Source organism: Triplophysa rosa, unplaced genomic scaffold (assembly GCF_024868665.1).
Source record: "Triplophysa rosa unplaced genomic scaffold, Trosa_1v2 scaffold88_ERROPOS1393935, whole genome shotgun sequence".
Lineage (NCBI taxonomy): Eukaryota > Metazoa > Chordata > Actinopteri > Cypriniformes > Nemacheilidae > Triplophysa > Triplophysa rosa.
In genome coordinates, this window is record NW_026634898.1 from 1 (window position 1) to 125,408 (window position 125,408).

At 41.1% G+C, this 125,408-nt stretch overlaps 2 protein-coding genes across 2 annotated transcripts; one reads left to right on the forward strand and one right to left on the reverse strand.

Annotated features, from left to right (window-relative positions):
* Positions 1–55,029: 55,029 nt before the first annotated feature.
* Positions 55,030–66,543, reverse strand: magt1 (magnesium transporter 1). The gene is made up of 10 exons (XM_057328870.1): positions 66,393–66,543; positions 65,576–65,745; positions 58,743–58,860; positions 58,383–58,523; positions 58,172–58,312; positions 57,935–58,024; positions 57,704–57,767; positions 57,543–57,617; positions 56,046–56,136; positions 55,030–55,573 (listed from the first exon to the last, which is right to left on the reverse strand). Exons 1-10 carry the CDS (start codon positions 66,471–66,473, stop codon positions 55,558–55,560), a joined length of 987 nt encoding a protein of 328 aa, XP_057184853.1. The 5' UTR covers positions 66,474–66,543; the 3' UTR covers positions 55,030–55,557.
* Positions 66,544–69,290: 2,747 nt separating this feature from the next.
* On the forward strand, positions 69,291–116,383 carry LOC130551296 (THO complex subunit 2-like). Its single transcript, XM_057328869.1, has 21 exons — positions 69,291–69,394; positions 70,166–70,221; positions 73,913–74,004; positions 75,460–75,511; positions 76,198–76,268; positions 76,869–76,990; positions 77,214–77,347; positions 92,714–92,874; positions 92,985–93,077; positions 93,421–93,576; positions 95,478–95,650; positions 96,355–96,550; positions 98,841–98,879; positions 99,417–99,547; positions 100,110–100,211; positions 109,781–109,865; positions 113,951–114,044; positions 114,347–114,427; positions 114,665–114,761; positions 115,638–115,755; positions 116,166–116,383. Exons 1-21 carry the CDS (start codon positions 69,330–69,332, stop codon positions 116,352–116,354), a joined length of 2,307 nt encoding a protein of 768 aa, XP_057184852.1. The 5' UTR covers positions 69,291–69,329; the 3' UTR covers positions 116,355–116,383.
* The last annotated feature ends 9,025 nt before the right edge of the window (positions 116,384–125,408 follow it).

Sequence of the window (125,408 nt, forward strand, 5' to 3'; positions counted from 1 at the left end):
TTCCTATTATTGTTACTTGCACCTCATGTCATATGTTTAGCTTAGCCTTCTCTGTCAGCTGCGAGGGCTTTATATGCGATAAATGCAGGGAAATAGTTAGGCTGACAGAGAAGATCTTAGAATTAGAGTCTCGCATCCAATCTTTATCTGAGGATAGTAAGAGTTTAACGACGATAGAAAACACTTTGGATGCGAGCAACATTAGCGCACACAGCTCGGTTCCGGTTGAAAATCCCCCGCAGCTGGGAAACTTCGTGACTGTGAGACGGCGTAGTCGCAGGACAAAACATCACTCGACCGTTCCGATTACAGTCTCGAACAGGTTTGCCCCGCTCAGTGACGCACCGACTGAGAAACCTGCTGAAAGTGCCCTAGTTATCGGTGATTCTATTGTTCGGAACGTTAACATAGAGGCACCAGCCACCATAGTCCAATGTTTACCGGGAGCCAGAGCGCCTGACATCAAGTCAAATTTAAATGTGCTGGCTAAGGCTAATCGTAAATTCAGTAAGATTGTCATTCACGTCGGCACAAATGATGTTCGACTCCGTCAATCGGAGATCACAAAAGATAACATTAAAGAGGTGTGTGAGCTCGCAAGCATGATGTCAGACACTGTAATATTCTCTGGCCCCCTCACTGCTTATCGTGGTGATGAGATTTATAGCAGATTATCATCACTAAATGGCTGGTTGTCTGAGTGGTGCCTGCAGAATGATATAGTTTTTATAAATAACTGGAAGAGTTTTGAGGGCAGACCTGACCTGTTGAAACGAGATGGTCTCCATCCCTCCTGGGCTGGGACTTCCATCCTGTCTAGAAATATGGCAAAAAGTCTTAATGCTAATGCTAAAACTTGACTCGCTGGGGCCCAGGTCAGGGAGCAGACAGTATGGCTTAACCAACTGTCTGCTTGCCGTCTCACGTCGCAGAATACACAAAATGTACAACATGTAGTAATCCGTTCTCCCAAACATCACAAAATAGAGACTGTGTCTGTCCCCCGGATTAGCAAACATAAAATAATGCGTAAACCTCTTGAAAGTAATTTAATAAACGTTAAACAAACTAAACATGAACAAAATACAGATAATCAACTGTTACGACTCGGATTGCTAAATATTAGATCTCTCTCTAATAAAGCACTTTTTGTTAACGATATGATAACAGATCATAAAATAGACATGCTCTGTTTGACAGAAACATGGCTAAAACCAGATGATTATATTGCTTTAAATGAATCTGTCCCCCAAGATTATTATTATAAACACGAGCCTCGTCTAAAAGGCAGAGGGGGAGGTGTCGCAGCACTTTACAATAACTCTCTTAGCATTTCCCAGAAGTCGAACTCTAAATATAATTCTTTTGAAGTCATGGTTCTTCATGTTTCAACACCTAATACTAAAGATAAAACACTTTTTAAATTGATTCTAGCTATTGTATATAGGCCTCCAGGGCACCACACAGATTTTATTAAAGAATTTGGTGGGTTCTTATCAGAACTAGTACTGGCCGCAGATAGACTCCTTGTCGTTGGTGACTTTAACATCCACGTAGATAACGTTACAGATGCCTTAGGAATGGCTTTCAAAGACACTCTTAACTCCATGGGCATTAGTCAACATGTGTCAGGACCCACTCACCTTCGTAATCATACTTTAGATTTAATACTGTCTTACGGTATAAATGTGGACGACGTTAAAATCCTTCAGCAGAGTGAAGACATTTCGGATCATTATCTGGTATTATGTTTGCTTCACTGGCCTACGGCTGCAAATAAAACTCATTGTTACAAATATGGTAGAACAATAACTTCAACTACCAAAGATGCGTTTCTCGATAATCTGCCCGAATTGTCTCAAATCATGAGAAATAACGTTGAAGATCTTGACATTACCACTGAAAATTTTAATTCCACCTTCTCGGTAACGCTAGACAAAGTTGCTCCACTACGTTTAAAGAAGATTAAAAATGGCAGCCCCACACCGTGGTATAATGAACACACTCAGGCTCTAAAGAAAGCGGCCCGAAAAATGGAGCGCAACTTTAAGAAAACTAAATTAGAGGTATTTCGTACAGCATGGAAGGATAGTATTCGAAAATACAGGAAAGCCCTAATAACTTCTAGATCCGCCTACTTTTCATCACTAATAGAAGAAAACCAGCACAACCCTAGGTTTTTATTTAACACGGTGGCTAAATTAACAAAAAATAAATCGTCAGTGACTTCTGATCCTGTATATCAGCATAGCAGTGATGAATTTATGAACTACTTCACATATAAAATCCAAGATATTAGAGAAAAAATTATAACAATGCAATCAGAAGTGAAACCCGCTGAACAAACTAACTACAGCGCCCTTAAGGAGAAAATGCAATTATTTTATACCGTAGATCAAGATGAGCTGTCTAAAATTATTAGATCATCTAAATCAACAACATGCATACTAGACCCTATACCTACAAATCTACTGAAAGAGATGCTCCCAGAAATTATAGATCCTCTTCTTGGTATTATTAACTCATCTCTGACATTAGGACATGTGCCTAAAGCATATAAGGTGGCTGTTATAAGGCCCCTTGTCAAAAAACCCCAACTCGACCCTAGAGAACTAAGGAACTACAGGCCTATATCGAATCTACCTTTCATATCTAAAGTTCTGGAAAAAGTAGTTTCAACTCAATTATGCTCCTTCCTCCAAAGGAATGACATCAATGAAGAATTCCAGTCTGGATTTAGAGCATGTCACAGTACAGAGACTGCTTTGATCAGAGTTACAAATGATCTGCTATTGGCGTCTGACCGAGGTTGTATCTCGTTATTGGTGCTGCTAGACCTTAGTGCTGCATTCGATACCATTGACCACAGCACACTCCTACATAGACTCGAAAATTATGTCGGCATTAAGGGAATAGCTTTGAAATGGTTTAAATCTTATTTATCCGACCGTTTTCAATTTGTAGCAATAAACAATGAGGTGTCACGCAAATCGCAAGTCCAGTACGGTGTACCACAGGGCTCAGTCTTAGGGCCTCTGCTCTTCGCATTATACATGCTACCTCTAGGAGATATAATAAAGCGACACGGAGTTAGCTTTCACTGTTATGCTGATGATACTCAACTTTATATTTCCTCGAAGCCTCATGAAACACAGCAGTTCCATCGAATAATGGAATGCATAGTCGATATAAAAAACTGGATGAGTAACAACTTTTTATTACTGAACTCGGACAAAACGGAAGTTTTGAAGCCAGTCTAGTCTCATTGTTCCAAGGTTACCACAGCGAGCAGGCTGCAGTTCATGGCCTGACCTGATGGTAGAGCGGAGAATGGGAAGTGGGGACCTGACAAGAGCTGAGATGATAGAGCTGGATAACTTGACATGTCTTCACCACAAAATTTCAAAATGCTATTAGATTATTAATGATAATCTTAAAATATAATTAATTTTATTATTAAGTTTATTTATTTTATTTAGCCTTGTTGTGCAAGCTCTCTGGAGCTTGTGCAGAGGCAGCAGCTTTTGCCAGAGGGGAACTGGAATCCCCTGGTTGGGCCTGGGTTCTCCTGAGGTTTTTTTCTCGATCAGAGTTTTGGGTTCCTCGCCACCGTTTGCATACTGTTTTTGCACTATCTGCCTGACCGGGGGGGGTTGCTTTAGAATTTTAAAGTTTTACTTAATTAATATTGCATATAGGAATTTATAGTCTGTTATATTTGACCTGTGCTTCTCTCTCCTTTATCCTAAATGTGTGCTCTCACTGAGCGTGTGTGTGTGTGTGTGTGTGTTTGTGTGCGTACTTGTCTGTGTACGTACGTGTGTGTGTGTTGTGTGTGTGTGTGTGTGTCTCTATGTCTATGTGTGTTAGTACGTGTGCATATTGTGTGTGTGGAGTGTTTTGTATGTGGGTATGTCTGTCTTCTGTGTTTTCAACCTTTTCTTGTTTCTGCAGGTACAACTTTAATTATTTTACTTATAGTCAATATGTCTTATGTACAGCTGCTTTGTAACAATGAAAATTGTAAAAGCGCTATATAAATAAAGTTGAGTTGAATTGAGTATCACTGAAATCCAGTCAGAACAGACTACACACTGATGTGATGTTTTAGCACACTTCTTCTGTCAGGACTGTAACCTCTACTGTTTCTCACAACATACAGTAATGTGCTTCAAACCTTCGCTTGTTCTGACAAATGCAAGAGATTAGGGCTGCAACTAACGATTATTTTAATTGTCGACTAATCTAACAATTATTTTTTCGATTAGTCGACTAATCTAACGATTATTTTTTAATCTAATAAAGATTTTTTGGATTAATCCTTTGGCAAATTTTGAAAATAAACAATAAGTTCTAGTATTTTCTTACATAATAAAGCAAATCATACTTTTTACTCCACTACATTTTATAAATAAATATTGTTGTTTTAACATTTTAATCTGTGTTTACATTAAAATCACCATCTTCTTTTAATTAAGTAGTTTTAATTTTAAAAGTAAAAAATACAAATTTTTTATGTACTTAAGTACTGTATTAAAGGTTAAAAAAAATGTTTTATTGCACTTGTGCTTTTTGTTGTCCTTATGTTGTTCCAATTGCTTCCATTGTTTCCCTCATATGTAGGTCGCTTTGGATAAAAGCGTCTGCTAAATGTAAATGTAAAAACACTTAAAAATGTGTTTATGAAATACTAGAGCATGATATATGCTCTGTATTTTTTTCCTCCAAGTAATATCCGACTCTATTTTCAGTCTCATAATATAATTGAGTAAAAGTAAAATACTACTATCTGTTTATTGTACAAAACTATCACCGAATAAAAGACTCTAATGCAGAGTGGTGATAAAGCGAGCCAGCGCACCCTGAACTCAGAATGATGCGCTTAATGCATTTGCTTCGTTATTTACAGTTATGCGCATCCCGGACACACAATGATGCGCTTAAAGCACATACTCCTTCTGAAGGGATCATTTTGCTCCCCAAAGTAAATAATAGGGATGTAACGATTCACCGTGAGCCGGTTGAAAATCGGTTATAATGAGTGACGATTCAAATCGGTTGAGGTGTGAACTGAATCGCAATACATTTTTTGAACAGCAGGGGCCGCTATTTTCACTGCAAATCTAAACGTGGACATGCTGATATTTCTTAAATGCAAAAAAATCCAAGAAAAGCTCAGACAGCATTAGTTTGTTTATATTAAAGAGAGTTTTTCTATTATTAATTTGTTATAAAATTGCAGTTTAGTTTTGTTATTTGAAATAAAACATTATTTTATTATACAAAGAAACGTGAAGCATTTAAGAAATAATGCAAGGGAAGTTGTTCATTTCTAATTTGTTTCAACTCATTTTGTAAAAATAAATCGTGAGTAAATCGTGAATAAATCGCATCGTGAGATCAGAATCGTGACTCGCATCGTGAGCTGAGTGAATCGTTACATCCCTAGTAAATAATAATTAGAACACAACGAGAAGAGATGATATGTTACATGTTTAACACATAGTGCGTTGCATCAATCCGACAGTATACAGTTAAATCAGAGGTTTAAAAAGAGTTATTTTGTATGAAGACGCAACATATTCAGACCGCTTCCAGTACTTCTAATAAGCTAAGCTTGTCACGGACTGTGGCAGGAAAAGAACCCAAATGCAGGCAGGCCGTAAGGGGTTAACAGACAAGACTTTATTTATAAAATAAACAAAAGACAAAACAAAAACCCACGATGGGGTGTAAACAAGAACAAGATAATAATAAGTAAAAGGGACGTAAACTAACTAAACACTAAACAAAACAACACTTGACATAGACTAAACTAAACACTTACAATAACAGGATAAATCAGCAACAAAAGACTCTGGAAACACAAGGACCATCAGGACACTAAACGCAGCACATACAAACACAACGTAATGACTGACACAGGACAATGAAACATGAGGGTATTATATAGGGAAGACAGACAAAGGATAACGACACGGGGCAGGTGTGGATAATTAAACACTCAGGAAAAGATAACGAGGAAACTAGATGGCGGGAACAGAGACGAGACACTGGAGAGAACGTATATTATTGTCAAAAGGACAATAATATGTTTCTCTCCACACATAACCAAAGACTTTGTCATGACTCTGCTACAGGACCAAGAAAGACATGACTAAATGAAGCAGAGCCATGACAAAGCTATACTCAGCGAGTAACGTTAACTCACGGTCTCTAGCAAAATACATTTTAAACGAAACCATAGACTATCATCTTGTCATTATGAAGAATAATGAAAACATTGGAACATGTTGGAAAGAGTAGCGTCCTGACCGTCACCGTACACACGCATGCTGACTGGAGATTGACAGACAGCACCAGCGGAGGTCAGAGTTTCTTCATTACGCTATATTGGTTTATTCCTCGCATAAAGCTATCGAATGACATAAAAAGTGCATTGGTGGTTTCATGATAGTCAGTCCTTTTTGAAGCTTAAGAGTAATTTAAGCAGGGTCACATACACTAACTTACACTAGTACAATAGCGTTAATCTAAATCATTAATGTAGTGTTCAAATAAAGTAATGTATTATGAAAGTCTACATCTACGTCCCCCTCTCCGTCCGTTTGTGATTGCGTGTCCATGCTGTGATGATGGCATTCCGGGGGTAACATTAGGGGGAATTCCTCCGTCCATTCACTAACTTACTGTGTCCGAGGCTCTCGATCGCTGTTTGTCGGCTGTATTATACTTTCTCTTGTTCTGCTGATTAACTTGCACACGCCCGGGAACAGAAACTGCTATTACAGCTGATAAACGTAAATAATACGACGCGTCGACGCATTTCACGCACGTCGTTGCAGCACTACAAGAGATACAAACCACCATTTTACGTTTTTCTTGCCAAACATATAAAGTATGACAAAAACGAGAAGAAAAAATATGAACATTTACCTCTTTCTGATGTAAACTATGTAACAAACTACAATTAAACATGTAGCACAAAGACTCACATAATATTAAAGGAGTAGTTCACCTGAATCACCTTCAAAATGAGAATTCTGTCATCATTTACACGCCCTCTTGTCATGTCAAACCTGTGTGACTTTCTTTCTTCTGCAGAACACAAAAGAAGATACTTTGAAAAATGTTGGTAACAGAAAAGCACAGCCCCCCATTCACTTGCATTGGCTTTGTGTCCGTACAATAGAAGTGAATGGGGGGCTGTGCGGTTCTGTTACCAACATTTTTCAAAGTATCTTCTTTTGTGTTCTGCAGAAGAAAGAAAGTCACACAGGTTTGACATGACAAGAGGGAGAGTAAATGATGGAAGAATGTTAATTTTGAAGGCGAACTACTCCTTTAAACAGTGTGCTTGATGCATACTACATCTACAGCAGTGTTGGGTAAGTTACTCTCAAAAAGTAATTAATTACTAGTTACTAATTACATATTCAATAGTGTAGTTAGATTACTGTACAAATGACTCTCTCCAAAAAGTATTTAGTTACTTATTACTAATTACTTTCTATATCCTATATCAACCTTGATTAGTTAAGTGATTGAAGGATAGGCATGAAAGGGCTCTTTTAATTCATTCAAAGAAATAATATTAAACTACATAAAGTAGTATTATTAACTGACCAAAGTATACAAATGTGAGAATTATACATTAAAGCACAGATTTTAAAGTTAGACTTTGAATTTTGATGTCAATTCCACTATTACACACACATATATTACACAAAGTATTTAGTTTAATTACATGAAAAGTAACTGTAATTAAATTACAGAAAAAAATAAGAGTAGTCCCTTACTTTACTTTTTCAAGGGAAAAGTAATTAAATTACAGTAACTGTAACTAGTTACACCCAACACTGATCTACAGTATACAGAGATATTACAATAATACTTAGCTTGATTTATATTGCATGAATTATTTATATTTCATTTTGAACACACCCACACTGTCTGCCACTGACTGCATGTTTAGTTTCTGTAAACTATTATTGTATTACATACTACATACAACAAGACGTTTACTGTAAACTGCCTACTGACACTGCACTATATGCCATACATTCTCTCAAACTTTCTGTTAAAATATACTACGTCATCTTCATGAACATACAGCGTTTCATGTAAAACGAGTTCAATAAAAACAAACAAACACATAAACACACACACCGCCGTTCACGTCATCAAATCTATATGATCTATCATCTTTATTACAGACATGATGAAGACTAAAGCACACGAAACAAGAACTGCGCGCGAGTCATCACACACAAACATTGTTATAAAGTGATCTTCACTTGCTCGCGTGACTCTAAAGCCATTACAAATCATGTAACTAATATAACAATCTTTCATTGCTTAAAATAATCACAGACAAACTGCACTGAAACGACTTTTATATAAGTTTATAACTTACTGCGACTGTTTCACTGCTGCTGGCTGCTGGCGTGTAACTCAACTCGCACACTGAACTGAACCATCTGAGTCTGCACGTGTTCCACTACCTCACGAGCTGCCTACATAGACAACACGTGTGAGCTGCCTGCCCTACACAGATAACATGCGAGCGCATCCTAGTTTAAAAACGCGTGCTGTCTACATAGCCGGACACGTCTGACTACTCATGCAAATTCATTTAACAGTGTTTTGAAAAAATGATACTACCAATCAAATTTTGTTAGTAAAAGTTTACACATAAAGTCTCATCAGGCATCTTTCCTGAAAGAATACTTGGTTATTTGCATGTGTGTCTGTGACAAAATAGGATGTATTTTGCATATCACAATGTTAGTATTTTGCGCTAATGTTACGGAGACCAGCGAGAGAGAGGTGTGTAAAGGCACTACGGAGCCCATCTGGTCACCCCTCGGAGAAAAAAAAAACAAGACCCGCAAATCCGTGGCCACAGTTTTGTAATTCGTTCCCTCAGTTTAAAAATCCGTACTCACAGATTCTAAAACTGTTCCCACAGTTTACAAAACCGTGCTCTCGGATTAATAAACTGTACCCACGAGTTTACAATCCGTGCTCTCGGTTTTGTAAACCGTCCCCTTTATGGCGTTATTATAATGACAAATGTCGCGAGCGCATTATTACAAGGCGAGAGCGCATTCTTGTAATACGAGCGCGCGAATCTGTCCGCTCGCACGCCGATTTCCTTTGCTCGTGCACAAAACTGGACGCGCGCTTTCAACTATACGCTGCTCTCTTATGAATGTTCTCTCCTCTCGCACAGTGAGCGTGTGCGCACTCAAAATGCGTGCCGTGCGTCCACGAATCCTTTGGTACTCTTGCTCTCGAGAGGTCCTCCTGGTGTTCCAGGCATTATAGGCTGTCAAAAGTAGTCAACCAATCAGGGATAGGCTTCCACGGCGGGCCAATGAAAACGCGACCTCTTACATGGCATCTTATTGGTTGAAAGTGACTCGACGTATTCAACGAAGCAAGACGGATCCACCACGTTCTCAGGTAACAATATTAATATATTTGATGCAACATTATTAATCAAATGTGTATTAGAAATGAACGGGACATTAGGATGCTTTGTAGGCTACATATAAACATCCTAGTCAGTTTAACTACCATGTTATTCAGACAAAACAGGCCAACACCCTCAAGTTCATGTGGTCCTCATGCATGTCGTACACTTAACATAGTATTGTCAAAATAGTACTAAATTGATTACCGAAGGAAATCGGCGTGCGAGCGGAGAGATTCGCGCGCTCGTATTACAAGAATGCGCTCTCGCCTTGTAATAATGTGCTCGCGACATTTGTCATTATAATAAACGCTCGTTTTGAAATCTGTACCCACGAATTCATAATCTGTGCCCACGCTTTCGCAATCCGTTCGCACAGTTTTGCAAACTGTAGCCTACTCGCGGAATTGAAGCCTCTGTCTGTCAACAGAACAAGCTCCTACAGCAACATTAATATACTGTTTTATTTTAGATTATATTATAAATTGTCTTAATGTGTTTACACACGAGCGCGTGGCGCATATAAAGCATGTTCGCGTTCAGCAAGCACGTTCATTGCCGCCTTTCACTGGTGTAAAGTTGGTTTGACATTAAACTTTCGATATTCGTGAATTTAGGGACCATCTCTAAAGTTACATACACATTAAAATACATTTTTCCAACTTCGATTTATAACGATTTATAGCCACAAAACTAGCTGTACAGTGTTCATGTGTGTGTCCGCTATTATGCACAACTTTTAGATTATTGAGTATTAAAATAAACCATCAAATCATATGCACATATTCCTATACGTATATTGAGCTTTAAATAATGGTATATTTGTGTATGAGACCATTATACACATAGGAATGTTTGCATGTGATTTGACGGTTTATTTGAATACATATCAATAATCTAAAAGGTGTGCATTCTGTCTGACACACACATGAACACTTTACAGTTAGTCAGGGAAGTCATTCCCTTTAAATGCTATTGAGCTTTAAAATTTGTATATTTATGTATGAGCCCATACTGTCATGGAATACGTGGTGGAGAACCCAAATGCAGGCAGGCAGTGATTAAGGGGTTAACACAAAAGACTTTATTTTAACAAACACAAAACAAGGACCCGCGATGGGGTAAAACAGCAACAAGAAATAATAAACAAGCACAGAACGAAGACTTACTAAACACTAGACTAAATAAACACTTGACAAACTAAACTAAACTAAACACTTACTAAGACGATGACACAGCTACAACAGGAACAGGCAATAACGCTAACGCTGGACGAGAACAAAACAACTGAAGATAGCACACGCAATGACCGACACAGGACAATGAAACATGAGGGTATTATATAGGGAAGACAGACGAGGGATAACGACATGGGGCAGGTGTGGGTAGTCAAACACTCAGGGAAAGATAACAAGGAAACGAGAGGAACGGGGCCAATGACGAGACACTGGAGAGAACATATATTATTGTTAAAAGGACAATAATATGTTTCTCTCCACACATAACCAAAGACTTTGTGATGGCTCTGCTACAGGACCAAGAAAAACATGACTAAGGAAGCAGAGCCATGACACATACAGCAGTGAAACACATAGGAATGTTTGCAGTGAAACAGTATATTAATGTTGCTGTAGGAGCTTGTTCTGTTGACAGACAGAGGCTTCAATTCCGCGAGTAGGCTACAGTTTGCAAAACTGTGCGAACGGATTGCGAAAGGGCACAGATTATGAATTTGTGGGTACATATTTCAAAAACTGAGGGGACGGTTTATAAAACCGAGAGCACGGATTGTAAACTCGTGGATACAGTTTATTAATCCGAGAGCACGTTTTGTAAACCGTGGGAACAGTTTTAGAATCTGTGAGTACGGATTTTTAAACTGAGGGAACGAATTACAAAACTGTGGCCACGGATTTGCGGGTCTTGTTTTTTTTCTCCGAGGGGTGACCAGATGGGCTCCACACGTTTCACTAGTTCGCAGCAGCAAACCAAACAGAACTCTCCGGGAAAGTTCATGTTGGCCGGTAAACACCCTCGAGCCACCATTGGTCCACGGCCATTACGTAATAGGTGGGTGTGTTGTTTGTGTGGCCACGTGCGCAGAGGCTATTTGGATACGTCATGTAAACCCCGCCTCCAGAAACAAAGGGGTATTGGATTGTTCGAAAACACTATACCGTCTCTCAACGTTTTCGAGCTTCGTTTTACCCCCAAACGCAGAACGAAAGCGCAATTCGCATGGACTATGCTGAGCCCTTTAAGTAAACCGCACTCCCCGAACAACAGAAACGCTCTAGCGACACATATTAAACACTGCGCTCGTTGAAGCGCTCATCTCCCATCCGGACAGACGCCGATTCGGGGCCCACAAAGAGCGATGCGAGTAGGGCCGGTAACACTAAATCTAAACATGTTTCTTCAAAACTTCAAAGCAAAGTGAGTGGATATAGTTAACGAAATTTAACCTAGTGCTTTGACAGCGTCACCCGCCACAGCAGATTTTTGGTGGTTCTCAAACCCTGAATATTAAATGGTATTTACATTTACATTTAGTCATTTAGCTGATGCTTTTATCAAAATCGACTTACAAATGAGGTAAACAATGGAAGCAACTGGAACAACATAAGGACAACAAAAAGGTGCCGAACCAGTGGTGGTCTTGTAGGCCAGGAGCAGAGTCTTGAATTTGATTTGAGCGACTATAGGGAGCCAATGTAACTTAATGAAGAGAGGAGTGACATGTGCTCTCTTCAGTTCATTGAAGACCACTCTTGCTGCTGCATTCTGGATCATCTGTAGAGGTTTGGTTGTGCAAGCAGGAAGTCCATCCAGTAGCGCATTGAAATAGTCCAGTCTGGACAGAACAAGAGCCTGGACTAGGACTTGCGTAGCATGCTCGGATAGGAAAGGTCTAATTTTCCTAATATTGTAGAAACTGGGTGGTGTTGACAACCTGATCTGTGAAGTTAAGCTAATCGTCGATCACCACTCCCAGGTTTCTGGCCGTTCTGGAAGATGTACCCAGTTGAATGGAGAGGTTGTGATGAATCTTTGGGTCGGCCGGGATTACAAGCAGTTCTGTTCTTGAAAGGTTCGGTAGCAAGTAGTGGTGTAATGATACGCGTATTCGTATTGAATCGTTCGGTACGAGGCTTTCGGTTCGGAACGCATTACAAACCGAACGGTTCGTTTGACTAATCCTAAAATAAAATAAAATTGCTTAAAGTGTGTGAAATATGATGTTCTCAGTCCGACTTCGCTCAACAAGGCAACCCAAACGACGTAAAAGGCAACGTGCTGTCTGCCACTCCCACCCACCCCCAAAGAAAAACACAATTACACTTAACCGTTACTCCAGTCAGGCATATGTTGGACTAGCACGTAGCAATATGGCTACTAACGTGAACGCGATTACTAGACCAGAAATAGAAGATCCTCCAAAAACCAACAGGTCTGGTGTTTGGGACCACTTTGGTTTCCCTGTAAATTATGAGGGGGATGGCAAGAGAGTGGTGGATAAAAACACTACGGTATGTCGCATCTGCTACACGACAATAAGCTACATTAGCGGGAATACTTCAAACATGTCAACTCATTTACGCCGACATCACCCCAGTGTGTCAATAGCTGGCACTCGACGAAAACACGGAGAAACACGCACGCTACAAACTATCCCCGCAGCATTTAAGCAGGCATTTCCAACTGAATAGAACAAAGCAAAACAAATCACTGCGGCGATTGGTACATTTATAGCCGCGGATATGAGACCCTACTCTGTAGTAGAAAACGTGGGTTTTAAAAACATGCTTCATGTAATTGAGCCCCGCTTCACTATTCCTTCACGAGGCCATTTCAGCAACACCGTAATTCCTGCTTTGTTCAAAAAAACAAAAGCCCAAATAGAGAATCAATTGGCCAAGGCACAAGCGGTTGCTCTGACAACAGACGGCTGGACGTCTAGGGCTACACAAAGCTACCTGACAGTAACGGCACATTACCTTACCGCTGAATGGGAGATGAAAAGCCATGTTCTTCAGACACGCCCCCTTGAGAGTCACATGAGTGAGGATTTGGCTAAAGGGATGACAGAAGCAGTGGAAGTGTGGCAGTTGCAGCGAGCTAATGTAAATATTCCCGTGACGACTGACAATGCCAGGAATATGGTTAATGCTGTTGCAGCTGCCGGACTTGGGCCACAAATAGGGTGCTTTGCCCATGTCATTAATCTAGCATCTCAGAAAGCATTGGCAGTACAGCAGATCTCTCGCCTCCTAGCAAAGGTCAGAAAGATTGTGACTTTCTTTCACAGAAGCACAACAGCAGCCCATGTGTTAAAGATAAAACAGGAGTTGCTGCAGCTTCCTATTCACAAACTCATCCAAGATACACCAACTAGATGGAATTCAAGTTATGACATGATTGAACGATATATTGAGCAGCAGGCTGCAGTGTATTCTGCAATGACAGACAAATCTGTGAAGAAAAATGTTAAAGACATTGTTACTTTGTCTGAAAACGACATGCGACTGGCTGAGAATATCATCACAGTTGAAACCCCTGAAAACTGTGACAACCCTTATGTGCACTGAGTCTGCTCCATCCGTATCCATGGTTCTGCCTATGAAAATGATGATCCTGAAATCTATGGAACTGTCTGATGATGACAGCCCAGCAGTGAAGGATGTCAAAACAGCCATCAGAAATGACCTGCAGCAGAGATACACAGAACCTGCTCTTCAAGATTACCTACACAAGAGCACAGCTTTGGATCCACGATTCAAGACACTGCTACACTTGGATGCTACCACTTGCCTGAGAGTCTATAATGATCTCACCACAGAGATTGTGAGAATTGAACAGGTATGATTTATATTTAGCTGCTTACTGTATTTACTAGTATTTTTGATTAATTACTTCAATCAATGCCAGTCTTAGTAGAAATTAGTTTACAGTTGATTTCCAACACCTGGTCATTTTATTTCCACTATTGTAAGATAACTGTTGTTTATATTTCTCAGGTATCGCCCAAGGGCCAAGTTACAGGCACCACAGAGCCAGCCACCTCCAATGAGAATCAGACAGTGGAGCCCTCAACATCACCTCCACCAGAAAAGAAATCAGCCATGACTGAGCTGTTCGGAGGACTTTTCATGACCCCTGGCCTTGATGAGCTAGGCATTAAATCTGTGGCCAAAATGGCAGAGGAGGAAATGCAGTTGTTCAGGGCACTGGACTGTATTTCCCTGGATGCCGATCCACTGATATGGTGGAAAACCCACGAGCACTTATACCCTCATTTTGCCATATTGGCACGGCGTTACCTGGCTGTACCTGGAACCTCTGTCCCTAGCGAGAGGGTGTTTTCCACTGCCGGTGACATTGTCACATCAAGCAGATCTGTGCTGTCTACAGAAAACGTGGACACTCTCATCTTTCTGAAAAAAAACCTAAAAATTTAGTAAAGAGTAAAAACACATATATGGTCTCGATTTACTTTCAAATGTTTGGTCATAACAGATTGACATTTTGTTAAGTTATGTAGTTGTTGCCTCTGTAGTTACGTGACTGGCCAAGTAAAAAACACAAATGTGGGATAGACTTTAAAGTTTAAAAGTTTTATATTTTATTTTGATTATACAATTCCTTTGTTCAGTTCATCTTTCTGGAAAAACCTAAAATTGAACAAAAACAGATATAAAAATTGTTCTTTACTCTGTATTTGTGTCTGTCTACAACAAAATAACATTTCATTTTTTGTTTTATATGCTGCTGAGAAAACACCACAGAAAATGGGTCAAGTATGGCTCATTGTTTAAAGTAAAAAAATCATACATTTTGCTGTATGATGTTAGTTTTAATAAATAAAAATGTAAAAAAAATCAAGGACATTTTTCTGGCATTTCATCTTTTTTGCTGCATCGAAAACGTACCGAACCGGGACACCACTGTGCCGTATCGAACCGAACCGTATATTTTGTGAACCGTTACACCCCTAGTAGCAAGTGATGGTCCTTTATCCAGAGAGAAATGTCACTCAGGCATGCTTCCGAATGACAGAACCTAGGGATGTCATGTATACGGAAAAGAGCAACGGTCCAGCACTGAGCCCTGAGGCACCCCTGTATTGAGATGTTGGGACTCAGAGACCTCAACTCTCCAGGATACTCTAAATGACCTACCTGAGAGGTAAGACCTGAACCATTGTAGCACCAGTCCAGAGACACCCATAGCCTTGAGGGTCGACAGGAGTATGTGGTGGTCAGAGGCAGCAGACAGATCCAGTAGGATGAGTACAGATGAGTTAGAGGTGGCTCTTGCCAGTCTCAGGGCTTTAATGACCAAGAGCAGTGCAGGAATAACCGCTCTTGAAACCAGACTGGTTGCTGTTTTTTACAATAAAAATGTATTCAGATATGTTAGCTTGTGGAATATATACAATAATGTCCTTGCAAGACAGCAGCTTGGTTTCCATTACAGATTTGTGCAAAACTTTTGCAATATTTTCTAAATGTCAATCAATAAAAACTATTATGAAATGATGGTGTTTCCATTAATCAATGGTATGCATGCGACTAAAATGTTTTTTCTCTTGTGACAAGTCATTTAAAAAAATCATGGTGACAGTCATTGGTAGGTTTATGTATATCGCAGCCACTGCACTAGCCATTATTTTTAATCAAAGATGTAGGTGTGTTATCTATGTTACCATGTTCTTATTTTTTATGTAACATTGTAGTGTTGTTTATTTACCTGTGCACTTCATCTTTTTTTCATTTAATTTATGTGCCCTTATAATCTAAATTACAAATCTCTTCCTACCTTCATTTTGTTATCAGTTCCTGATAGAAAAAAATCAAGTCCCGCCAACAAGTTTTCATTTCAGAAGCTGTTTCACTGGGATGTGTGTCAGGGATATAACTACACGGATTCAAATGCGGGTAACAATGATTCTTTTATTGACCAATGACACACAGGCTAAAGCAGTGAGAGAGTTCGGTAGTGGCTGGAGGAAGGGAAGACCCAGAAGCAGGAGCTGACTGTGAGGCCAACTGGGGAACCCAGTGTACGGCAGCATCAGCAGTGGTGGAGTGAGGGTCGACAGGTCGGGAGTGGAGTGTCGTGGACAGCCCTGGAGATGGCAGAAGGGTGAGTAGCAGGCCCGACATCCAGAGGCCATTGAGGCGGTAGAGCTGGCGGTCAGAACGTTTCCCAGTCGCGTCGACGGCAGAGTCAACAGCAAGAGAGTCCCGGGTCCGCTTGAGATGGCAGAGGTGGCGGGCGGAGACGTATCCCAGTCGCATCAACGGCAGAGTCAACAGTAAGAGAGTCCAGAGTCCACTTGAGGTGGCAGAGGTGGCGAGCAGAGAGTCTCGTGGACACTGAGGCGACCTCGGCAAACCCCGAAGTTCAGAGACAAGGTGAACCGGTGGATCTGACCGGTAGAGGATTCACGGCACGTGGACGCAGCAGGGCAAGGCGTGGGTGGCGGAGGAGTGGCGGGGATAATTCCCAGCGGGCGCTGACCAAAAACAGGGGGAAAATAATCCAAGGCAAGGTGATCAAAAACCACAAAAACATCCACACGACAAGACAAGGTAAGTTAAAAAAAAAAATCTTTAGCAAGACAAGATTAGACTAGATGGCAGGGACCGGCACGGTATCAACTGAAGTTAACGATCACACGAGGGACAGTGAGAAGTGGCAGTGAATATAAAGGGGCAAAACTAATGAACACCAGGTGATAACACTGAGACTAATGAAGGAGAGATTAGTGGCAGCTGGCGGTGCACACTCACGCAGACAGTGAACACGTGGATCTGTGACCTGACATCCATGTGTTCGGACCATTCACACACACACACAACACACAAACAAGTACTAACCCCGGAACCCAACAGATATCACAATATGGGGAAAAAAGACAGTCACACCTTCAATTTCATGCTGAGGAAAGCCCCTCATATTTGGAAGTGGCCATGTATGAGGTGTTAATGAAAGGTTATAGTACGTGATTTCACATCTTTAAAGAATGATCATGTGACTTAATGATGTCTGCTGGGTGACTGGGGTCAGCTGTGATTTTGTGAATCTTCCTTGGACATGGCAAATGTCCAATGTGATAGGAGGTTTGTTTTTGATGATGAGGATTTTGGGAGGCGCATCTTCTCTTTGGATTTGCTGACAGTGACATTTGCTGGCAGATGATGTTATTAGCACTGTGTACCACTGTGGTAGCACTCTCACACATGGATCTCCACCCCTGCTACTGGAGAGCTACCTTCCTGCATACTTAAGTTTCAGCCCTGCTTTAACACACCTGCATATCATTGTCAAGAAACCTTTAACAACTTGATAAACTGTGTTTGACTGGGGTTGGAGATGCACTCCTGTGCAGTAGGCTGTCTCATCTCTGTTTGTGAGGAAGTTTATTTATATAGCGCCTTTCCTCCAGCCCAAGGTCACTTTACAGACAATACATAGTACACTTATATACATACGAACAATGTGCTCCACTTAGACAGCGCTGCAATCGGTCAAGGAAGCCCAAAGTATAGCAGCCATCCGTGCGCCGCCCGCATGACGTAATTTTTGTCATCAGTAGGGTCCGCGGACGTCCACACACCACGTCCACGTGCTGCCCATTTTTTTGAGACCGCGCGGATGGAACGTGTACAACAGCGCATGCACGGAAAAATGTTGAATCGGCCGAGTCCACTCGGTGGTGTACTACGCATGTGTCGAACTCATCTATCCATGCTTATCTGCAATTGAGTATGCTCAAGAAGCTGTGTGGATGTGTTTGTGTGCGAGATGAACACGGACGCAGAAAGTCAAGTATACCTGGCCCTTAAAGCGGAATCTAAATCCTCTGTCCAGATTCTGCTAGACTTATCTGCAGGCTTTGATACAGCTAATGATCAGATCTTTCTAGCAACCCTATCATCGCTATAGGGATCACAGGTACTCCTCTCCACTGGTTTCAAACCTACCTCTCCTTAATGGGTCCTTCAGGGTGTCATGGAGGGATGCATTGTCCACAGCTCACCACGTGGTCACTGGGGTCCCTCAGGGATCACTGCTTGGATCACCCCTTTTCTCCATCGACACAACATCCTTGGGACCTATCATACATGCACATGGTTTCTCCTTCCACTGTTATGCTGATGACCCCCAGATTTACTTCTTTTTTCACCCAGAAGATCCCACCATAGCAGTATGCATTCCAGCCTGCCTAGAAGATATCTCAGCTTGGATGGAAAATCACTACCTCCAGCTGAACCTAGACAATACACAGCTGCTTGTGTCTCTGGCCCACACCATGGTGCGACGTGATCCCACCATCCAACTTGGCAATACAACCATTACTGCATCTAAAACAGCAGGAAACCTCAAAGTAATCTCTGATGAATAGCTGTCCTTCTCTGGTCATATTGCAAAGACAACATGGTCATGCCAATTTGCATTACATAACATCAGGAAGATCAGGTCCTACTTTACTGAGCATGCGGCACAACTACTAGTGTAGACCCTTGTAATCTCTAGGCTGGACTACTGCAATGTTCTCCTTGCTGGTCTTCCTGCTAAGGCAATCAAACCACTCCAGCTGGTTCAGAACGCAGCAGTGCGGCTCATCTTCCAGGAGCCTAAAGAGCTCATGTGATGCCCCTCTTCATCTCTCTCCACTGGTTACAGATTAAAGCCCGGGTCATGTTTAAGTCACTGACGCTTGCCCACAGCACTATCACTGGCTCTGCACCGACATACCTTCACACCCTCCTACAACTTTTAGATGTTCCTAGGCTATCAAAATGTTTATGTTGATTCAACATTGTGTCTAAAACTTGAATTGAATAGTAACATGTCTTTGATGTTCTTATAGACGTGGGAGCTTGTGGATCACAGAAAGGCAGAATGATAACAGGTAAGTAAACCAATAATTGTCTCTTTACAGGTATGGATGGAGAATACAGGGATCACTGGAGAGAAGACATACAGGAGATGACCACACTGCAGATAGTCCAACTTATGAAACAAAACCAGACAATGTGCATGGATGAGGTGTATGTATTTACACGGCCCTGACTGGCATGATGATGATGAGGTGTGCATGAGGTTGTGCCTCTGGCAGGTGTGCGATGTGATGAGAGCCTGGCAGATCTGTGACAGATACAGCTCCTTTTAGCCATATGTAAAAAATATAGACCACTTCAGATGATGTAAACAATATTAAATGAAAGTGCCTCTGGGTAATCTTGTGAAGTGGTCTTTATACAAGTTATTTTTTGAGGTCTTCTGAATGTCCAACATGACCTCTTTGTACCTCTGTCAAAAGTTAAAAACAGTTTCAATGTGCTCAGTGTGTTATCACGTGAACTGAAGACTCGTTTTAGACATCATACTGCTACATGCTGCATTCACATTGTATTCATGTAATGTCCACTTACAGTTGCACGAAACTATATGAAGATATACAGTATCTTGTTTATATATAAACACATACACATTATATAAACACAAATACTTGCACATTACAAATGAATTGTATATGAATCTGTTGCTAAAGTTGTTTAAACACGCAACCAACTCAACTTTTCTAACAGAATTTGGTAACTGAATGAGGTTCAAAAAGAGAAATGATGTTTAACTGTAAGAATGACGTTTAAAACTGAGCACATGATCATGATTATTTGCATCCTATGATCATATTTGCATTGGATGTAAAATCATAGTGTCATAGAATAATCTATTGTGTATTAGTGTATGTGTGCTGTTTGTAGTGTAATGACAGATAATAGCAGCTGTTCAGACTGAAGAACACAATACACTGTCATGAGAATAATGTGCAGTGGAAACATTTGTCTCACAACACTTTCTCCACCAGCCTGGTGTCAGTATATTACAGTCCCACCCAATACATTTACTTTAATATTATGACATCGCATATTTAGTTTAAAGCAATGGAGGCTATAGCCAGTTTGAGACCTAATGACCAAACACTGAACTTAAAATATGCAAAAATGTAAAAAAAGTTTGGTAACAGGGTTTAATGGTTGAACTTGACCAACACAGGCAACACCACACTGAACAAAAACGGAGAGCCTGTGGTATGTACCGCATACTTAAACAGAATTTACAGCGTAACTAATTGCAACAGTAATGTACCTCTACAGTATATCTGTAGGTAAAGGGGAACAACATGCAAAGTTTGGGGATTAAAGCGTCAGGAAAATAAATTAAAAAACATTTTAAAACTGAAAGTTACCTATTTTAATATTATGTGGTACATTTCTGTAATAACGACGTACCCATAAATATAAGCTATTGTGGATATTTACTACAGGGTACTTATTTTATTATTATAGCAAACATGAAATATGGTGAAATGATGCATGTGCAAGCAGAAATGCACGTGTTTTATACTGGCCTCGTGTCTGGTGCCGGGGCTGTCTGTCTACTGAAAATTTAACAAAGTTTTGACTTTAGGGTTGATTTTTATTTGATTGTTTGGTCACAGATAATTCCTGTTATTACGAGTTATTATCTGTGATGAGTTTAAATTTGGGTAAAATCAAGTTTGACCTTTTGAGACTATACAACAGTAATCAAGTATTTCAAGAGCGTTTTGATTTGGATGTTTATGTGACATGCAGTTGCCTCGCAGAAAGTAATAAAACATGAGAATGAATGTGTGTTTTACCGTACATTTCTATGAAATAATAGCTGGGTCTTGAGATAGATTATACAGTACCTGTCTAGGTCTGCTGTATGGCACGGAAGGTCATGAATTGGGTTAAATTACTTTTAAAACTCATCACCACTCCGTTGCTATGGTTTCCTTAACTGGTATACTGTATGAAATGATAGAAACAGGCAGAAGATTAAACATGTTTCTTTCTATGCAGCAGGTGTTCTTGTAAACACACTAAAAAGTCTAGAATAGTAGGCCATACCACGTCATTTTGAAATAGGTACCCCTTGGTTTTAAAATAGTTACAGTAAAAATAGTTACTGTAAATTCTAATTCACTATAATGTGGTACATTGCAGTCTGTAATCTGTAATGTAACCAAAATATGTTTTTGTATCATGAAGAGATAACAAAGGACATTGTTTCACACACTTAAATGGATTTGTGCTTTTTTTTTGTGCTTGCTTACAGAAAGTCAGGAGACACAAATTTATACTGTGTTCATGGAAAGTGAAATCAAGCTAACCACTTCCAAAACTGTGATGTGGTTTGATGCAATCTCATAGAAGCCATTTTAAAAGTTCAGTAAGAGCACAATGATATTAACAGCAGTTTGGAAAATCACATTGAAGACTATCAAGAAATTCCTGTTTCTATTTTCAGTTAATAGAGTGTCCTCCTGTACAAAACACGGGTGTGAAGTGTAAATGATCAACAAAACTCGCTGTTGACACGCCAAACACAGTGTTCAGTGTTCGAACAGAGTGATTGTGCACTTCTAATAAAAGTCCCTCAGACAGTGAAAGAACTTTTATTGTTTTAGCACATGAAGTCACAGTTAAAGTGAGGTTAAAGTACAGATTGTCGGGTTATATTTGCCCATAACCCACAGTTTTTCAAACACAGTTCAAGTGTCTTTGACTTGTTGTTGAGAGAATGTCTTACTTCACCAGAAGTAAAGAGCTGATGTGAGGCTATAAACAGGCAACACAACAGTCACTCGACATCAGCTTCACCACCACCAAGCCTCCGACAACTCTTTCAAACTCTATTAAAATGTGTTCCCCTTAACTGAGATACAATGTGAAGTGATGCAAATACAGACAAACAAATAATTGTCTGTACGTTTGTGATCGGGCTGTTTTATTCATTGTGCAATTGTTTGTCAAAAGCAAGTGTGTATTCAATGTATCATCAGTGATACTAACTGTAAGAAAATGATCATCTGTAGGATTAAAATTGGTTTATAAATGCAAAGATGACTGTAACTTTAATCATTTTAAGAAATGAACGAGTGTGAGAAATACCAAAGGTTCTTGTTATGTGACCAGAATCCTATCAGCGAAGACAACGCATCATCACCATTTACATCACTTTCAGAGATATTTAAGACACTTAGACAGAGTCAATGATGTCCCAGAAATCTCAGTTGCTAACATTCTTCCAAATATCTTGTTCAACAGAACAAAGAAATGTATGTAATGTATACTGGAAAAACGTGGGTGGGAGTCATTCATGACAGAACTTTCTTTTTAGGTGAACTATCCCTTTAACATTTTTATAGAACTGAGCAGAGATGATTCTTTCATGATGACAATCCTTTGCTTTGATATTTTGTTATCTAATGCAGATGTATTAAAGTTTGCATGAAGTGTGTCATGGCAGAGCCTCGTGTTTTGTGTGGAGAGAAACATATTATTGTCGGTCACGGCATAATATGCGTTCTCTCCGGTCTCGTCTTTGGCCCCGCCCCTCTCGTTTCCTCCTTTAGCTTTCCATCAGTGTTTCATCACCGACACCTGTCCCTTGTTAATCATCCCTATATTATGCCCTTGTGTCTCTTGTCCTGTGCTTGTTTGTACTGTTTGTACCATTGCTTGTTCCGTTCAGTTGCTGCATATGATTCATGTCTTTGAAGACGGTGCGTCTTGTTCCTGTCTGTAAGTTATCTCCGTCTAGTCTAGTCTAGTCAAGTGTAGTTTAGGTCCAGTGTTAGTTAGTCTACGTTCCTGTTTGCCTGTCATATTATTTCTCCTTGTTATTGTTGTTTGACCCCTTGTGGGTCTTTGTTTTGTGTTTAAATAAATCTTGTTTTTTTACCCCTTAACCACTGCCTGCAATTGGTATCTTCCCCTACCGATCTGACAAAGTGTGTTACAGTAGTCTCTGTCTCTCTCTCTCCCCCTCCCTCTCCCTCCCCATTAATTACAAAATTATGTATATATTGATGTGAGATTGTGAAATGAACAAACAGTGTTTTAATAATATCCTCCATTGAAACGAGTGAGTCTTTAACAGTTATACCGCCCAGTGTCTTTGATCCACCTGGCTGGGCTGTCGATCATTTAAAAAAAAAAAAAGCATGAGTTCAGCAGAGTTTTACAGTATCTGTGACCACCAGCACAACATAACGCACACGCATGTTGGGTTTCCATGTTCCACGTGTCAACACACACGCACACACACACACACACGCACGCACGCACGCACGCACGCACACGCACGCACACACAGATGCATTTCATCAGGTGTCTCCTCCCTCATCTGACAGGTGTGTTCAGCAGCACGAGACCTGTATTTCAGGATATCAAATGCCTCCAGACGCTGCAGGTGTCTCAGTATTGTCTTCATTACTCACTCTGCTTTGTTATTCTGGATTCACCAGTTCTCACAGTAACACAACTCTGCTGAAAGCATTTGCACTGATTTTTCCTTCCTCACAAAAATGTGCTGCCTGGTGTGCCATCAATCAAGACATCTCACTCAAGACTGGAAGAGATGTCATACAGGAAAAACAATCCTAAACGCTACCTTAAAACCAATGCAGGCACAACACCCCCTCGAGGGTCTGAGAGAGAGAGAGAGAGCTTGACACACTGTTTGCATGTGAGAATCTGAATATTTATATTTCATTCAAACTCATTCCCTCATACACAAAAGATAAAACTACTCTGACAAAGTTTTACCAAAGGTTTTTACTAAACCAACAGCACAGATATCAACATTTGGTGGTTTAAATACCCATGTGATGTCTCTCTTCAAGTTTTGAAAGCAATTTGTTTTATTTTTAGTGCATGATTTTTCATAGTCAGGTTAAATGCCATTTTCAGGATTGTCAAATCCATAACGCTACATAATCCTCATGAATGGACACATGAAAATACATTTTATGTTCTATATGAAGAGGCATCCCTTCTCCATTTATTATTGCTTTAGGTTTGTGCATTTTAATTCACAGAAATCCTACAAAGTTTGTCGTCTCCCAAAAACGGTGTCCTTTTTGTCACATCCATAACGCATTTTTATTTCCCTTTTTTAAAATAGAAAACTTATTCTTAGAGTGACATTTTTCTGATGTTTAACCTCTACCGGAAAGGGGTTTAGTAAAATATAAACAGATGGTTCAGTATATTGGTAAAAAAATCATTCGATGAGCGTTTACATGTTACGTCCATAACGCTGAATGGCCCTCATCATTTATTCTCCCTCATGTGGTTCTTCAGTGGAACACAAAAGAAGATATTTTGAGAAATGTCTCAGTGGTTGTGTTTTCATTCAATGGAAGTCAATGTGGCCGAGTGTTGTCCTTCATAATATCTTCTTTTGTGTTCTGCAGAAGAAAGAAACTCATGGGGGTTTAGAGGGTATACTGATGACTCATGTCCCTCAGCTTTGGAGGAACTGTGCCTTTAATAGGCTTTATATTTCACAAAGACTGAAACAAAATGAATGAAATATTATTATAAAACGGTTAGTTCTGGTCCTTGATTCTGATTGCTTGAGCTGCGTTCTAAGCCGTTATAAAATATAACTGCTGACCGAATTACACAGCCCAAGTATCAGTGTGACACTGTTGTGTGTCTGTGTTTGTTGGTCTTGCTAATAACGGTTTTTATAAAAGCAATAAACCCCGCGAAGCTGTGAGATACAAGTGCATTTAATAACAGCTGAGGGGGTTTTAATGACTGTTACAAATACACTGTAACCCACTGCTTCATGGGGCTCACTTCTTTCTTGAACATGGGAGGGTAAGTGGTCATTTAATAAAAATGCAAGTTCATTGCAAAAGGAGTTATGAATTTTGGGTTGGAATGGAGGTTATGGCTCTGTTTTAGACTACACTAAAACAAAAGAGTTTTTGCTATTACAAAGTCACCTACTGTATGTAAGAAGCATCCGGTCTGTATTGTAAAGTGTAGGATATAAATGGGGTTTTTTGGGAGGGGGCGGGCTGCTGGGCTGCACACATGTTTCAGGCCGTGCAGGCGTGTGTTTGTGTGTGAGGAACAACGGACGCCTTCATGTGCATGGGAAATACACGCCATCCTCCAGCTCTGTCCTTATATGGTGTTAAAGACAACGTGTGCTGTGATTGGCTCATGACATCTAAAGCGCAGGGTTGATAGATTCACAGCTGCAAATGACCCTCAATCACCTGTTTAGACATGTAAATCACACAAGAGAACACAATGTGTTGTTATCCCAAATAAGTATGACCTTAAACCGACAAGAAATCTCCTCAAGTCATGAAGACAGAGAAAGATTCAGAATGTCTTCAAATGCAAACAACATTATACAATAAAGAAAGTCACGACCTGTTCCATAGACACGTGTGATCATTCACAAACAGGCATGTGCAGTTGCATGATCCTTTATTTCAGCATCCGTCACACTGCAAGATACAGCGAATGATGCCTTCCGCACAGCATCTGTTTTATATTCATTATGATTGCAGATTAAACACAAGAAAATGTTTCATGTTCTTCGGGATTTGCATTGAAAGAAAGAAAGCAGAAAGGTTTTTAACTACTCATGCCAACATTTTTGGTGTTATTCAATATGGAGATGTTTGGAGTCTAGACTGCCCCCTAACGGCCTGAGTCACACATGACTACTGAAAAATGGTTTTCAGTGGCTTTGGTGCATTTCTGGAATCATCTGTGACATTTGTAAATTACTAAATGCATTTCATATTACAGTTCGTACAAACAGCACAACATCATGAATGACCTGCTAAAGTCTGTAACCTTGAACAAAATTTGTAGTTCATATCTCAAAAGTATGTATTTATGTCAATAAACACATCAGTGCCATCAAAATGTCCTTGGCCTGTCCCATGAAGCCGGTTCAAGTGGCTATAGCCAGATTTGTTTGCACCAACCCTGTACTATGAAAGTAACTTCTGTAATCCGTGTTCATCACCATGGTAACTTTAGGGTTTACTCGCACTGTCCCAACTACAGTCTGCAGCAGGGACTACTTGGAATTTAGGGTAACCATAGGCCTATGTGCCATTTTTCCCACACGTCCATGGCGTTTCCCAAAAGCATCATTAGCCAACTATGGTCGCAAGTTCCGGAGTTCCAGCATAGTTCAACGATTCAAGTGTTTCCCAAAACCATCGTCCAATGATCAATCGCATGCAGCATCGCAAAGTTGCGTGGTTGGAACTACAGGTCTGTGGTTAGAAGCATAGTTCCTTTTTATTATGTAGACTTACATGCATGCCTTTGAGCAAACTAAGCAAGCAACTTGCAGTGCATTCTATATCCATCATTCGAAATACAAATTTAATTTGACATCTTATAGAAAATAGAAGCGCTGTTTTTTTTAAGTTCGCATGCGCATGTTTTACGTGCTCTAGGACCCTGGGGAATCATGGGCGGAGTGACGTAGGAGGAAACTTACGAATGAATGAAATATCGTGAAATAAAACAACAGATAACAAAAACAGGCTAACAAAAGTCGCTATTAAATGCAATGTATGTTATTTGGAGCAAGAATTTGACATTAATTCGATCTGAACGTATTTATTAGACGTCATTATTACTCCACAACCTGTGTGGTGTCATCAACTAGATTGCTGAACCAACTTGGTTCAAACGATTGATCTCCGACAGAGTTACTACTATGGAAGGCCAACGGGGTCAAAACGTGTGAAAATAACGCATTAACACGTATTGTTTACGTGTTAACACGTGGTTTTGTGCATGCACATTGGACCACGGAGCTTTACCACCACCTACTGGCGTGGCGGTATTGCGCAAGCAAACAGAACCAACAGACTAGGCTTCTAAATTGCAAGATTTGATCTAAAATATATTCTGAACAATGTATTTTGAGAGCATAAGTAGTCTACAACTATATCGAATGATTACATAATAATTAAAAATCAAATATTGTTTAAATGGACCCTTTAAACGCTGAATGGCATTGCCATTTTCAGAATCAAAATATAAATGGTGTAAGTTTAATTGCATATTTTCTCCAAATAACATTTTCACAAACACTTATACTGTAGAACATTTCCATAGACACGTTTTTTTACTGACATGTTAAAAAATAATGTATGAAAAAAATCCTATGTCAACCCCAATGCAGGCGCGCAGATAGCACTAGGGACGGGGGAACACGACCCCCTCAGATCCCGATCTGTCCCCCTCACTTTCCCTACGAAAGGCTACAAACATCAGTAAAACTGAGGATTAATCAGGATTTCCGCTATGTACGTTAGCCTAAGTAGTGGCGGACAGGCCCACCGCTCCTTCATTATTTTGCCGTCAATGCTTCATGCAATTAGGTGAGTGGACAGAGGCAAATAGCGAATTTACAAAAAGAATGGTTGGATAAATCAAACAATTTATCGTCAGAAAATAATGATTTATCTGAACGTGCAAGACTTAATTAGGGTCATGGCTTAACATTATCATCTAACCCAATGTGCTGTATAAGTTGACTGAGGTAAATTGACTGATTTATGTTTAAATGTTTAAATAAAACATATTTTGCAGAAGGCATGAAGTTTTGGTGGGTGATTGGCATACTAGACAAATAACAGTTTGATCATGCACTGCTAGTGTTGATAGGTAGGCCTTTGTTTGTTGTTGTTCATCCATCATTTCAAATAAGAATCCTCCAATGGCTTTTTATTACAAACCATTAGCCCAACTTACGCAAAGTAACTACTTGAACACTAGTTAAAGCCCAAATTACACAAAATGATTGTAATGGGATATGTTTAGTGTAGTGTATTTTGGGGAAACTATGAGTTTAACCACAGTAACATACGTATAATTAATTGTGATTAACCATTAATTATTTTATACACTTTAACCTGATGCAGCAGAGCTAATAACAGCGACAAACTAAAATGTACTCGTCCAGCGAGTGATCAGCAGGTCGTATATCAACTCTAAGAAATATTACTCCCCTGGCCTGGAAAAACAATATTCTTACTGTAGTACAGTACCACTTCAGAAATCTTAACGAAATCAAGCAGTTTAAGTGACCTTGATATGTGATAAATAAACACAGAAACTATTCGAGCGTGGATACACATGCGGTTTATTTATCTACACTACGGGGGAACTAAAACCAACTACTAACAAAGAAACAAACACTAACAAACAAACATAAAAACGTAAAACAGTAGAGAATGAAAGAAATATATAAAGCAAAGAAAAAGGCAGTATTAAATCAGCTATTCACATCTGCACGAACCATCGAGGACAAACTCCTTATTTAAAAGGGGCAAAGCTTATTCACAACTGGTTAGCAATAGTTCAGATACTTGCATTGGCTTCTTTGTTTCTCAGGACAAGTGCTGGCGCGCGTATCAAAGGGTCCTGATGTGTTCAGAGCGGGCCGTGAGTCCGTTGATTTAGTTTGAAGCAAAACTGCCTGAAGAAAGCTGTCTCTGAGGAGAGGCAGGTCTCGAGAGGTTGACAGAACACGAGCGAGCGAACGCGCAGGAGCGCGAACGCCCACAAGCGAACGAACATACACAAAAGAGCGAGCTTTCCTGCATGTTCAGATGTTTTAACACAGAGGGCGTCACGCCCCTACAAGGTGGGCGATCCAATGTGACGAGATAGTTTTGGGCGCGAAAACATGTTTCTTTGTCCGGCACACTAACTCATTTGCATTTATGGTCGCCTGTGAGTTTGGAGCAGGAATAGACTCAGAATAGAATAAAATGAATATGGTATAAAATACATTACTGTGCTATACACCATATTCTAAGACATGAAAAGGGAAACACGTAGATATGAAACATGAAGGGGTTACAATTACATTGACCTGTAGTTTGGACAAGAATGTAAATATACACAGAATACCACTAAGCACACATGCATTGGAGGTTATATATTGAAGGTGAATAACGGGGAGACAAACATACAACGTGGGGGTATACGGATATGCACTTTAAACCAGTCTTTTGTTGCTAAATAGAGAGAAAGAGAGATTCTTTTGGAATAAACCGAGGCTCTCAGCTTGTGGGCGACATGGTTTTTGTCACTTTGGTGACCAGCCCTGTCCTCCCCCCAAAACAACATTAAAAAACAAAGGGGGGTGTTAAGACAGGCCCATTTGCCCAGACTCGTTGGTGCCTGCTTGAAGTCCTGCTGAGAGGTTGCTGTGTTTTACGATCACAGATGGTAAACTTTGATCCGACCATACCCTACATATCCCCCCTTTCGGACGACGGGGTTTGTAGAAGCTTAGACGGCCGATGGTTGTCTGGATCGTAATGGTCGAGGTGACAGGTTGGTCTTACTGGTCCTCAGTGCTGTGGCGCACTGGCAGTGGGTCAATCTCGAGGAGGTTAGGTTCAGGCTCAGCTTGCGTGCCTCTCTTCTCGCGGCTCCGTTTGAATGCCCGAGGAAACGCCGCCGTACACTTGTTCACTGACTCCTGCATTCCGTTGACCCTTCTGTAAAGGATGAAGGACAAGCCAAGAATAATAAGGGCATACCCTAATGTGGTGGTTAGGCACAGTGAAGTGTCCGCGGCGGTCCAGGACCGGACCACAGGGGAGTTGGCGAGAGCAGACATCTGATCCAGAGTCTGTAAGGCCTCGATAATAGGTAGGTTCAGTAGAAATGCCATCTCGCCTTGCTCGGGGGCTATGTGCAGAGGGATCGCACTACCCAGAGAGTATGCAAGATGGGCTTGAAGGGGGTTGGTTGACCCTAAGGTGGCAGAAGTTTCTTGGACAACAGATGGGAGGTTGTCTCACGTAGTTATTATGACATCAAATCTTGTCATCCACATCACGTTCCTCTTGTGAATCTTGCCAGGTGCAGCATGCTCTCTCGCCTTCATGTTTTCTGCAGTGATTACAGAGCAAAAGCAGGTGTCATGCTCCGGTGTCTTTCATTGAAGTACTGGTGAGCGGTGTAGGGTGTGACAAGGTTGAAGTCTCTTGGCTGGCGCTTTGGATGTTGTGGTGGTATTGTCAGAGCAAAGGCCATCAGATCAAAAAGAGACACACACGTCGGTTGGTTTGAGGTCCCTTTGATGGCGGTGGACACAAGGGGGCTGTTCCCGTCCCAGTTTACATGTTAACAGACACATACTTCTCCAGCGTACTGCTCGTTGTTCAGTTGGTTCCTTACACTTGGCCGGCTGAGACTGGTTCAGAGAATGGAGTTAGGCTTGTATGCTTGTTGGTTTCCAAAACCTCTGTGCCTGATGTCGGTCCTGGAGTGGGCGTTTCTGTCTGAGCTGGTTATCAGTAGCAGTCTGAACCTGGGGAACATGTGGAGGTGTGCTGTGATGCAGTGGTCTGTCTCGTGGGATGCTGGGTGGTACTCTACCCGCTTGGTGAACTTGCGTGTGATTGTAAAAAGTAATGGTTGCCCCTTGTTGACCTGGGCAACGGTCACACACAATCTTTCTTGATGTTCTACCCTGGGGAGGTGGCTGTTTTGCGTCATAGTGAGGGTGTGAAGTTTGCTGGTTGGAGCTAGAATCAACTCCACATCTACTGATGTGCTCTGTCGCTGCATGCCAGGGCAGTGCGCCACTTCTTTGTGTGTTAGTGGCTTTGGTGTCGTGGTGTCTGGCCCATGGTGCGTCGTAGGCATACATCAGCATGACCCCCCTTTGTTCCTGGAAAGTTGCATGCCGTGGCGTTGTGTTGTTACAGGAACAGACTAGAGGATTTTGATTATCAGACGCAGCAAGGTTGGACATCGTGAAAGGAAGGTGTTTAGCATCTCTTGTGAGCGTTGGTGGTTGCTTAAGCGAAGCTGTATTTTAGGCAGAGCCAGTGTGGGTGGGTGTGATGCGGGCGGCGTGAGGTGGTAGCTGTGGCTTAGAAGAGATGAGTGGGATGGGCGGGTGGGTTTTTGGTGACCACCGGTTGCCACAAAATGCCTCAGTTTTCACAGGTTTACTTTGAATGTTCTTTCACCTTTTCCCGCAGAGGAGCATATCGTGTTCCTTTGTGATGACACTAGGTGTCTGGAACAGGTGTTAATGCTCAACTGGCTTATGATTCGCTATGTTTCTTGCCAAGTGATACCGTGTGAAACTTAGCTTGGCCTACTTTGAGTCTATGCAGGTAAGAAATTGTCTGATGGAGTTTTTGCGATTTGAAGGATTAATCCGGATAGCTGTCACTTGTGCTGTGATGTTTGGGGCCCCAGCTTGAAGTGTTGCAGTGGGACAGGCTTGTCATTTTCCACAAAACACCTGCTCTGGGCGTGCAGTGCCTCACCATTGTGTTGTCGTTCATGTGGCTTTGTGTGCATGGGATCTGTGGTGAGGAGGCGTTGATTGTTAGAAACGTCACAGATTGGTGGCAGGTCTCTATGGTTACCTTCTGTGTTCTGATGTGAGTGGAACATCGCTGGATGGCTTGTGAAGCACGGAGCAGCTCTTGTCATCTGGGTGCTCAGGCTGTGGTAAGAGCCATGTTCAGCTGGTGCTTGGCTACCCCCCTATCGTTCTGGTCACGTTGTCAGTGTAGACCAGTGTTAAGGCAGTGTTTGGCAAGTCCAGCTTTCAGATGGAACTCCATTCAGCAAGGGTAGATCAGGCATGTGGTGAAGCGCAGGTGCCATTTGGTGTGGCACCGTCTTGAGCGCTCATTTACATGAGTGGGCAGTTCTTTTGAACAGTTCACAAACCTTGTAGGTGGTGTTCTGTGAAGCCCAGGATGCAGCTAGCTTGGGATGTAATGTCATGTGGTTCTGTGAGTGGGGCCACATAGTTGACATTAGTTCTGCATCATTGTCTTTTGTGAAGAGCAGCTCTAGCACTTGCAGTTGATGGCAGGTGCAGGGCCTTGTCCATCTCCTTAGAGTGGTAATCCGTTGTCATGCTCTTCATGAGGGCATTGTTCAAAGTCTTTGGTAAATGTACTCACTTGTACAGTATGCATGCTGCAAAAGATGACGTATTCAGTAAAAAGGGGGTGTGGCTTCCAGAGTGGGCCATGCTCCACGTATTCCATTGAATCTGTGTGGTTGAAGGCTTGGTCACACTGTGTGTTGAGCTGAACAGTGACCCCTTTTGGTGAATGCAGGTGCTACAGTCTCATTTATTCACCAGAGTGCAAAGCTCTGGGCTGTTCTAGTCTAGTAGAAAGTTCTCGCACTTGATAGGGCCCCCCATGGGGCTGTGAGGTTTGCGAGAACCAGTAAGTAGCAGGTTCAGCATTGGTCATTCCATTTCAAGTTCAAAGCATGGGTGTCCTGGGCCATGGCTGACAGGCATGAGTCCAATGAAAACTGTGCGCACTTGACAGACGAGGAAATGTCTGATGCTGGTGTTGTCGTGGAGAGCGTGCGAACAGTGCAAAGCTGATGTCTGAGATATCTGCCCCTAGTTCCTTTATGGTGGCTGCTATCATCATGTCGCTTGTTGATGTGCCTTTGGCAGGTAAGGGCAGGAAACGTTTGGGTCGTCGGCTGGTTTGACCTTGAGACAGTTCTCGCGACCGGCTGAGATGTCATGCCTAACTTTTGTGACCTGGCAATGCATTTCAGACGAGTTGGCTGGCTGGGAAGCGGAAATGAAGTGAGGAGATTTGTTCTTCCTCTACCTCTCATTGTTCTCCTGTCGATGGGGTTTGAATGAAAGTTGCAGCTGGCTTATTTAATGCATAGTGGCAGTAACCAGAAGTTAAGGAACATCTATCTGCAGACACTGTAAATACGGAGAGAGAGCATGGTGGTGTGCTGAACATACTGTATGTTTTGTTTAGAAGGTAGTTGTCTTACTATTTGATGGATGTGTGTACATGTGTATTTAACACATGTCATATTGATATTATTTTGTTTGTTTTAGTGTTATAGCGAGATGGCTGCCTGAGCATCACAAATCAGAATAGTGGATGGTAGAGGTATTATTGCTTTTATTTCTTAAAACATGAGAGTTTATAAAATAAAGTTTTAATGGTTTTCATAATTTTAATGGTTATTGCGAATGTGTTTTATCTTTTAATGTTTTGGGTATGTGATGTTTTTCTTTGATATTTTAAACAAGTCCTTTTATTAATGAATTGTGCTTTCCCTTACAGGGATGCACGATTACCGTTTATTTTTTACTTAATTGTTATGTTTGATTGTTTGGGTTCTGTTTGTATTTCAATTTTTTTCCTTTATTGGATGTTGTATTGGGCCACATCACCCAAGGAAATAATTGAACAGGTCGTAATTATTTCAGTGTGTTTACTGATCTATTTGAATTGCGCTACCCATGATTTAACCGTATTGTGTTCTTTTTGTTATAGATTTCTGTTGTCCCATTGGTGGCTGCAGGGTTGCCTTTTACTGGTGGATGACCGGGTTTGGTCACTTATCTATCTTCTTTTTTTTTTGGTTTACAGTGTGGCTTGCTGTGAGCTTGATTGCAGTGTGAGCACGTTTACCTGTATTTTAGTCGGTCTTCACGATATAGGTTCTCTGTGGCCATCCAGGGGCTGTTTTGTTTTCTTTTCTTTTCTTTTCTTTCTTTTTCATGGGTAGTTGCATCGAGGGCTTGTACATCCGACTAAGATGTTTATACTTTTGTCTTTTCATTATAATTGTTGAATAAATGTTCATTTTATTGAAACTGCACTGCCGCCTTCTGCCTGATTACTTACCCATTTGTGGGACATCCCCTGGTTACATAACTAACTGAGTTGAAATCATTTGCTGACAGCTTGGTCCCCCCAGTTAAAAAATCCCACCTGCACCCCTGCCCCAATGCATTCATCTTTTTGTTAGTGAGCTACTTTCATAACATCCTTAAGACTTATAAAGGCAACCTGGGTGTAGTGGAATTAAGTCAATGTTTTAATTGGTTATTTGTTATCACATATTGGCATTCACCTCTGTCTTAGTTGTTACACTATATGTTAGTTGTTTAGGTATGGAGGGGTGAGCAACAGGATGGCCAACGTTTTCATGACCATACAGCCAAACTAACTTATGACTCGTTTGCTCCTTAAATGAACAAAAAAGAAAGCAACAGTTTTGTATGGATGATTTGCTAGGTGTACAGAATCCACACTGACACTGGGAGAACATGCAAACTCCACACAGTAAAACTCGCTTTCCGTCCCGGACGGGTCTCGAACCAGGGTCAGTGTACAGAAGATCTCCCGTTATTGGTATTGGAAGCTGGTATACTGAGATATCTTTGTGCATTGTTCTGCAATATTTTTCAAGGTTCAGTGAATCCATTAACACCTTTTTTCATTGTGCACTCAAGACACATAACACCTTTTTTCAAATTGAATCACAATAAAAAACAGTGTATTATTACAGACTGTTTTCAGGTGCTGGGGTGTGTGCCTATTATGTACTAGAAAACGAATGATTTCAGCCATACACGTTCAAAATTAATTAGGATACAGTAAATAGGCTACAGCTAGACATAATAATATTATGTATTATTATACATAATAATAGGTAATGGTAATGTTTTTCCTATATTTCTATACCTTTTCTTTTGCCTTTACTGTCTGTACTAATATGCGTTCACTGTAAAGCTGCTTTGCAACCATGCTAAATTATAAAAGTGCATTAGTAATAAATCTAAATTCATTTAATTTTTAGAATAGAATATTCACATAAACTTTTTTATAAATTCCACATAGCCAACACCGGCCTTGGTAACAGACATCACAACTTTTATGTATTTTTGTTTACTGGTTATAAGTAATGGTACAACCTTTAAGGATTTCCAGTCTTTATAAAAGACTCATCACCAATTCATTATCACATAATTATACACATTTCCATGTTTGTACAATAGAATTAATGCATGGAGTCTCACATCTCTGAAACCTTAATCCCTATTCTAAATTCCAATGCCCTAAACTGGAGGTAAGGCCTCTGGGTTAGAGGTTCTGACTGAGTGGCAAGGTAATAAGTTGTGTCTCCAGAGAATGACAGGACACACACTCGGTTTTCTTTGAAGCTTCATAGTATTTCTCTTTTTTGTACAAATCAATGCTATTGTTGTGAATATCAATGCTTTTGGGTAGACAAACAAAAGCACATATGAATGACAATTTTTTTTTACCATCACATTGTAATGTTTTTTTCAGGTTGGAATACTATTCACAGGTCCCTGTCATACAAAGATTATTTTTCTCTTTATCCTGTTTTTCTTTAAACTACTAGTATCTTTGGACAAAGTGGTGAATTCGCCTGAAAGAGATCAACAGAACATAGTTCACATACACATGCCTAAATACGCATGTACATATTCTATGTGCATCATACTATTGTAATTGTATATGGTGCATTTTTAATGTTGTTTTACGTGGCTTGCTCCAGTAACACACGTACAAGCTCTTTTCACTCACTAAGGGTTTATTCAGAAGTCATAAATGACAAACATGACGACAACAGAGACAATGATAATAAACATAAGAACTGAAAATATTGACAAATAATTGCATCTTTGTCTTTTATACGACTCAATCAACAAACTGTTATAGTAATGTAACCGGGCCAAGTATTAGGCCAAGATAACAGACTACGCCACCGGGGTTAATCACCCACGGAAATAGGAATTAGATACTCTTAAAAGGACACATGTTTGACAGCTTGGTGGTGCAAATGAAAACAGAGGCGTGACCTTTAAGTTAATTGTTTTATTTACCTTAAAACGAAGACAAGTAAGATCAGTATGAAAAATATTTAATTTAAAGACACTTCGTTAAAAAGTTGTTCAGAGGAAACTTCATAAAAACATTTAAAACCCGTACAGACCAGGCGTAACTGAATGACACATAAACCCTGGGAGGAACCAGACCTGGGAGAAGAGAAATTGAAGCACAGATCACTAGGTCTCACACCAGCATGTGAGCACACACCACTACAAAATAGATCAGTGCAGTCGATCATTCAATTCACACTACAAGTAATCCATGCAGTGAAGACCACCTCACGCCACCACACAGTGAAGACAGGATGAGACCCAGAAGATTCCCACAGACAGAAGACTTCCCCAGGCTGGTCCCTGCAACGAAATCAAACCAAACGCTCAATAGTTCGCAGAGTAAAAGTTTGTATGAAAATGGTGGTTGGCAGATGTTTAACACTTAACAAAAACTAAAGTACAATAAACAATAATAAACCAAAACTGGCAAAACAGCAGGGCTTAAACGAAACAGCCAGGCTTGAGTATTAAAGATCCCTCAAAACACCTCTCCAAGAGAATATCTGTAGAAATAAACAGAACTAAAATAATCCCCTTTTGCATGGGCATTATACAGATTATTGAACATTTAATACTTCAACATAAAAAACATGCATTAGCACACCCCTTTCGCTATACCATTTAGCATAATTGCACAGTCAGTCGCCAACTACCCTCTGCGTCAATCTAACCCTTCGGCGTGATACTCCTCACCGTTGTAAGGCAACGCAAACCATATGGCTCCAACGTCAATTTCGTTGGCCGCTTGTATGCTCATGGCTTTAAGTCACGCAGTTAGATTCCTTGGCCCTGTCCAACCTTGAGATGACCAGGGCCTGGACAAGGAGTTGTGCCACATGCTCAGTGAGATAGGGTCTAACCTTTCTAATGTTGAATAAGGCATATCGGCATGACCGCGTTGTCTTTGCAATGTGATCATTGAAGGACAGCTGTTCATCAAATATGACTCCGAGGTTCCTGGCTGTTTTGGAAAGAGTTATTGTGGTATTGCCAAGTTGGATGGTGAGATCGTGTTGCACCGTGGGGTGTGCCGGAAACACGAGTAGTTCTGTCTTGGCAGGGTTCAGCTGGAGGTGATGCTCTTTCATCCAAGCTGAGATGTCCTCTAGGCAGGCTGTAATGCGAGCTGCTACAGTGGTATTGTCTGGGCGAAACGAGATGTAGATCTGGGTGTCGTCAGCATAACAGTGATACGAGAAGCCGTGTGCCCGTATGATGGGTCCCAAGGATGTCGTGTAGATGGAAAAAAGCAGCAGTCCAAGCACCGATCCCTGAGGGACCCCAGTGATCATGTGGTGAGCAGTAGACAGTGAGCCCCTCGCTGTTATTTAAGCCTCCCCACGCCAATTGCTAGAACAAGACACAGGTCATTTACGCTTGCCGCACTCACTCACCGCCCGTCTCTTCACTCTCTCTACCACTGCAGACTTCGCTGAACCACGCCCCTTCTGCCACATACCCCCACCGCCCGACTCAGGCCGGGGAGCCATCCGGCCTGCAGCCTCCCCCCCCCCTTGCCGGGAGAGGAAGTCGGCCATAGCCATCTGTGCACCCGGTCTGTGTGATCCGCGCGTTGGTATCTTTCATGCGGTGGAGCCATTGGAGAGGAGCGTGGTCCGAACAGAGGGTGAATTCCCGCCCCAGGAGGTAATATCTGAGGGTGAGGACAGCCCACCTGATAGCCAAACACTCATTTTCAATGGTACTGTACCTAGCTTCCCTCTTCCGAGAGCTTACGGCTCAGGTACAGTACCGGCCGTTCCTCACCCTCCACCACCTGGGACAGGACTGCACCCAGCCCTTTGTCCGACGCGTCGGTCTGCAGAACAAAAGGGAGAGAAAAGTTAGGAGAGTTTAGGAGCGGTCTGCCACACAGAGCAGCCTTCACTTGGGTAAAGGCCTGCTGGCACCGCTCCGTCCACTGGACCGTATCGGGCGCTTCCTTTTTAGTGAGGTCAGTCAGCGGGTTGGTGAGCTCCGAATATTTAGGTACAAACCTTCTATAATATCCCACCAGCCCCAGGAACTGCCTCACCTCCTTTTTGGTCTTAGGCCTCGGGCAGGCTGCAATCGCTGCAGTCTTATTAATTTGGGGACGCACCTGCCCATGACCTAAGTGGAAACCCAGATACCGTACCTCCACCCGCCCAATCGCACACTTCTTCGGATTGGCCGTGAGCCCGGCCTCCCTCAGCGATCTCAGGACCACTCTCAGATGCTCCATATGTCGCTGCCAATCATTACTATGAATGATGATGTCATCCAGATAGGCCGCAGCATATGTTGCATGAGGCCTGAGGACACGGTCCATGAGACGCTGGAAGGTGGCCGGAGCTCCAAACACTCCGAACGGAAGGGTCACGAATTGGTGTAATCCGAACGGCGTGGTGAAGGCTGTTTTTTCTTTGGATACTGGTGATAGGGGGATCTGCCAGTACCCTTTCGTTAAATCCAGTGTCGAATAAAAACGAGCAGAGCCCAGCCGGTCCAACAATTCGTCAACCCGCGGCATTGGGTACGCATCGAATTTCGACACGGCATTGACTTTTCTGTAGTCCACACAGAACCGAATCGAGCCGTCGGTTTTGGGAACCAAAACTATCGGGCTCGCCCAATCGCTGCTGGACTCTTCTATTACCCCCAAATCTAACATGCTCTCTAATTCTGCCTGAACCACCTTTTTTTGTGTTCAGGCAATCGGTAGGGTCTACCGATTGCACCACTACCCCAGGCTCGGTCTCGGTATGGTGCTGTATGAGGTTCGTTCAGCCAGGGAGGGGAGAAAACACGTCGGCAAACTCCGCCTGCCGGCGGGCCAAGTCAGTGAGCTGCGAGGGTGAGGGGTGATCCCCGGCAATAGGGCAATAGATTGAGGTTTGACACTTGCCTCTGGCCTGAGATCCTCCTCTGCGGACACCACCGTTGCCAGCATCACTGCCTCCTCTTCACTCCATTTTTTTAGGAGATTGAGGTGGTATATTTGACGTGCCCCCCCCATCTGTCCGGGCGACCTCATAATCAAGTTCTCTGACTTGCCGTGTGACCTCGAAGGGTCCTTGCCACTTTGCAAGCAATTTGGAGCTAGATGTCGGGAGCAATACCAGCACTTTCTCTCCCGGTGTGAATTTCCTCAGGTTGGATCCCCGGTTATACAAACGGCTCTGTCTGTCCTGGGCCTGTAGCAAATTCTCCAGGGATAGCCGCCCCAGTGTCTGGAGTTTTGCTCTCAGGTCCAGGACATACTGAATTTCGTTCTTACTTTCCGAGGGTCCGTCCTCCCAAGTCTCCTTTATGACGTCTAGAACCCCTCGGGGTTGACGCCCATAAAGGAGCTCGAAGGGGGAAAACCCCATGGAGGCTTGGGGACCTCCCGCACCGCGAATAAGAGGGGCTCCAACCACTTATCCCAATTCTTGGCGTCTTCGTGGACGAACTTACGAATCAAGGTTTTCAAAGTGCGATTAAATCGTTCCACCAGCCCGTCTGTTTGTGGGTGAAAGACGCTGGTGCGAATCGATTTAATGCCCAACAACTCATAAAGTTCGCGTAGCGTACGTGACATGAACGCCGTGCCCTGGTCTGTGAGGATCTCATGGGGATCCCCACCTGGGAGATAATATGAAACAGGGCCTCTGCAACACACTTGGCCGAAATGTTGCGTAGCGGCACTGCTTCGGGGTACCGTGTTGCATAGTCCACCAGGACCAATGCAAAATGACAACCCCGTGCGGATCGCTCTAATGGCCCGATGAGGTCCATGCCAATTCTCTCGAAGGAGACCTGCATTAACGGAAGCGGGCGCAAGGGCGCTTTGGTGTGGCCGGTGGGTTTACCAACTGACATTCACGGCAAGACGTGCACCACCTGCGCACGTTGTCGTGAATGCCCGGCCAAAATAATCGGGCCATGAGGCGACTTAGTGTATTGCCCTGACCTAAATGTCCTGCCATCGGATTACTATGAGCCGCCTGGAAAAGCATTTCCCGGTGGTTCTTTGGAATCAACAACTGGGTTATATCTTCCTTTGTGTGAGTGTCTTGGGTCACTCGATATAACCGATTATTCTTTATAGCGAAATATGGGTAGGAGAGGGGCCGGGTGGGCTGAACCGGCTGTCTGTCGATGGGTGCGACCTGCTCAAATGCATCATATCCTGGGCCTGCTCCAGGGGAAAGTCATCGCGATCCGAGAGGACCAACCTCTCAATTTCGCGTGTCCCCCCTGGAGCCGGCCCTGCCGGATCCGGTTCCGTACTGCCCACCTGCACACAACCTCCCCTCCCTCGCTTCTTTTTACCCCAAGAGACATCCGCACATAGTACCCCCAGTAATTCAGAAAAAGCCGGCGAATTCGTTCCCAGAATTAGCGGATGTCGGAGGTGAGGACTAACCGCCACCTCTACACTATGCTTTCCCCCCCTAAATTTAATGGGCAGCAGCATTAGCGGGTACTTCACCACATCCCCATGCACACACCTCACCTTAACCTCGCGGCTTTTACCCAATGCCACAGGCTGGACCAGAGTTTGGTGGATGGAGGTCTGGTTACAACCTGAATCCACCAACGCCTGGTAGGTACCCCCCCAATACTCACGGGTATCTGGTACAGGCCAGCCGGACCAGGGGCAGCCAGTGGCGCGTCAGGGACCTGGATCAAGGTTCCACTTCCATCATCGGGCACCAGTTTATGAAGTTGTCCGGGTCCCCACAACGCCAACAGGCCGGCCCAGACCTTCCTGCCGCTCTGGCGGCAGGGAGTGGGGCAGCGGCTTGGCGTGGGGAGGGTGAGGCAGCCGGGGAGTGTGTGGAGCCGGCCATCTCCGGTCCCCCTGGTCTTCCGGGCATGGCTCCTTCTCCCTCGATCGGTCCAGCTCCGTAGCCTCCTCGTCCGCGATGGGTAGACGGATCCGTGGAGCTGGCACGGGTCGGGTTGATAGCGAGGAGAGAGAGACGCTGAAGGTAAGAGTTCCCCGATCCCAGGGCACGCGACCAAGTCCAGCGACGTCGGTCGGGGTAGGCACGATGTAAACTGTTCCAGTACCACCTTATTGATGATGGAACCGACGTCGCTTACCTCAGCCAGTAGCCAATTGCGGCAGGAGTCCCGGAGCTGCTGAGCTAGCAGGAAGGGTCGACTGGTTTCTGCCAATCCCAACGACCGGAATCGCTGGCGATGTTGCTCTGGGCTCTGGCCGACCCTCTGCAGGATGGCTTTCTTGAGCTCAGCATACACCAGGAGATTCTCCGGGGGTAGTTGCTGCGCCGCCACTTGGGCTTCACCGGATAGTAGGGGTATCAGCCGTAGGGCCCACTGATCAGTCGGATAACCGCTAGACTCAGCTGTTCGCTCGTAGAGCTCTAGGAAGGCTTCCGGATCATCCTGTGTACCCATCTTTTGTAGCAGCACATGGTTCGGCGTGGTCCACTCGGCGTGGACCCCCGTCTGAATCTCCCGGTGCATCCAGCTCCGGAACATCTCGCGGTCCTCTTGCTGGGCCTCCCGCAGCTGTAAAAGGGTCTGGTGTTGTTCTCGATGGAGGACCGCGAGTGATGTAATCACCTCTGCAAACGGCGAAGTCGGCGGATTCACCCCACTGGCCGCGGCACTCCTGCTTCCTTCCATCCCGGGTTTCGGCACCACTGTAACACGATCAAGACGTAACAGGAAGGAAGAGGCTGGAATCGGGGTAGAGCTGACGACTGATAGACTTTATTTTCTTATAAGTACTTCTAGCGCTGTACGCGCACACTCAAACACTATCACTTTAAATAGACGAAATCTCTTTTTGCTTCGAGCCTCCTTTGTATAATCCACAGGTCCTTCAGCTCGGCGTGGTTTCAGCAGTCCGTCGTAGCTCCGGTCTCACTCGACCTGTTATTTAAGCCTCCCCACGCCAATTGCTAGAACAAGACACAGGTGTTCGTCATTTACGCTTGCAGCACTCACTCACCGCTCGTCTCTTCACTCTCTCTCCCGCTGCAGACTTTGCTGAACCACGCCCCTTCTGCCACATCCGCCTTGGCTAGCCGCAATGCTTCTGACCGAAAGCAGTGCAGTCTCAGTGGAGTGGTTTGTTTTGAAGCCAGACTGCTTGTCATCCAGTATCTTATTCTGGGATAGATAGGAAGACACCTAGTTGAAAGCTGCCCTTTCAAGTTAAATATAACAATATTTAAAATAATAATATACCTAGATTAAATACTTCAATTGAATTATTGAGTTTCTGACAATCATAGCATGTATTTCAGTTAAGTTTAATCAGTGTACATTGCATAGAGAAAAACTTGCAATAATATCATGTATCTTAATACCATATACTCTCTTTAATTCCCCCCTAGTATTTTCGTTATTAAGTTTTTAATTATGATGTATGTAAAGCTGCTTTGCAACAGTGAAAATTGTGAAAAGCTCTATATAAATAAAATAGAATATTTTGCAGGTAAACATGTACTTGAATTCTTAGCTCATTGGTTAGGCCCACTTATACTCATAGTTTAAAAGTATTTGTATAATATCAGAGGTGTAAAGAGTACCTGAAAACCATACTTAAGTAAAAGTACAGATACCTTGCAGTGAAAATTACTCCATTACAAGTTACAAGTCACCAATTCCAAAACGACTTGAGTAAAAGTCTTTGAGTATCTGATTTTAACAGTACTTGAGTATTTTACTCATACTGAATGTAGGCTCAAAGCAGCACTAGTCCTCAACACTTAAGAGACACATCAGTGAAAAACTAGAAACAGACGATTCGTGAGGAGAGCAATCGCATTTATTTTCTTAAATCATAATAAGACTGAACACCTCAAAATTGCAACAAATCATGGCCGACATCATAACCTACTGTACGTCTATTACAAACACCCAAGTCTCATTTAAGCTCAACTGCTCATAAGTAAACCAAACTCCTTCAAAAAGGTCTCTTCAATATAACGGATAAATAAAGTAATGTTAAGTAAAATCAAAAAGTCAAAGCCTTTTTGCACTGGACATGCTGGTTTGGGCCTCATCGCCAGCTGCAGTCATGTCCTCATTTCACATACACTGTTAGCCCTTACCTGCCATTTCTACAGTAATATATTGGCAACACTGTTGCCAGCTAGTTACTGTAGGTGTTTTACAGTAAACTACTGCAATGGCTGTTTGAAGATACATTTATAAAGAATCTATTAACGCACTTAAGTCACACAGTCTTAGATGAACAAGTGTAAATAACAGATGAACACAATAAATCTGTCAAGATTTCACCAGAGGAGAATTAAACACAAACATCAATAACATCTTCACATATTACAGACACCACTTTCACTTTATTTCTGTCATCTGTGTAAGATCTTATTGAGATTTAACTCTAGTTCATAGTGGTTCAATTATGTTTTAAGTCACCATTATGGCGATCAGTGTTTGCTTTGGTTGGACTCTTTGACTTTCTTGTAGCTTTAAAATGTACACTTATACAATAACACTGAAAGGGACTTTACAGGAACCGCAACTTTATGTTTGCTTAGTAACTGAAGATACATCTGAAAGAATTCAATCATTAAATAATAATAATATAGCATTTAAGATTTATTAAGATATGTTTGGTAAAGTGATTACATGTTATAATGGAAAGATCTCTGTCAGAAAATCTTTCTTTGCAATTGAGACACAGTTAGACACTTGACATACAAACCTCATCAATGGTGACAAACAATCATGAATGAGTTTTGTACTATGTACCCAGCATGCATTGCAGCATGAAGCTGTTCAGTTGATTGTCACCATTGTTGAGATTCATATGTGGATTGTTCATTTCTCTGTGTCCGACTCATTCTATAGGTTAATATTTTGTCTATATAGTGTGAGAGCACTTTTGAAAATTGAAATACTATACATTCTTTTTACTGGTTTACATCACTTCATGGCAATAGTCCCACCACATGGTCAAATTTTGAGCAAACATGTTTAGAGCACATTTAGGAAGAGTTAGTTTTAAAAACAAGAGCTTTTGTAGATGTGTGACCTACAGTAACTAGCTGGCAAGAGTGTTGCCAATATATTACTGTAGAAATAGCGGGTAAGGGCTAACCGTGTATAAACCGCCAGCGATTGACATCTACCTGATACTGCACTCATATTCATATAAAGAAGCCATGTTGACAAGTTTTTGTAAGTTAGGGCAAAATCCACAAGATTGTAGTACCTTCAATGCCCTGTAAATGGCAATATTAATTATAAGATAGGTGCCATGCAAAATGTAATGTGTAACTGCATTAGTCATTACAAATGTAGTGGAGTAAAGAGTACATATACTTGTTCAAAAATGTAGTTAAGTAGAGAGTAAAAGTTGCTAATATCTTTAATACTCAGTACAACTACAAAGTAGCCAAAAAGATACTTAAGTAAAGTAACTAAGTACATTTACTCCAATACTTTACACCACTGTATAATATATATGTATAGATAAGTGTCATCTTATTTGATAAATGTGTAAGTCAGGGATCTCCAACCCTGCTCCTGGAGAGCTACGGTCCTGCAGACTTCAGCTCCAACCCGTTTCAGCACACCTGTCTGTAATTATCAAACAACCCTGAACACCTTGATAAGATGGTTCAGGTGTGTTTGATTGGGGTCGGAACTGAAATCTTCTGGAAGCTAGCCCTTCAGGGGTTGGGGACCACTGGTATAAGTTATATGTTAAATATGCAACATTATGGTCATTGTGTATGTCACACATATAAGTGAAGTGAAGTGACCTATTAGTCAGATATGGTGACCCATACCCAAAATGTGACCTCTGCATTTAACCCATCCAGAGAGTAGTGAACACACGCACAGCAAGTGGTGTACACACGTACACCCGGAGCAGTGGGCAGCTATCACTGCAGCGCCCGGGGAGCAAGTAGGGGTCAGGTGCCTTGCTTAGTCATTACCCGCCGCCCTGAGGATCGAACCGGCAACCTTCTGGTCACGAGTCCGACTCTCTAACCATTAGGCCACGACTGCCCACAGAGTGACAATAAAACTGAGCTGACTTGAAAGTGTACACTCTGTACTTTTCATACATAAAGAAATAAAGGTGGCCTCAAAAATCATATTATTCCCCACCAGTTTTCACCCGTTAACCTGAATCAAACACATACACTGAAATATTACAACTTTATTTATTGTGATTAAATTTGAAAAAAGGTTTCACAAATCTTGAGTGTGTCTGATGATAAGGCATTATATTGAATTATATTACTGAATGCACTGAACCTTGAAAAAAATTGCAGAACAATGCACAAAGGTATCTCAGCTTTATAAGTGTTATCAAAGGGGCTCACTAACAAATATTGATCCATAGGGTTTGACATATGAATATTGATATTCATTTACTTTTCTTCTAAACAACCTTGGCTATAGAATTATGTAAGTGTATATGAAAATGTTTAGAGAAAGATGCAAATAAATGTATACTTCATTAGCCTGATATTCTGAATATGGCCATACCTTTCAACGTTTAATAGGTCCAATTAGCAATACTTGATTTTTAATTATGTTGTAATCATTCTATATAGTTGTAGACTACTTATGCTCTCAAAATACAATGTTAAGTATATATTTTAGATCAAATTTTGCAATTTACAAGCCTAGTCTCTTGCTTCATTTTGTTTAAGCAATAACGCCACGCCAGTAGGTGGTGGTAAAGCTCCATAGTCCAATGTGCATGCACAAAACCACGTGTTAACTTGTAATTTACGGGTTAACACGTCGTTGGCCCTGTCCCAAATGGCGCACTTGCGGTCTCGTGGACTTAAATTGCGCGTTCTCACCAAGTCTACGAGTCTGTAGGGTGTCCCATTTGTCTTTTTAGCACTCAGAAGTCTGCTCGCGAGCGCCTCCTTTGTGCCCTCGATGCGTCTTCGGCGAAGCCCGCATTGACACAGACTCCACTGAAGTCCCCTACCCAGGAATCCTTGCGAGCGCCCAATCACAGAACGGATGGGAGGAGTGTCGTGGATGTCAGACATATACGTAAACATGACGGATGCATTTTTAAATATATGTTTTGATAAAATTCTAAATTAATTTATTAATTACTTATTCATATTATTGCTTATTTATTTTCTATTAAGCCAGCTATTCAAGAATAAAAACTTTTAATGCAGTGCATTTTTTTTAATTAAGGTATATAAGCCATGTTTTGTTGTAGATTTATATCTAGTTGTCTCTGGGCTCTGTAAATCTGAACAACACAGCTTCTGTATTATAGAGAAATATTAAATAACAACATATATGCAAATTAAGAACACATTATGCACATTAAGTATAGCGTAAACAAATGAATAAATATACATTCACGACGTCATGACAAATGAATGCATTACAAACATAAGTACCTATTGCATAATGCTCGGGTGGCATATCAACATATGAAATACAAACATATGAAATACAGAACAATAAAAACCGGCAGCTCCAGTCCAAAATAACAACAGCGGGACAACAAGTGGTCGACTTCACGCGGCGCTGCGCAGACTGATCAGCGAATGACAACAAAGTACCACGAGAGTGATTAGAAAGCACCGCTTGCTCTTTCCGGTGTGATGACCTCAAGTATGTCCCAAAATGCACTCCCATGTACCCTTGTGGACTCGTGCCTAGTGCCCTATAGGTCTGCACTTCCTGACGTCACCAAGTGTGGACTCAGAGGAGGTCCACAAGACCAGAGTGCGCCATTTGGGACAGGGCCGTTTTACCACACACACTGTGTTTCTTATTCGTCTTCCCTTTAGGGCTCCCGCATATATGAATACAGAGCACCACCTAGTGGTAAGAACCAACATACATCACATCTCCTTTTTTTTCAAAATAACAGTATTCAAACAGTACATAAAGTTTAACTTCTTTCAAACTTGGTTTAACAACTTACTTCAAATTATTGAATTCCATGTCACTAAACAAAATAACATCAAGAATAAATTTACTGCATATTAAGTCCTATGAACTTTAATAAGAGTAACGCTTTGGTGGCCTAACCACTCTGCCAGAACGTGTCACTTTTACAGTCTCTTCCGCCACAACTTCAGGTTTTGCAGACAACAGCTCAGGTGTTGTTATTGGTGGCATTACTGGATTTGTAGTCACCTCATCTGGAACACAGTCATTGATCAATGGCTGAAATGAATCCTGAAGGTGTGAATTCTGTGAATTTGACTCTTTCGACTTTAGCAAGTGTTTTCGATTTCTTCTGTACAATTCTCCATCCTGTGTTTGTACCAGATATGACCTTGGTTTTTCATGCTTTTTCACCACTACAGCTGCCTTCCAGCGATTTTCTGATCTCAGTCTCACCTTTTCTCCTTCCTTCAGAGCGGGTAAGTCTCTTGTTCCACGATCGTAGTAGAGCTTTTGCTTTAGCTGTCTTTCCTTTAGGCTTGTATACACTCCTTTGTGCAGCTGTGGCAGTAACAATTTACTACCTGTAGGCAATCTGGCTTTCAACCTACGGCCCATGAGCAGCTGTGCAGGAGATAACTTCACTCCACCAAGTGGCATATTCCTGTACTCCAGAAGAGCGATATACAGGTCTCCATAAATTTCTTGTGCTTTCTTGAGCAAATTCTTAATGGTCTGTATAGCTCTTTCGGTTTGGCCATTCGACTGCGGATATCTGGGACTTGAGGTTGAGTGTTTAAATTCCCATTTATCTCTGAAATTTCCAAATTGTGCACTCACAAATTGAGGCGCGTTGTCTGAAAAGACTTCGTCTGGAATTCCATGTCTAGCGAAAATCGACTTCAATGCTGTTATCACATGCTGGCTTGTTGTTTGTTCAAATTTTGCAATTTCAGGAAATTTTGAGAAGTAGTCTACACACAGCAGGTAATCTGCTTGGTTGAAGTGAAAGAGGTCTACTCCTACCTTTGCACACACTATGGCTGGTAAGTCATGACTGATGAGAGGTTCTTTGGTGTTGTTCCGTCTGAACGTATTGCACACAGCACACTTTGACACCAATTCTTCAATTTGTTTTCCCATTCCTGGCCAAAACAGTACATCTCTCGCGCTCTCTTTACACTTCACCACTCCTAAATGAGCTTCATGAATTTTCTCCAGCATTTCTGCTCGTAGGCTTTGTGGCACTACCAGTCTCTTATTTCTGAACACCAGTCCTTCTGAGAAGGTCAATTCTTCCTTAAAGGTCCAGTATTTCCTTATTTCAGGTGGAACACTTCTGATTTGTTTAGGCCATCCCGATTTAACTACTGCCATCACCATCTGCAGTTCTGTATCTTCAACCGTAGCTTCCTTGACAGCTCTCAATTTCTCTTCCGAAAGGGGCAGACATTCTGACAACTGATGTACTTCCCATTCCTTGTCCAGTAGCTGTTCTGTTTCTTCCTCCAAGTAAGCTCTGCTAAGTGTATCTGCTACTTTCAACTCTTTACCAGGTTTGTAAGTGACTTGCAGGTCATACGGCTGAAGCTTCATCAACATCCTCTGTAGACGTGGTGGGGCTTTCTGCAGAGGTTTTTTAAACACTGTCTCCAGTGGTTTGTGGTCGGACTGTACTCTTACTTTCTTCCCATAAAGGTACTGGCTGAATTTCTCACATCCATACACAATGGCTAAGAGTTCTTTTTCAATCTGAGCATACCTTTTCTGGCAGTCAGTCAGCGACCGTGAGCCATATGCTACAGGGTGTCCTTCCTGTAGGATAACAGCTCCCAAACCCTCCGAACTTGCATCAACTGAAAGAGTCACATCCTTGTTGACATCGAAGAATCTGAGTACTGGGGCTCTGCTCAGCTGTGACTTCAGTACTTCAAAACTCTTTTGCTGTGATGTTTCCCAGTGCCACTCCACACCACTTTCCAGAAGTTTCCTCAGCGGTGCGCTATTCTCTGACAGGTTTGGAATCAACTTTGCGAGGTATTGAACCATGCCAAGAAACCTCATTAAAGCTGATTTGTCTTGTGGTTCGGACATCTCCACAATTGCTTTGATCTTGTCTGGGTCTGACTTCAGACCTTCTCCACTCAGTATATGTCCAATGTACTTTATTTCATCCATTCTGATCTTGCACTTTTCCCGATTTAATTTTAAATTCATGCTCCTTACTCTTTCTAGAAGTCGCCTTAGCCTTAGATCATGCTGTTCCATATTTTCTCCCCACACAAGTATATCATCCATGATGTTTATGACCCTTTCCAGGTCTTCAAACCTTTGAGCTATGCACTTCTGGAAAACTTCAGGAACTGAAGATACACCGAAAGGTAACCTTTTGAAACGGTATCTTCTGAAAGGTGTATTCAACGTGCAAAGCTTGGAAGGTTTCCAATTCATCCGGATGCTGCAGTTTGGGCTGTGACAGATCCACAGCCGGCTGCAGAGGTGATAAAAGCGTTAAATCGCTTGCCCATACACGTTTTCATGATCAACACATTCAGTATTTGTTGTCTTCTAAGTCAATATCTTAACATAATAATTCAGAAACTGTTTTTGTGGCGCAACGTTTCCGTAACTTCAGGAATCGAGTTACAGTGGATCTGTCACAGCCCAAACTGCAGCATCCAGATGAATTAGAAACCAAGGTTAATTTTTCCACATGGATGGGTCGTGTTTGGGCTGTACAGTCTCACAAAACGAACATTTCTGAATGATTGTGTGAAGATATTGTGACTAAACAACACTCAAAATACTGAATGTGTTCATGATGAAAACGCGTCTGCACGTGTATGAGAAAGTCTACATGAGACACTCAGCATAGCGAGCTCACCACCTAATAAGGCAGAGAATTTTCTGCCAGATGTTCTAACAATGTAGCTACTAGTTCTATCGTCTACAGACACCTAATAATCTTAAGAAACACTTAAGCCATTTCTGTCTTTGTGCTCTGATTCGTGTGCATGCGATTTATTGCTTTTATCAGCTCTGTCTGCAGCCTCACATCAACGCACACAATGACGCTGTATCGGGGAGGGGCGTGGCCCACGTGGCTCCACATTGAATTTTGCAACACTCGGCGCGCTGTGTAATGAAAATGCAATCCAAAATGTTCAACCCGTGAATGTTAATGCATTTAGGGAAAATAACATTTGAATGATCATTTTGCAACAGTTTTGCTTGGCTATCTTAAACACATATACTCAATCCGGGGAATGCCTTTTCATTTTAATTTAGCAACTTAAAGAGCGTTAAAATATGCATTTCAAAATACATATTAAAAGTAGTGTAGGAACGGACAAATGTCAATTGTGTTATTGAATTTTCATTTTCTTTTTGCACATACAGTATGTTGTTTTAAATGTATATTTAAAGACATAAATACATTGTCATTTTACATACTGCATTGCCATTTTGCAAATTGCATTTCAATTTGATAATTGCTACCAATATGCTGTGGCATCATTTACTTTATTGATTTGCAATCAAGTCTGTTCCTGAGTCTGTTCCTCTTCAATGGCCCCAATGAACAACTCTGTGAGATCCTCTTGACCAATCTCATGTACTTTCTTCGTCGAATACTTTGATTTGTATTTTTGTTTTTGTGTTTTGAACATCCTGCCGAAGTGATTTTTCCTGTGACATACCTTGCAAATTTGTCCAAATGCAGGACACTTCCTTGGCTCGTGGCTGTAACCGCATCTAGTACACTCTTCTTTCTACGACACTGTACTTGAAGCAGCACTCTTCTCAGGTGAAATCTTTGTAAACTTCATTTAACTTACTTTGTTTACTGTAGCTTCAGTTTCTTCGTGGAGCGCTTTAATCTGTTTTTTTTTTGTAATTTCACTCGCTCTGCAGATATCTATGGCTTTTTTCAGATCCAAATCAAGTTCTCTCAAGAGTCTAGCTCTTATTTGATCATTGTTCACACCACACACTATGCGGTCTCAGATCAGTGATTCTGTCAACTGTGCGAATTCACATTCTTTAGCCTTGTTTTTTAAATCAGTCACGTATGCATCTACCAGTTCGTTTGGTTTCCTTGGTTCCCAGTGACTTCTGAACTTTTCTTTCAGTACATCAAAATCATTAGCTTCATCCTCAGTAAAATCCATGGTATTAAATACCTTCAATGCTTCATCCCCGGCAACATGAATAAATGTAGCACATTTTATCTTGCCTGATTTTTCCGATGTTCCACTAGCCACAAGATATAGTTCAAACTTCTGTATCCAGATTCTCCAATTCTCAGCAGTATTTCCTTCGAAGCTTAGGTCATTTGGAGGTTTTAGCTGATCCATATCCCACTTCTGACACCATGTGATATCTTTTAGTTACTCTTTATAGCTGTCTAGGCTTATTAGGTTAAGAGTCTAAAGATATTAATAAAGAGACGACACACACAAGCTGTTTTACCACACACTGTGTTTCTTATTCGTCTTCCCTGTAGGGCTCCCGCATATATAAATACAGAGCACCACCTAGTGGTAAGAACCAACATACATCACAGTCCTTTCATAGTTAACCAGCCAGTTATGTCGCTGTTCGGGAAACGCACTGCCTAGATTTTGGGTGCGTCATCTGGAGGTCATTTGTCCACCGCATACGTCATCAAGGTTTATTATATCAGGTTTTATTTCAGAAAAGCAACCATTATATTTCAAGGTAAGAATGAAACTAGAATGATTATACGTCTTAAGAGAAATAAATGGCGCGTATGGTCAGTGGTCACCCTATCCCAATTGAACCGTGCCCGGGTGCTTTTGCATGCTTTTAGTGGGGTAGCCATTTATCGTTGCATTGCAACCTCGTAAAACTCGCGTTTTTAGCTAAATTATTATTAGTGATTTAAGGGTTTGGGGTGAGGGAAGATGTTGGTTAGCCACATCCTAAAATATGTACGACTTCTTTTGTTATCAGGTTATAAATATATAAATGTACATACACACGCGGTCTGTGTATTGAAAGTCGTGCTGACTGACAGGAAAAAATGGAGGAAATTCGTGCCCATATATACGAATCAATAGATTCCAAAGTTTGTGCCTATGTCATGAGCTGCCTTGAGACTGCGTTGAAGTGAGCGCAGGGGGACAATCGCGCTTGGGCATGGATCAGGGTACCGGGCTAAATGTGAGTACAGGCTTAGGCTGGATGGCTAATGGCAAGCTCACACTATGTGATTTTTGGCTGGATTTTGCTAAACTTTATGACCAACTTTATGGAGATGCAGATTTCATTTTCCAACAGGACTTGGCACCTGCACATAGTGCCAAAGCTACCAGTACCTGGTTTAAGGACCATGGTATCCCTGTTCTTAATTGGCCAGCAAACTCGCCTGACCTTAACCCCATAGAAAATCTATGGGGTATTGTGAAGAGGAAGATGCGATATGCCAGACCCAACAATGCAGAAGAGCTGAAGGCCACTATCAGACCAACCTGGGCTCTCATAACACCTGAGCAGTGCCACAGACTGATCCACTCCATGCCACGCCGCATTGCTGCAGTAATTCAGGCAAAAGGAGCCCCAACTAAGTATCGAGTGCTGTACATGCTCATACTTTTCATCTTCATACTTTTCAGTTGGCCAAGATTTCTAAAAATCCTTTCTTTGTATTGGTCTTAAGTAATATTCTAATTTTCTGACATACTGAATTTGGGATTTTCATTAGTTGTCAGTTATAATCATCAAATTAAAAGAAATAAACATTTGAAATATATCAGTCTGTGTGTAATGAATGAATATAATATACAAGTTTCACTTTTTGAATGGAATTAGTGAAATAAATCAACTTTTTGATGATATTCTAATTATATGACCAGCACTTGTATATGATAAAATGTAAATATATTTTTAAAATATAAAATCAAATGCTATGATTACTGCAGTTAAAACCTTTCTTTGCTTTATATTCGCATGAAATGTATTGTCCACACATTTAATGTACTATACAGTATGTATTTCTTTGTGTCACGTTATTTTCAGCACATACTAGTCCGTGATGCTGAAAACTTAGGAACACTTTCAGTTTCATTGTGTTACTTGGACATTTATCTATTTTGTCCACTAAAGAAGCCTTCTATTAAACAGCTACTAAGAGACAGATACGACAGGCGACATCACATTAAATTATTTTTTACACCGCCAATTTCCTATTTTCTAAAAGCAAGTTTCACATAAAGAGTACTCAAATAATATTATCATACAGTACATGTTAATATGATCAATAATGTATTTTATCCTGTAATGTCTAGATCATTGTGTGTCAGTGCTTTGAGGGATGTAAAGCAAATGGGGAAAAGTACAGAACACTTTAAAAGAGAAGAATGTGACGAAGTAAAACTTTAAAGGGGTCATATGGCGTGAACACGTGTGTTTCTGTGTCTTTGGTGTGTTATAAGTCGCTCATGCATGTATTAGACACGTAAAATTGCAGAAATGAAAGTGTGGGAACAAAAGAGTCATTCTATGTAAAAGCGAATGCTCACCCAGACCTGCCTGAAACGCCTCGTGTAGCCACACCCCCACAAATCTACATCAGTTGGTGGTCTGATTTGACTAAGACCGCCCAAATGTATACGCAAGTGAGGTGGGCGTACCTGTCAGCACAATTGAAGAGGAACCTGATGTTCCAAATATGGTAAGAGGCGTTACATTTCCCTCACACGCTTGCAGTATTCCACCAATCACAGCACACCTCGCTTTTCAGAGCCATGAGCTTTGTCAAAAATCAGCACGTTTCAGAGAGGCGGAGCAAAGAGAAGATACAAACATGCACGGTATGTGGAAAATACAGCGTTTATCAACCTTAAATCCTGTATACACATTACATTACATCTAAAACAAACCATAATATTCCTTTTAGTCGTGTCATATGACCCCTTTAATACAGTCTTCCCTTCTCTGTTCTGTGCTCTGGGATGGCCTGTTGGTGAGAGACAGGTTTTTTTTCAGGTTCACATATACTGACATATTTTTTTCCAGTGGATCAATCTCCAGTCAGTTTTTTATTTACAGTCTTCTTTATTTATAATCGGCTTCTTTAGTGGATTTTGTTGACATTTCTTCTGTAACCCATGAAGGCAGAGTGTCTGGGGCAGGTTGTGAAATGACACCAGAAGTGGGGGGAAATCACAAACTAATTTCCCCATTTTGCATATAATGACTTGTGCGAAGGTATATTTTTTTTGGGGGGGGGGGGTTGGGGGGTAACGCTATTCAACAGAGAGCAAGTATAATGACAAAAGCGGTTGATAATGTAGGAAACACAACCTTTGCAATTCGTACAGAAGAATGAGACCTTGCTCTTATGAGGTGCAGAAGTGATCAGATGATGTGAAGATTGAACAAGATGTTCTGAATATGTCTGTTTTGACCCGAGAAACGCACCAAGCGAATGAGGACAACTATAATAATTCTTTGTTTAAAGGCACGTGACACATAGTCAAGAAATAAATACTTTTAAAACGTGCTGCAAACAAAGAATTGTGCTCAATAAGAGCAGAAATGTGTGTGTGTAAAATATATTTGGGCTCTCGCGCCAGATGAAGGTCGTCACGCATATATCTGAGCAATAGTTCTAGTTTAACTGAATGATCAGTTCATCCTTCGCACAAGCATGTATGTATGATTTTGTCCAAATGACTAATGTCCACTTCTAAGAAATAATGTCCACTTCTTGTCCTCCATATACTAATGCACCTATGAGGAGTCTACTTTGCTAGTCAGCCACATTATATGGAATAAACATGAGTGATTATGATCATATATGTATGCATTATAGTTGAGAATTAGCATTGAAGCTCGCTCGAGTGTGCGTCGCTCTTTTCTTCCTTTTGCATCCCAGACGTCTGTAGATAACCAAATGATGCAAGTGTAACGGGCTGATTTTGATGCTTTTAAACACACAGGGTGTTGACGCACGTTACATCTGCAGATGTTTGTTGTACGTTTGTAACGGTTTGGCTGCAACGACACATCATTCAGAGAAGCAGTCATAGTGTACAAGCAGTCAAGGCACTTTTAATGGCAGACATGGCATCACCTGAGGCATAACAAGAGCAAACATTCAACTGCTCTCCTCACGTAAGACACATTCAATCACCCTGAGCTTCCTTCCATCTCACACCTCACTTTGGACACTTCATATGCACATTGATGAGGTAGAATTGGAAATACCGTGCTGGTCTCGGTCTACCTCCCACGTCCAAGTATTTTAACCAAACCAAATTCACAAGCCAAGTGTACATTTGATCACCTTTAGAAGCTCAAGACACTGCAGCAAGCAATGCAATACAGTGTATCTGCTTCAAATGAACTGAAGCCAGACCATCAACTCTCAACTCAAACGCTCGTTCAAAACTTTTAAATGTAATCAATGCTTCTGTTTGCACTTAAAAAAACACACACAAGAAAAGAAGAAAGTCCTGTAGAGAGGGTGAAGCAGACGTTTACCAGATCCATCACTCAATATTAAACATGAAGGCACTTGAAACGTCAACATCTGCCACGGGTGCCAGCAGTCTTCAGCTGAACAAGAAGCTGGAGATAAACACACAAGAACACATTCAGTTCATATTGAAAATGTCTTTTTAAAGCACCACACACTTAATAGCTCACTCAAAAATAGTAACGGAATCTCAACGTCAAATCCCATTGGTTCAGAGCCACACGAGAGCCAACGGGTTTCAACGCTGAGATTCACTCACTGTTCAAGGGCATTATAAAGCCCGGATTATGACTCCAGTTGTGTTAAGACTGAAGAAAGGAAGACATGTACACCTAGGTTAGCATGACTGAGAAAATGTTGGTAAATTTCAATTGAGATTTTTTAAAGAAATGTGGTCAATAAAATCTAGATTTGTTTAACTTGGATATGGTATTGACACACAAAAGTATTGCTACCTCTAATATTACGCACCAGTCATATGAGCTACACCATTTTTTGTCGCTGGTTTACCGTATAGGGAAAACCCTTTGTGTTGTGTGTTGGTGGTGGTGTGGATGGCTTCACCTGTACGGATATCCGTGATATTTGGCCTTAAAGACTGACAGCAGCCAGCTGAAAAACAGCACCACTAGACCGATTCCTGCCACACACATAACTGAAGAGAAAACAGGAGAATATTAATAAACTGTCTTCAGCAAACCATCCAGTACTCATCCTTTGCAGGCATGTGATTGGCCAAGAACAAAAAAGAAGGCACACAGGCCACACCCCCTGACCACGCCCCAACACACATATTATCCCCACCCTCCAGATGATGATACATATTTTTTACTCATTTGTCTTCCAAAAATATTGTAAAATGACAATAAACCATGAAAAAAAGAGTTTCTAATGTTCCTAATAAAATGTTGAGTCCTAAGTGAACTTTAGTAAGGACTGGGAGGCTAAATACTTTAAACCTGTTGTCCTGAAACAAACATTTCATACTGTGCCACACAATATAATGTGTTCTAAATAAATTTAGAAGTTTTTGTACATTACCATTTCCATATTTATTAGACCCTTCATTGCAACATGACTTATAAACAAGTAGTAATTTAATCATTACTATTATTTCAAGCCATTCAATTTTTTATGGCCATTTCGCTATTTCAGTCAAAATAGTCAAAATGTTGCTGTAATGAATATCAGACGACTCAGAATTCCAAAATGTTGAGGTTTTTACCGCATTTTGTAACTTACACTGTCAAAACACTGTTCAGTTCCCCACTGAAATGAAGTTGAATGCGAGTAAAAATAATGCTACATGTAAGGGATAATCCACAGCTAGCCGTGCGTTAAAGGGTTTTAATGCACGACGTGGAGGCCAAGAACCAGAGTGGTTGCCTCTGCCAAGTACATTAAAATCCTTTAACGCACGGCTAGCTGTGGATTATCCCGCTTATAGCACGGTCATTTGCCAAGTTAAATCTTTTATTGATGTTTACAGTGAAATTTGAGATCAAACAGGTGAAAATTACAGTGATTTTGTCAGTTAAATTTCAAATGTAATCAAACTGACTGGAGCTACCTGTGCGTTAAAGGCTTTTAATGCACACCTTCCAGCCAATCAGAATCCAGTATTCAAACAGACCATGGTATAAGTTTTTATAAGTACTAATCCATCTACAGTATATTGCGTGTCTTTTCCACGGCCTCTCTGGATGCGTTAGTGTGTTGGACTTCATGTGGGGCTGCGCCAGACAAATAGTATAACTTATAACTACCGCCAGCGTTTTGAAACCATACAGAACAGTCGGTTTTACTTTGATGATGTCATACACCCATCCGTCTGTGCAGCACCACATCAAACCCAACACAATTGATTATTGTGCTCCAAATCGTTCTGCGCTTCTCAATAAACGTGCACGATGTAAAAGGCATCAAGGACCAGTTTACCGGTTGAATGATGATGCCGCGCACATTGCAAGACCCCCCCCACTGTGATTTGCTCAATTTACACCGGTCGTCCCACGAGGTCTGAAAATACGGAACAATCACATCACTGCTTTGACAGCATACTTTTCCTCTTGCCGACGTCCAGGTCAGTGGTGGCGGCCTCGTGAAGCAGCACCATCCCTAAAGTCACGGCCCCATCTGAAGCAGACAGTTGAGGAACACACGGGTGACAGATCCACATGACGTACAATACCTGATCTGAGCACAGCGAGCGTAAAGGATACTGAAGAGAAGAACGATGTGCGTTTCTGCCACAAACTGAGCCTGACTGCTGCCGTGGACGTAACTCTGAAAGTGACAGACACATGTGTTACCCTGTAGCTAAGAAAAGCCAAACAACCAAAGCCTCAAGTCCAAAACTTGGTGAGCTACAGACAGACTACATATAGCGGGCGTGTCACATGAACACCATTTGATAAGCTGACACAGAGCTCATGTAAGGGTTATGGGCTCACCACTTGACCTGTGTTTGGGTTCTTGTGAGCGTACGGCGGCCCGCGAATGTGGTTCCACATTTGGCCCGATGTCATGATCAAAACAAAACACTAGAGACAGAAACGTCCAAATAAGAACACGGATGCAGCTCTTCTGTGTGAAAGATCACTTCTATTTCAACTGCAAGATGTAAATAAAACCACTTTATGAAGCAGCATTAAGTCAAGTTAAAGGTCTTAGCAGACGGAAAAACCCACCAGAGCAGAGAAAGCCCAGACGTTCTTGTTAAACAGAAACTCCAGGTTATTCCGCCGCAGGTAAGCCAGACTGCCGATGACAGCCAGGAGCAATCCCAGCATCAGCGGCCCGGCGTAGTTAGGAGGTCTGATCACCCGGATCTGAAGCCAGCACACATTAAATAGAAACACTTGACCATACAGTGTGTTGAAAGGCCGAATGCGTTCTTACTTGAACATCTGTTCTGTCCGCCACCCATCGAGCCAGCTGCTCCGCCGCAAAACCCCGAACCTGCAGCTCGTACGTGTCCGCTCGCTTGGGTTTACCTTTGGCTGGGAAGTTGATGAATGTTGGAGCCGAGTTCATGTTGAGCTTTGGATGACACATAAATAAAATAAGCATAGGTTTTGTTGTAACAAACTAGCATTTAGTGTAGAACGCCTCAATATTCAACCGTTTCCTGATGGAGAAAATCCAGAGAGACCTGTCTGTGCCCCCGCTCCCATAAAGCACCTTGTGTTTTTCCCTCAGGTGTGACATTTAATCTGTGATTTCCCTACGAGAATAACTTTGCAACATTGGAATATTTACCATCTGAAAAACATCTGAACCTTCATCGAAATCCACAGTGGCAAAGAAAATCTTGTTAGTAAATGCACTTGAATATCGCCAAGAGTTGGCAAGGATCTGGTACTCTTCATCTGCCTGTCTGAAAATCAAAGCAAAAACATTGAGCTGGTTATAATAATGCCATTGAATTTAACCCTTGTTCTTTGAGATGGACTTTGCTCTCTTTGTTTACGGTCCCAGGGACTCCAAGAGTTGATGTGTAAATAAAATAAAAACCGTCAGAAGCACAGTTTCAAAATCATCATCACCATTATTTTGGCCAATATTGAGATCCCGATTATTTAACACGATTACTCATTAACTTTTAAAACAACAGAAAATAAATAACTTTGAATTCAACTGAAAAATAAATGTAAAGAAATAGCACAGCTGAACCGCTGTAAAGGAAAGGGGTGCGCTGTGGAGTCATACCTCAAGAAAAAAAGAGGATCCTTGCAAAATGTAATGTGGCACAATAATCGTTTTACCTCGATTATTTTGTTTTAATAGATACTAATAGGCTATATGCTTACCAATAAATTAATCAATTAAGCTGTGTCCACCAAAGCGTTTTTAGCCAGCTAAAATAATAATACCGGGTGCTCTTCTGAAAACAACCAGCTGGTGGCGCCTGAGAGCGCTTTGGAGGCGCTGCGCGAGTGATGCGTTGGTTGCTGTGATTGAGAATATCCGCATCAGTTAGCCTACTTGTTACTAGTATCTTATTATAAAGAATATTACTTAATATGAAAATGTAGTAACCATTAATATGAACTTCTCCATCGTTGTGTATGATGGTTGGTCAATGTAGTGTTTGGCTGCGTCTGAAATCAGCTACTTCCATACTATATAGTAGGCGAAAATGAGTATGAGTCATGAGTAGTACGTCCGAAACCTCAGGATGCAAAAAACAGTAGGCGAGAAATACCCGGATGGTCTACTGCTTCCGCCGAGATTCGTGAGTGTGGATCGGATGGACACTTCTCTATCCCATGATGCCACGGGAGCTGAGCAACGGTCGCATTTCAAAAGTAAATCAAATAAATATAGCGGAAAACTTTAAGGCAGACGTCCGTTTTTAATGTAAGTGCCAATAAATGAATTTCTCCTGACTAAATGATGTTTTTATAGACGCTCACGTGTAGGTTGTTGTTAATACATCATAGGTCAAAGAGCATACAGGTCACATGACCATAAAACATGGCGGACGCAGTATGTCCAAATTGTATTCATACTGCTCCCACTCATACTATATAGAACGTACTGTTTTAACGGCCGATAGGGAGCTACTTATTCAAATTCAGTACGTACTGTCACAGTATGACATTTCGGACGCAGCCTTTGTCTTTCCTCTTCTCTACTGTGATTGGACGGCTGGGTAAAAAAGGACATTGAGGAGCTCTGCGTTTCACCCAAAGTAAAACATGATCAAAGACAGGGCAAAAGAACGCGTGAAATATCATTATGATACATAGTGCATCAAAATGCAGTGTCATCAGTTTGTCTAAAAGAACAGGGCCTAAAAGAAAACTCTTAATTTAGCTTAAAAACTTCTACGTAGGAGTCTTAGTTTAAAAGTGATTCAGGATCAATCTGAGAGCAACTCCGAGCAAGGAAAAGACAAAAACTTTTATCTTAGTGTATGGAATTCCTTTTGTGCCAATAAAAATGAATGCAAACTTAAAAAAAAAACGAACAAAATTATACAATAAGAAAAAAAACACTTTGATAGTGAAAACAACAAACTCAATTGCAAGAATGTGACTTGATTTTCAAATAAACTGCTATTTTTCTTAACAATTTTCTAAGTTTCGTTTTTGCAAATAATAGTTTTGAATTCCCTGCTAGATTTTTCATTTGCGCTTTTCGAGTTTTCGTTTACACTTCTCAATTTTTCGTTCGCCTTTCTGGCACAAATCTCACGTGTAGGCAGGACTTATGGCCGCTTTACGCTGATTGGCTAGTGAGTTTTTGATTGATAGCTCCCTGACAAGGAAGTCGATACTGAAGACAGTACAGTGCAACGAATCTTAGAGAACGATCTGCATGCTGTTATCTTTATCGTTTGTACTTGAAACTACTTTCTTATTTAGTTAGTATATTAGTAATTGGTATTTGAAGTTGGTAAGTCACGCGCGGTGTGGATCCAAGCGTCCTCCTCATCCTCAGGTAAATGAATGTAATTCAGATAATAAAGAAAAGCACTAAAGTTTTATTCCTGTACAGTAGCAATTCTGTCTTTACTAAGCGCGTTCATTGTGTGCTTTATATTTTTTGTCAGGTATTATTTTATGGACTATTAAGATTATTTTCTTAAAAAGGAACGAACAACTTGCATTATAACATCCAATAAAGACACGTTACAGATTATTGGGCTGTGAGAAATTAACATGCTAAATGAAAACATTGCTGCATAGTTACTGTACAGAGAAACTTTTAGCGATTTTATTATCTCGGTTACATAAATGTACCTGAGGGTGACTTGTGTCCAGCTGAGGAGGAGGATGACGATGTCGCTCTTGCATACAGTCTCCTTTTAAAGAATTAAGTCCACTTATAAGTTAAGTACTGTATCATTCTTTTTAAACTCATGTGAATTACGTATATACCCCTTTCTTTACATTCACAGAAAGTACACCTCATAAAACACTACCAATACATTCAAATGACATTTATGTTTTTAAACGCTACAACAAAACAAATTCATAAGGTGACACAATTAGAGGCCTTAGAATGTTTTATTAATTTAGTCTGCCTCTTGCAAACAACAATTTCATTATGTATTTACACACCTACATAAAACAGGTTAAAGAAAAGCAGAAGAGAGACTTCTTAAACTATAAACAAACATTTAAAGATAGAAACGATACATAAAATGCCACCACGATTATAATCTATAAATTAGAAATATGAACTGGAAGCATAACACGTTATTGTATATCTCCTCAAAACTCACTAGGCATCTCGTTTTCCTGATATCATTGTAATTATAAATTATAGACTGCTGTCTTGACGGCCTCTAAACCCACGTAAAGTTGTCATGTGAATATGGTATCTATCGAGCGCTTAACGTAACCTGAACACCTATGCAACGTTACGTAACAGCAGGTGGACGAAGTACACAACTTCCTTACTTGAGTGAAAGTACAGATACTACTGGTCAAATATTACTCCACTACAAGTAAAAGTTGCTAAAGACAGATTCTTACTTAAGTAAAAGTACAGAAGTACGTGCTTTTAAAAGTACTCAAGTATTAAAAGTAAATTTCCTTTATGTCAGTGTGCATTGTTTTATTGTCGTATACCTTATGCCTCTGAAGCAACCTACTGAATACACTGAGTAGCTCACAGTATCAGTTGTATTAAAGGAGTAGTTCACTTCAAAATTTGCCCCCATTGACTTTCCATAGTATTTTTATTCCTACTATGGAAAGTCAATGGGGGCAAATTTTGCAGTGAGCAACTCCTTTAAGAGCTTTATATGTTTAGCACATACTATGTTTAGTTTAGATATAATCCTGTATGATCATTTAGCCTAATTATCCTCATTAGCCCCCTAGGCCTATATGTATTTATGAGCAGTGTTCTTTTATTTTGTATATTCCCTTTACCAGTTTTAGCAGCAATTTACCAGTAAGTAGTAAGGTTCTTGTAAATAGTAAAGTGTAGAAGCCATGTGTTTGTTGGATTTATTACCATTTGTATTACCATAATTTAACTACAAACATAAACTATAGCTAGTATAATTAAACTATGGTATGTTTAGTTGCTGTGGTTTTACTAAAGATTATTAATTGGAGTATGGTTCCTATATATAGAAAATGGTAAATTTGTGGATACTGTGGTTTTACTGCAAATACCATCCCTGCAGAAAAAAACAATGAATTTTTGAAGTAGAATGAGATTTTTAAATTAAATTCCTCTTTGTAGTGTGTTTGGGTACCATCCCACCAATAAAATCCATCACATACAAGTAGACAACAAGTATCCATAGTACAATTCCCATTATAACCATTAAATCCATTACATTTTATGTTGTATTTTGGGCAGGGTTCTATTGTTTTTATTTCAACAGGAATACTTCAACTATAGTTACTTCAGTAAAAACATCATTCATTCTCCAAATCGCTTTAAATGATACAGCAGCAGATCAGAAGTTAACACGCACACGTAGCTCAAGGTGTATGTGATGCTTATTTACCGTTTAGCCGTTATGCCGATCATTTTCATTACGATGTTTCTATGTTCTTTGACTGATCGTAACCCACAGATGATTACACCACACTTTAACATGTGCCTTTTTCCTCTTTTAATGTTCTATTTGCCTTTTTAGAGCGCTATCAACGGTGTAGCAGCGCCTACGTTTACATTAGTTTAGCGGGGAAGATCCCAGAGTTGCCAGATTTGCTTAATTTTTTGCTAAATGGACATTAAAAGCTTGCCGGAAAACCGCGAGCTTAGAAAAACTGAAATACTTGGCAACAGTAAAAGGTCCTGGAAGATCGCAAGCAAGATAAATGACGCACACCGGAAAACCTGCTGCATAGAAACCATTTTCTACTTTGGACCTTTTTATAAATGTAGTGGAGTAAAAAGTATGATATTTGTCTTTCAAATGTAGTTAAGTTAAAGTACAAGTACTCAGAAAAAATAATACTCAAGTAAAGTACAGATACTCAAAAAGTGTACTTAAGTACAGTACTCAGGTAAATTTACTTCGTTACTGTCCACCTCTGGTGAAAGTTGGTACCCTGCTAATATAATAATAAAATAAGAAAGTAATTTAAGTACAAACACTAAAACAATACAATACAGAAAACCGCAAGCAGATTGCTCTCTAATCCGCTCTGTCTTCAGTATCGACTTCCTGGTTAGGGAGCTGTCAATCCAAATCTCACTAACCAATGAGAGTAAAGTGGCCATAAGTCCCGCCCACACATGAGATTTGTGCCAGAAAGGCGAACGAAAACTTGAGAAGCGTAAACGAAAACTCGGAAAGCGCAAATGAAAAATCTAGCAGCGAATTCAAAACTATTATTTGCAAAAACGAAACTTAGAAAATTGTTAATAAAAATAGCAGTTTATTTGAAAATCATGTCACATTCTTGCAACTGAGTTCATTGTTTTCATTATCAAAGTGTTTTTTTTCTTTCTCATTGTATATTTTTGTTCGTTTTTTTAAAAGTTTGCGTTCATCATTTTTATTGGCACAAAAGGAATCCCATATTAGTGAGGAGGCGGGGCTGACCCCGTTGCTATGTCTTTTGAAGACTGTCATTGGTTTGTTGGCCAAGAAGGAAGAAGAGCGCTTTTAAGTATAGGGTCATTAGTTTGAAATTGCACATGTCTTTTTTCCTGTTTTACCATACTCACACGCGACACGCACAAACACACACAAACACACACGCACACACGCACGCACGCACGCACGCGCGCACACGCGCACACGCGCACACGCACACACGCACACACACGCATATATATATATATATTGTGAAGAGTTTGGTTCCAAAATGAGATAACTCTGTTTTTAAAAAAAATCTAAAATCATGTTTTTTATTAACGTGAATTTTAAAAAAAACTGAGTATCTCATTTTGGAACCAAACTCTTCATAAATTTATATATTTTTATTTACCATGCTGTCAATGTCAACATATTTAATAGAAAATGAACAGTGACACAATAAGTTTCTGTAAGGGCTGTTTGTGTGATCAGATTGTGACCGTTGTGACAGAACCAAATCATCTCTGCTGCATAGCTGCATTTCTCCAGTTGCCAAATATGTTAATGTGGTGATTTCTTCTATTTCTGGAGCTATGGCATTTTCTGCGCTGTCTTGGAGATGTTAGTGTGTCTCTACTAGGATCGGTCACAAACATGAACCCTGCACGATCTAATGTGTTGTGTCTTATTAACTCACTGTCATTCAATTTATTTTAATTTTATAGTGCTTTTACAATTTGCATTGCATCAAAGCGGCTATACAAGGAAACCAAAACCAAGATAATCAAAAGTTGAACACACACAAAAACAATAAAAAATCTGATAAACCTTAAAAGTAATATGGAAATTGTCATGCATTGCAACACATATCTTCTTACTTTTTGTGTTTCGTCCATTTTCTCTGCTGCTAAAGAAACTCTTAAGTCTCTTAAACATCCTCCTCGCTACTCCTAAAATGTTTGACCTGAAGAGCTCTTTTAAGGGTTAAGATACTTTATGAATTACTTTTTTCTTTACTAGGATCTTTTCTGTCATTTTAAGGGGAAACGCCCACATTTCTAAGAATTTTCTTAGAATTTTGTCACTAAGAGCAACTCTTTGCGCTAAGATTTTTCATGAATATGGGCCCAGAACGTTACGTGCGGTTTTACCATAGAATAAAATGTTTGTGAAGAATAAAAATGAACCCTAAAGTAGGCGGAGCCGGTCGTCGCCATCTTGGCATCGCATACAAATTTTTTTGTATCAGGCTGTAAACATGTTTTTTTTGTGCTGTAAAGTTGGCCATTTTAACATGGGGCTCAATGAGATTCTGCTCTGTTTTGGAGCCAGCCTCTAGCGGCCAGTCGATGAATTGCAGTTTAGTCACTTCCGTGTTGGTTTCACGAGAGATTGCCCCTTGGGTTTTACGCACTATGTACACGTGCTATGGAGCAGGTGTACATTTCTTTCGTACCACCTAACATTTTGAAAACACCAACATTTTCATGAATCCGAAAATTGACGTCAAAACGACTTTACACAAAAAATCGTTCTGCTCGTGTTTCATGAATGAGGCCCAACGTGAAGGTTATGTGAAATGAATGCTTACCGACAGACTGCACACTGTCTCTGCGGCTGCAGGGCCGTGAACATGATGATCACAGAGTAGTTTCGCGGAGGAGCTCTGATTAACCTCCTGAACTTCTCTCCATTCAGTCTGATGACCGCACGCTTACTGGTCCACTCCATCATCTGAGTGACCTTCTCTGACAGCAGAGTCTGCAACAAGTGCACTCAGTTAGAGTCTGTGTCTTCATCTAGTACAGTATTACTGTATCAGTGCGAATCCTTATCATTGTCTATACTTCAGAACTCACAGGAGAGTGACACTGCAAGTAATTTGTGCAAGCTTATTTTAACTACACATTCATTCCAGTTACGGCTTGTTTCATTTCTTGACGTAATGGTGAAAGCCATGTGAGGTTTGAACCTACAACATTTATATAGTTGCCAGTCCAGATCTTTATCCACCAATTTATCAGAAGCCATTCTGACAGCCATTAGTCCTTACAAACATTATACACATATCAAAAAGAGTTTTTAAAGTAATGAATAATAAATTGAATAATTAAGCAGTCGGGTGAGTTGATAAGCTTCTGCTGCTGCTGTAAAACAGGAAGTTAAGCTTAGTTTGCATACTGGGTCAAATGTGCAACATGCACTAAACAGATCTGAGGTCAGTCATTAATATCGGATGATTTATAGATGATGGCCTAACTAACAGTGATTTCATAACTGTAAATATTAAAATGTCGTCGAAATGTTAAAACTAAAAATCAGTCGTCGGGTCATTTGAATAACTGACGAGCTCAGCATACGCAAGAGATTGAAATGATTTCATAACTGCTAAATGAAAACCCACTGACCTCCTTCTTTTTCTGCCCATTTGATGGCGCATTTTGCAAAATAACAGCGAAGAAAACAACTAATAAAAGTTTAGAAAACATTTGTGAAGATGCCAGTGCGGCCAAGACAGTCCTGCGTGAACTCCTGTCCGCTTCCTATTGGTGGAGCGCAGCGATGCGGAAGACTGCGCAGAGGCTACGGCCAGTGTTTCAAAATAAAAGCATGTTTATTCGATTTTTCAAAATTCAAGCCATTCGTTCTAAACCGGCGCATTTTATAACAGAGTTCCAAGCCGATTTGCGCAATTTTTATGTATTACTTAAAAACAAAATAAACGTATTACAGGTTAGAATCACTCTTGTAGTAAACAAGGTTTATTGGGCGTAATAGCATACACAATGATACACAAACGTGAAGCTGACGTCACGCCCTATGTTGCATGTTGCATCCTACCCGTCAGATTATCCTACCAGGCATGCGCACATCAATGTTACGTCGTTTTTTGCGCTATAAAATCATCCTACCTGTTTATTTTATTCTGCTATGGGAATCTGATTGTTGTTAAATCATTCTACATATTTATTTAATACTGGTAGTACAATTTTATAGGGCATATTGCTCTGTAAATTAATCCTACATGTTTATTTTATGCTGGTTGGATAATCTGACAGGGTATTTATGATGTAAATTTATTTTATATGTTTATTTTAAACTGGTAGGACTATCTGACAGAGTATTTTGCATTGTAAAATTATGCTACCGGTTTATTTTGTCGATGTGGTTTAGCCCTGCGGTAGGAAAATCTGAGAGGGTAGGACAATTGCACTGTAAATATTAAATATAGGAAAATCAGAATCAGAAAGAGCTTTATTGCCAAGTATTTGCACATACAAGGAATTTGTTTTGGTGACAGGAGCATCCAGAACACAGAAACAGCAACAACAGTACACAGAGACCATAACACAATAGAATACAGTACACAATGATTTAAATAAGGGCCTATGGGTATAAAAAATTAAGAAATACAATACAATAAACATAAAATAAAGATATAGAGAGTAAATCTGAGAGGGTAGGACAATTGCACTGTAAATATTAAATATAGGAAAATCTGAGAGGGTAAGACAATTGCACTGTGCCTTTTTTTTGACAATTCGACAGAACACCGCCATCTTGGGAGGATAATACTCCAATGCTAGCATTGTTTTGATATGTACCATTACTTGTTTTGTTTATATGGAGATATCTAAAGTGAAAGAACCATGGGCTTTTCCTGAATGACTCTGCTTAATGCTATTGCAGTTTTTAACCCAGCAAGACCGACCTACCATAGTTATATTTACTAATCAAACAAGAAAAACAAAACACTGCATTGAACGCACTATAGCTGCCGTCCTCCCAAGATGGCGCAACATTCAACGCCGCGTGACGTCGATTAACAAGCTCTTACGTTTAGTTAAAAATGGGTAATAATATTTAACAAAAGAAACTTATCAAAAACGTGATTGTCCAATTCTATACAGTACATGTATTCAGATTACATATGCTTTTTGGGGGAAAAGCCTAATAAAGAAAATTAATTTAGAAAGACAGAGAAATGGGGGAAATAATTCGTTTATTTTTCAAACCGTTTTGTATTGTATGAAAATTAAATTAAGCTTTTGGAATTTCTAACAAGTTGCACATTTATTTTAAAAGGGCTGTACAGTGCTACGAAAAAATCGGTCGGTGCTAAGAATAAATTTATTGGTGTAGCACGCGTGAGATAAAGAAAAGAACGAGCTAGACCGTTTATTTGCGTGAAGTGCGTTTGTCGTTGTGCTTGTTCGTGTGTGAGGTTAACTAATCGTGCACCACTATTTATTGTTGTTCTGAGTTTATTTTACGAACGTTTCACTCCCTGCATTCCATTCAAAAGTGATCGTCCCTATGCCCTACTCCCTTCGAAGAGTAAAGCTCTTAATGATAACTCTATAGAGGGAAAAACGCAATTGTATCTCTTAATGTGTTCACTTGGAAAAAGGAGGAATAAAAACAACGTCATTTTCTCTTTATTTGGAGCTATGTTTTGTGTGGTGTCCCCACCCCGAAGAGCCCTTTTGTAGGGCGAAATATCCCGTTGGCGTTTTGAACGCACCGACTGTGAAGCTGCCTCAAACACACAATGAAGTCTTTGCGGCGACCCGCCAAAATAAAAGTCCGCTTAATTTAAACTAGATGAAAAAAATAATTTACTTGTAGTAAATTTATAAACTGTAATAAACACTATAGTATACTTAGATTTTTACTTAAAAAAATTCTAAATACTATAGTACCCAAGAATTTCACTATAGTTAAATAATTATTATATTATAATTACTATAGCATACTACAGTTTTTTATGAACAAATGTATTTACTATTGTATAGCAAAACAAAAGGAAAAACGAATTTGGGAAAAACTAAAAATGATATGGCCCTAATTTATCCACCTGTATGTAACATTAATGTCCTTTGTCATTCACCTGCCGATTAATGTGATGAACCGCACTTTTTATACTTTTTTATACTAAACTTTAAACCTCGGTAGCACCGGTGCTATGTGCAAAAAAAGTTAACGTACAGCCCTGCTTAATGTATGAAAATAAAATAAAAAAAACAGAATAAAAAAGTAAAATAATAATAAATAATAATGCATCAATTCGGTAATTACACAACCTGTCACTTACTGAAATTCAAAGAGAGCAGTGAGTTTACTGTAATTCAGAAGAGGAAAGATAATGTTATTACAAAATTAACAAGAGTTAACCCTCATAATGAGCTCATATTTTCCATCAAAAGGCAGATTAAGCGGCTTTCTTTTCAAACGAATACTTTTTTTTCAATGGTAGAAAAGCGCAGTTTGCCGTCTTTTCCATCTCTCTGGTTTAACATCCGGGAGCCGCGCGCGCGTGTGAGTGCGTGAATGTGTGGAGGAAGATGGCGGCGCTGATCTTCCCGTCTGACTGGCTCAAAAACTGGGAAAAATCCGGCAAAAATGAGTTGTGAGTAAGAGTTTTGTTCACGGTTGCAAAGAGGCGCTGAACATAAAGTGATACTTATTGCTCTTGCGAGATAGCATGACGCGTTTTAGTCGAAATAATCAAAAAAATTCTGCTCATTGTAAATGTCCACAGCTAACGTTAGTGCGCGTGAAACACTCATTTGCTGAAAGTTCGTTAAAATAACGATTAAACCTGAAAATACTATTAACTAAACAAGGAGCATAACGCCTGCAATGCGACTGTTTTTCTGCGGGTGAAAAAAAGTGATTTTCAGGAGTGTGTTGTCACTGAGCTAATAGTTAGCTGGGTTAGCATTAGCGTAACTCATATCAGTCAGTGTGTGATGATGTTAACAGGAGGTCACGCACGCACAATGTGCGTAGTATGTAACGTTATATATATATATATATATATATATATATGTGTGTGTGCATATATATATATATATATATATATATATGTATATATATATATGTATATGTGTGTGTGTATTTGTATTTATGTATATGTATTTGTATTTATGTATATGGATTAATACATACTGAAAAGCCATTGCCCATTGTTAGTTCATGTTAGGTAATGCAGTAATAAAGAGGCTAAGATCATCGGCTGAATAGAAACTATAACGTTACATAATGGTGGCCTGTTTTACAGACAGACCCAACATACACCAGAGAGGATCTTTGTTTAGCATCATTATTAGTGGGACGCATGTGTTGTTGATACAGCTTTTTGTCAGCTGCTTACATGTGATTTGTTTTCTATTTCCAGTTTACAGTTTTGTCAGGACATTGCAGGGAACCCCAGTGTGCATGAGTTTGTTAAAGGTGAGTGAAATACATCACTTGTTTAGTCTTCTTTTATCTTCTTACCGCCTCTTGTTTTTTCGTGTTTATTTAGGGGTAATTCAACTGCAGTTGGCTAAAATGTTTTGCAGACCTGCATGGAAGGGTTCTCCTTAAATAAGATATTAGTAATTCTCTCATGCTGTGCGGTGTTTCCCACCAGATTTCGACAGATTTTTGGCGAGACTTTGATGAACATCCATTATTAAACACCCAACAAACATTCAAAGCTTTGAAAACAGCCAAAGAACGGCACCTTTAAGGTGTCATCTTGAGAATGTGTGCACCGAAAGATCCGTTTTGGCTTTGCCATATATTCTGTTCTTGCAAAATAAAATATTTTTCCTCAGGCCTAGACTTACAAGCTCTAGTTTGTCTTTCCAAATAATTATTACCAGTTTGTGGCACTTTACAGCGTATGTTCTTTACTTGTGGTCACTACTACTAGCTGACATTTTTAATGCTTTCAGACTTGACAAAGGTTGTAGATTCAATTCCCAATGCCTACAGGATTGAACTCAAATGAAATGGTCAAGTCTACGGAGGATCTCCTAGTTGTCACCTGCTGCTCCTGTCGCCAGAAATTTTTATTATAGAGAATCCGTCATCATCCTACAGAATAGCGAATTTACCAGCCGTAGAAATATACAGCGGTAAATACACGATGAAGGTGCAGCCTTTGATTAGGATACAGCTAGGGATGGGCGATATGGCCCTAAAACTCTATCACGATAATTCCTGGTATTTGTTGCGATAACGATAAAAATGACGATATATCCATAACGCCATCCACCGCTGTTTTTTGCGTCAAGTGATAGTAGCTGCATGTAGTCTAGACCCTCAGAAAAACAAATATTATCAAAAAGTAAAACTTACCCCAAATCAAACAGCTCCTAAAATATACCTTCAGTATTTTTGTAAATATAAAATATAATAGTGAGATTCGACTTCAAAAGGTTGTAGTAAAGAAAAGTTAAATGAACTAAAGCTCAATAAACACATCATGTCATACCTAAAACTGTATATATTCTATTGTTGGGCGGAAACGATCGATCGCATCACGCTGTCAATCACTCTCTCTTGATCTGTGTGAACCTTCTCTTCTCACAGCAACATACACTGAATCTGTCTATGACTCGCGCTACAGAAAGAGAACAGAAAAATGCAGATAAAAGAAATCTAATTAAATAATCCATGCTTTTATACGCTCATAAACGTATTTAAAATAACGTAATACAAACTCGCATTTGTACTGTATGTAAACAGGCAGCAGTGCTGTGCGCGCTGTGTCTCTATGAATGCACATGTGGGACGGGACGCTCCGTTCATCCTGTAAATAACAAGCAAGAAATCATATTAAACAATTTGCGCACGCGCGCATAACATCTAACGAATGTTTAAATAAATACTTTTAGCCAAAGTAAATGTTGTGGTGTAACGTATTATGACTATCAACGAATACTTAACAAACGAATTAAATAAAACGAAAGTGAAACTAAACATTAACTCGGATGCATCTACAGTGCCAACCTAAACGAGATTTAGAGCTTTTAGTGCAAACTCTTTCTCAGCTTCACATCCGCCCTCCGCTATACCCGTTTTCACTTCACATATGAGCTGTGAATGGGTCTCACAAAGAAATACGTCATCAACTACAATTTATCTTTTATATTGCGGGAAGGCTAATTCCTATCGTGTGCGGAATTTCTACCGGTATATCGCAAACGATATAATATCGCCCATCCCTAGATACAGCTCATTTCAGACTCGATGGATAATCACTTTTTGTTAGTGGTTAAACCGATCACAAAATTCACAATTCGGATCATATCACAGATTTTGAGTAATGGTTTGGATCATTTTTCAGATCAGCAAAAAAGTGGGAAAAAAAATCTAACTTTGCTTTTCATTGAACTTTTTTCTATTTGTTAATTCTCAGGCTTTAGATATGAAGATGATGGCATACTAAATTCTTTTGAACGATAGAATAAATACAGGGTTGTTCCTGGCTCAAAATGAGGAGGAGGTGGTGCCAATCTGATCTTGTACACACACGCACGTGAAGTGAAGTGAAGTGACCTATTAGTCAGATATGGTGACCCATACCCGAAATGTGACCTCTGCTTTTAACCCATCCAGAGAGTAGTGAACACACGCACAGCAAGTCGTGAACACACGTACACCCGGAGCAGTGGGCAGCTATCGCTGCAGCGCCCGGGGAGCAAGTAGGGGTAAGGTGCCTTGCTCAAGGGCACCTCAGTCGTTACCCGCCGGCCCTGGGAATCGAACTGGCAACCTTCTGGTCACGAGTCCAACTCTCTAACCATTAGGCCACGACTGCCCCCCCCACGACGTGTAGGCCTACCGTACTTTTAAGCGGCTTAACCAAACACTTTACATATTAAAACATATTAAAGGGGTGATATGACACGGCTGAAACAAATATAATCGTTTGTTTTGGACGTAATCAGGGTTTTTCCTGCATTGAAAAATTGGAGAACAAGAGTGACTTACTAAATGAGCAAAGCTCATTCACATCCTGCGTTCTCTTGTGGTTCACTGAGCGTTAAATGATTCACTGATCTTTTATATTCGCTAGTGACTGAAAAGTTTCAACAGTTTAAACGAATCTGTTCAAATGAGTCATTCTGATCGCAATGTGCGTTCGTTCATACTGACGCACTCGCTGTGTACAGTAAAACGCTGATTCAACGAACCATCTGCACACCTCAAAACATTATAATGATGTATGCCCATTAATTTAAGAAAACTTTTAAGAAATCGAACGTGCTCGGATGCAAAACAAACAATATTCACCTGATCAGCCCCGCAACGCAGTTAATATAGCTCTTGTATTGCAACCCTTCAGTGCCTCTGTTATCATATTGCATGAAAAAACACCTCATGCGAGCGGTAAAACTTTTTTCGATTCATGGAAGTTTTTGCAAAATTGGTGTGTTTCCATTGGGTGTATTTTCAATGCGCTATTTCAATTTGCGCATTTTGAAGGGAGATGGAAACGCAGCGACTGATGCACTTGCTGTGTACAGTATAACGCTGATTCAACGAACCATCTGCACAGCTCAACATTACAATGATGTGCGCCACGTTAGTTTAAGAAATTGAACGTACTCTGATGCAAAACAAACAATATTCAGGTGAACAGCCGCAAAACACAGCTAGTACAGCTCCTAATAGCTCTTGTACTCCAACTCTCCACCGCCTCAAAGGACTGATAACAAAACGGCGCCTCCCCTGCAGCGTAATGCCGCAACTGCACTTACAAACGACAGTCTGTTGGCAGATTACACACAGTGTTTTTTGTGTAGACACCCCACATAATTTTGGCAAGAGACTGAGGCGGCACGAAATTTGACGGAGGCGGCCGCCTCCAATTTTTCTATGCAGGGAAAACCCTGGTCACAATCGGAATGAATTTGTGTAGTCTTTTGTTGTGAATGTAGTAATTCATTGGGTTTTACTTGTGCAGAAATGAGCATGTTAATCTGTGCTTGTGAAGTAGTGCAGAAATGTACAGTAGTATTATGGTAGTACATGGTTTGAAGCACTGCTTCAGTTTTTCTTGTTTTAAACTGCTGGGAATATGAGCATGAAGAGCAGTTTGAGATCAGTATGACAGTAGAAAGTTGTAATTGAATGTGTTTGTTTTCAGATCTCCAGACAGCTTTGTATGAGCTCTGCTGGCATGTGATCCAGGGCAATCTGAAGGTGGATGTGGCTGCCAGTCTCCTGGCTGATGTTATGGTGAGTGCACATGTCATCCAAACACTTCACTTGACTGTGACTGTCTCCTGAACAATGCAGGTTTACAAAATAAAGTCGCCATGATTTAAAATGTTCAAGCCTGTATTATAACACATTTGTGAGTAAAAGGCACATGGCTCAAGTGAATTGTGTTTGATGCTTAATGGTAGGGATGCACCAAAACGAAAATTCTTGGCCGAAGCCGAACATGATGTGAAACACTTGGCCGAAGGCCGAATAATACCGAACACCGAACATGGTTTTTTGCATTTCTTCTATTTATTAAGCCATTTTTTTCACTATTGCACAAACTGAATAGTCAAAATGTGCTTTTTATAATTTGTCTGGCTTTTCAATAAAATACAATACAACTTAATATAAAATTGAGCAAAACAAAGTAAATTCAAACAAAAAATTGAGCCTGTGAATAGCCTATATTAATTAGGCCTATAACTGACTGCTAAAAGAATGTAATGTAAGTTACTCTGTACCCCTACAACAAAACACTTCATTAAAAACTGTCATTCCACATTAGGCCTATGAGATAAAAATACAAATAAACTAAAACTGTTGGATTATTATAGGCTACATTGCAGAATGATTTTAAGAAAAAAAAAACATAAAATGCAAGCAATTCTGACTGATGCTGACTGACAACCATTTCAGTTCACGTCTCTCCTCCAAACTCCGCCCACAAAAGATGACTGTTCTCTCAGAAGGTGCACAGAACTTACTTTGACAAGTTGTTTAGTACAGGGAACTGTGTGCACGTGACCAGTGTATGATGTCAAAGGATGTCGCGAGCGGTGGGGCTACTGTCAGACCGCCCGCTTCCGTCTGAAGTTAAGTTACCGACCGGTAAAGACGCTTTCATTCGGAAATTTACTTCTATGTGGCAAGTCCCGTGCTGTTTCTTTCTCTGACACTTTAAAATGCTCCGCACATGCACGCACGCACACACGCACACAACAACGAGAGGTGACAACAACGAAAGGTTATCCCATTTTTCAGCAATTTATGTCCCTGTGGTTTTCACAGCCATGCCTGTGCAGTGTTGGTGCATTCTAGCAAACTGTGAGTGACGTCAGTGGACTGTTCCAAGATGGCGGACACGTCTACTTGCCTGGAGCACTTGAATGTGGCATCTAGTTATTTACATCCATGTTGTGAAGTACTGTTGGGTCTGTCTCTCTGAGGTGCGAGGTTTGTCGTCTCAATGAGATGTTCTTTAAAGTTTCAGATCAGATAATGTGTATTTTTGTTCAAGCGAGCGTGAACAGAGAATCACTGCACTGCACAGATTGTGACATGATCAAACTAGTCTTCTGCTGACGTGACGCAACAGCCAATTCCCCTCAACACATACTCTGTGTTCTTCAATCTCCTCTGGTGAACTTTGTGACAGATTCTGTATGCAATGTCTTATTGGAAGCGATTGTTGATTTTCTTTTTCAGGATCTGCGGGATGATCTGCCATCTATTTTAGCTGATGTTTTCAGTATATTAGGTAAGTGTTTCTTTGCGTTTGATTTTTTGTGCTTGTAATGCAGATTAAAGGATGCGTGCCAGACAGTTTTTGGTATCATCTCATTTGTCTTGGTGAAGCAGGGACGGCATGTGTTTGTAGTGAGAGATGGTTTTGTAAGCCGCATGAATGAACATGCTTATTAAACTGCAGTCATATGTCCACGTAGATTGCTCCTCTGACAGATGTTTGCATAAATCAGCTGCTGAATAGAAAGAGTTGAGCTGAAACCACAACACGGTGATTCACTCATGCTGACATGTTCATTGTTCTATGTGTATACTGAAGCTGAGATCAAATGGACCTTAAATATGTAAAAAGAAAAGATGAGTCACAAGTCCAATGTAATGGTCTTCAGACAGAGAATGCCCTCTCCTCTAATATAAGCCTTCACAGACAAGCAGTGGCCAGAAGCACATTATGTGGCTCAGACACACGAGAGAAATAGCATTTGGTGAATAGCATGAATAGCATATTCATATTTGAAGGTGTATTAAAAACTTGTGCAGTAATTGATTATTCTCATCATTCAGTTACAATATGAATGAATTACATCTCAAAGGATATCAAGGTGTGTTTTTTCTCACCTTGACTCCGTTATTGTAATTTCAGTGGGTTGATTGACATGAGCAGGTATGTTCAGATCTACACTGATTGTCCTTTTTCAGATATTGAGACAGGCTGCCTGGAAGAGAAACATAAGCGTGATCACTTTACCCAGCTGGTGGGAGCGTGTCTGGTGAGTACAACGCACACGTCAGTGCATTTCTCTTTATGGCCACCAGGTAGCACTATTGCACTGCGAGGCTCCATGCGGCCGAAGAACAGCTCGTCTGATGTATAATTATGTGTGTATACGTAAGCGGGGGGGCCCGAACCCCTGACTCTGAAGATTAGCTGCATTAGAGTATCGAGTGACCCAAATTCTGTCCTCTGGTGGAACATGAAAGTCCACTCACAGAGGGCCATGAACGAACCTCCAGCACCGCTCGGAAGGAGAACAGCCTTCACAGGTTAACCTCAAAGCAGAGCGTCTGTCTGGTGAAGAGAGCAGTTTGTAATGGTGGTGGAGGGTGACTCATAAAGACCTGCAGTGTCTCTTATTTTCATTGAAATCACTGTAAGCTGCATTATTATGCAAATACAAGCTTGTTATGCAGTGTCATTAGCGGCTTATGTAAGTCTAGCTGAAGGAGGTTTGACGTGGGCTGTGCAGCACTAAAATAATTCTCCTACATTCGTTGAATTTATTCTTCACTGGTTCCTTTCTAAGCTGTGTAATAGAACTTGTCTGTTTGTTATAAGTGATTGTTTTTTGTTTTTTTATCATTTTCTGTAGTTCTGTATTCCTGATAGCGTGTTGAAGGAGAGGTTGGATCCAGAAACACTGGAATCTCTGGGTTTGATCAAACAGGCACAGCAGTTTAACCAGAAGATTGTCAAAATTAAGACCAAACTATTGTGAGTTACATCACATGCCATGCTCATAACATAATGAACTTATCTTTCCTTGAATCTGTCTGAAATGTGAAACTGCTTCATCTAAATGTTTCTCAGGGTACTGTAAGTGAAATGAAGGTTACGACATCATTTCATCAACACGATCATGTTCCAGTCAATGAATTGGTGTGGTATTCTCTTATTGAATGTTAACCTGATTGAGTTCATCTCTCTCTCTGTGTAGTTACAAACAGCAGAAGTTTAATTTGTTGAGGGAGGAGAATGAAGGTTACGCTAAGCTGATCACTGAACTCGGTCAGGATCTTTCCAGCAATCTCACCAGTCTTCTCGTCCTTGAGAACATCAAGTCTTTAATAGGTGGGTGTTCTTTCACCTCTGTAGACTGTAATCTTAAAGAAAATCTAATATATCAAAAAATGGTGTGTTATAAGTTGCCCGTGCATGTCATAAGATGCGTCACTGCCGTTACAATGAATGGCGAGGAATGCAACGCTCAATATGGCCGCTATTGTGAAGAAAGCCCCACCTTCCAGTAGACAGGGCTGTAGAGTGTGACCAGTTTGGTCGCACATGCGACCTAATTTCTCAATGGTGCGACTAAAAAAAATCTGAGGTCGCACCGGTGCGACCAGCCGTTCAAGGGAAAAAAGTCTCTGCGAAAGTCTCCCTGTGGTTCAACAACAGACACATTAGGCCCATATCGTGGTCTAAACCAATCAGAGATAGTGAAGGGAGGACCCCCCTCTGATTGGCCGTGGTCCAGATATTCCTGTACGTGTGTGTACGTTTGAAAATGCTGTGCTGCAGTCAGACAGAGAGGTGAGTAGCCTAGGCCCGTCAGATAAACAGAGTGGATGTAGCCGCGGATGATGAGAGAAGATGAAAAGAACGATTGACAACTTTTTCGTTAAGAATGTTAAGTTAAGGCCTGATCCGTCCGAAAATCATAACCAATGTGTGACACGCTAGACTGCGACTAAATGGTCTCATTTTGCGACAGATTTTCCTGCCAGTGCGACAAGTTTTTCTTAATGGTCGCACCGGTGCGACTGTCAAACTGATCAATATATAATTTTTGCGTATTATAAATTTAATGTGCAGAAATGTTATATTGCGCAAGCTGCGCATTCAGTCACTCATTTTCGTCTCCCCTCCTTCAACCATTCACTTATCTATCAGTATCTATCAAAGACGTAATTCGCGGGTTACGGGTAAGAGGCGAAGGACCGAAAGAGCAGACGAGTGAAGCGCTCAATCTTGCAACTTAAATAAATATGCAGAATACAAGAATTTCAAGAAATACAAGAAATTTTGAAGAAAGGTACAAAACAGCAAAGATAACGAAATGTGTTGTGAGTATTGTATGCATGTGAAGCTAATGCAGGAAACACGTGTTTAAACTTTAAGCATTGAACTATTGTATAAAGATTTCTAACAATACTGCAAAGCATACAAAACGTTATACATCACGCTAAATACTATTTATTTGTAAGTCGCTATTGATAGAAGCCAAATGTGTATCAATTCAGCTTTCATGAAGAATAATCACTAAAAGCCTTCAGGTCTCGCGGGTTGTTTGAGATGCGCGCGCCCAGAGAGTCAGAGCACAAAATAGTTCTCTTTCACGCCTTCTTACTCTGAAACGGACATATTAACACAAAATAACCTCAAAATTCCCATATTAACAAGAAACCTTGTAAAGGTATTCAGTTTGTTTCGTGACCAAACAGTTGGGAAACAAAACACGTGTTCCAGTATATTGAGCGAGCTCTTAAAGGGGCAGCAGCATAATAAAGATCTCTGTTTATAATGTTCATCAAACAACAACGGACGGGCCCAAACACACTCACTGATATTAAAGGAATTGTGTTCTCTTATAGGAGTCGTTCACAACAAATAAAGGAAGAAAGTAGCTTTAAGAAAGATGTGCTTTAAATATGGTAAAGTGTTGAAAGAGAGTTTACATATACAATAAAAATAATTCAATCATAAACAATGATTTGTATTAATTTCTAATTGATTTATTAATGTATTAAACACATTTTAATGAAGTTTTAGTGATTCTTTTTTCTTACCTTACCCCACGACTCTGGTGCTATCAAATTAAGGGCTGGTGCCACCAACTGAATAACTTGGTAGCACCAGTGCCACCTCTCTCAAGTGTTAGTCTAGAGCCCTGCTTTCTTGTAGAATTGTGCTTCAAATAAAGAACTTTACGTTGACCAGATTGTTAGTTAATCATTTACAAGTCAATATTGCCTATATGGACAGCGATTTAAAAAAAAAAGTGAACTTGTAACACTGCGGTGTTAAATGCGATGCAGTCGAAAATTTGGGCGCACCTAACTTTTGTGCTGGTGCACCTAAGAAAAAAAGTTAGGCGCACCAGTGCAAGCAGTGCAAAACGTTAGTCTAGAGCCCTGGTAGAACAAATTAGAATTTGTCTAGAAAAACACTAACAGTGAATATGTGTCCAACTCAAATGGACTTATATTTTGTTTGATTGCATGAATATAAATTTTCATTTTATAAAGTGATTAACATAAAAAACAAAAAAAATGTGTATGTTTTATAAAAGCAGAAGGCCACCAACCTGTGACTCTTATTGATTGTGTATCACAGCTCTTTCAGTTTATAGCTTTATTAACAGTGAGCACACATTTTGAATAACTTCATTGAAAATGACACGCAGTACAATAAAAAAAAAACTTGATGTGTCTTCCTAATACATCGAGGGAAATAATGATTTGATCCCCTGCTGATTTTGTAAGTTTGCCTGCTTACAAAGAAATGAAGGGTGTATCATTGTTATGGTGGGTTTATTTTAACTGATAGAGACAGAATATTAAAAAAATCAGGGGAAAAATGTATATAAAGGTTATATAACATTTCAGTCAGTGAAATAAGTATTTGATCCCCGAGCAAAACATAACTTTGTACTTTCTGAAGAAACCCTTGTTGGCAAGCACAGAGGTCAGACATGTCTGATAGTTGGTCAGCAGGTTTGCACATGTGTCAGGAGACATTTAGTCCACTCCTCTGTCAATCTTTAAGGGTTCTTGGCTGTCGTTTTCGCCTCCTTCACAGATGTTCTATAGGACTAGGGTCTAGAGACTGGCTAGAACATTAAGGGGCGGTTTCCCAGACAGGGATTAAGACCAAAATAAATGTTAGAGCTGTCCAAACTGAAAACAACTTGCACTGACACATCTTAAAAAACATTAGTGCCATTGTGTTGTCTCAAAATGCACACCAGTAATGTTTTTTGTAAGGCATGTTTGTAAAAACGACTTCAATTTCATAATTTAGCATGGCCTTAGTCTTGCCTTAAAATAACCCCTGTCTGGGAAACTGCCCCTTAATGTGCTTCTCCTTAAGCCACACTTTGCTTGTCTTGGCAATATGTTTTGGGTCTTTGTCATGTTAAAGGCTCATCCATGACCCATCTTCAGCGATCTAGTTAAGGGGAGGAGGTTCTCGTCCAAGATTTTAGGGTACACTGGCCCGTCCCTCAGCCCCTCAATGCGGTGAAGTCATCCTGTACCTGTGGCAGAGAGAAAAAGCCCTAAAGCATAATGTTTCCAACACTGTGCTTCTCTGTAGGGATGGTGTTCTTGGGCTCATAGTCAGCATTTCTCTCCCTCCAAACACACGAGTTCATTTTGGTCTCACAGCAGTGCCAGCACTTTCTCCAAAGCCTTTTCTGAATCATCTTGATGTTCATTGTCAAACTTCAGGCGAGCCAGGCGGGACTTCTTGTGCAGGAGGACCTTGTGGGTGCTTCAGGATTTCAATCTATGGTGGCATAGCGTGTTACCATGGTTTGCTTGCTAACTGTGGTCCCAACTGTCTTGAAATCATTTAAAATCTTTAACCTTTCTCATCATCATCTTTACTCCATTGAGGAAATCTTGCAGGGAGCTCCAGACCAAGGGCATTTGATAGTTATTTAGTATTTCTTCTATTTCCAAATAATGGCACCAACAGTTGTCTCCTTCTCACCAAGCTTCTGTCTGTAGCCTAGTCAAGGTTTGTGCAGGTCTTGTCCCTGACATCCTTTAAAACCTGTTTGGTCTGGACCACGAGAGGTTGAATGGAAGATACAGATTCTGTTGGCAGGCATCTTTTGTCTACATAACAAGCTGATTTAGGAGTACTTTCTTAAAGTGACAGGACTAATCTGTGGTCCATATAGGCACATAACCAATCTGTGGAGCCAGAATTCTCGCTGGTTGTAGGGGATCAAATACTTATTTCACTGACTGAAATGCAAATCAATTTATAACCTTTATATATTTTTTCCCCTGATTTTTTGGTTGATATTTGGTTTCTATCAGTTAAAATAAACCCACCATAACAATGATAGACCCTTCATTTCTTTGTAAGCAGGCAAACTTACAAAATCAGCAGGGGATCAAATCATTATTTCCCTCACTGTATGATGTGTGTCATGTTAAATCTTAGGTGTGCCGTTTACTATTTACTGAAGTCGTGTCACTCGGCGGCCATGTTTGCTACGCCGCTGAGCAGTTATTTACATCAAAGCAAGTCAACAGTCCAATCTCTTTGAATGGTGGAAGGCAGATATTTCTAAAATCAAAGGCAAAAATCAATATTAAATAGCCTATTTCCTGATATGAACTGTACTATAACTTTGGTTTGCTAAACTTAAATTGTGTTAAAAAACACCTTTTTCGAGGTCGCTTCAGCTACTGCGCATGCACACAGGCTGGCAGGTGCCTCACACAAGCTCCGCCCCAGAGAATCATCGATTGACGATTGGACCGTTCTACTGGAAGCAGGAGATTTCTTCGCTAGAGCGGCCATATTGAGCGTTGCATTCCTCGCCATTCATTGTAACGGCAGTGACGCATCTTGTTAAAGTCCCAGTGAAATGAAAATGCCTAATTTTTCATGAAATATTGCATTGTTTATTGTCAATAGTTTATCAGTGTGGGTCATTCTCTTTTTAAAATTTGTGTTCCCTCATAATATTTATTTAAAGGGGTCATATGGCGTGAACACGTGTTTTTCTGTGTCTTTGGTGTGTTATAAGTCGCTCATGCATGCATCAGACACGTAAAATTGCAGAAATGAAAGTGTGGGAACAAAAGAGGCATTCTATGTAAAAGCGAATGCTCACCCAGACCTGCCTGAAACGCCTCGTGTAGCCACACCCCCACAAATCTACGTCAGTTGGTGGTCTGATTTGACTAAGAAGCAAGTAAGGTGGACGTACCTGTCAGTACAATTGAAGAGGAACCTGATGTTCCAAATATGGTAGGAGGCGTCACACGCTTGCAGTATTCCACCAATCACTGCGCACTGGTGAACTGGCCAATCACAGCACACCTCGCTTTTCAGAGCCATGAGCTTTGTTAAAAATTTGCACGTGTCAGAGAGGCGGAGCAAAGAGGAGATACAAACATGCACGGTATGTGGAAAATACAGCGTTTATCAACCTTAAATCCTGTATACACATTACATTACATCTAAAACAAACCATAATATTCCTTTTAGCAGTTTCATATGACCCCTTTAAAGTCTGAAAATCAGGGGTGCAAACTTTCGGCGAAATTCGCCGTTTTCACCTTGAAATAGGTCATTCACGTGAATCGTGTAGATCTGTAAAAAAAATCGTGGGGGGATCGTCGGTCGTCGTATCTGCGAGTCATCTGTCTCATGTCACCTGTAGTGTTTTTTTCCCCTGTTGGCAAAGTGATGGACCCGCCCTACTCTGCCTCTGATTGGCTCACCTTAATGTTCTTTCCCTCATCATCCAACCAATCTCACTCCTGAAGCCTCACTTTCAGACACTGCAGGCAACTGTCCATATTTCCAGAGGTTACGTTGCCAACTTGACGACTTTGTCGCTAGATTTAGCGACTTTTCAGACCCCTTTAGCGACTTATTTTTCAAAAAGCGACTAGCGACAAATCTAGCTACTTTCTGAATGAGCCTTGGCGACTTAGCGAAACATTCTGCTTCACGTCTATTGCCCCGCGAGAGCGAGTTTTTGCTTTCCCAGCGCAGCACCGCCTCTGTTCAGTGAGCGGCAGGAGAAACGGCACATTCAGTTCATACCGCACTGACGCGTGAATGAGAGAGGCATGTACAAACAGTGTTTCCAAGAACTAATCACTTATTGACCTTGTTTGAGCATTTATGATTAAAATGCGATGACTGTATGGACACACAAACAAGAACACAAACAGACTTTAGCTGTTCAACGAAAGTGACTGCTAGTTTTAAGTGGTTGAGTTCACTCACTATTACATAGTTTTTATGTCTGCCAACAGAAACAGAAAAATAAGTCATTAAGAGCCTATTTATTGTGCATTTGGGTGTATTGTTTTAATATAATACTGTATACAACCGCTCAGAGAGTAGAGATATGAAGCAGACCTGAAGCGCTTAGCTTGTCAGATACTACGTGATGACGTCACTGATATGCAAACTAGTGCGTGATGTCATCTGGCGACATTTAGCGACTTTTCGGGTAGGCTTTAGCTACTTTCCATTGAAAAGAGTTGGCAACACTGCGTAAAACATGAAGGAACAAGTTAACGGTAAGCAACTTATTTTGGAAGTAAATGATGGTTAGATTAGCCTGTTTGTAGCCAGCTAAATTAAGTTCGCTGGAGAGCTGGACGGAATGCATTTGTATCTGCTGTAAATTATGGTGTTCCAGTTTAAATGGTGATTACTGCGTGAGGCGGGTTTATTTTTTATTTTTGGCGCGAGGCTGCTGTTGTGATAGCTATGAAGATTGTAAGTTACGTTATCGCTACAGTAGTTCGCTAACGTTACCATTTGCAAAAATGCTTCTCAGTCTCGACCTTAACATTTGTCTCACATATCAGTAAGCTATTACTCTGACATGAAGTCGATTTGAGAACTGTTCGAGCTACAAGTAAAGCACAGCGTGTAATGTACAGTAATATTAGTATCACTCAGCTCAAGTGTCAGCCCGTGACAGCCTGTTTCATGACGGAGAAACACCTCACGTTTAGCCCGTCAGCCGCTTCAAACATGTGAGTGCTGAAATGAAGATTTACAGTGGTTTATTTGCCCTGACTAAGTTCATGTAACATCTTAACAACAATCCTTGTTGATTTTAGACCGTAGTTGTCGCTCAAACGTTTTTTAATCATATAAAGGTGTTTATCCTTGAATGGTGCACTGCAAAAAATGCTTTCCTACTTAGAGTTTTTGTCTTGTTTTCTAGTCCAAATATCTGAAAATTCTTAAATCAAGAAGCATTTTCTAGCCAAGTAAAAATGATTGTCTTGTTTTCAGGGAAAAACAGTCAAAATTAAGCGAGTTTTACCTTAAAACAAGCAAAATAATCTTAAACAAGATTTTGACGTTTGGTTTATTTTTTTCTGAAAAAAAAAGTTTTGATTTAAGAGTTATGAAATATTTGGACTGGAAATAAGACCAAAATGTAAGAAAAGCACTTTTTGCAGCGTTACATTTTCTCCCTATAAACTAGTTTGACTTGCCTTTGCGTGTGAAATGTGCTATGTGAATTAACTTGCCTTTACCTACGTTGGCATTTAACTAGTGGGGCGGGGCTCGGGGCGGGGTTTAGTTTGTCACCTTTTTCACCCCGGACGAGTTTGCACCCCTGGAAAATGCCCTTCCGTCCTGTAATGACTATCCATCTTAAATGACGTATGTTAGACTGCTTGGGCGGAGCATCTGTTAACTCCTCCCCTTCAACTGTCAGTCTGCTGACCGTTCCATTTCAAAATGCTGTGTAATCGGCTGTTTTATACATCCAATCAAATCTCAGAGAATGACGAAACCACTACTTTTCTCATTAGAAATTCCATTTCACTCGGAAATGCATCAAAATACGGAAGTAAAAACGACCGCAACTTCTGGTTCACACTTGCTGTGTTTCCATGGTAACGCATTACTGTAAATGCGTAACCATCAGGAGCAAGATTGTTGTTTGTTAAAGAAGTCATGGCACAACTGAGAGACGTGATTTGTGTTGATATGAATGTAACTCATCGTCACACAATAGGAGCTGAAGTGCTTTACTTAAGCAATCAGTCAATCAGGCCAATCAGACTTTCACATAACACAAAGAGAAATGAAGCTTTGACCAAGCATGTGCTGAACCTGATCCTGATGACTTATGAGGGCATTCACTTGTACGTCCTTCGTAGGTAAACTACAGTTTATAATCTACAATACGTTGTAACGAAACACACTTTACAAATGGTTTATCAGATGAAGAACATTTATTAGTAATGCAGATTAATGTAAGTCATTAATGGGCCTGTCATGACAGTCAATTAATCGACTTATCGAGTGATATATAAAATTTGATCGCCATTGTGTTTTTGCATTTGTTTAGATAAAAATGAACGACATAAACATTTTATCAGATCATGCTGTCTCTGATAGCTCTGCCCTGTGTCTTGTGTGTCAGAAGCGGGGCTCGCGCGTGCACACAATCCCATGCACGGACAGCGGCAGTTTTTAAAGAGGTTATTTGAGGAGTTATATTGTGTTTTCCTGATGAATAAAGTGCAGCAAAACAGTAATCTGGCATGTGTATGGTTACACCTTACACCGTGTCCTAACCAAATGCGATGCGACACCGGGACACACGATAAAAGGTTTCTTTTCCATGTTAATTGGCGGTTTTGTCCTAACCAGCCGCGGCAGACAGCTCCGCCCACACATCGATTTCATTCGATGTAAGTTCTGCACCTTATGAATATTAGTCACCAAACATGGATAAGGACAGGCTATGTACGTTTGATTACATACGTTTAGATTGTGAAATTATAGGACAGCGTCCAGTGAGGCATCACTGAAGTCATGAGAACAGGACGCATCTCTCTTTGTGCACTCTTCAGCTACAGCGTGAGAGGGTGCGTGCACAGAGAAAAACTGATTCTGATTGGCTGTGCTTTGCGATTGATTGTCGCGTCCCAGTATGGACAAACAAATTGCTTATCGCAGGAATCTCAGCGCATTGCATTTGGTTAGGATGCGACTCAAAAAGTCACTCCAGATAAAGAGACATTAGCCAGGTGTCTATTACAGATTTGCGCAAAACTTAAAGGCGCAGTTCTTGAAAATCAGCGGCCACTAGCGTTGTATTATAGTTTTGCAACGAATCTCTGAGTCATTTGCCCACCCCTCCCTTTCGAATTACGACGGTGGCCGCAACAGTAAAAAAAGATGTCGTCTACTGAGACAGCGGATAGCAGCCAGTGATACAAGCAGGTAAGGCAATATATTAACGTAATTAATCATTTAACATGTATTCTATTGCGAAAGTTACTGTTACAATTCTATAATTAGATATATTTCTTGCGTGCTATCTAGTACACGCTGAGAGTATTGAAGTAACTAAAGTTAGCTAATCATAAATAGCAACGCTGTTCAAAGCGTTTGATCTGACAGCGACATAGGCAGTTAGGTGTAAGTTAGTAGACGTTTGTCTCCCCCTTTGTAAAGTCAGGAACAACCGGAGTACGTACCGCAGGGACGGAAAAACATTATTATTCGGAGGTTATATGGCCATTTGTATAAAATGCTAACGTTACCGTTTCAACAAAACAGGTGTTTGGTAAACATTGAAAATGTGGAAACATAGAAAATGTTGAATTATCTTACCAGTCTAGCAGAAAACCGGCAACTTCGGCGTCGCCTTGAAAACATTTGTCTCTCAACAGTGCCTTCCATCTGGTAATAGATACACCGATGTTTATCCTGGATTTCTGCCGCCGTTTGTCTCTAATTCGTCTGGCAGCATCACGTTTGCGCTTCTTTGACGACGGAGATTCACGCTCTGTCGGCTCTTGTGCACAATACGCATGGTCCTCCATTTTATCAAAACTTCTAAGACAGAACAATCAATTGCTTCAGCTAGACGACGACTACTCCTCCTTCTCTCCGTACTACGACTTACTACTTTGTGCGTCTTCAACTCAGTGATGACGCAAGCTGCGTCTAAAAACACACACGAAGACCAACATATACGAAACGCGCTCTGTAGAGCTGCTTGTCCGTTAGAGCTTACTGTACAAAACATGGCTGCGCAACATAACAAATTCCATGTAGATAGGCCCGCTCCCCATGTAGATACAACTGGTTTATTCTAAGGTAATAAAACATAACTTTTCATTACGTAAGGTTTTTATACACATCTAAAGACACAGTTTTGTATGTTATATTGCATGTTATATTGCATTTCTGTTAATAGATCATACAAAACATCCCGCACTGTACCTTTAAGCAATAATTTCTAAATGTTTACATAAACAATGTTATGTGAGTGAATTGGAATTTTTTTCTTCTCGTGATAAGTCATTCTGACCATAGTTCATAGGCAGGGCTGGGGAGTAACAAAATACATGTAATTTAGTTACATATTTAAGATTTGAGTAACTGTATTTCATTACAGTTACTTTTTAAATGATGGTAATCAAATTATAGTTACATCAGAGAAGTATTTTAGATTACCAAAGTGATTACTTGGAATTGTAATGGCATTTATTTCATTTAAACTTTATATTAACTGTAAAGGGCAATTAATGTAAACAGCAATCGGTGATTCTCTGATAATCTGCAAAGCATCCTATACAGTTTCCTACTAGTCAGTGGGGGTCGAGATCTGTTTGGTTACAAGCATTCTTCCAAATATCTTTCTCCGTGTTCATCAGAACAAAGACATTTATACACATTTGGAACTCCTCAAAGGTGAGGAAATGATGACAGAATTTACATTCTTTGGTGAAGTATCCCTTTAATGTATTGTGTTGCCTTTTTGAGCATCAGCCTTTCTTCCATTTCTTTTTTCTAAGATTGTCTGCTTTTTTGCTTTAAGCTATATTGTGGAAAACTGATGTTGTTTAAAATAATATGCAGGGGAAAACTAAGTCCTCTGTTTGGTGGTCCCTTTGTTATGTGTATCTTATTAGTGTTCCAAAGTAGTGTTGTCAAAAATATCGCTATTTCGATACGTATCGATACTGAAAAATCTGAAACTGTTCTAATACGCATGTCTCACGTATCGATACCAGCTGCGCGTTCCCGCTCACTCTTTTTTCCGACAGTGAGTTGACATGCACTGCACGTGAACGCTGTGTCAACAGAGCCCCGCATCCTCTCACAGACTTGACTCGTTTGAGGCAGATAAAGTGTCAATGTTAGAAAAGATGGCCAGTGCAGAGTCTCAGTAACACATCTGGCGCTTGGTGAACGCTCGTTTACTCTTCCCATGTTTACCATCGCGCTCTATGTGTGTGCGCTGATCAATAATTTCATCCACTCGTTTTATTCGCCCTGGTTATATGTTGTTTATATGTTAACAGAGTCTCCGCAACAGTTCTCATGTTTAATGCACGCGTTTCTGCCTTCATGTGCGCTCATCAATGATTTCATCCACTCGTCTCGTTCGCTCTGGTTAAGTTGATGTTTGAAATAATGCTGGTGCAGGTAAAGTCTCCGCAACAGTTCTCGCGTGTGATACACGTTTGCTCTTCAGTGTTTACCATAGCGCTCAATGTATGTGCGCTGTTCAATGATTTCATCCACTCGTCTCATTCGCTCCGGTTAAACGTTGTTAATGTTAGACAGATGGTCAGTGCGGAGTCTCTGCAACAGTTCTTGCGTTTAAAGTTTGCGTTTCTGTCTATATGTGCGCCGATCAATGATTAAATGTGAATAAAAGCCAAATAAAAAATTGTAATCATATAAATGTAGGCTATTAACTAACATTAACGAACAAAGAATGAGCAATACATTTGTTCAAGTTTTTTTAATCTCTTTTAAATGTTAGTTAAAAAATACAACTATTTATGTAAGCACTGGTCCATTAATACTGACAAATACAACTTTGATTTTAAATAATACATCTATTAGTAAAATGAACATTAGATTAACAATTAATAAATAATGTAAAAATATACCTCATTGTCTAATATTGTTCAATTTAACTTTAAATAAAATGTAAAAAATTTAGGGCCTTATTGTTATGTAAGTTTTTTCCTCGTGGTATCGAAAACTGTATCGAATATCAATATTTTTTAGGTATTGTATCGAAGTTAGAAATTCCAGTATCGTAACACTATTCCAAAGTATTCTAAAGTATTTAGATTAAGTTACAGAATTTGTGTAATCTAACGAAATACGTTACAAATGACTTTTTAAAGCATGTATTTTGTAATCTGTATTGAAATGCATTTTAAAAGTAACCTTCCCAGCCCTGTTCATAGGTTAGGTTTCTGGGCAGGTTGAGGACCAACGGTGCATAGTGCCACCTACTGTGATGAAAGAGAAATGTCTACATTTCCCTATATTACCTCACTGTTTCTAATAAATCTCCACACTGCACTCGCTCGTTTTCCTGCATTTAGGCCATCATATATTATAAGATATTACTTCATGTGAATTCCTTACATCATATCTTTCCAAGTGTTCTGCCCAAACATACCGGGAATGGTCATGTGATGTTTTTCATACACCACGTGACTTGTAAATGTGACAAAAAAGTGTTTCCATGGCAGTTTTGTGAAATTGATGTGTTTCTGTTGGATGTATTTTCAATGTGCTATTTGAGTTTGTGCATTTTGAAGGGTAATGGAAACGGAAACGCTGCTATTGTTTTTCATTGTTCTATTGGGCAAGAGTATTTTAAACGACCACATTATGAGAGACAAAAGTGCTGCCCTAAACTTCATCATAATGGCTTGTAACACAAGTCAACCATTCATAATTAGCCTAAGGACCAGAGGTATCTCTTTAATTTATTTAGAATTTTTAATTTAGTTAATTATTGTTTACATTCCAATTTCAGTGTCCTAATATTCTAACAATAGCCCTTTGTTCTTTAAAGTCTGCATGAAACTAAAAACAATCATTCTAATTGTTTTACACAGTGGTGAAGTATTTATTATAAATTATTTATCCGTGCACATCATTATTTAAAAAAAATTCATTTGCACTTGTAATCTTTAATCAAAACGTGAACCTCCTCTCCCTCTGAAAATGACCACTCTTCAATTCTGGTCATGAGGAATTGCGCGAGGGCGGGGCTCCAATGACTGACATATTGCAATCTGGCGTTCAAATCTTTCACCTTTTAACGATCCAATCAGTTATCAGTGGATGAAATCAAGTCTCGCCCTACATTTTTTTTCTCCTTTCTTTGCTGTCCCCTCAAAATAACTCAACACACAGCCATTAATGTCTAAACCGCTGGCAACAAAAGTGGGTACACCCCTAAGTGAAAATGTCCAAATTGGACCCAATTAGCCATTTTCGCTCCCCGGTGTCATGTGATTTGTTAGTGTTACAAGGTCTCAGGTGTGAATGAGGAGCAGGTGTGTTAAATTAGGTGTTATCGCTCTCATACTGGTCACTGGAAGATCAACATGGCACCTCATGCCATAGAACTCTCTGAGGATCTGAAAAAAAGAATTATTGCTCTACATAAATGGAGGCCAGTGGTCACCACCCCTGCTCCTGGAGATCGACTGTCCTGCAGACTGCAGCTCCAACCCTGCTTCAGCACACCTGTCTGTAATTATCAAGCAAACCTGAACACCTTGATTGGATAGTTCAGGTTTGTTTGATTGTGGTAAGAGCTGAAATCTTCAGGACGGTCGATCTCCAGGAGCAGGGTTGGTGACAACTGGCCTAGGCTATAAGAAGATTGCCAAGACCCTGAAACTGAGCTACAGCACGGTGGCCAATACCATACAGCGGTTTAACAGGACGGGTTCCACTCAGAACTAGTGCTGTGTGTTGGCAAGTGCTCCCGATACGATACATATCACGATAGATGGGTCACGATACAATATGTTGCTATGTATTTCGATACGATACACATTTGCGATATATTGCAAAACTTTAAATAGAAAATGTAAAAAGTAGAGATAGAAATACAACATGCTGTGCACCACCGGGGGTTTTCTGTAAGGATAAGTGTAAAAACATCCCTTACCTCTGCAGAGTGCCAATGATGTGTGATGCATGGACCTTTAGATCAGAGGTTTGGCTTCTCAAACTGTGGGTCGTGCCCCTCAAGTGGGTATCACAGGGGAATAAGGCGGCTCACGCAAGTCACTTGGCTGTTGTGGTGCATTACAGTTAAAACACTGAACATGGGCAGTATAAAACCTCTGGTTCATCCGTGCTGTAAATGTGCTGGTGTCACATCCGTGAAAGCACAATACATGTCATTGTTACGTTTCTCAATAAACTTTGTGTCTAATGCACTGCAGTAGCCAAGTGACTTGTGTCATGACTTGTGAAGCCTACAAACAGCATTATTTGATATAACTCATTACTCCATGACTTATTTTGAAAACCAAAGCATACCCACACATCAGCTCTGAGAGCTCCAAGCGTTCTTATGTTTTTTGCCATGCTCGCTTCCACTTACTTTTGGCCGTATGTATATGACATGATTTAAAAAATATATTGCGGTAGTTACATGTATCAATATTTTTGCACAGCCCTACTCAGAACAGGCCTCGCCATGGTTGACCAAAGAAGTTGAGTGCACGTGCTCAGCGTCATATCCAGAGGTTGTCTTTGGGAAATAGACGGATGAGTGCTGCCAGCATTGCTGCAGAGGTTGAAGGGGTGGGGGGTCAGCCTGTCAGTGCTCAGACCATACGCCGCACACTGCATCAGATTGGTCTGTATGGCTGTCGTCCCAGAAGGAAGCCTCTTCTAAAGATGATGCACAAGAAAGCCCGCAAACAGTTTGCTGAAGACAAGCAGACTAAGGACATGGATTACTGGAGCCATGTCCTGTGGTCTGATGCGACCAAGATAAACTTATTTGGTTCAGATGGTGTCAAGCGTGTGTGGCGGCAACCAGGTGAGGAGTACAAAGACAAGTGTGTCTTGCCTACAGTCGAGCATGGTGGTGGGAGTGTCATGGTCTGGGGCTGCATGAGTGCTGACGGCACTGGGGAGCTACAGTTCATTGAGGGAACCATGAATGCCAACATGTACTGTGACTTTCTGAAGCAGAGCACGATCCCCTCCCTTCAGAGACTGGGCCGCAGGGCAGTATTCCAACATGACCCCAAACACACCTCCAAGACGACCACTTCCTTGCTAAAGAAGCTGAGGGTAAAGGTGAAGATCTAAACCCTATTGAGCATCTGTGGGGCGTCCTCAAAACCGAAGGTGGATGTCGTCATGGAGGAGTGGAAGAGGACTCCCGTGGCAACCTGTGAAGCTCGGGTGAACTCCATGCCCAAGAGGTTAAGGCAGTGCTGGAAAATGATGGTGACACAAAATATTGACACTTTGGGCCCAATTTGGACATTTTCACTTAGGGGTGTTCTCACTTTTGTTGTGTGTTGAGTTATTTTGAGGGGACAGCACATTTACACTGTTATACAAGCTGTACACTCACTACCTTACATTGTAGCAAAGTGTCATTTCTTCAGTGGTGTCACATGAAAAGATATAATAAAATATTTACTCAAATGTGAGGGGTGGACTCACTTCTGTGAGATACTGTGTATTATCATGTCGTAATCAGTGGCATAAAATGACAATAATATCGACCATCGCAATTGTTTCTCATGCAACATATCGACAAAACAAAAGAAAAAGGCCTAGTCATGAATGTGAACTGGGACAGCGAGCCAGAACAAATGTGAACTCCAGTGACTGGCTGGCATGTGTGTTTGGACATGTTGAGATCTTGATGTGATGTGTCCTTAGGATGTTTTAATCTGGACCCGAACCGTGTGCTAGACATCATCTTAGAAGTGTACGAGTGTCGCTCTGACCAAGATGAGTTCTTCATCCCCCTCATCAAATCCTACATGTGTGAACACCAGACCCTCTGCCACATGCTTGGATTCAAGTTCAAGTTCCATCAGGTGCGTTATTGATACGACACATCTTCAGTACTGCAGACTTCTGCAACAGTTAGAAAGGATATAATGCTGGTCAAGGCCGGGGGTTGATGATGTTAATTTTGTGTGTTCAGGAACCCAATGGAGAAACGCCATGTTCTCTGTACCACATCGCTGCGGCTCTTCTTCAACACAACCTCATCTCTCTTGAAGATCTGTATGTTCATGTAAGTTCATGTTTACCCTCGTGTGTGTGTGTGCTTTAATGGCCGGTCTCTGAAGATAAGTGATTATTTGATATCACAACAGCATGGAGCTGAAATTCTCTTTTATCCAAACAGGATCTTTCACACAGTTGTGTTGTGATCTTTAAGATCTTCATTACTGTATGCCACATTTAACATGATTAGTGCTCGCTCACCGTTCATGGTCTGTCTGAAATCACCTGCTGCAGCTGAAGTGTTTCCAGATGCTCCTGCATCAGATTACCATTCTTACTCATTTCTGACACTTGACTTGACTTGTCCATGCAGCTGATTCACTGAACTGAACTTTTGTCTTGTGTTCCAGCTCCTCCCAGTGGACTCCAGCATTGTGGAAGAGCACAAGAGAGAGATCTTGGAGGCCAAACAGATCGCCCGCAAACTCACCATGGTGGTCGTCCCTTCTGAAAAGACAGATGACAAGGAGAAAGAGAAGGAAAAGGAGGATGAGAAGAACGAGAAGGTAGCGCATGTCAGTTGTGCTGTAATGAATAAAAAATGTAATAACATATGTGCTGATCATTGATAAACGAGCTGCGGGTGCTGTGGTGTGTTGTTAAAGTGTTTACAGAGCTTGCCCACATAATCTTCACTCTTTTTGACAGTTTGTAAGAGATTGACTGAAACAAAGTAAATGATTTTTTGACTGGCTATCGATGGCTTCAAAGCAACAACATAAACCAACATTACTGCACATGACAGCTATTGTGGCCCAGACTTAACTTCTGGAAGAACAGAGTCCCTGTAGATTATTTCTGAAAACAAGCCAAAGAAACATGTAAATTACTTTAGTTAGCAAGTTAAAAGGATGTCTAGCCAGTATTGTTTTGTGTTGCCAGTAGTAGAACCACTGCTTGGCTAAACTTAAATGCAACAGTTACTGTTGTGATTTTTCCTCTTTTGCTCCGAGGAAACGACTCTTGAGTCAAGGTTTTGAAACCAAAAGTAGTTAGACTTTATTCTCACAAAGCTGAAACAAAGCCGAGTTGGATTGCAATGCAACTGCCCAACCCTGGTTGGGGGCAGACCTTTATAGTGTCCTTACACACACACACACCTAAGTTATTGGGGGTTACCCTGATACCTTTAACAGATGTCTGATCTCAGCATTCCTAGCTGGTGAGGGGGGGTTACTAACAAAGACTCTGGTATTTACGACTAGAGATGAGCTAACAAAGACCAGATCTTATGTAGAGATAGATTTATAATAGTAATGTAAAGTGTACATGATTCCTTTATATTTTGGTCAATAAAATCTTCAACATTACACGACCCATTCAACAAAGTGTTTATTTGATAAAATTAGTATACGATCAAGGGTTTTGCCCACAGCACCGGTGCTACAGAGGTTTAGTTTTGTAGCACAGACCAAACAGTTAAAGTATAAAACAGCACAAGTATAAAATGTCTGTTATCATCTTTGAAAAAAACAAGTGTAGGTCATCACATTAATAGACAGCTAACTTACAAAGGACATTATTGTTACATGCAGATGTATTAATTAGGGACATATCATTTTTTCCCCTTTAATTTGATTTTTCTGAGTTCTGTATTTCAATGTTTTACTATAAAATAGTAAATACATTTTTCCACAGAATTACTGTTGTATACTATAGTACCCAAAAATGTTACTGCAAAATTTACTGAAAATGGCCATTCTAAACAGTGACACGGAGCTGTGCAGTCGCCTGCCAATGGCGTCATATCCGCGTCACCCTTTGTTACCGCCTTTACTGACGTAGAAACCGCATGACAACAGTGTCATGGACAAATGCGGAAGTAGTGTGTAGTGTCTAGCAAGCCTCTAACTTGTTTCGAGCAGTCACTTATTTATGGACCACAATTATTCGCAAGATTTATAAAACATGTTAGCAGATGTTATAAAACATCTGCTAACATGATTTCTCGTTCCCGTCTGATTGATGGCCATCAGCGGTGGAGTTGAAGACAACAGATCCCATCATTCCACGCTCCTTCACAGCGTCATCAAGCTACAGCATTGTTGTTGTTTTGATTGATTTTACCTTTAACATGTTAAACTGTACAACTCATACACACACAGAACAAGCAGATGAAGTTCAGCAAATTATTTATTTATACAATTATTATACAATAAAATTTGAATATAAATGAACATATAATAATTAAAATCTAAACAGTTATATTATTAGCCACTCTTGCATCCAATGAAAAATCCAGATTTTGTAGATTGTCTGTGGGGTGAATTAGGTGTGACATTACTAAGAAGCATCTTCAGAGACACACACATCTGTGCTGAGATCCCCGGCAGCACAGATAATGATGCCGTATGTGAAGGTGTGTCCTCCACTCCTCTAATCCGTCTGTCTCTCTCTCTCATGTCAGCCTCCTGATAATCAGAAGCTGGGGCTGCTGGAGGCTCTGCTGCGGATCGGCGACTGGCAGCACGCTCAGAGCGTCATGGATCAGATGCCAGCTTTCTATGCCACCTCCCACAAGACCATCGCCATCGCTCTGTGCCAACTGCTGCACTACAGCGTGGAGCCGCTGTACCGCAGGTACACACCGCATACACGGGGTCATCTCTGCACGGGACACTGACTGGGATTAAATAACCAGCAGATGTGTGTTAGCGTTTGTCACCATCTGGTGTCACCAAAAAGGGCTGGAATACCCAGACATGGCTGTCTGTCATTTCTCTGCTCGACAGGCACGTGACCCATCCTTGACAACGTTTTCTGTACATCCAAGTAGCGTTTCTGTGCCAATATAACTTCTGCTACGTTAGAAAAAGTAAATTTGACAGATTAAAAGCTATTTATTTCATTCTGAAAACATAATTTGTCTTGACTGTGTAATATTGGAGATGCATGTTTTTACATTTATGACCTCTTCATCACACATGTCTGTTGCTTGGAAACAACAAGAGGAGGGAGGGAGCGGCTGTCTCTTGCTTTCTAAAAATGTAGAACGGAGATGATCACACAGTTCTATTTGGGGAAGAAAATGAGCATGAAATGTAATTGAATTTGCTTTGGCAGTTCCAAATTTCACTCGGGCAGCCACTGAGAAATCGTTGCAGAAAGATCTGAGGATGGAGAGACGGGGAGATGTCACCTGTTGCCCGCCTCCTAAAGTGATCATGACAGAGTCCACATGAGACGTGCTTTGAAGCGTATTGTCAGGCTCCGGCGCTGGGGTAGAAGGCACAGTTGAAACTCCGTTGTTCTGACCGAGCTCTTTGAACTTCATGTATTTGTAGGGCTGGGGTTCCCAAAGGAGCCAAAGGCAGTTTGATGACACCTCTGTGGAACAAACAGGCACTGCAGCCGGCCGAGACCTTCCAAGACTTATCCAGAGACGTCTTCTCCATGCTGTGCTACCTGGGTCCTCATCTGTCCCATGACCCCATACTGTTTGCCAAGATCATTCGACTGGGCAAGAGTTTCATGAAAGAGGTAAACACCGACACAAGGGCTGAGTGATACGGCTCATAAACAATACAGATGTGTTTCCATCCACTTATTTGAATGCGCACTTTGGGATTTTGCATAAAGACACGCTGGAGGGAAACACCAAGATGGCTATAAAACTCGCTCAATTGAGTTAAAATCATTTTTTATCAGATGAGAAGAAATATGCATTAATTACAATGGAAACACATTTACTTGGTAATTTTCTTGATGTGCATCAACGAAGTCATGTGACTGCCTCAGTGGATGGCCTTGACTAACCAGCGCACGGTGCGGTGGTGTTGTACAGCATGAGGAATGTTGTACTGAAATACTTCAGCCAAAGTCTGTGGTGAAGATGATTCGGCATTACATCACATAACTGTTATACGGCTGCGTACTAAAGTGGTGTGATCCTGTGTGATTGTGCACTTCAGGGACCAGCCTAGAATGATCACACCGGTGTGAAAGGGTTAAAAGTGAATAATGTCGGAGCCGATAGCCTCGTGGGCAGTGCTCTCTGACATGTTGCGCATCTGGCGACCCGGGATCGATTCCCGTCTCATGGTCCTTTCTCGAACTCAACCCCTGTCCCATCTCTCACTTAACTACAAATAAAGCAAAAATGCCCAAAATAAATATTTAAAAATAAATAAGTGAAAAATAATCAGTTTTATTTACAGTATATATCGCCTTTCCAGAGCTCAAGGACGCTTTACGATAACAGCAAACAGTAATGCATATAACACAGACGTCAACATAACTGAACATAGGTGAGTTTTGAGTAATGTTTGTAATATGATGTATATGAAGACACATGAAGTGAGCAGTAGGACCTCATGTTAATGAATGAACGCCTGTATATGTTCTGAGTGCATTGTGCCTCACTGCACCAGTGTTTGCAAATCATTTCTCATTGTACGACAATGGAAGCGACGCACGAGCAGAGGAAGTCAGAATGAACTTGCAGCGCTTAAATGTGTTAGCCATCTGACTGCACAAAACTGTTCAAGTTACTTTTTAATGTCTTAGCATTAAGTTCATAACTCGTATTTTATTAGGAAGATGTTGTGAAATCCTTCAGAATGACTATAATTTTATCTGAACCATACTTTTGTTTTAATGATGACATTTTATAGTTAAAATAGTTTCATATAAAAATCGAGCTGTCCTAACAGTGCAGTGATTATGGTTTATTTCATGAATAAATATGAAGGTTAGATGTCAACCTGTTTCTTCGCAATTATTTTCATCAGTATTGGGTTCACAGGCTACTTTTAACATGGTATGTGCGTGTGTGTGAGGAGCAGTTTTGACCCAGAAAAACCTCTGGTTAACTTTACGTGATGTTTATTGGTAGTGCTGTCAGTAAGATCTCTCAGTAACAGTGACAGAGTTTTGGAAGCGCTTTTTTGTTGGGTCAGTTGAAAGTGCTGCTGGTTTCTGCCGGTCGCTGCACAGACAGACCAAGAGAAAGACGAGCTGCGTCGGCAAAGCAAAACGTCACGCTTGCGGGGCGCTTCCGGCAACTTTTTTCTACTGAAGTGAAGTGAAAGTGACCTATTTGTCAGATATGGTGACCCATACCCGAAATGTGACCTCTGCATTTAACCCATCCAGAGAGTAGTGAACACACACACCCGGAGCAGTGGGCAGCTATCACTGCAGCGCCCGGCGAGTGTTACCCGCCGGCCCTGACAATTCAACCGGCAACCTTCTGGTCACGAGTCCCACTCTCTAACCATTAGGCCACGACTGCCCCTAAAAGCTATGGTTTATCTAGACGCTTGACCTGATGAAAGAAGTCACTGCAACACTGGTTTGTGCGCGTGGCGTGCCTGTGTACGTGTGCGTGTTTGTTTAGCACTTGGCGGGTCCGGAACGAATTCCCTCCCGGTCTGTATCCTCAGATTGATCAGCGTATGACATCAGCGTATGACATCAGTATGCCGATCGTCTGCGCAATGTTGCATGAAGTCAAACACACCTGATATTATCGGATATTGGGATGTTTTTGAAGTCGATTATCCATCTTTTTTTTAAACCCATCGCCCAGCCCTAGTTGTATATCAGCTATGAACTCTACAGTCTCATGCTTTTGTTGGGCTCTTAGCGTGTATTGATATGCATTTGACCTCTCTCTCTCTCTCTCTCTCTCTCTCTCTCTCTCTCTCTCTCTCTCTCACTCTCTCTCTCACTCTCTCTCTCTGTCTCTCACCCCCTCTCTCTCTCTCTCTCTCTCTCTCTCTCTCTCTCTCTCTCTCTCTCTCACTCTCTCTCACTCTCCCTCTCTCAGTACCAAAGTGAAAGCAATCAGGACACCAAGGACAAAATGGTGAGTCATTGAAAAGACAAGTTAGATCGGGAGAGTTTAAAGGCATAGTTCACCCAAAAAGGAAAATAATTTACTCAATTTCAAGGTACTTTATTGGAACGAGTGCATGTTCTGACAATATTGCCAAAGCATTGAACATGTAACAAAAGAGTAAAATTAAAATGTATTGAAATCATTTTATAGATTTCATTTGTTTACTTACATATACTTTATTTTATATCTATATCAAATGTAGATTTCAGGTAGAAGTCCTTCTGCAGAACACTAAAGAAGATATGTTGAAGAATGTTGGTGACCGCACAATGGCAGTACCCATTCACAAAACCAATGCAGGTCAATGGGTACCGTCGTTGTTCGGTCAAAATATCTTCTTTTGTGTTCTACAGAAGAAAGAAACTTCTACAGATTTGAAATGACGAGAGGGGGAGTAAATAATGACTGGTGAACTATTACTTGAAATCTCATAGTGGAAGTGTAAAGCATTCCCCCAGCTTGTGTTTGTCTCTATATGACCTGATGTGTGTATGTGTGTGTTAGGACTCTCTGCTGAGCTGTTTTCTCAGTATTGCTGATCAGGTGTTGTTGCCGTCTCTGTCGCTCATGGAGTGCAATGCCTGCATGTCAGAGGAGATCTGGGGCTTCTTCAAACTCTTCCCCTATAACTACAGGTATTGACTCGTCGTCATCACAGAGCCCAGCAGCTTCATACAACTTCATATGATGGTTTCACATAAGAGAAACACTTCTATCATATCACATGCATTGCTTCTCAAGACATCTCAAGCACTCGGTCACATACACATTTAAAACATTAATGAACAAACTTACCCCAAAGTACGAGTGTAGATCATTCACTCACCTTCATGCCATTCTAAACTCAATTTCTTGGGTACATGGGATGAAGAACGTGAGTCGCCATGTGCTGTCATCAGCCTGATATTAAACCCGTGGCCTGCACTGTAATCCTCAGGGCACATTAAAGAACGTCAAAGGATGCCTTCAAGCCATAACATCAACAGTTAAACATGATGGGGATGTGTAAGTTTATGGGCTGTTATATCATGGGAGCTGTTATATGAAATGATTGAGCTGGATGCTCATATACCAGCTGAGGTTTTTACTGCTACACTAGATCTCTGAGCCCTCATAATACTCTCATACACAAACACATCTAAACACATGAACGTGCTTTCCTGAGCTGTTTAAACATGAATCTTTTTGTGTCTGAAGGTATCGGCTGTATGGACAGTGGAAGAATGAGACTTACGGCACTCATCCGCTCCTGGTGAAGATCAAGGCTCAGACGGTGGACAGAGCAAAGTACATCATGAAGTAAGTTTACAGTCGATCTCACTCAGATTGTGAGGAGTGATTGACGTGTGGACTGTTTAAACAAGACTCTGCGATTCTGTAATGTGCGTTTGCTTCGACTTCATTTAACTAGGAACACATTTAAAGGGGAGCAATTCTGCCATGAATAACTCGCCCTCAAGTCATTCAATAAGCCCATGACATCTGTTGATCTTCACAATGCAAATGAAGATAGTTTTGATGAGGTTCGGGAGCTTTCTGGCTTCCGCCCATAGACGGCAACACAACTTACATTCTGCGTTTTGAAAGTCATTTGAGAATAGTGCGTTCCCTCTTCCTTCATTGTTTGCTTGCTTCGTCACCTTTGTTTTTTCTCATGCACTGGTTCGCTACGTCTGAACACATTGCAGCCGGAAGGAGACTCTTCTAGAGAGCACTCGTGAACGGCCGGAGTCGTGGACATTTGTGAAGCATATACAGTGAGGGAAATAATGATTTGATCTTTATATTGAAATACTTATTTCACTGACTGAAATGTTATATAACCTTTATATACATTTTTCCCCTGATTTTTTTAATATTCTGTGTCTATCAGTTCAAATAAACCCACCATAAACATTTTAGACCCTTCATTTCTTTGTAAGCAGGCAAACTTACAAAATCAGCAGGGGATCAAATCATTATTTCCCTCGATGTATTTTGCCAGTTTTCTCAGATTTATGTAATTGTTAAATATATAATATCCCGCCTTAAACACGCGGCTTTCCAACCTCTACAGTCTTTAAGTCAGATATTAAACTCGCGTCACGATCATCATTAGCCAAACATTAGAGATCTGCAAGAGACTGTCGTTCATCAGCTGGAAAAAAATGGTTCTGAGAGTGATCCTAATGAAATCATTCTCTTTATCATTATAGTTGTGATGTGAACCCCGCTATTCTCCTAAACGAAGAACAATCTTTACAATTTTTATAGTTCTCGTGATCATGTTGAACGGCCCTAAACAGTTGTCTTGTCTGCCATCTTGTATTAATGTATTTTGTTGAGCTTTGTGCAGTGTATCCTGAGATTGCCTAATGAAAGAAACATGTCATTCGGTCTTAAATAGTGCCCAGGTATCTAAAGGGGATGAGTCCAATCTAAATACCTTTTGAAAGGACATGAATCTGAAAGGCAGCTCGGTGGTTTCTGGAAGGGAGTGTTAGTGCTCAATACTAAACAGTACTGAAGAGAACTGCACTGCTGTGTGTGCATACAGATGAGCTGTTTGACATGAGCTCGAAGGATCACTGCATCACATCCTTTGCTTTCTATTCAACTCTGTTGAATAAATGATGATATTTTGGCAGATAATTGGACCGAGAGAGAGCGAGTCGAAGTTAAACACATCAAAAGTGTTCAGGGTGAAAGAGAGGGAAGCTCAAGGTCACCTGTCAAACGGGCCGAGTCGGGTTCTTGCATGTGTCAGACCCAATCTTGACTGTTTAGCCTTTCTCGTTGGATGCTGTTTGTACCGAGTGCTTTTGTGGTTTTCAAGCTTATGAATGTCACCTGACTTCACCTTGAGATTTGGCATTTTTATTTTTTTCTATTCTGTTTTAACACTTTCTGTGTTACTTTATGCAGAAGAGTATGTGTGGGTTGTGCGAGTAATATTTTCTGCTTACTGAGTCACTCACTGCTGAGCCTTCCACTGCTGGTGCTATTTCTCCTCGGTTAGCTTGCTGTTTATGACAACACACATGCCGTTCAGAGATGTGAAGGACTCTACCCATGTCTGCTAGTCCTTATGTTGGTGTCTGATGAAGGGAATAGTTAACATCTAATGTTAGAATGTAAATACTGAGAGCAGCATGCTTTCACTTTTAGATTTATATTTGAAAGTGCTGCTGGCACGTTTCATACTCATGTTTACAGCATTAAATATTCTTTTTAGCTGTCTAAAAATACATATTTTGGTGACTTAAGGTAATTTATATCCGTGCCCACATTAACAGGTTTGAGCATTCTCACTGCACACAGATGCAGTGTCCGTGCATTGCAGGATTGATGCAGTGCAGCCATGCAGTGATGGTTTCGACACCTGTGCTACATGTGCTGAATTAAAGCCATAGCGCATGCTTTTCGGTCAAAATGAAAACCATTGACGTTGAATATTTAGTGATGTACTCATAAAACCATAGAATTAAAGTATAATACTGATCTCAGCATAAAGAATAAAACTAAAAAGGCCACATGAAAAATACAGGAGTGTACTTGAGTATTTGTTGTAGTAAATTAAAAAATGCTACAGTATCTAGAAATTTAACTTAATTCTACTATAGTAAATACTAAAGTATAATACAGAATGTAGTCACGTTAGAGGAGTTCCAAGATACCTCAAATATGTTTTATGTTGAGTTAACTACATAGTTTAAGTGTGGAGAAGGGGCTTCGTTACAGAAAGTGATAATCATGTGACAATGATTTAATCTGTGTGTCAAAAGCTGTGAGGAGCTGATGCAGACGTGTGTTGAGAGCGTGTGAGCACGTGATGCAGCTGATGCAGACGTGTGTTGTGAGCTGTGAGGAGGTGATGCAGCTGATGCAGACGTGTGTTGTGAGCTGTGAGGAGGTGATGCAGCTGATGCAGACGTGTGTTGTGAGCTGTGAGGAGGTGATGCAGCTGATGCAGACGTGTGTTGTGAGCTGTGAGGAGGTGATGCAGCTGATGCAGACGTGTGTTGTGAGCTGTGAGGAGGTGATGCAGCTGATGCAGACGTGTGTTGTGAGCTGTGAGGAGGTGATGCAGCTGATGCAGACGTGTGTTGTGAGCTGTGAGGAGGTGATGCAGCTGATGCAGACGTGTGTTGTGAGCTGTGAGGAGGTGATGCAGCTGATGCAGACGTGTGTTGTGAGCTGTGAGGAGGTGATGCAGCTGATGCAGACGTGTGTTGTGAGCTGTGAGGAGGTGATGCAGCTGATGCAGACGTGTGTTGTGAGCTGTGAGGAGGTGATGCAGCTGATGCAGACGTGTGTTGTGAGCTGTGAGGAGGTGATGCAGCTGATGCAGACGTGTGTTGTGAGCTGTGAGGAGGTGATGCAGCTGATGCAGACGTGTGTTGTGAGCTGTGAGGAGGTGATGCAGCTGATGCAGACGTGTGTTGTGAGCTGTGAGGAGGTGATGCAGCTGATGCAGACGTGTGTTGTGAGCTGTGAGGAGGTGATGCAGCTGATGCAGACGTGTGTTGTGAGCTGTGAGGAGGTGATGCAGCTGATGCAGACGTGTGTTGTGAGCTGTGAGGAGGTGATGCAGCTGATGCAGACGTGTGTTGTGAGCTGTGAGGAGGTGATGCAGCTGATGCAGACGTGTGTTGTGAGCTGTGAGGAGGTGATGCAGCTGATGCAGACGTGTGTTGTGAGCTGTGAGGAGGTGATGCAGCTGATGCAGACGTGTGTTGTGAGCTGTGAGGAGGTGATGCAGCTGATGCAGACGTGTGTTGTGAGCTGTGAGGAGGTGATGCAGCTGATGCAGACGTGTGTTGTGAGCTGTGAGGAGGTGATGCAGCTGATGCAGACGTGTGTTGTGAGCTGTGAGGAGGTGATGCAGCTGATGCAGACGTGTGTTGTGAGCTGTGAGGAGGTGATGCAGCTGATGCAGACGTGTGTTGTGAGCTGTGAGGAGGTGATGCAGCTGATGCAGACGTGTGTTGTGAGCTGTGAGGAGGTGATGCAGCTGATGCAGACGTGTGTTGTGAGCTGTGAGGAGGTGATGCAGCTGATGCAGACGTGTGTTGTGAGCTGTGAGGAGGTGATGCAGCTGATGCAGACGTGTGTTGTGAGCTGTGAGGAGGTGATGCAGCTGATGCAGACGTGTGTTGTGAGCTGTGAGGAGGTGATGCAGCTGATGCAGACGTGTGTTGTGAGCTGTGAGGAGGTGATGCAGCTGATGCAGACGTGTGTTGTGAGCTGTGAGGAGGTGATGCAGCTGATGCAGACGTGTGTTGTGAGCTGTGAGGAGGTGATGCAGCTGATGCAGACGTGTGTTGTGAGCTGTGAGGAGGTGATGCAGCTGATGCAGACGTGTGTTGTGAGCTGTGAGGAGGTGATGCAGCTGATGCAGACGTGTGTTGTGAGCTGTGAGGAGGTGATGCAGCTGATGCAGACGTGTGTTGTGAGCTGTGAGGAGGTGATGCAGCTGATGCAGACGTGTGTTGTGAGCTGTGAGGAGGTGATGCAGCTGATGCAGACGTGTGTTGTGAGCTGTGAGGAGGTGATGCAGCTGATGCAGACGTGTGTTGTGAGCTGTGAGGAGGTGATGCAGCTGATGCAGACGTGTGTTGTGAGCTGTGAGGAGGTGATGCAGCTGATGCAGACGTGTGTTGTGAGCTGTGAGGAGGTGATGCAGCTGATGCAGACGTGTGTTGTGAGCTGTGAGGAGGTGATGCAGCTGATGCAGACGTGTGTTGTGAGCTGTGAGGAGGTGATGCAGCTGATGCAGACGTGTGTTGTGAGCTGTGAGGAGGTGATGCAGCTGATGCAGACGTGTGTTGTGAGCTGTGAGGAGGTGGTGCAGACATGTGTTGTGAGCTGTGGGGACGTGATGCAGCTGATGCAGGTGTTTGTTGAGAGTGTGTGAGCACGTGATGCAGCTGATGCAGATGTGTGTTGTGAGCTGTGAGGAGATGATGCAGCTGATGCAGACGTGTGTTGTGAGCTTTGAGGAGGTGATGCAGCTGATGCAGATGTGTGTTGTGAGGAGGTGATGCAGCTGATGCAGATGTGTGTTGTGAGGTGGTGATGCAGCTGATGCAGATGTGTGTTGCGAGGAGGTGATGCAGCTGATGCAGATGTGTGTTGTGAGGAGGTGATGCAGCTGATGCAGATGTGTGTTGTGAGCTGTGAGGTGGTGATGCAGCTGATGCAGATGTGTGTTGTGAGGTGGTGATGCAGCTGATGCAGATGTGAGTTGTGAGGAGGTGATGCAGCTGATGCAGATGTGTGTTGTGAGCTGTGAGGAGGTGATGCATACGTGTGTTGAGAGCTGTGAGCACGTGATGCAGCTAATGCAGATGTGTGTTGTGAGCTGTGAGGAGGTGATGCAGCTGATGCAGAGGTGTGTTGTGAGTTGTGAGGAGGTGATGCAGACGTGTGTTGTGAGTTGTGAGGAGGTGATGCAGACGTGTGTTGTGAGCTGTGAGGAGGTGATGCAGAAGTGTGTTGAGAGTGTGTGAGCACGTGATGCAGCTGATGCAGATGTGTGTTGTGAGCTTTGAGGAGGTGATGCAGATATGTGTTGTGAGGAGGTGATGCAGCTGATGCAGATGTGTGTTGTAAGCTGTGAGGAGGTGATGCAGACGTGTGTTTTGAGAGCGTGTGAGCTGTGATGAGGTGAGGCAGCTGATGCAGGTGTGTATTGAGAGCGTGTGAGCTTTGATGAGCTGATGCAGATGCGTGTTGAGAGCGTATGAGCTGTGAGGAGGTGAGGCCGCTGATGCAGTGATTTTGACTGCAGTGATGCTGCAGAGGATCTGTGAGCGCTCAAACAGAAATCTGTTTTACTGTCATTATTTTCACTGCAGTCTGCTTTATTTTCTGTAATAAGACACACATGTTCTGTGTGTTTACTCTACATGTAGGCACACTTTACATGTGTTATATACCTGGATGAACTGTTTAGGTGCTGTATCCCACAAAACACTTCCATCTCCAGTGTGATAGTAGCAATATGAACCTGACAGACAGAAGGCCACTACAGCACACAGCCACTGTAAAGCTTTCCATTACCTGCTGTGATGCCACTCAGAGCTGCAGAGACAATGCACTGAAGTGTATTTATGGTCCGACTCATTTCACAATCCAGCGGCGCATGAAATGAAGCTCATGCAGCTAAAAGAGTTTGCGATCACATGCTTGTGTAGTAGAGTTTGCAATAATCATCATTGCATATCACATATGGTTTTCTAGAATAGTATGCAGTGTGTAGTTAGCATTTTCCTAGTTCACTGATGAGTTCTTTCTAGTGTCAGGACTGACTTCATGTGTGCCACATGAGCTTTATCGAGTAGTTCAGTAGTATTCTCTCTAGATTCAACTGAACATGAGGAATGATCAGATCTCACGCACACACAGGGTGGTTTTATTAAGAGCAGGAGGTGAGTGTTATGGTGTGCTCAGTACACAGTGTCAGCTCTGGCTCTGTGTCCTCCACCGCGGTTTGCTGTTTCCCATTTACTTTATTAATTGACTTTTATAATTGGCTCTTTTGTGTCACACATCAGAGAAAGCTGCCCTGCAGCTCAGCAGAAAAACACAGCCCCCCGCACGAACAATTAACAGAGACGTGAGGCGGTCATCACGCTCCTGCTGGCTTGTGTGATGAGACATCAGAGCAGAGGCGTGAGGACGACACACGTCTGTCGCCTGTCTCAGCTCAAACATGAGAATGTATGCGAGAGTGACACGATTGTCTTCGTGAGCAGTTGATCTATTAACTGTGCTGATTTCAGGGCTGGATGCTGTTAAAGGACATACCGTGTGACTGTACTGCCGTGCAAAGGCAAAAGACCGTAACATTGATTTTGGTCGAAAATGAGTTGATATTTTTGGGATATTCAAGACGTCCTTTATCACGTGCATAAGCATCTTGAGTCATTTTCATAGTTTTCTCGAGAAAATAATGCGTTGTCTTAACAGTAACTTCCAAAAGCCCAAAGGAAACCAAGGCAGAGCACCGTAACACTAGTTAGTGCTCTTTGACTTTGTTTTGGAACGCTCTTATTGAGTTACGGTACTCTGCCTTTGTTTAGCGGTGCGTCAATATGAAGTCACTGTGCTGTGACAGTCTGGGTCTGCACACTAGTTGCAAGATTTGACTCCAACGCTGTGACAGCATAGAATGTAGCGTGATCACACATAAAATCAGTACAGTTCGCAATTAAATCCATATCCTACCTTTTCTTGTAACCCAATATAATCCATGGCAATGAATGTCATCAAAGATGTTTAATCCACAAGAATTCTGAGCATTATTCCAACCTGCTGGGCTGGCGTTCACATAAATCAAATCATCCTTTAGGCGAGGCAATTATTGTGAATGAATCTGTGGCTTTGAACGAATCTTTGAAGTGAGATTCAATGACCTATTCATAAACACAGTCAATGACTCGATATGTCACTCACTTAATTACTTACTTACCACCCCCTACTGGCGGTTTTAGGTTAATATAAGGATCACTTATTTTATCATCCTTGCATATTTCTCTTTTGAACCTTTTTATTTAAAACATTGTTTATTTTGAAAAAGTTAAACATTATACAGGAGTTACAATAATAGTTTTGTAAATGGTTATCAGCAGCTGAATATTGATAATGTGGAAATTACTGCTTTTTGCCTTGGCGTGACTTCTCACTTTTTGCAGACACTACAAAGGCAGAGGACAGTAACTTCAAAATAGGGGTCAAAAGTCAAGTTTAAGTTCCTGTTTTTTAAGTACATAAATGTAATTACTAAAACATCTAATTGCCAGATTTCCAGTGTCCTACCTATAATTAATTTGGCTGGACAAATAAAGAACTTGAAAGTCATTTTCCTCAGTTTCACATTCTAGCGAGTTAAGGTCTTTTGCCTTTGTAGGGCACAGGGCTCGACATTAACGCTTGTCCGGGACAAGTGAATGTTTTGTATGGGCAAGTGAGAGAGAATTTTACTTGCCCGACCGGACAAGTAACTTGAAAAAAAAAAAACAGTGCGACATATATGTAGAATAAGAAGAATATGTGCATTAGACTTGTTTGTGTGTGACAATAATCAATGTCCATGAGTCCATGTAACTACATGCGGACGAGGAATCCTGTTATTTAAATGTGATCTGGCTGTTCTGCGTGTCTGAGTGAATTATGTGCACAGTTTAACATATACAACACGAGTGATGGTCGAGGATTTGTCTGCGTCTGCACTGTATGAGGATATGAACACATGAACTTCATCTCCTGAGTTGCTGTGAGAGTTTATTTTACGAGCGTTTTACTGTCTGAGTGAAGCTATCTGCAAACAAGTGTCTTCCCGAAGACCCGTCAAAATAAAAGTCCCGTTAAATTGAACACTCAGACAAAAAATATAGTAGTGTACTATAGTATTTGCTATTGAAAATTGAAGTGCCCTTGTAGTGAATTGATAAACACTGTATACTATAGTAAAGTTCAAAAACAATATAGTAAGAATTTTACTGCAGTTTACCAGTTTACTACTAATTTATGTGGACAAATATACCACTATTGTATAGTAAAAAATGATAAACACAGTACTTAGAAATATTAAAACAAAGTTAGGTCATCTAAAAATGATACGGCCCTAATTTATCCATCTGTATGTAACATTAATGTCTTTTGTCAGTTATCTGCCTATTCATAATGAACTACACTTGCACATTTCTGCCTGTGCTACCAAACTTTAAACCTCTCTAGCACCAGTGCTATGTGCAAAAAAAGTTAACCTACAGCCTTAACACTAATAATAATTACTGCTTGCCTTTGGTTTATAGCAGTCACGGAGAGCAGGCCTGTAACCAAATTCAGGCGGCCAAAGCGGACACTAGTTAAAATGCTTAGAAGTAGGGATGTAACGATTCACCGTGAGCCGGTTGAAAATCGGTTATAATGAGTGACTATTCAAATCGGTTGAGGTGTGAACTGAATCGCAATACATTTTTTGAACAGCAGGGGCCGCTATTTTCACTGCAAACCTAAACGTGGACATGCTGATATTTCTTAAATGCAAAAAAATCCAAGAAAAGCTCAGACAGTATTAGTTTGTTTATATTAAAGAGAGTTTTTCTATTATTAATTTGTTATAAAATTGCAGTTTAGTTTTGTTATTTGAAATAAAACATTATTTTATTATACAAAGAAACGTGAAGCATTTAAGAAATAATGCAAGGGAAGTTGTTCATTTCTAATTTGTTTCAACTCATTTTGTAAAAATAAATCGTGAGTAAATCGTGAATAAATCGCATCGTGAGATCAGAATCGTGACTCGCATCGCATCGTGAGCTGAGTGAATCGTTACATCCCTACTTAGAAGCAAACTTGACTAATCTAAATCCGAAACAATTATATTGATTATATTATATTATAATTCAAATGAAATATCATCTTTGGACAAGTAATTTTTGTACTCGGACAAGTGAATAACAAATTTACTTGTCCGAAGGACAACCACATGACAATGCTAAATGTCAAGCCCTGCAGAATAGTTGAGTAACTGTTAGAGATTCCACTTGTATGCAGTGTGTACGGTGTTTGCTTGCCATGATGTGGAGTTGCTCACAGATTCCTATGCTTTTAACTGGTGTTTATTAGTGAAATTGTTGTGTTGCTGTTAATGCACCAATGCTACTCTTCACATGTTATACTTCCTTTAAATAAAAAGAGAAACTTTTCTTCTGTTCAGTTTTTCTTATTCCCTACACTGTCCGTAATATTATTCCTCCTCACTTATAAATTATGTATAACATTTTTATTGAATTTCCAGCAAGATAACTGTGTCGTGATAGCATTACCGCGGTATAAAATGAAATACTTGTGTCATCTGTGATTGTTTTCTTCTGCAGGCGACTGACTAAGGAGAACGTGAAGCCCTCGGGAAGGCAGATCGGGAAGTTAAGCCACAGTAACCCCACCATTCTCTTTGATTATGTGAGTATTTTATTGCTTGTGACGGCCATAATGGTCCGCTAGACTAATGACGGCCCTTTCCAGGCCTTCTTTATCATCTGCAGCGTGCCGTCAATTTTCATTGCTCCCAAGATGAAAAAGCACATACAGTTTAGAAACTCAGAGCTGCGGCCTAATGCCCAACATTAAAGAGAAAGCATGAATGTGCAGCTAAATTTAGGCATCTCCATCTGATGTAAGAACATCATCAGGAAACTGCTGTCTGTCGCATATTCATGTATTCAGAGAGAGAGAGAGAGAGAGAGAGAGAGACTTGAATGTGGCTGATGTTGGTAAGGTTTGAGTGGATTCAGATAAGACAAGGGTTGGGAACCGTGAGCAATTTACAAGTTTTGGTTCTGAAAACGTTTCTTGAGCAGCCTTATGCCGGCGTTTCACAAACCAAACAGAAACTCACCTCCGCCTCTTTATTTACTGAACACATCGTTTCCCATGACGTGTCTCGTCTTTAACATCCAAACCCTTTTGTTCCCATGACTGTATTGTACGTGCACTCCACAGACCCGTGGCGCTGCATCTAACTGCAGAACACATGGTTTCCCATGATTGTACACGTACCGGCAGTGCACAGCTCCTTCCGCCACTAAATGACATTATATTTGTCCTGTATTGTCATTGTTATACACACTGACTTAAATGTTTAAACGTGTGTAAATCACACCCTCTCCTGACTGTATTATTATTAGTAAAATAGAGTCTTTAAGGAGTGTGTGTATACATGATTATAAGTATGACAGGTAGAGGTGCTGTGTGTCTTTTTTTAGCAGAATCTAGTGGTGAGGTTGTGAATCGCAACCAACCGCTCCCTCCACCCCTCATTTCAAAGCACTACGGAGGCCGAGAGAGGATTAAGCTGTCGTCACGTTTTTGCTTCTTTCCTGAAAGAGTTAACGTATTTATGAAATGCACTCTGTAGCAGTTTGTCCATTTAGGGCTACAGTAGATGAATTCCATGTAAGGGGATAGACATAGCTCATTCTAAGATAATAAAACAGAACACTTCATTGTGTAAGCTCTTTATACACCTCTGAACACATAGGCATGTGTATTATATTGCATTTCTGTCAATACATCCTTTAACATTTTAATATTTCATTAGTTTAGGGAAATGAACAAGTGTTTTAGCCCCCAAGGGACTATTTGGCCTAACAGCTTATTCCTGCTTTAAAAGCAGAATGTTATTGACAGTGTAGAAACATCAACTTTGAAGCACATGTGACTAATGGACTAACATTACTCAACATTACTTACTACCTTACCAATGAAGGTAAAATAGTTTTAAAGTAATAATGGTTGATTTTAATGGAACCGGAATCGGGAATCATTAGGCAAAACTGGAACCGGACAATTTCTTACGATACCCAACCCTAAATAAGACTCCTGCCATGTTCTTACATTATTAGTTACTCTTGAAATCAAAACAATATCACACTGCCACAGTTAATGGCACAGCCACATGGATTAATGTTCTCCGTCGCTACGACGGATTTCCGTTAATTGCAGCGAGTCTACGGCGGATTTCCATCAATTGCAGGGTTCCCGCCTGTCCTTAATGTCATAAATTCACTTTTCATGATGTTAACCCTACGATCACGTACGATCACACCGGTGTGATTAGAACATTCAGCGCTTTGACTGGCACTGAGCCAGAGACGGACTCAATCCTGCTACCCATCACAACCAGGCTCGAGAGAAGAGAGCATTTTACTTGCCCGACCGGACAAGTAACTTAAAAAAATAACACTCAGGGCTGTGCAGTGCGACATATATGTAGAATAATAAGAATATGTGCATTAGACAGAGCCGCGTGTTTGTGTGAAGTGCGTTTGTCGTTGTGTGTGACATTAATCAATAGCGCATCGCCCGCAGACACGGAATGCTGTTATGTATTATGTCATCTGGCTGTGTGTCTGAGGGAATGAGGTGCACAATTTAACACACTACACAAGTGTGTCTGCGTCTGCACTATATGAGGATATGAACACATGAACTTCATCTCCAGAGTTGCTAAGAGTTTATTTTACCAGCATTGTGCTGTTTGAGTGAAGCTATCTCAAAAACATATTAACTCGGTCAACTTTCCGACAAGTCGTCAAAATAAAAGTCCCGTTAAACTGAACACTCAAAAATACTGTAGTGTACTATTTGCTATGGAAAATTGTAGTGCCCTTGTAGTAAATGATAAACTAGAGTAAACAGATAGTATACTATAGTAAAGTTCAGAAACACTATAGTATCTAGGAATTTTACTGCAGTTTACTATAGTAAATACTGTAATATACTACAGTAATGTATGTGGGCAAATATACCACTATTGTATAGTAAAAAATGATAAACACAGTACTTAGAAATATTAAATCAAATTTAGGTAAACTAAAAATGATACGGCCTTAATTTATCCATCTGTATGTAACATTAATGTCTTTTGTCAGTTATCTGCCTATTCATGTGATGAACTGCACTTGCACATTTTTTAATGATGACAACAGACGATTTATACTTGTACTACGACTAGTGTTGTAGTACGAGTCCAGTCTCAAGACCATTTTGTGATGGTCTTGTCTAGGTCTCAGACTTGGTGGTCTCTGCATTTTTTTTTTTCCAAGACTGGTGAAGACCACAACTGTGGGAAATATCCAAAATTGCTGGTGCATTGTCTGATTTATGTGTTAACATCATTCATGTGATTGCATGTAAAACTTTAATTCCTGGTTTCACACACAAGGTTTAAGACTAGTCCCAGACTAAAATAAACGTTTGAGCTGTATTAGCTGGAAATAAATAGCCCTGACATATCTTAAAATATGTCGTTGCCATTGTTTTGTCTCAAGATGCACACCAGCAGTATTTTTATCTAAGGCATTTTAATAAAAGTGACTTAAAAATCCTAATTTAACTAAGGCATAGTCCTGGTTTAAGCTAAGCCTTGACTGTTGTGCCGGTCAGAGATGAATGGGGGATTGTCCTAGAAGAAATCTGTCAACAAAATGAATACAAAGGTCCACAATATCCAAGATGTGATTGCAAAAAAGGTACTTGTATTAGATCTTGTTTCTTTATATTATAAAGTCTGATGTGATCTGAAAACGTGATATTTTGCTACTGAATAGTAGATAAGAACGCTTAGAACGCATGGTTCTGTAATTATGACTTTTTAGTGTTATGGGTTGTTTTTTTTTGATGAATTTTAGGTGTACTTGTCTTGGTCTTGACTCGGTCTCGGCCCCTCAATGTCTTGGTCATGTCTTGGTCTCGGTTTAGGTGGCACTAGCTACGACTGTTTGGCCTGTGCTACCAAACCTCTGTAACACCAGTGCTATGTAAAAGTTAACGTACAGCCCTGCCACTAATAATATTTACTGCTTGCCTTTGTTCTATAGCAATCACGGAGAGTATAACCAACTTCAGGCACTAGGTAAAATGCTTAGAAGCAAACTTGAGCACTCAGAATCCGAAACAATTATACTGACACTTCATACGAAGTTATATATTTTTTATGTTCGGACAAGTAATGTTTGTACTCGGACAAGTGAAGGACAAATGTACTTGTCCGAAGGGCAAACACATGACAACGCTTAATGTCAATCCCAGAAAAACATGCACTGAAGTTATGTAGATGGTTGATTATTTGTCAAGGTAAGTATAATGTTTTCATAGATTAAAAATAGCTTTTAAAATACGCAAACTGACAATATGAAAGCATCTCCCCTTAAAACACTATTGGTCTTGACTATTTAAATAGTGTCGGTTAAAGGCATATGACGTGAAGAAATTCAGTCAGAAGACATTTTTTCACTTTAATCCATGCATCCAGTAATAATGCGTTTTGAGAAGACGTTTAATTTGTGATTCGTTTCAAAACTTTTTAAACTAGGAGAATCCCATGTGTTGAATGAGCGAGCTGTGCCATGTTATAGACATTATTATTATTATTCTGCAAAAAAGAACATTCTGTATGTATGTAATTACATTGATAGTTGTTTGTTTTATTGAGACTGAAGTGAATTAAGTAGATTCAGTGGTAATGAAATGTTTCGTTCTTTCAGATTCTGTCTCAGATTCAGTGGTACGACAACCTGATAACTCCAGTGGTGGACTCTCTGAAATACCTCACGTCACTCAACTACGATGTGCTGGCCTGTATCCTTTCTGATGGCTCTTGTAATTACACATCTAATCGCAGCTTTACCTGAAACCTGCTGATCTCCTCAAAACTCCACATTCTTCTGCCTGCTTCAGACAGCCTGTAATCGCTCACCTTGACTTCATCATCGCCAGAGCTGTCTTTAAAATGAGTGAAAAACTGTTGCTGGCAGAGAAAGAGAGAGCAGTGGTTTTCTTTTGCATCGTTTGAATTGATAGATATGGCATACGTGTTGTCTTTAAAGATTGTCTTTAAAGAGCGTGTCATGATCTGTTTGAGCCCTTGACCATGTGGCCAGATTGCATTATTGAAGCTTTAGCCAATCCAGAGAAAGAGAAGATGAAGCATGATGACACCACGATTTCCTCGTGGCTCCAGAGTGAGTGACTTCCTCTCCAGCAGTCCTCTGATATGTCCAGATGCTGAATAAATTGATCCCACCCTCTGACATTCTCAATGGATGTTAAATGTCATGTCTTTAAATGCTTCGGCCTCGCCGCTCGAGCGCGCTCAGAAACCTGTTTGAAGCACAAATGTGTGCCGTTCTTCAGTTGCCCTTCTGTGGATTGGGATGCAAATGCTTATGTTAATGTTTTGCTTTCACATCGTTCCTCAGGTCTTGCTTGTCTTTGTGGAGCTGTGTTCCGGAAATATCCCATTGAGTTAGCTGGTCTTCTGCAGTACGTGACCAACCAGCTGAAAGCCGGCAAGAGGTGCGTGTGGGCGTGTGCGTGCGCACGTGCCCTCATGTGAGACCACACTAGTTGTTTGTAGGACAGATTTGCACTGGATTGAATAGAGTGAATTTTGAATTTTAATCCTAAAATCCCTCACAAAAAATACTCTAAACTTTATAAACTTCAGAAAAGTCTGAAATTTCCCCCCAAAACTGCATGTAATGTGCCTGTTTGTAGCAGCACACTCTTGGACGTTGAGTAGATCAGCATGCAAATCCAATTATACTTCTGAGATCTCACTAACCTTGACGTAAAGCACACTTAAGTGTTTGTAATATGTTGTTTCTTTTGAACCCATTATCCCTACCAGACAAAATGTGTGAAAGTGGATTATTTTGTAAACCGTAAAGGATCGTAAGAGGAGGCTCTTTCAAATCTAGTGGAGCTGTAGTGAGAAACGTTGACATGAAAGATCTGACAAATGTAAAGGGTTAAGGGTCAATACAGTGTGACCGCTCGAGTCGTGTGTGTGTGTCACCACAGGATTTATGACTTTATCATCAATGACTATATATAATTGCTTGAATTTACTTGGATTATAATCACAGTGGGGATTCATATTTTCGATGGACTAATAAAAACAAGGCATTTTTTTATTGCTACATACAGTATGTTTGTTGCTAACATGAATGGCTTGATTTTATAAATGAAACAGTGCCTCTCCTGTTGTGCTTTACCAAGCAAAAATGTCAGGACACTGATGGATTGTTGAATTTGAGGCACATTCAGCTTTTACTTGTGTCCTGATGTGTGTCTCTCTACAGCTAAGAATCCTTATGGATATTTAATAATAATACTGTACTTCATGCGAAGACATCTGAATATCTGATGGTGTGCTCTCTGTATTGTCAGTTTTGACCTGCTGATCCTGAAGGAGGTGGTACAGAAGATGGCGGGCATTGAGATCACGGATGAGATGACTGTGGAGCAGCTGGAGGCTATGACAGGAGGAGAACAGCTCAAAGCTGAGGTACAACACACCTGATAAACACTCATCATCATCATGTGATAAACACAGAAACATGACACTCATGTACTTTCAGGCCATCATCAGCTTTTTTCATTGAACTCAAAGTACCGTTACAAGAATGACACAACATTTGCTCAAGAGAGCTATATGGGGAAAAGACGAGATGCTTGCATTACAATTCAAGTCGCCTACTGGAGTTTGTTCTTCAAACTTGAATGTAATAAAGACATACTGCTGTGCACAATACAATACAATACAAAACCGATCAGTCGTTTTTGTTGAAATAGATGTAAATCTGTATTCTTAGCACAGATGTGTTACTGTAACAGTGCCTTCTGAAAACTCTTGATACGTTGAAGGGTGACCTCTGAAATAAGATTGAAAAGTCTGTATTGATAATGTGTGTGTAGGGTGGTTACTTCGGGCAGATCAGGAACACAAAGAAGTCTTCTCAGCGTCTGAAGGATGCTCTTCTGGATCATGAGCTGGCTCTGCCTCTCTGTCTGCTGATGGCCCAGCAGAGGAACGGTGTGGTCTTCTCGGAGGGTGGAGAGAAACACCTCAAACTCGTGGGCAAACTCTACGATCAGGTACATTAACTCTGTGCACACGCACAGTATAAGACACGCATCACTACAGCTCATGTCATGGGATTCGCAAGAACTCGGATGAAGCTTGTCAAGTCGAGTTGGTCATGTGTGTTATGGGCTGTTTTAATGGAGCTTTGACGAGCCCTGCTCTCAGCGAATGGAAACGATCAAGGTGAACATCCTCCTTTGAGTTGATTTCCAGCTGAAAACGAGAAGTGTTTGAGTTTGGTAAAGTTGTGGTGACTGTCAGTGTGAAACAGGAAGAAGTTTTCGTCCTCCCACACCGAAGCTTTTCATGTTCAGCAGCTGTGGAGCTCAATTACTCACTGGGTAATCCAATTGCCTTGAGTCCCCCCCACCTTCTCTAGGCACGTCGACATTCACAGCAGATGGTGCTAAAAACTAACATCATCAACTCCATTCTGTGCGCGGCCACAAAATCCTTCTCTCGTTTTCATCTTTTTCCTCAACGTCTCAAATTAGAGCCTTTAGCAAATAATTCCTTCTCACGATGCCAAATTGTCTCAATAATTGCTTGTGGTGTGAATGAACAGTGTGCTTTTCCTGACACCAGTGGGGAAGCTTTTAATGATTCATTTGGACTTTTTTTAAGCACACGTTGCGGGAAGTTGCTCGTCTGTCATTACAATCAGTTGAAATGTTCGGCTGCCGGCCGTCACCTCCTCTGAGAAGAACGATTGACTCATCTCATATGATAAATATGCCTTCCATCTGATTACATGATTTATGCATAAGCACCTTGAGAAATATTACAACTTTATCATTTGTATAAATTTGCCTTATTTTGCATGTTTAATAGTACATCTTTTGATAAATGGTGGTTGTTAAGAGTTGCTACTTAATTGATTTTTAATATTTCATTCGCTCGTACTGTCACTCATACTAAGTGATTAACTGTGATGGTCTGTAACTTGTCTCACAGCGTTACTTCAGACATGAGCGGTGTGTTAAATCCTGCTTTTCATCTTGTTGATGATCAAACTCTTCTCTCATGTCTTCAGCTGTCACGTTCAGTCATCTGAAGGTCATAGAGGCTTGTGGGTGAAATCTTTTGGCTCTTTTTAAAGCAGCTGGTAATATCTGCTTGAGTACAGTTGATATTGGTGTCAGGAGTCTTATCTGTGTATATCAGTTAGGGATGGGCGATATGGCACTAAAACTTGCGATAACGATAAAAATGACGATATATCCATAACGCCATCCACCGCTGTTTTTTGCGTCAAGTGATAGTAGCTGCATGTAGTCTAGACCCTCAGAAAAACAAATATTATCAAAAAGTAAAACTTACCCCAAATCAAACAGCTCCTAAAATATACCTGTAAACAGGCAGCAGTGCTGTGCACGCTGTGTCGCTATGAATGCACATGTGGGCGCGAGCTGCGCACGGGATGCTCCGTTCATCCTGTATATAACAGGCAAGAAATCATATTAAACAATTTGCGCACGCGCGCATAACATCTAACGAACATTTAAATAAATACTTTTAGCCAAACTAAATGTTGTGGTGTAACGTATTATGACTATCAACGAATACTTAACAAACGAATTAAATAAAACGAAAGTGAAACTAAACATTAACTCGGATGCATCTACAGTGCCAACCTAAACGAGATTTAGAGCTCGTCTTTTAGTGCAAACTCTTTCTCAGCTTCACATCCGCCCTCCGCTATACCCGTTTTCACTTCACATATGAGCTGTGAATGGGTCTCACAAAGAAATACGTCATCAACTAGAATTTATCGTTTATATCGCGGGAAGACTAATTCCTATCGTGTGCGGAATTTCTACCGGTATATCGCAAATGATGTAATATCGCCCATCCCTAATATCAGGGCCTGCTCCTGGAGATCTGCTGTCCTGCACACTTTAAAACCTCAGCACACGCACGCTATTTCTCAAGTAGAGTATGTTCTCTGTAAATCTACTGTATATGTATAAGGCGTATATCTCGACTGCCATGTCATCAAGCACCCTTGACGGGCATCTCCAAAAGCATTGCAAGAATTGTGTCAACACTGAGCTCGGCCAATTTTTTATGAAATGCAAAACAAAAAATGTTTTCAGAGAAGTCAATTGTTTTGTTTTCTTGTAAATGAATGGTAGAATAAGTATAAGTTTAGAGCTTTATTAATATCCCCTTGGGGCAATTTAATTCAAACTGTCGTGGTGCTTCACATACACAACCAACATTTAACACTACAGTACAATACATACGAACATACAAAACAAAATATCAGCTACAATTTGTTACATAAACGTATCGCTTCAGGCACAAAAGTGAATTTATAACGATTCGTAGAAGATCTAATTGCCCTTAGTCGTCGTCCATGGGGCAGCATCTCAGAAAGATGATGCAAAGGATGTGCCCTGTCTCCTCTGATTCTATGAGCCATCCTCAGCACTTGCTGTTCATAATAAGATGTAATACTTCGCAGGGGAACGCCCACTATTTTTGATCACATATTCACAACACCTTGCAAACGATTCTTATTCTTTGTAGACAAAGCTGTGAACCAGCAGATAAAAGAAAAAGACAAAATACTTTCAACAAATGAATTCTAAAAAAACATGAGAGCAACTCTTTGTACATTGGAGTTAAGCTTCCTCATCACAAACAACCTTTAGTTAGACACTTTAATAATTGCATCTGTATTTTGATCAAACTTCAACCAACTTCAAATCAATAATAGTTCCTAAATACTTTTACTCCTCAACTATGTCTCCCCGTGCGTCATTGATGACCACCTGTTGAAGTGTAAGCATTTTTCTACTCAAATTGATTATCATTTCCTTGGTTTTTGACACATTTAGATCTAATTTCATCCTATTGCACCAATTTTTTTTTTTTTTTAGCAAAAACTAAACCACATTGCTGTTCTGGATAGGAAATCAAAGAAAGGAGCACAGTGTCATCTGCATATTTCACCAAATAACTGTTATCGTGTAAACTCCTACAATCATTTGTGTCGAGTATAAACAGAATGGGAGATCATACACACACAGCCTTGTGGTGAACCTATGGACATGTTTATTGTGTTTGATAACTCTAACTCTGTTTCCTATCTGTTAAAAAAACTCATAATCCATAAAACTACACCATGGTTAAAGCAAAATTGACTGATGAGTTTCTGTCCTAAAATTACAGGTTGCAAATAATTAAACGCAGATGAGAAGTCCACAAACTAAAGTAATACTAAACTGCCCTGGTTATGAAGCCCTATGAGAACACAAACGCATGATAAATGATTCTCATTCACTTTGTTGCATTAATAGATAGTTGTATTATAACTTTTGTGGTGGTACATGACATTCTTTTCCACATTCTTTGAGGTTTCACACATGCAAGTTAACACGTGCACATTTCTGAAAATGTACACACTGAAATGAATAAGATGAACTGAAATTTTAATTTTATATCAAGTATCCGATTCCAGAATAGGAATTGATTTTCGATTGCCAACCCTAAAGACCAGTCTCATGTTCAGTATTGGTTTAGCAGTCTCTGGACAGAGAATGTTTTCTTGAGGCCAGCTGTACATGATGAGGAATGAGAAGGTTATGTGTGTCTGTCTTATACCTCCAGATGAGTTTGAGTACCTCAGAGATCTCGTTGTGTCCATGCTCCGTTCCATCACAAGATGGCCACTCTGGGTAAATGAAGTGTTCTTTAAAGGCGGGGTAACCGATTTCCGAATTACGCTTCAGACAACTGAGTCGGGCCGAGTACCAAAACAACCTTGTAGCCAATCAACAGTAAGTGCACAGGAAGGACATTAAGCCGAGCGCTGACCAAAGCGAAAGATGGGGGTAGAGGTGTGTTTGTTTTGGTGATTTGAACATCAACAACGGCTAAGAGAAATCGGACGCCCCGCCTTTAAATGACTGAATGCAAAAAGTGAAGTATCCCTGAACCATGATTCTCTCAGACGCTTGACCTCTGACACGGTTGAGTCTGCGCCACTGCTCCACAGTTTATTCTGGAAGGCTCATGTAGACGCTGCTGGTTCGTAAAGAGTGAACTGTGTTTGGTCTTGTTTGATGTGGATGGGAAGATTTGGACCCTGAGAACAACTGGATATGTAAGCTGTTACGTTCCCATATCAAGTCTAGGGATCGTTGGGTCACATAACAGAATAAAAATGGTGTTTTGTGTGTGTGTCAGCAATAAGGCAATGTAATAAACCTCACAAGAGGAAATTACAAGAGCGGGAGCACGTGCGCAGAACAGTTTATGCAAAAAGTGTGCGTTTTCTCTCGTGTTTTTTGTGGTCGCAATGCAGCAAACACGCAAGCACACGCCACGGCACGCAAACTTGTTTGTATATAGCCTATATATTTTTTAGTTACAAACCCGAACCCGAGGCTATTCATTAAACATTAACCCGACCCGAAGCCCGCAAGTTTTTTGCAGACCTCTAGTGTGGAAGCATTTCGGTTTTCCCGTGACAAGAAACGAGAAAGGAGAAAAGGTGACGGACAGACAAAAAACAATATGCAGACACTGTGGTGAAGTACAATTCGGGGAATACGACTAATATGAAGAGCCATTTGTTACATCATCACCCCGAAAAGTTTCATGAAGATACGAGGAGCAAAAAAAAATAGCATTGAGTGTAGCAGTGAATGAGGTGAGTGTGTGAGTGAAGCAGTGAATGAGGTGAGTGTGTGAGTGAAGCAGTGAATGAGGTGAGTGTGTGAGTGAAGCAGTGAATGAGGTGAGTGTGTGAGTGAAGCAGTGAATGAGGTGAGTGTGTGAGTGAAGCAGTGAATGAGGTGAGTGTGTGAGTGAAGCAGTGAATGAGGTGAGTGTGTGAGTGAAGCAGTGAATGAGGTGAGTGTGTGAGTGAAGCAGTGAATGAGGTGAGTGTGTGAGTGAAGCAGTGAATGAGGTGAGTGTGTGAGTGAAGCAGTGAATGAGGTGAGTGTGTGAGTGAAGCAGTGAATGAGGTGAGTGTGTGAGTGAAGCAGTGAATGAGGTGAGTGTGTGAGTGAAGCAGTGAATGAGGTGAGTGTGTGAGTGAAAAGCAGTGAAGAAGGCGAGTGGTGAGAGTGAAGCAGTGAATGAGAGGGTGAAGTGTGATAGTGAAAGCAGGTGAAATGAGGCGAGTGGTGTGAGTGAAGCAAGTGAATGAGGCGAGTGTGTGAAGTGAAGCACAGTGAATGAGGCGAGTGTGTGACGTGAAGCAGTGAAATGAGGCGAGTGTGTGAGTGAAAGCACTGAATGAGAACGAGATAGCGCTGAGTGAAGCAGTGAATGAGCGTGAGTGAAGCAGTTGAATCGTGTGTGTGAGTGAAGCAGTGAATGAGGTGAGTGTGTGAGTGAAGCAGTGAATGAGGTGAGTGTGTGAGTGAAGCAGTGAATGAGGTGAGTGTGTGAGTGAAGCAGTGAATGAGGTGAGTGTGTGAGTGAAGCAGTGAATGAGGTGAGTGTGTGAGTGAAGCAGTGAATGAGGTGAGTGTGTGAGTGAAGCAGTGAATGAGGTGAGTGTGTGAGTGAAGCAGTGAATGAGGTGAGTGTGTGAGTGAAGCAGTGAATGAGGTGAGTGTGTGAGTGAAGCAGTGAATGAGGTGAGTGTGTGAGTGAAGCAGTGAATGAGGTGAGTGTGTGAGTGAAGCAGTGAATGAGGTGAGTGTGTGAGTGAAGCAGTGAATGAGGTGAGTGTGTGAGTGAAGCAGTGAATGAGGTGAGTGTGTGAGTGAAGCAGTGAATGAGGTGAGTGTGTGAGTGAAGCAGTGAATGAGGTGAGTGTGTGAGTGAAGCAGTGAATGAGGTGAGTGTGTGAGTGAAGCAGTGAATGAGGTGAGTGTGTGAGTGAAGCAGTGAATGAGGTGAGTGTGTGAGTGAAGCAGTGAATGAGGTGAGTGTGTGAGTGAAGCAGTGAATGAGGTGAGTGTGTGAGTGAAGCAGTGAATGAGGTGAGTGTGTGAGTGAAGCAGTGAATGAGGTGAGTGTGTGAGTGAAGCAGTGAATGAGGTGAGTGTGTGAGTGAAGCAGTGAATGAGGTGAGTGTGTGAGTGAAGCAGTGAATGAGGTGAGTGTGTGAGTGAAGCAGTGAATGAGGTGAGTGTGTGAGTGAAGCAGTGAATGAGGTGAGTGTGTGAGTAGAAGCAGGTGAATGAGGTTGAGTGTGAGAGTGAAAGACGTGAATGAAGGTGAGTGTGTGAGTGTAGCAGTGAATATGAGGTGAAGTGTCGTGAGTGACGCAGATGAAATGAGGTGAGTGTGGTGAGTGAAGGCAAGTGAATGGAGGTGAGTTGTGTGAGTGAAGCCAGTGAATTGAGGTGAGTGTGAGAGAGTGAAGCCGTGAGAATGAGGTTGGAGTGTGGAGAGATGAAGCAGTGAATGAGGTGGAGTGTGTGAGTGAAAGCGGTGGAATAAGGTGAGTGTGTGAGTGAAGTCAGGTGAATGAGGGTGAGTGTGTTAAGATGGAGCAGTGACCTGAGGTGAGTGTGAGAGTGAATGCAGTGAATGAGGTGAGTCGTGTGAGTTGAAGCAGTGAATGGAGGGTGAGTGTCGAGTAGTCTGAGGCGTTGATAATGAGGTGTGTGAGTTCAGTGAAGCAGTGATATGATGGTGAGTGTGTGAGTGAAGCAGGTGAACTGAGGTGAGTGTGTGAGTTGAAGCAGTGAAATGAGTAGAGATGTATGAGTGAAAGCAGTGAGTGGTGGTGAGTGTGGTGTGAATGAGAAGCAGTGAATGACGGTGAGTGTGGTGAGTTGAGCAGTTGAATGGAGGTGAGTGGTGTAGAGTGAAGCAGTTGAAATGAGGTTGAGTGGTGTGAGTGAAGATGATCATGTGATGACGTGAGTGAAGCAGTGAATGAGGTGAGTGTGTGAGTGAAGCAGTGAATGAGGTGAGTGTGTGAGTGAAGCAGTGAATGAGGTGAGTGTGTGAGTGAAGCAGTGAATGAGGTGAGTGTGTGAGTGAAGCAGTGAATGAGGTGAGTGTGTGAGTGAAGCAGTGAATGAGGTGAGTGTGTGAGTGAAGCAGTGAATGAGGTGAGTGTGTGAGTGAAGCAGTGAATGAGGTGAGTGTGTGAGTGAAGCAGTGAATGAGGTGAGTGTGTGAGTGAAGCAGTGAATGAGGTGAGTGTGTGAGTGAAGCAGTGAATGAGGTGAGTGTGTGAGTGAAGCAGTGAATGAGGTGAGTGTGTGAGTGAAGCAGTGAATGAGGTGAGTGTGTGAGTGAAGCAGTGAATGAGGTGAGTGTGTGAGTGAAGCAGTGAATGAGGTGAGTGTGTGAGTGAAGCAGTGAATGAGGTGAGTGTGTGAGTGAAGCAGTGAATGAGGTGAGTGTGTGAGTGAAGCAGTGAACGAGGCGAGTGTGTGAGTGAAAGCAGTGAATTGTAGCGAAGTGGTGAGAGTGAAAGCAGTGAACATGAGGCGAGGGTGAGAAGGAAGCAGTGAATTGAGGCGAGTGTTGTGAGTGTAAGCAGTGAAATGAAGTGCGAGTGTGTGAGTGTAGCAGTGGATGAGGCGAAGTGGTGATGAAGTGTAGCCAGTGAATGAGGCGAAGGGTGTTGAGTGAGAAAGCAGTGAATGAGGCGAGTGTGTGAGTGAAGCATGTGAATCGAGGGCGAGTGATGTGAAGTGAAGCAGTGAAATGATGGCGAGTAGTGAAGAGTGAAGGCGTGAAATAAGGCTGAGTGTGTTGAGTGAAGCCAGTGAATGAGCGCGAGTGTGTGTGAGTGAAGCCAGTGAATGATAGGCGAGTGAATGTGAGTGTAGCACAGTGACTGACGCGCCCGGTGTGTGAGTGAAAGCAGTGAATTGAGGCGAGTGTTGAGAGTAGAAGCAGTGAATGAGGCGAGTTGTGTTGGAGTGAAGCAAGTGACTAAGAAGGCGAGTGTGTGAGTGGAAGCAGTGAATGAAGGCGAAGTGTGATGAGTGAAGTCAGTGAGAATGAGGCGAAGTGTGAAAGTGAAGCAGTGAATGAGGCTTGAGTGTAGCAGTGAATGAGGTGAGTGTGTGAGTGAAGCAGTGAATGAGGTGAGTGTGTGAGTGAAGCAGTGAATGAGGTGAGTGTGTGAGTGAAGCAGTGAATGAGGTGAGTGTGTGAGTGAAGCAGTGAATGAGGTGAGTGTGTGAGTGAAGCAGTGAATGAGGTGAGTGTGTGAGTGAAGCAGTGAATGAGGTGAGTGTGTGAGTGAAGCAGTGAATGAGGTGAGTGTGTGAGTGAAGCAGTGAATGAGGTGAGTGTGTGAGTGAAGCAGTGAATGAGGTGAGTGTGTGAGTGAAGCAGTGAATGAGGTGAGTGTGGTGAGTGAAGCAGTGAATGAGGTGAGTGTGTGAGTGAAGCAGTGAATGAGGTGAGTGTGTGAGTGAAGCAGTGAATGAGGTGAGTGTGTGAGTGAAGCAGTGAATGAGGTGAGTGTGTGAGTGAAGCAGTGAATGAGGTGAGTGTGTGAGTGAAGCAGTGAATGAGGTGAGTGTGTGAGTGAAGCAGTGAATGAGGTGAGTGTGTGAGTGAAGCAGTGAATGAGGTGAGTGTGTGAGTGAAGCAGTGAATGAGGTGAGTGTGTGAGTGAAGCAGTGAATGAGGTGAGTGTGTGAGTGAAGCAGTGAATGAGGTGAGTGTGTGAGTGAAGCAGTGAATGAGGTGAGTGTGTGAGTGAAGCAGTGAATGAGGTGAGTGTGTGAGTGAAGCAGTGAATGAGGTGAGTGTGTGAGTGAAGCAGTGAATGAGGTGAGTGTGTGAGTGAAGCAGTGAATGAGGTGAGTGTGTGAGTGAAGCAGTGAATGAGGTGAGTGTGTGAGTGAAGCAGTGAATGAGGTGAGTGTGTGAGTGAAGCAGTGAATGAGGTGAGTGTGTGAGTGAAGCAGTGAATGAGGTGAGTGTGTGAGTGAAGCAGTGAATGAGGTGAGTGTGTGAGTGAAGCAGTGAATGAGGTGAGTGTGTGAGTGAAGCAGTGAATGAGGTGAGTGTGTGAGTGAAGCAGTGAATGAGGTGAGTGTGTGAGTGAAGCAGTGAATGAGGTGAGTGTGTGAGTGAAGCAGTGAATGAGGTGAGTGTGTGAGTGAAGCAGTGAATGAGGTGAGTGT

Bases quoted from the DNA above. Each gene is read 5' to 3' on its own strand.
- LOC130551296 (XM_057328869.1), top strand. From the start codon at position 69,330: ATGGCGGCGCTGATCTTCCCGTCTGACTGGCTCAAAAACTGGGAAAAA. The intron at 93,577-95,477 runs GTAGCGCATGTC...CTCTCATGTCAG, and splicing joins AGGATGAGAAGAACGAGAAG to CCTCCTGATAATCAGAAGCT. The intron at 115,756-116,165 runs GTACAACACACC...ATGTGTGTGTAG, and splicing joins GAGAACAGCTCAAAGCTGAG to GGTGGTTACTTCGGGCAGAT.
- magt1 (XM_057328870.1), bottom strand. From the start codon at position 66,473: ATGTTTTCTAAACTTTTATTAGTTGTTTTCTTCGCTGTTATTTTGCAA. The intron at 58,025-58,171 runs GTGGGTTTTTCC...TTCTGTCTCTAG, and splicing joins TCTGGGCTTTCTCTGCTCTG to TGTTTTGTTTTGATCATGAC. The intron at 56,137-57,542 runs GTATGCTGTCAA...TTTTCTCTTCAG, and splicing joins GGACGTCGGCAAGAGGAAAA to TTATGTGTGTGGCAGGAATC.